We start from the raw sequence: 144179 nt of genomic DNA on the forward strand, positions 1-144179 counted from the left end.
TGTCGTCTTATTATAAACAGAAGGTGTGAACAGCAGGAGGGCGGAGCTTCTTGGCTCATAGCTGTGTGCCTGAGATGACTGCATCAAGGATTTTTGCTGTCTCTGACATCACACAGAGCCATAAGAAGAAAAAACTCTCAAAAACCAACATCAGTTTCACGTATTTCGTTTACTCTGGGCTGGATCTGATAAGCTTAAAGATTTGTAGTTTTTTCCCGTCGTTTATTTCTTTTCACAGAGACAAAACTCTAAATGAACCAACATCCGTCGCTATAAATCACACCTTCAGTCTGCTTAGTGGCCAGATGTGTGCAGGCCAGGCGCAACAAAAAATGAAATAGAGGATGAAGGTGTTGTGCTCTGGACTAGTGAATAACATGGAGAGTTGTTTATCTGTGCAGTTTTATTCATTTACAGCAAACTGATGCAGTTTGTGTCCTCTGCACATCTGTGGTGCTCTGCTGCGTCACACAATGTGAAGCATGTCAGACTACGGAAAGATGTGTGGTTCAGCTAGAGACCGGGGAGGACCATGCCTCCTTTAACATACATTTCTCGACTAATATATTTTTGTCCTTTGCGTACATTCTGTCTGAATGACTAAAGTTTCTGTCCTCAGTCAGTCAGTTCAGCTCTCTTTAGTGAGCCATGTTTTATTTAATGTAAAATATGATTGTCACGTATAGAAGCACAGCGGATAGCTTCCAGCCCAGAAACAGTTAAGTCCTGTGATGTTCACTTGACACCTTTATCCCCAAAGGAAAACACTGCTTGTCCTTTGAACTGAACAATTTAAGCAGTCGTGTAGCTAATGTGCGAGCGGAGGTTTGATCCACGTTATGTTATTCATTTCTTTGGAGGATAAATGGCGTGGGAGCTCCAGCATTACCCTGAATTACCTGCCTTTGGCGTGCGCTCCTCTGTCCGCGCTTCACTGCTCTGCAGCAGGAAGTCTCTCTCTCCACTGAAAATCCAACATCTATCTGACCTCATGCTCCCCATTACCAACAACAAACCCCGAGGGCTAAGTGTTAACACCGCACCGCCAAAAGACAGAGGCCGACAGACCAATCGACTTTGATCGGAACTGAGATCAGCGTGGCCGACGATCCGCAGCCAAACGGTCACGCGCTCGCCGCCTTTGATCATGCTGTTCTTGAAGCTGTCCTCCTCCAGTCGTGGCTCCTCTGTTCTCTCGGCTGCTCGAGGACTCTCCCTCAATATGTCTCCCCTCTCTTCATTTTCCGTCTCGCACACACAAACTGCAAAGGACAGAAACAGGAAAGAAATGGTGGGTGAGAAGAACAAGAGAGATTAGAGAGTGTGTTCACACAACCACGCATCTGTTTCAATTACTGCTCTGTGCGTGTGCGTGCGTGCGTGTCTGAAGCACCAAGCAGACGTCTGACTTGTCTCTAATTTTGACTCATTCTGTCGGCGTAGATGTGCCTTGAAAACAAATGTGTTGTCAAAGCTTGAATGAGCATCCGTGCGCTGCTGCTGTGTCACTGTATCTGTTTAACACAATGTCTGTAATTACCGCTGATGTCTGTTAACCCTTCACATTAACCCAGACCACCCCCAGACTTTCCTGTTGAGCACCCCTGTCTGATTGCATATACACAAATATAACCTATAAAGCCTGGTAACTTCACTTCTTTAACACTTTGGAGGGAAAAGTTTGTATTTTCTTTGTGTTGCTAAGTCATGGTGTGATTAGCATAAGTTAAAAGAGGTAAATAACTAGCCCGACATCCCGCAAAGTGACTAATATTAAATGGGTTATTGTAACTTACGTGCTTTCATTATTATTATTAGTTTTATTAATGGGAATACTTTATATGAAAATACACATTTTAATTATAAGTCCATATTAGTGTGTGTGAATGTGAGAGTGAATGAATAATGGAATTGTAAAGCACTTTGGGTGCCTTGAAAAGCGCTATATAAATCCAATCCATTATTATTATTGTTATTAGTTGCTTCTGGTCTCTTTATTAGTTATCATGAAAATATGTAATAACAGCTTACAATTCATGGCAATATTCCACAGCTCCATGACCATTAGTTCAGTTATCCTTTAAAAACCTTGTCATTACTGCATAACAACAGTAAATAACAGTTAAAGTATGAGTGCTATGACTGATGATTTTAAGTATTGATGTGTAAAGTCTGTTTGCTAGCATATCATTTTTCATGTTTATTTATATAGTTAACTTTTTAAGATTGTATGTTTCACAGCCCTGTCATGTGTTAGTCAGAGGTATTCTTTGTTCTCATTGGTGGATGTGGAATGTTTACCTCAGTACTCAGTACTTCTGTGACTACAAGTCATTGGTCGCTGGTTTCCATGACACCACTAGTTCCATGTGTACAGCCCTTTAACCCTCTCAGGCTCAAATTAAGTTTCTGTTGCTAATGCACAAAAGAATACCTGCAGTGGTACTTCTGAGTAAAAAAAAACTCATAAAATGTGTGTGGGGTAATCAGGTTGTTAGCTTTTACAACGCCTGCCTTGAGAGGGTTAAAGGGTGGTGGTGCCATCCTGCAAGATTAATAACATGTAGTAAATGTGGGTGACTGACCACAAAACTACAGCTAACTCAGAACATATTCCCTGTTCTAAAGTCAAATCGTGCCCATGGCTAACAGGTTGCTCAGCAGTTATTAAACAGCAATAAGAAGGTTAGTGAGGAAACTCTAAATGGTCTTCTAGTTGCAGAATATGCAGACTTAGACGTTAATGCTTAATAAACATTGTGACTGATGAGGAGCCATTCTGTCGCTAACATGCTAATAAGCAGCTTGTCAGTTGTAGATTTATGTGCTTTAATGTAAAATGTTACCTTTTCTTCACATTTTCTTTCTCTGTGTGAATGAGCTCCAGAGATGTCTCTAATTATAGTGTCTAACTTGCTCTGCTTCTAGCATTAATGCTAATCCATAATGATTACGTTCCAGCTCCAACATGAGCTCAAATAAAAAAAAAAAAATCTAAAGCACAACCTTAAAAACCGAGGAATGCCGCTGTTTACCCCTTTTGTCTTGTTGCTGACAACCAGCCTCACCCCGTCCCTCACTGTCACCTGTCTGTCCTCATGCCTGCGCTTTCTCATCACCCCGTCGTCATCTTCCTCTTCATCAGCATCTAATGGCGTTACATCAGTCCACTAGACGCCACCTGTCTGTCATGCCTCCCCCCCCTTCTCCCCTCCACCAGGGTGCCAGGTAAGGAGTCTGTCATCCTCACACTTAATGGACACCAATCATGTCAACAACACAGTGTCACAGATCAGGGCTGACATCAGAGGCTTACAGGACGGATAGCAGGACGTAGGGAGGGGGTTGTTAGTGATACTGATATGAAGGTTAGAGGGAGGCAGAGGACAGTAATCAGTATCCATCCACAGTTAAGAGGAGTGAGACAAGGACAGGATGAGAAACAGGAGACTATGCTGAAGAGGAGAAAGAGGGAATAAAATGCTTTGAAATGGAAAATACGAAAAAAGCAGCAGCCAAGTAGAGCAAGGTTTCAAGCAGCGAAGGCAAGAGGCACTAAAGGAGCGACAAAGAAACTCTGCAGCTCTGCTTAATAATTAACTGACCAATCTTCGGCCCAGGAGAAGGGAGAGAAAGAAAAAAGGGAGCCCGGGAGGAAACGAGAGAGAGCCAGGCGGCCCCCTTAATGAGCCACTTGAGTGGTTTAAACAGCACAGGACAGCCAGAACTAAAGGAGAGAGAGAGAAAAAGAGGGAGACAGAGAGGGGAAAATACATCCAAGAGAAGCTTGGAGGGGGGGAAAAGCAGCTCAAGAAAGGAAAAAATAGATCTTTTGACATCTCAGATGAGCTTTTTCCCAGTCCTGCCTCCACTTTTTGGAGCTAAAGCTCCATAACATGCTCCGTCAGTGATGCTCTGGGTCTGTAGTCCCATCCTGTGTCTACCAGCTTTTCTCTAGTAAGAAACGTGATGACGAAAAATTGTTAAACTGTATTTTTAATCAAGTTCTCTAGCAGAAAGAAAGTTATGTGATTTATACATCAGGCATCCTCCCTCTGCCCTGAACCTCACCAAAATGTCTTTCTTTCCCACGTCTTCTTTCAGGTCTGTTCCACAGGGCCATAGCGCAGAGTGGCACAGCCATCTCCAGCTGGTCCGTTAACTACCAACCCCTCAAGTACACCAAGATCCTGGCCCGGAAGGTGGGTTGCACCTACGCAGAGACGGCTGACCTGGTTGACTGCCTGAGGCGCAAGAACTTCAGAGAGCTGGTGGACCAAGACATCCAGCCGGCCCGCTATCACATCGCCTTTGGGCCTGTTGTGGACGGAGACGTAGTTCCTGATGATCCAGAGATTCTCATGCAGCAGGTGAGGGTCTGATAACAGCAGCCGCACATCTCTGTTGTGTTTTATTATCCAAGCAAAGTGGTGAGAACTCCTGGGATCAGCCGTGACGTGAAACCAAAATAACTGCAGAGAAAATAACTGCAGTGTTGGTGATGTACATGATCAGGGTGTTATACTTTAGACACACTGAGAAGTTTCTCTTGTGTTGCCATGAGTGTTCGCCAGAAGCCCAAAAAGCAAACAAATAAGACTTTATTAAAGAAAAGTATAAACACAAGTACACGCAAAGATGAGACACAACTATAAAGACAAAGAGCGATCTGACTGGGACAAGTAAAACTAACTGGGAGAGCAGTTTTCTTCCAACAATCGCTACCAAAATGAAACAGGAAGCAACAAGAGACAGTAGCAAATAAGCTAAATGTAGTCAGACCTGGAAAATGTTAAGCTGGAACAGAACCTTAAAGCAGCAAGATGTGATCCTGTAATTCAAAGCTGACAGAGAGTCGTCGAGGTTTTCAAAGAGCAGGTTTCTCTTCTCAGTTTGATTGAAATATTTTCATGTGACAAGAATAAAAAATTCTTCTTCTTCTTTATTCATCCATCCAGATGGTATTTTGGACCATCTTCTAAGTGAAAAACTGAAAAAGTTGATTTGTGTGTATTATTAGTGTAAGTAACCACTGCTGGTTGACCAGGATTTTTAATTACAAAAGAGATTCTTAAAAAGTTTTATTATTTGATTAAATAAATGCTACATTCTGAAGAGATTGCTGATGCAGTCAGTGTCATTAATGTGAAAGTCATTTTGGAGACGGGGGAAGTGTTTTATGTAAGGTGAAAAAAATCAAACTGGTGTGCAGAAAGCAGTAACGTGAAAATCACTACAGTGACATATTGTGTGTGAGAGGAAGAAGTGTGAGTTTTGCAGCTCTATGCATTAATCGACACTGCAGACTTTTAAAAGATCGGCCCTGAAGCCGTGACCTGCAGAACACGCAATATGATGAAGATCATGGCCTTAAGAGTCAGTCTTGGAATCCTTGAAAATGCTTGAAGTTTAATATTGTCTTTTCAAGGTTTGAAAAGTGCTTGAAAGTGTTGTAACTAAAAGTTACTGTGACTCAAACATAGAAAATTTTGATTTTTTTATTTCCCACACCTAATTAATTAGAGATTATTTTATTGAAGTCTTTAATAGCATATAACACCCAAAATATGCTTCGGTTCACATTTAACTCCAGAGAATCATCAATCAAAACATGGATATTACCTGACCACAGATTCGTGGTGACGTCACTGCTCTTTTAACTGTTTGGTGTCTTTGCTTTGTTTGCTGGTTGTAGAAATGGTTTATTTGAGCTTTGAGCTGAGATTCAGAGATTTCTGTGGACACTGCTCATGTCGGCACTTATATTTCTGACCTTTTCTTATAACCCATTAAACATCATCTCCTCCCTTCTGACCCCATTTTTGGTGGTGTAGGTACAAATGATCAGGCATGACATTCTCATAATAAATAAGATACTGCAAATAATTATTTCTGCATTTGTGCGATTGAAGTGAATTGAAAATGTGTATGAAATGATACTGTTTTAAAGATTTGGCCTAAATAAATTTGAAGTGAATGAGTCTAAACATGATGACCTAACTAGTGATACCCTGACACACACACAAACACACTCACTCACTCACTCACTCAAGCATGTTGTGCCACTTTCAGCTGAAACCATGTTTCAAACCATATTCTGGGTTTTTAGTTCACCATTTATGAGGTTTCAAGAAGAAAATAAAAGACAGATCTGAATGTTTGAAAATGTTTTGGAAAGATTCTGTAAAGATGAGATGAAAAATACTCAAAGGATAAATTTAATTGGTTTATTATTTAGATAAGAATATCAAGCAAGTAAATGAAGGAAAAGATAAAATGAAGTAATAATGAAAGAAGTTAAACAAGTAAATGAAGAAACAAGGCAAAATGAAGAAACAAGGTAAAATGAAGTAATAATGAAAGAAGTTAAACAAGTAAATGAAGAAACAAGGCAAAATGAAGAAACAAGGCAAAATGAAGAAACAAGGCAAAATGAAGAAACAAGGTAAAATGAAGTAATAATGAAAGAAGTTAAACAAGTAAATGAAGAAACAAGGCAAAATGAAGAAACAAGGCAAAATGAAGAAACAAGGTAAAATGAAGAAACAAGGTAAAATGAAGAAACAAGGCAAAATGAAGAAACAAGGCAAAATGAAGAAACAAGGTAAAATGAAGTAATAATGAAAGAAGTTAAACAAGTAAATGAAGAAAAAAGGCAGAGGAGAGAAAACCCCAACAATCCCCTCTGAGCAAGCACTTGGCGACAGTGGGGAGGAAAAACTGCCTTTAAACGGGCAGAAACCTCCGGCAGAACCAGGCTCAGGAGGGGACAGTCAACTGCCGGGACTGGTTGGGGGGGTTAACAGAGGTGGAGCAAGACGAGGCTACATCAGGTGAGGAAGCAGTAGCGTCTCTCCTCTGGACCAAGTGGAACCATTTTTTCTTTTTTTTCATGCACTTTTCCACGAGCGCTTTTTTCTGCAGGATGAGATTTCTCAGCTCGTCGATGGTTTCTGCAAGTGGTTTTTCTTCAAGTTTCTCACATCTTTGTTCCACCTCTTCCAATGCTGCTTGTTGTTCTTCAAGCTTGTCTTTGAGTTGTTTGGATGTTTCCTCCTGTATCAGCTTGTCCTTGTGCATGTCTGCATTTCTCTGTTGGACCTCTTTGTGCTTGTCTTTTAACTGCTTCTTTCTTTTCTTGATTTCTTGATTTTTGTCTTCATGTATTTTGTCTTCTTGTTGTTTTTGTGACTGCATTTGAGTGTGTTCACGCTTCAAGTTATTGAATTCCACCAAACGCCCCTTAACGAGCTCGGAGTTGTTTCTCGCTATCTGATCGATCCTTTTCTGCATCTGTGAGCAGCGTTTCTCCAGTTTGTCCCTTTCTTCTTCCACTTTAGTTGCTTTGTCCTCCAGCTGATTACAAAACTCTTGCAGTTTTAGATTTTTAGACTCAAAGTCCTGGACGATGCGTTTTCCTTCTTTCAGTCTTTTTTGTTGTTGCTCTTTCTGTTGAAGAAGGTCTTTATTTTGGCGCAGTGTTTCATCCAGGCTTTCTTTCAGCATGCGGTATTTTTCCTGCATGCTCTTCAGTTTGTGCTGCATGTCTTGTTGCTTTTTGTCCTGCTCTTCCTTCTGTTGGAGGAATTTATTCTTTTCTTCCACAGCTTCATGGAGCTGTCTTTGGAGGAGCCGATTTTTTCGGTCCATGTATTGGAGATCCCGTTGTATCTTATCAGTCATCGTTTTCTTGTCTTGGAGCTGGTTGGTCATTTCTTTGAGTTCTGCACTCTTTTGCCTGTTTTCTTTAATGAGGTGCACAATCTGCTCTCGGGCCTGAGCAAACTTGATTCCCCAGCCCTCATTAATAATGTTTATGTCCGGCTGGCGCTGTTGTCTTTCTTCCAGCTCTTTATTTTGGGCTTCCATTCGTCTACACTTGTCCTCCAGTTGATGTTTTTCTTCTTCAATTTGTTGCATTTTTTTCTGGAGAAGGTAGTTTTCCTTCCTACTCTCCTCTAATGCCCTTTGGAAGGATGAGATGCCATTTGGGGAAATTGGCCGGCCACGCCAGGAAGGAGAGGCGGCGTAATCTTTTTGAATTGGTTGTTTTTTTCTTGGAAACATGTTGGAGTTTCTATACGATGACTTTGAAGAGCTTTCCAAATGTTTCTGTGGTGAACGTTTTGTATGCTGCAAACACAGATGCTGCTGAAACGAACTAAAACTTGCTGTTTCTCACCCCTACTTAAGGAAAAACATCAAAGGACTTAAGATTCGATGAAGTTCTATGACATCATCACTCCCTAAGCCAATGAGATTGTCACAAGACGTTTTGGAATGGGGTGTTTTTTTTTAAACTGTTTTCAAACTTAACTTAAAATTTCAGTGTTTCCTAGTTGTGGACTATTGGTTAGTCCAGCCGATGAAGAAATTAATTGTCACAAACATCCCTAATATTACATAACAGACAACAGAAAACAAGACAGTTTTTTTTTCTAATAGAGGTATAATAAAAGTTTTTTTAATTATCCTACTTTTTATAAAAGAGAACATTTATTAAAGAGTATGTATTTAATTAAAAAACTCTGTTCATCTAAAGCAGGGGTCAGCAACCTTTAAGACCCAAAGAGCCATAATTGGCCTATCTGGGGTTGAAAGGCTCGATAAATGCACGGCGTTTCGCCGGGTACACCGGCTTCCACGAGTGTGATGCTTATTTTGAGCGATGAAAAAATAACAAAATATAATTTTATTTGTATATTGCAAAATCACAATAATCTTCCAATTTAGAACTACAAGTAAAAAAAAAACTGGCATAAATAAAACACACTTCAGCTAAATACTAATTTATTTTCCCAAACCACGCAGAGCCGCACTATAAGGACTAAAGAGCTGCATGAGGCTCCGGAGCCGCAGGTTGCCGACCCCTGATCTAAAGGCTATAACAAAAAGCTTCCTGCTGGAAAATGAAATGTCCCCACTGGGCGATCGTGGCTCAAGAGTTGGGAGTTTGCCTTGTAATCGGAAGGTTGCCGGTTCGAGCTCTGGCTTGGACAGTCTTGGTCGTTGTGTCCTTCGGCAAGACTCTTCACCCGTTGCCTACTGGTGGTGGTCAGAGGTGCCAGTATCCGGCAGCCTCGCCTCTGTCAGTGCACCCCAGGGTGGCTGTAGCTACATCACCAGTGTGTGAATGGGTGGATGACTGAACATGTAAAGCGCTTTGGGGGTCTTAGGGACTAAGTCAAGCGCTATACAAATACAGGCCATTTACCATTTTTCTGGGCGTGGGTGTTTAACTAGTTAAAAAGAACAAAAAAACAAACAAACATCTGTCTCCTATTTTTTATGTCACACAGGAAAGAAGCTTCAATATCTGATGAGAAGAATTTGTTGGTCTTTGGTGCAGTTTTCTTCTTTTCTGGCTTGTTGTTTATTTACAGTGGAGATGAAGATCTCTAACAAGTTGATTTGTTCACATTTGCACATTTTTAAGAGGAATATGTTTTTTGAGTTTGTACACTTGTTTACTGGGAAATGAAATGCTGCTAATGCACAAAGCTGTGTTTCAGCCGCACTTCCTGTTATAGACTTGTGATGCACACAGGCTCTGTTCCAGCACTCAGCATGTTCTTCCTCATTTTCTCCACCAGGGGGAGTTCCTAAACTATGACATCCTGATAGGAGTGAACCAGGGAGAGGGGCTGAAGTTTGTGGACGACAGTGAGGACAACGACGGCATCTCAGCTGCGGCGTTCGACTACACCATCTCCAACTTTGTTGACAACCTCTACGGATACCCAGAGGGTGAGGACGCCACCTCTGTACACTGCCACTTTTTCAGTTATTCCATTTTACAGCCTCCTCTCACTTAACTGCATTTTGCAGCATCATCAGGTTTTGTCTTATTAGGAGCCGCGTTTGTTGATCTGTTAGTTTTTTTCTGTTTACTGTAATAAATGGATTAAAATAAACGGATAATCATCAAAATGACAAATGTGGACAATTATCAAAGCTTACATTACAGTTCTGACAGCTTGAGTTCACATGAATTTTCAAAAGAATATAAAGACCTGTGAAAGTGCTTTAAGCGTTTAAAACATGCGAGTAAAGAATGGAATCAGTAACATGTGAGCCCAGTGAAGTGCATCAAACAAGACAAGCGTGCTAAAGAGAGCCACTCATCCACATCACGGCGTGTCTGCGCCTTAACCTTTGAGGCTCTGTGGGCAGTAATGCTATCATCCCCCAGGTAGTCGGCTCCCAGTCTCAGTGTCGCTGTTTCTGACAGATCGGCCTGCGAACCCCTCACAGCCGGACCACAGTCACAGTACAGACATGTTTGGATAATGCAGTCATGCTTCCTCTCTGTGCCTGTCACTCGTTCTGTTATCTGAAAGACTTTTTTTTTTCCTCTCTAGATTTCTCACTCGCTTCCTGGCTCTTGGTTCATCTCACCAACATTTGCTTTGGTTTCATATCTTTTCATCAGACCGATCTCTTAAAAAATGTCTTGCACTGCTGTTACTTTACTCTAAGCAGTTTTTCACTTTTATCTTTCTTCCCCCTCCTTTTGTCTCCTCCTGTGCTTCTTCACCAGGCAAAGACATCCTGAGGGAGACCATTAAGTTCATGTACACAGACTGGGCGGACAGGGACAACGGAGACATGCGGCGGAAGACTCTGTTGGCCCTGTTTACGGACCACCAGTGGGTGGCACCAGCTGTGGCCACTGCCAAACTCCATGCTGAGTTTCAGTCCCCAGTTTACTTTTACACGTTCTACCACCACTGCCAGACGGAGACGCGGCCCGAGTGGGCCGACGCCGCGCACGGAGACGAGATACCTTACGTGTTCGGCGTACCGATGATCGGTGCCACGGACCTGTTCCCGTGCAACTTCTCCAAGAACGATGTGATGCTGAGCGCTGTGGTCATGACTTACTGGACTAACTTCGCAAAGACTGGGTAGGCCTCATGTCGTAGTGTAAACTGTACACGTTACTGTATGTTCTCTGACAGCCTTCTAGTCATCTTGAATACTTGAATCTGGGTTGCTAGTTTAATTCTCGTGTGGCTTTGAAGAAGTTCACCAAAAGCATCCAGATCCCAGAGCAGCCGGTTGGTCTTAGATAGTTGAAAGGTTGCACAGAGAATGGGCCTCCTGTCTGTATTCAGTGTATTGATGCCACATGTTACTTATAATGGAGACTGAATATAACTTTGAACTGAAACGTTTAACCTTTATGCTCCACCAGGGACCCCAACCTGCCCGTCCCTCAGGACACCAAGTTCATTCATACCAAGCCCAACCGCTTCGAGGAGGTCATCTGGACCAAGTTCAACTCGAAGGACAAGCAGTACCTTCACATCGGTTTGAAACCTCGTGTCAGAGACAACTACAGAGCTAACAAAGTGGCCTTTTGGCTGGAATTAGTCCCTCATCTTCACAGCCTGCACGACGTGCTCTTTCCCACCACTACGCGCTCCCCTGCAGGCCGTGACCCCGGCACCATGAGGCCCAGGAACAACGTTCCTCGAACCACTCGTCATCCTTACCCTACCTTCCCGTCAGATCCTGAGCCCGAGGGCTCAGAGCGCCCGCCCCAGGACCTCTTTCCCGGAGACACCCGCGACTACTCCACCGAACTGAGCGTGACAGTTGCAGTTGGAGCGTCGCTCCTCTTCCTCAACATCCTGGCCTTCGCCGCCCTTTACTACAAGCGTGACAAGCGGCACGAGATGCGCCGGCACCGGCTGTCCCCTCAGCGGGGCGGCCCCGCCAACGACCTGGCTCACAGCCAGGAGGAGGAGATCATGTCCCTGCAGATGAAGCACTCGGAGCACGACGCTCACCACGACATGGAGCCCCTGCGACCCCACGACATCCTGCGGCCCGCCTGCCCTCCCGACTACACCCTGGCACTGCGCCGTGCCCCCGACGACGTCCCGCTGATGACGCCAAACACCATCACCATGATCCCCAGCACCATCACCAGCATGCAGCCTCTTCACGCCTTCAACACATTCCCCTCCACCGGCCACAACAACACCCTGCCCCACCCCCACTCCACCACCAGGGTATAGTAGGGACAGGCCCGACACAGCGCCACCTAGGGACCAGGAACACTGGCTCTGCTACTGCTCTGGAAGGGAGGCCTCTCGACGTGGGCCTTCGTTCTGTCCTCTTATTCTCTTCTTTCTCCAAAAGCAACTACACCTGCTGCGTCATGTGCTGTAAAACTTGGCAGCTCCCTCCACTGGTGGCATGTGGAGGTGCAACTGAAGTGTACAGCAGCAGATGAGCAGTTTGGGGTGGGGGTGGGGTGGGTGACTCAGATCTTTCAAAGATACTGTTTTCAAAGACGGTCTGCTGTTTCCAGGCTCAAGACCTCCAACATTTGTCAAAGGGATGAATGCTCTCTCGCTCCTCGCTGTTTTCTCTTTTTTACGTTGGCGTCATCTCTTTTTCCATCTCCTGTGTGTTATGTGCACATTATGCTTCTCTTTTCTACATCCGTGTTTTACTACTGCTCTCTTCCTCTCATTTGACACGCCTCCCTCCTGCTCTTCTCTAAAAATTCCCGATCTGCTGAGCAGTTTGGAGGGGGGAGGCGTACACTAAACATATAACTATGAAAACACTGATATCTTTCATTCTACCAGCATTTTTAGGTGCCAAGTAAGTACTGCTGTGTTTCATTTCTCATCGAGGGAGCAGAAAAACGAAAGAAAAATAGAGTATCGCTATTTACCGTCAACTAACAGAGTTCTGTCATGTTCTCGTGACAAAGTGCCAAACTGGCCTCAGTCGTGTTTTTCTTTCTTTCATCTTCTCTTCTTTTGTTGTTTTGTTTGAAGCATTTGTTTAATTGTTGTTTTTTATTGTGTGGAAATAATTTTTCTGAAAATATAGATATAGAGAAATGATATTATATATAGTTCTATATAAAATGTGTACAAAGGAGAAAGTATATAAAAGGGTTTTCTCAGTGGGGGATCTATGCATGAATTATTTTTAAAGACGTGGGGAAAAGGACACTGTACCTGTCGATGCACGTTTCCCAAGACTAAACGAGTCATATCGCTCCATGTTTGCTACTTTTGGTTTTTGGTTTTCTCCCGCAGAGTAAGAGCATCGCAGGAGCTCCTGAAGTCAAACGACGCCTCCCAGCACTCATTTATTAAAACGGAGTCGATGCCAAAAGTCTTAAACGTTAGAATCAAAGCAACAGCTGTGAACTCAGTCATGGTGTCATGTGCAGCCTTCATCTTACTGTCACTACTTTTTCATTTTAGGGTACGTGAGGTAAAGCGTCCGTCGATGTAGCTTGATTGTACAAAATTATTTTTCTACGTTATTAACAAAACAGAGCAGAGACTGATGCTGCTCCTGTCTGACCCCCTTATGTCGTGTGTGTGTGTGTGTGTGTGTGTGTGTGTGTGTGTGTGTGTGTGTGTGTGTGTGTGTGTGTGTGTGTGTGTGGCAGTCGCTGTGTGAGTGTGATATCACATCTGCATCACTCAAGCGTAGACGGGCCCGCGTCAGACAACAATAAACAAAAAGCAGAAAAAGGCCAACAGTAAAAACTCAGACTCCAGCATGAGCTCCTTCCTGCTGCTTAACCAATCACCTTCCTCCATATCATCACTGCTCCCTCCCTCCTCCTCTCTCCATCCTACACCACCTTTGTTATTTAACACCGACCCCCCCAATCTGATAATCAGACAAATTCCCAAACACCTGACTTCTCTGTGTCGACACCGTTCCTGACTATTTCTGACCTCAGGTCAGCTCTGCTATTATCCTCACATTAAGGGTTCGTTCACCTGCCTGCAGATGATCTGTGAGCTCGTCGGTTGTAAATTAAACTCTAAGCACACTGAGGGTAACCGGGAGGCGTTCAGGGCCTGCAGTGCAGAGCTGCAACATGACAAAAAGGGATGGGGGCTCAGATCTCCTGAACAGGGTGGAAACAACACGGTGGGTTTGTGCTGTTTGTGATTCCTGCTCCGTCACTCTGGTGGAGACGACTGCAGCTCAGCAGCGCTCCCTGCTGATCCTCTGATGAAGATGTCAACAGTATGTAAACTGAGCTGATGTGCTGCTGTTTGAGCCCACGTGGTAGCGTACGTCCAGTATGGGAGAACTTAGTCACCGGTGCTGTCTTTGCTTGTGCTCTAGCTTTAGCCTGTTTGATTGTTTGTTTTCTATTTTATTACTGCCTAAAAGGGGAGGTGGGGGAAACACATGCCTGACTTCTCCTGTCAGAGGTTTTGTAAGCTCACTGGAAGGGAAACGTGCACAATGTAAATCATAAAACAACTGACTGGGGCTGTGCTGCAGGTGGATCAGTGCTGTGGACAGTAGCTGTGGAAAAGAGACTGGACAAAGACTCTCAGCCTTAAATACAGGACAGAGGATGATCCGATCATCTTTCAGCTAACAGTGTCGAGCAGAAGGACGGCCGGCTGATGCGTCCGTACGAACCCTTTTGTACTCACTCCTGTGTATAAGGAGGCGGCGAGGGGTTGTGTAGTTAACCTCAGCACCACACAGCTACAGCAGAGGAGAGAACACAAACGAGTCCTTTCATTCGGCTCTGTTCTTTCTCCTTGTCTGTTTTATAAGCTAACACTAGAGGGCGCCATTGTGGCACATTCAGCGCTCACTCTGAGGTCACTGGACAGAGAAGAAAATACCAAACTGGGAGACGGATGGAGACGAAACATCTGGAAGATCAGAACTGTACATTTTTAAGTGTAAGAAAAAAAAACAGACAAAATATTTGTAAATATTAAGTTTCTTGTTTATTTTATGTTTTGTTTTTTTGGGTTTTTTGGAGTGAATGAATGATATGCTTATTTTGTGATGACAAAAGACAACAGGTGCAGTTTGTAATGAGAAGAAAAAAATGGCCGTTAGCTTGAGGTTTCAAATGAGTTCATCCTTACCACCGATCAGTTTTGTCTTTGTTTTTTCAACAATTATTTTATTTTTGTCATAACGTTGATCGTTATCATGTGACCATCCTGTAGCAGGAAGGTCGCTGTAGCAGAAGTCATCTCCACTGAAGCCCCCTCACAGCAGAAGGCCAGTCATGCTGTTTATTAGCATTTGCTAGTTTTCAGTGAGAAAAAACATTTTCATCAAGTTTTAAATCCTTTCATTGCTCTTTTCTCTGCGATTGTCATAAAATCGTCGTCCTCTTTTCAAGCCTTAGCTCGCTTTTATTTTGAAATATGAGTCTTGTGATCAGAGATGAATCTGTGCTGCATGATGTGCGTAACATCAGAGCGATAAAAGCCAGCTTTGCCTTTCAGTGATTCACAGTAAGGACATAAATGACCTAAACTGAGACAGAAAAAAGTGCAGTCAGTTAAATGTTAGCTCACCTAACATGTAGCAGTGTTTACATGTAGCCATGTTTGACAGACTCCAGGGCTTTGATACCATAAGATGCCTCATATCCTCACAGACTCATGAGATCACACAGGTGGTCTGACCTGCTCGTGTCACACTGTGCTGTCTGTCTGTCCGTTGTTTTTCTCCTGCAGTGATGTTATGTAGCAGAAAAACAGTTGGATGCTGGAAAAGTGCAGAGCGATGGGTGACGTGTGGAGAACATCACAGTCTGTGTGTGTTCAACAGCTGTTAGAGCCACACTTTGTCCTTTCTGTGGTATAACTGCTGGATTTATTTTATTCCAACACTCAGAAACTGTCAGCAAAGCAAAACTTCATGATTGGATGATCCTGTGTCACGTCCACAGTGTCAAACTTGCACAGAGACAGTGACACCCACAGAGAAACCCTCAGCTTGGTGTCCATTGCAAATCTGCACCTGTTGTCTTGTTTCTACTTTCTTTGTTGAACTCAGAAACTCGAGACTTGAGATGAAGAAAAATGTTAAATAATGGAATAAAAAAAAGATGATTATTAAAAAAAGTAAAGTAAAATTATATAAATAAATGAGGTGATGATATTTCTGTTTACTTTAGAAGTTATTATACACTGTATGCTGTGATTCTGATCTGGGAAACATTAAAGACATTCATAGCCAGACTGCTGACTTTGTGTTTTTATTCAGTCGCCTAACAGAAGTGCAGTAAGAAACGATTTAGCCCATCCTGATTTCTTAGCTATTTGCATATTTGACACACTTACATGTTTCAGATCGTGAAGCAAATTTTTATGATAGATAAAGATGACCAGAGTCAGTGTAAAATAAAGCTTTTACATGTATTGCTGGGAGGTCGGCAGCTCCCTCCACTGCTTGGCCCTCTGTGAAAAACAACTGGGATCCAGCTTCCCTGTGATGCTGAATCATATAAGCGGAAGAAAATAAATAGATAGAAGGATGGATGATTGTATTTTGTGTACAATTGTTGAAGTGTAAAAAGGGTTGGCCCTCCGTGGTGCCCTAAGCAAAGTTTGATTTTTGGAGCCCTTTAATAGTGCCAATAATAGTGATTAATGATCACCTACTATAAATGTATTTTCTAATGTTGATGTTGTTGTAATCCACAGTGAAAAATGTCATAAAAACAGAGAGAAACAATAGATCACACCTGAGAGCTGCACAGTTGCAGCAGTGTGGTTTACGTCATTGTGTTGTCAGCCTGTTTTACACATCGGTGGTTTCTTATTGACATGTAAAAAGATCTGAAATCGTAGTAAATTCAGCTGCTATTGTGGGCTGGGGATGATTTATACTTAACATTTTAATAACTGGGTACTGAATGTCATAGGCCCAATGTTCCCTCTAATTTTTCACGTGTCTGAGCGAACACACAAACTCCCTGAGCGATCCCTTGGACCACTGAGCGACATCAGACGTGTGCACTGTGGTCACGCCGGCATCGAATCCATCCAAGTTTCATGGTTTATTAAAATAATCAAATTACAGCGTTTACATTTATGTTAGACTACTTTTAATTAACTGCTTTAGCCCATTTACAATGAAAATGTAAAAAAAAATCTTGTTCATGACCTGTGCAGTATGTTAACACTATTGGAAGCAAAAATAACTTGAACTCCAATTTCGAAAACACAACTTTCTTTCTTTTCTTTTTTTTCTTTTATACAGCTCTGACTTGTATTATGAGTCTGTGGTCTGGGAGAGAGTCCTGTAACTCTCTGTCTCCAAAATACAGTATATAATGACCAATGCTGGGCAATTAATTATATAGTTACTTCTTCAAAAAAGTAACTCAGTTTGGCAAACAACGTTTTTTGCAGCTATTTTTTTTAAATGCAGCCAAGGCGTTTTTAAATAAACATTTCAAACTATTTACAGAACAATCAGCTGTTCTGCATCAAATCTGATGCCACACAAATTATTTGTTCCCCTCCAAAAAATAATTTCTGTCCACTATGAGATAAAGGAGAACAACAGTCTGATACCTGCAGGCCTGACAGCAGCAGATGTATCACTCCTGTACAGTGCTTTAAGTGGCCCAGAAGAGGTGCCGGTACTCTATTTTTTTTCCGCCTCCCCTGAGGTAACAACAACTATATTGAATGGGTTTTATATACAACAGTCAACAGACAACCTTATACAAAATAATAAATCATTTTATTAGTTTGTGGATTTGCTTGAGCTAGAAAGAGCTACTGAACATAAATAAAATGTGCAAAAAGGTATTGAATTTTTTTTTTAACAAAATGTACATAAAATAAATTATAAACTAATTTGTATTTTGCTCTCTCTCTTGAGTCACTGCTGCTATCAGCAGCAGCACTTGTAAAGTGTACCTGCAGAGCTTGGTAGTTCTCCCATACTACTTTCACTGTTCTCTCACTTGAAGCAACCCAAACATAATAACCATAGAACAGTAGAACATAATCTTGAGTCTTGAAGATGGTTCATTTCTTTACCCCTGAAAAATATACAAAAGCAGATTCAGCAAAATACAATCACAGTACACCAAATGAAAAATGAGAAATACTGTACAAATCATTTTACCTAGAAAAGGCTCCAGCACGTTTTGGGCTCCACTTTCCTTTCACTTTGGGCTTCGCAGTTTGTGGATGCTGCACTTCTCCTCCCTAGTGCCAGCCATGTCTGCACATATGTTTGTGCGTTAAACTGATCCAAGGGTGGTCCGTTGCATTTCAGGAAAATCATATTTGAAAGCCTTTTGATGTTGAGAGAGTTTCTTTTATCTGTCAAAGTATCATTCATTGAGCTGAAAGCTCGCTCGCATTCACTTGTTGATACTGCAATGGTGTGGACAGCTGTAAGAAGCGGCTTCAGGGCTGCTGGTGTCTTGGAAGCTTTAAGGTCTTTATACTCCCTAAATCCTAGGACACTTTCCCTCTCCACAACTCTGAATCTCTGACATAAACGTCTGACCGCTGCATCCCCATATTGAATATCTAGAGATGCAGGCCAGGAGTCAGACTGGAGGACCTTGATGTCTGAGAGGAGGTGACTATCTGTCTTTTCAGATGAGGTTTTACTGACATGCGAGGAAGTTGTTGGAGTCATCCTGCACTTAACATTTTCAGCCAGGCTACGGAAAAATTGGCCATGGTTGATTTTTATAACCCTCTGATTTTCATGCAGGCATACATTTCTGAAGATTTTCTCCTTTTCAGCTTCAATGGCAGTTTGTGTGGGACCAGGTGTGGATACCATTGACTCAAACACCCGGATTTGTCGGTCCAGCTGCCTGTCGGCTTGATCCAAAGTCATGTCCCATCTCTGGAGCATTCTTGAGAGGTCACTGAGTTCTGTGAAAGCGTCATACATGATGCCAAGATTGACCACAAAAGAAACAGTAGTGAGAACATCATTGAGTCCTTTGTATTTTGCTCTCTCTCTTGAGTCCCTGCTGGTATCAGCAGCAGCACTTGTAAAGTGTACCTGCAGAGCTTGGTAGTTCTCCCATACTGCTTTCACTGTTCTCTCACTTGAAGCAACCCAACGCACTGATAAAACACGGCCTATCACAAGGAGACGTTGTCCAACATTGTGAGCACTCTCGGTTAACTCCCTTTGGTTTTTTTGGTGATGCATGGTAGAGGGAGTAAAGCTGATCTAAGAATATTTTAAAGTGGTTGATTCCTCCTACCTCCTTCAAAACATCACAAACTGCCAGTTCCAGTCTGTGATTGGAACAATGCCAGACAAACAGGTAAGGGAATTTGGAACAAAGCTGTGCAGCAACTCCTGCTTTCCTCCCAAGCATCACTGAGGCTCCATCACAAGCAAATGCCAACAAATGTTGCTGTAGGTAGTGAGGGTCAAAGCCATTATTATGAAGACATCCTAACAGTGCTTCAGTGATGTCCTTTGCTGTGGTCCCCTGCAGCTCAATCAGTTCAAAAAATATTGTGTCTGGATTTTCACTGGAAATAGCTGACCGCAGGCACACGACAAGCACAGACTTTCCACTTATTGTAGTGGATTCATCAATGAGCACACACAATTTTCTTTCATTCATCACTATGTCATTGACTACCTTCTTTTTCATTTCAGCTGCAATGTGATCCAGTATATTTGCACATGAGTTATTAGAGTGCAAAACTCTGCCCATCTTGACACCATTTAAGACTTGCAACTGGACATCTATTGGCATGTCTGTAAAGGGACGCCCATGCTTGCCAATCTTATAAGCTGTTCTAAACACATTGCAAGTTGAAGCGTAGTCAGCCTTTCTCATATCTTCAATGTGTTTTTGCATTGTATTTTGTGTTGCCTTCTCTTTTATTTCAACTGCTTTCTTGTGATAAATTGAGTCTCTGTGCTCTTTTATTTTCTTTCGTAGTGAGTTTTGTTGTGCAGCCTTGTCCCTTCCAAAAGACGAGATTAAGCACCCACTCCACTCCTGCGACACTCTCTGCCCTTGCTGCATGTCCACGCGAGCACAAACTTGACTACACACACTACAACCCAACTTTTGATTTCTGCTGATCAGCCACTTGTAATTTGTGGAGAAATACCGGACTTGTGCTTGGGACCAACATTCTGGCCACTCATGCTCGCTAACGCGGCTGTTGTCATCGGTAGAAATGGTGTCATTCTCGTCCTCGTCGTCGCCAAAAGTGCCGTCGTCCGCGGCTGCGGCACTAGTGCAGCTTTCATTAGCTTGCGTCTGACCTGCAGCGATATCATTCTGGCTTGGTGGGGTGTCAGCCAGCGAGTCCTCTGATTCTGACCTTGTTCTTTTACTACTCAGAGTCTGAAGCCAGGAGAGCATATTAAGTGTTCATTGTTTTTGTATTTTAACGAGCAGCTGTTTGCGCGTTTTACACACCCTCTCCGGACCACGTTGAGTTGTTGACATGACAACGGCAAAAGCGACGCATGCGCTTTTCACTTGTAAAACACATTGGTGTATGGGTAATGTAGTCTCTGCTCTCGGTGGGACGAATTAGGAAGCGTGCTTGTGAAGGGCGCTCTGAAAAGCGGCAGTGCAGCCAAACGATGTGCAAATGAGAGTACCGGTACGCTAAAAGCACGTTCTGGGCGCATGGAGAGGTGGCGGTACTCTCAAGAGCTATATTTAGAAGTGGCGGTACTGAGTACCGGCGCGTACCGGCCCACTTAAAGCACTGCTCCTGTAACACCTGTAACATTCAGCAGTCGCCTCATTGTTCTGACGCACACAACAAAACTACTGACTACACTACACACTAACTACACAAGATTTGCGCTAAACGTCGCAAATCTCTCACATCTCAAAACACCACCGTCACTCCTAAAACTTCCCCCGTTTCTTAACAACTAGATGCCACGTTGCCATATCATTTTTTGATTGGTCGACATGGTACTTTTTTAGACGAATAGGAAAGGCAGAGGGGGTGGGGTTTGTTTTTGCTCACAGGTGGAGAGCGCTTTCGAGCCTTTTTTCTTATAAAACGCCAATTTAACCGTTTCTTCCCGCAGTAAATATAAACAACCAGTATTCAGGAAGAAAACCAAACATTGCATTTTTTTTTATCACAACTCTGGTTTTACGTGGCCTATCAACACGATTTAAAAACTGGTGTAAAGTCCCCAATTTTTCCGTCAATTGTTCCGTCTGTCCTGCTCACATCTCCAATGGTTGTACACGTTGTCATTAACATGGCTTCACTCCACATCAGCCACGCCGCTTTGACAGCTAACACACCGGCGTTGGCACATAAGGACGCTGTCATAGCCTGTCAACCACGTTGATTGGCTGCGCATATACGCATTATTGGCTGGACTATGGGATAAGGTGGCATCGTTCCCATATGGGAGCAGCCAGTCACTTACTGACTAACACTGCAAAACAGAATTGTTAAAGTATTAATTTTAATTTCAATTCAGGTTAGATTTTTTTTGGTGCGCAACGCAGAATTTCTGTGCGCAGAGACTGTGCCAGCAGTGCGCAGCTTAGAGGGAACATTGCATAGGCCCACTAAAAGTTACAAAATAAGCTACTATCAAATACATTTACTGTAAACACATCAGAAGGTTATTTATGTGGCAAAAAGTTAGATCTATACAAAATGTTGCAGGGAAACGGAGAAGGAGCCTCGTATAGGTTTGAGTTTTATTCACATCTGTTGTGCAGGTACAAATAGCAGAGTGGAAAACTTTATACTTTGTGTTTGCAAACATTAATTTATGAAGATTAATTAACATGAGTGTAGCACAAAGTAAAGGTGAAAGCAGTATTCTGACATGACAGTGCAATCAAAACACATTTTGCCACTACAATCTGTGAATAAATGTAACAACTGTCATTTTAATATTGGACAAACTAGTTGTGCAGCCCTAACCTGAAATATGCTGTTTGTTCTGAATGAAAAACGTTAGTCTTTGGTAAACATTTTAATCACATTTATAGATGCAATATGTTATTTCAGTTAAGACTGAATGTTACCACACGTTCCCATCATTAGAGTGCATTTAAAGTGTGGAGAAGTCTGTGAAGGTTCTCAGTCATCCAGGTCATCGTAGTCTAAGGAGCTTGCAAAGAAAAGCATCTGGACTTCTTTGAGTTACTTGAAGACGTTTCACCTCTCATCCGAGAAGCTTCTTCAGTTCTAAGGGTCAAATGGTGGAGAGTCCAAGCTGTATTGAAGAATTTCTAACTTCATGTAGGCTAAACAGCGGCCTAGAATTAGACTCAAAACCCTGCAGTTGCCCAAAATAAAGGGGGCATTAATGTACCAGATTCAACAGAACTCCAGAAATAACTGCTAAGATGGGTCCAACACATCTGAGTTCATGCTGGAGGAACTGTGGGACACACTCTGCCAACCACACTCATATATTGTGGCTCTGCCCTAAACTCTGTGTATTCTGGAGGCAGATATTTGATGCTCTCAAAGACATTTTCCAAGGTAAATATTCCACTAAGTCCTACAGCAGCAGTGTTGGGAAGGATTGCAGAACATATTGACTGCAAAGCCAAAAGTTACCTGCTAAATATATGACTCACTGCAGCCCTAAAATGCATAACTATCAGATGGTTAAAACCAGATATAATCTATGGATCCAGTGAGTGTCTGTCTGATGGAACAAATTACATACTCAGACTACAGAAACAAGTCTTTGAGAAACGGTGGGGACCCATGTTACCTTTACTATTACAATGAAGAACACCACCTAGTTTTGTGAGCTCTCTCTCTCTACACACGCACACACGTGTGTGCTGGACATTCATGGCTGCTTTGTGTAGTTACAGTTGAATAGAGGAAGTGTAGGATGTATCACTGCTGATTCAAAATAACATGTAAGAGTTTGTGGAATGTTCTTTGTCTGTGTGTCTGTATATAAGATGTAAGGGCGGTGGCCACAATTCAGAGATGGTCCTGGTGTTTCACTGGGAAGCTCTCTCCACATTGTAATGTGTTTATTAAACCCGCTTCAAATCAAGCTCACTGGGTGCAGGTTATTGTTAAATTTTCCTCAACAATTTGGCGTTGTCAGGCTGGATTCCTCAGGTGAGTTTTGCTGAATCACTGGTATGTGGTGACTGGCCATCCTGAGGTAAAATTGCCTCAGTCCCACCGTTCCTTTGTTTTCAAAAAGGGGGAACGGCGGGGTGTGCTTCAGCAACTCACACATGCAGGAATTTTTAAAAGAACCAAGAGAGGCACTGCAGAGGATCTGCATCAGTGAGCTGTTTTGATTTGGGAGGGTTTTATACGGGTGTAATTCATGGTTTGTATCACTGCAGTGAAAACTGATGTTACTGATCACGAGAGAGGAACATATGTTAGTGACAAGTTTCTGTGTTGTGTCCCACCTGTATCTACCCAGACCCTGTGGTCTATATCATGAGCACCTACACATTAAACAACTGTAACATTATAATGGCATCAAGCTCACACTGAGGCCTGTGGGGCACTATCAGCCACTGAGACAACAGACAAATTTCAGTGTTTTAACATATGAATATTAAATACTTAAGGGCTACTTGTTTAAACAATGGAGGTGAACGATACATCATCATTTTACATGATAATATCACAGATGATAGACTAAATGAATAGATTTTAGGTGCTTGTGCATTCTTAAAGTCTGATATGTTGAACTGAACTGAGTGTGTCAGCTGTTCAAAGCCTCTCCCAGTCAGTGCTGTTCTCCATGCCTGTCTTACTGCACATGGTGTTATTAGCACAAACACTTTAAAGGTGAACATTTAGGACTTACTGCAAATGTTACTATGTCAAAGTTTCTGTGACTCAAACAGAGGAAATTTTGATTTTTTTTATTTCCACACCTAATTTATTTAAAAGTATTTAATAGCATATAACACCCAAAATATGCTTCGGTTCACATTTAACTCCAGAAAATCATCAATCAAAACATGGATATTACCTGACCACAGATTCGTGGTGATGTCACTGCTCTTTTAACTGTTTGGTGTCTTTGCTTTGTTTGCTGGTTGTAGAAATGGTTTATTTGAGCTTTGAGCTGAGATTCAGAGGTTTCTGTGGACACTGCTCATGTCGGCACTTATATTTCTGACCTTTTCTTATAGCCGATTAAACATGATCTCCTCCCTTTTGCCCCCATTTTTGGTGGTGTAGGCACAAATGATCAGGCATGACATTTTCATAATAAATAAGATACTGCAAATAATTATTTGTGCGATTGAAGTGAATTGAAAATGTGTATGCAATCATACAGTTTTAAAGATTTGGCCTAAATAACGTTGGAGTGAATGAGTCTAAACATGATGACCAAACTAGTGACACACACACACACACACACACACACACACACACACACACACACACACACACACACACACACACACACGCGCGCACAATGTTATGCCAGTTTCAGCTGAAACTATGTTTCAAACCATATTCTGGGTCTTTAGTTCACCATTTATGAGGTTTCAAGAAGAAAATAAAAGACAGATCTGAATGTTTGAAAATGTAAAGATGAGATGAAAAATACTCAAAGGATAAATTTAATTGGTTTATTATTTAGATAAGGTGAAAAAAGTTAAACAAACAAATAAATGAAGAAAAAAGGCAGAGGAGAGAAAACCCCAACAATCCCCTCTGAGCAAGCACTTGGCGACAGTGGGGAGGAAAAACTGCCTTTAAACGGGCAGAAACCTCCGGCAGAACCAGGCTCAGGAGGGACAGTCAACTGCCGGGACTGGTTGGGGGTTTTAAATGGATGATTCCTCATCCTTTTAAAACATCTTTGGTTGCATTTAAATGTAAAATGGGCAAAATTCATCGTGATCGTGACTCCTCACGTCAGCATGCTTGGTTACCCGACAACATTAAAACGACTTGCAAATATGTTTTAAATGGATGATTCCTCATCCATTTAAAACATCTTTGGTTGCATTTAAATGTAAAATGCGCAAAATTCCTAGCGATCGTGACTCCTCACGTCAGCATGCTTGGTTACCCAACAACATTAAAACGACTTGCAAATATGTTTTAAATGGATGATTCCTCATCCATTTAAAACATCTTTGGTGGAGTTTAAATGTAATATGCGCAAAATTCCTCACGATCGTGACTCCTCATGTCAGCAGGCTTGGTTAGAAGATCACAAAAAATGACTCGCAAAGATGTTTTAAATGGATGATTCCTCATCCATTTAAAACATCTTTGGTTGGGTTTAAATGTAAAATGCGCAAAATTCCTCGCGATCGTGACTCCTCACGTCAGCATGCTTGGTTAGACGATCACAAAAAATGACTCGCAAAGATGTTTTAAATGGATGATTCCTCATCCATTTAAAACATCTTTGGTGGCGTTTAAATGTAAAATGCGCAAAATTCCTCGCGATCGTGACTCCTCACGTCGGCATGCTTGGTTAGACGATCACAAAAAAATGACTCGCAAAGATGTTTTAAATGGATGAGGAATCATCCATTTAAAACATCTTTGGTGGAGTTTAAATGTAAAATCGGGCGATCGTGGCTCAAGAGTTGGGCGTTCGCCTTGTAATCGGAAGGTTGCCAGTTCGAGCCCCGGCTTGGACAGTCTTGGTCGTTGTGTCCTTGGGCAAGACACTTCACCCGTTGCTTACTGGTGGTGGTCAGAGGGCCCAGTGGCGCCAGTGTCTGGCAGCCTCGCCTCTGTCAGTGCGCCCCAGGGTGGCTGTGGCTACAATGTAGCTTGCCATCACCAGTGTGTGAATGTGTGTGTGAATGGGTGGATGACTGGATATGTAAAGCGCTTTGGGGTCCTTAGGGACTAGTAAAGCGCTATATAAATACAGGCCATTTACCATTTAAAATGGGCAAAATTCCTCGCGATCGTGACTCCTCACGTCAGCATGCTTGGTTAGACGATCACAAAAAATGACTCGCAAATATGTTTTAAGTGGATGATTCCTCATCCATTTAAAACATCTTTGGTGGAGTTTAAATGTAAAATGGGCAAAATTCCTCGCGATCGTGACTCCTCACGTCAGCATGCTTGGTTAGACGATCACAAAAAAATGACTCGCAAAGATGTTTTAAGTGGATGATTCCTCATCCATTTAAAGCATCTTTGGTTGCGTTTAAATGTAAAATGCGCAAAATTCCTCGCGATCGTGACTCCTCACGTCAGCAGGCTTGGTTAGACGATCACAAAAAAATGACTCGCAAAGATGTTTTACATGGATGAGGAATCATCCATTTAAAACATCTTTGGTTGGGTTTAACTGTAAAATGCGCAAAATTCCTCGCGATCGTGACTCCTCACGTCAGCAGGCTTGGTTAGACGATCACAAAAAAATGACTCGCAAATATGTTTAAATGGATGATTCCTCATCCATTTAAAACATCGTTGGTTGGGTTTAAATGTAAAATGCGCAAAATTCCTCGCGATCGTGACTCCTCACGTCAGCATGCTTGGTTAGACGATCACAAAAAATGACTCGCAAAGATGTTTTAAATGGATGATTCCTCATCCATTTAAAACATCTTTGGTTGGGTTTAAATGTAAAATGCGCAAAATTCCTCGCGATCGTGACTCCTCACGTCAGCAGGCTTGGTTAGACGATCACAAAAAAATGACTCGCAAAGATGTTTTAAATTGATGATTCCTCATCCATTTAAAACATCTTTGGTGGCGTTTAAATGTAAAATGGGCAAAATTCGTCGCGATCGTGACTCCTCACGTCAGCATGCTTGGTTAGACGATCACAAAAAAATGACTCGCAAAGATGTTTTAAGTGGATGATTCCTCATCCATTTAAAACATCTTTGGTGGAGTTTAAATGTAAAATGAGCAAAATTCCTCACGATCGTGACTCCTCACGTCAGCATGCTTGGTTAGACGATCACAAAAAAATGACTCGCAAAGATGTTTTAAGTGGATGATTCCTCATCCATTTAAAACATCTTTGGTTGCGTTTAAATGTAAAATGAGCAAAATTCCTCGCGATCGTGACTCCTCACGTCAGCAGGCTTGGTTAGACGATCACAAAAAAATGACTCGCAAAGATGTTTTAAGTGGATGATTCCTCATCCATTTAAAGCATCTTTGGTTGCGTTTAAATGTAAAATGCGCAAAATTCCTCGCGATCGTGACTCCTCACGTCAGCAGGCTTGGTTAGACGATCACAAAAAAATGACTCGCAAAGATGTTTTAAGTGGATGATTCCTCATCCATTTAAAACATCATTGGTTGGGTTTAAATGTAAAATGCGCAAAATTCCTCGCGATCGTGACTCCTCACGTCAGCAGGCTTGGTTAGACGATCACAAAAAAATGACTCGCAAAGATGTTTTAAATGGATGATTCCTCATCCATTTAAAACATCTTTGGTTGGGTTTAAATGTAAAATGCGCAAAATTCCTCGCGATCGTGACTCCTCACGTCAGCATGCTTGGTTAGACGATCACAAAAAAATGACTCGCAAAGATGTTTTAAATTGATGATTCCTCATCCATTTAAAACATCTTTGGTTGCGTTTAAATGTAAAATGTGCAAAATTCCTCGCGATCGTGACTCCTCACGTCGGCATGCTTGGTTAGACGATCACAAAAAATGACTCGCAAAGATGTTTTAAATGGATGATTCCTCATCCATTTAAAACATCTTTGGTGGAGTTTAAATGTAAAATGGGCAAAATTCCTCGCGATCGTGACTCCTCACGTCAGCATGCTTGGTTAGACGATCACAAAAAAATGACTCGCAAAGATGTTTTAAATTGATGATTCCTCATCCATTTAAAACATCTTTGGTGGCGTTTAAATGTAAAATGCGCAAAATTCCTCGCGATCGTGACTCCTCACGTCGGCATGCTTGGTTAGACGATCACAAAAAAAATGACTCGCAAAGATGTTTTAAGTGGATGATTCCTCATCCATTTAAAACATCTTTGGTTGGGTTTAAATGTAAAATGCGCAAAATTCCTCGCGATCGTGACTCCTCACGTCAGCATGCTTGGTTAGACGATCACAAAAAAATGACTCGCAAAGATGTTTTAAATGGATGAGGAATCATCCATTTAAAACATCTTTGGTGGCGTTTAAATGTAAAATGCGCAAAATTCCTCGCGATCGTGACTCCTCACGTCAGCATGCTTGGTTAGACGATCACAAAAAAATGACTCGCAAATATGTTTTAAATGGATGATTCCTCATCCATTTAAAACATCTTTGGTTGCGTTTAAATGTAAAATGCGCAAAATTCCTCGCGATCGTGACTCCTCACGTCAGCAGGCTTGGTTAGACGATCACAAAAAAATGACTCGCAGAGATGTTTTAAATGGATGATTCCTCATCCATTTAAAACATCTTTGGTTGCGTTTAAATGTAAAATGCGCAAAATTCCTCGCGATCGTGACTCCTCACGTCAGCATGCTTGGTTAGACGATCACAAAAAAATGACTCGCAAAGATGTTTTAAATGGATGATTCCTCATCCATTTAAAGCATCTTTGGTTGCGTTTAAATGTAAAATGCGCAAAATTCGTCGCGATCGTGACTCCTCACGTCAGCAGGCTTGGTTAGACGATCACAAAAAAATGACTCGCAAATATGTTTTAAATGGATGATTCCTCATCCATTTAAAACATCTTTGGTTGCATTTAAATGTAAAATGCGCAAAATTCCTCGCGATCGTGACTCCTCACGTCAGCAGGCTTGGTTAGACGATCACAAAAAAATGACTCGCAAATATGTTTTAAATGGATGATTCCTCATCCATTTAAAACATCTTTGGTTGCATTTAAATGTAAAATGCGCAAAATTCCTCGCGATCGTGACTCCTCACGTCAGCAGGCTTGGTTAGACGATCACAAAAAAATGACTCGCAGAGATGTTTTAAGTGGATGATTCCTCATCCATTTAAAACATCTTTGGTGGCGTTTAAATGTAAAATGCGCAAAATTCCTCGCGATCGTGACTCCTCACGTCAGCATGCTTGGTTAGACGATCACAAAAAAATGACTCGCAAAGATGTTTTAAGTGGATGATTCCTCATCCATTTAAAGCATCTTTGGTTGCGTTTAAATGTAAAATGCGCAAAATTCTTCACGATCGTGACTCCTCAAGCATGCTTGGTTAGACGATCACAAAAAAATGACTCGCAAAGATGCTTTAAATGGATGATTCCTCATCCATTTAAAGCATCTTTGGTTGCGTTTAAATGTAAAATGCGCAAAATTCTTCACGATCGTGACTCCTCAAGCATGCTTGGTTAGACGATCACAAAAAAATGACTCGCAAAGATGTTTTAAGTGGATGATTCCTCATCCATTTAAAGCATCTTTGGTTGCGTTTAAATGTAAAATGCGCAAAATTCCTCACGATCGTGTCTCCTCACGTCAGCAGGCTTGGTTAGACGATCACAAAAAAATGACTCGCAAAGATGTTTTAAGTGGATGATTCCTCATCCATTTAAAACATCTTTGGTTGCGTTTAAATGTAAAATGCGCAAAATTCTTCACGATCGTGACTCCTCACGTCAGCATGCTTGGTTAGACGATCACAAAAAAATGACTCGCAAAGATGTTTTAAATGGATGATTCCTCATCCATTTAAAACATCTTTGGTTGGGTTTAAATGTAAAATGAGCAAAATTCTTCACGATCGTGACTCCTCACGTCAGCATGCTTGGTTAGACGATCACAAAAAAATGACTCGCAAAGATGTTTTAAATGGATGATTCCTCATCCATTTAAAACATCTTTGGTTGCGTTTAAATGTAAAATGCGCAAAATTCTTCACGATCGTGACTCCTCACGTCAGCAGGCTTGGTTAGACGATCACAAAAAAATGACTCGCAAATATGTTTAAATGGATGATTCCTCATCCATTTAAAACATCTTTGGTTGGGTTTAAATGTAAAATGCGCAAAATTCCTCGCGATCGTGACTCCTCACGTCAGCATGCTTGGTTAGACGATCACAAAAAAATGACTCGCAAAGATGTTTTAAATGGATGATTCCTCATCCATTTAAAACATCTTTGGTTGCGTTTAAATGTAAAATGCGCAAAATTCTTCACGATCGTGACTCCTCACGTCAGCATGCTTGGTTATACGATCACAAAAAAATGACTCGCAAAGATGTTTTAAATGGATGATTCCTCATCCATTTAAAACATCTTTGGTTGCGTTTAAATGTAAAATGCGCAAAGTTCCTCGCTATCGTGACTCCTCACGTCAGCAGGCTTGGTTAGACGATCACAAAAAAATGACTCGCAAATATGTTTAAATGGATGAGGAATCATCCATTTAAAACATCTTTGGTTGGGTTTAAATGTAAAATGCGCAAAATTCCTCGCGATCGTGACTCCTCACGTCAGCAGGCTTGGTTAGACGATCACAAAAAAATGACTCGCAAATATGTTTAAATGGATGATTCCTCATCCATTTAAAACATCTTTGGTTGCGTTTAAATGTAAAATGCGCAAAATTCCTCGCGATCGTGACTCCTCACGTCAGCATGCTTGGTTAGACGATCACAAAAAAATGACTCGCAAAGATGTTTTAAGTGGATGATTCCTCATCCATTTAAAACATCTTTGGTGGAGTTTAAATGTAAAATGTGCAAAATTCCTCACGATCGTGACTCCTCACGTCAGCAGGCTTGGTTAGACGATCACAAAAAAATGACTCGCAAAGATGTTTTAAATGGATGATTCCTCATCCATTTAAAACATCTTTGGTTGGGTTTAAATGTAAAATGCGCAAAATTCCTCGCGATCGTGACTCCTCACGTCAGCATGCTTGGTTATACGATCACAAAAAAATGACTCGCAAAGATGTTTTAAATGGATGATTCCTCATCCATTTAAAACATCTTTGGTTGCGTTTAAATGTAAAATGAGCAAAATTCCTCGCGATCGTGACTCCTCACGTCAGCATGCTTGGTTAGACGATCACAAAAAAATGACTCGCAAAGATGTTTTAAATGGATGATTCCTCATCCATTTAAAACATCTTTGGTTGCGTTTAAATGTAAAATGCGCAAAATTCCTCACGATCGTGACTCCTCACGTCAGCAGGCTTGGTTAGACGATCACAAAAAAATGACTCGCAAAGATGTTTTAAGTGGATGATTCCTCATCCATTTAAAACATCTTTGGTTGCGTTTAAATGTAAAATGCGCAAAATTCCTCACGATCGTGACTCCTCACGTCAGCAGGCTTGGTTAGACGATCACAAAAAAATGACTCGCAAAGATGTTTTAAGTGGATGATTCCTCATCCATTTAAAACATCTTTGGTTGCGTTTAAATGTAAAATGCGCAAAATTCGTCGCGATCGTGACTCCTCACGTCAGCAGGCTTGGTTAGACGATCACAAAAAAATGACTCGCAAAGATGTTTTAAATGGATGAGGAATCATCCATTTAAAACATCTTTGGTTGCGTTTAAATGTAAAATGCACAAAATTCCTCGCGATCGTGACTCCTCACGTCAGCAGGCTTGGTTAGACGATCACAAAAAAATGACTCGCAAAGATGTTTTAAATGGATGATTCCTCATCCATTTAAAACATCTTTGGTTGCGTTTAAATGTAAAATGAGCAAAATTCCTCGCGATCGTGACTCCTCACGTCAGCATGCTTGGTTAGACGATCACAAAAAAATGACTCGCAAAGATGTTTTAAGTGGATGATTCCTCATCCATTTAAAACATCTTTGGTTGCGTTTAAATGTAAAATGAGCAAAATTCCTCGCGATTGTGACTCCTCACGTCAGCAGGCTTGGTTAGACGATCACAAAAAAATGACTCGCAGAGATGTTTTAAATGGATGAGGAATCATCCATTTAAAACATCTTTGGTGGCGTTTAAATGTAAAATGCGCAAAATTCCTCGCGATCGTGACTCCTCACGTCAGCAGGCTTGGTTAGACGATCACAAAAAAATGACTCGCAAAGATGTTTTAAGTGGATGATTCCTCATCCATTTAAAACATCTTTGGTTGCGTTTAAATGTAAAATGCGCAAAATTCCTCGCGATCGTGACTCCTCACGTCAGCATGCTTGGTTAGACGATCACAAAAAAATGACTCGCAAAGATGTTTTAAGTGGATGATTCCTCATCCATTTAAAACATCTTTGGTTGCGTTTAAATGTAAAATGCGCAAAATTCTTCACGATCGTGACTCCTCAAGCATGCTTGGTTAGACGATCACAAAAAAATGACTCGCAAAGATGTTTTAAGTGGATGATTCCTCATCCATTTAAAGCATCTTTGGTGGCGTTTAAATGTAAAATGCGCAAAATTCCTCGTTTTACGCAGGACTCCTCACGTCAGCATGCTTGGTTAGACGATCACAAAAAAATTACTCGCAAAGATGTTTTAAATGGATGATTCCTCATCCATTTAAAACATCTTTGGTTGCATTTAAATGTAAAATGCGCAAAATTCCTTGCGATCGTGACTCCTCACGTCAGCATGCTTGGTTAGACGATCACAACAAAACGACTCGCAAAGATGTTTTAAGTGAATGATTCCTCATCCATTTAAAACATCTTTGGTTGCATTTAAATGTAATATGCGCAAAATTCCTCGCGATCGTGACTCCTCACGTCAGCAGGCTTGGTTAGACGATCACAACAAAACGACTCGCAAAGATGTTTTAAGTGGATGATTCCTCATCCATTTAAAACATCTTTGGTGGAGTTTAAATGTAAAATGGGCAAAATTCGTCGTTTTACGCAGGACTCCTCACGTCAGCATGCATCTTTGGCTCTCCAACGGGAGATTGAGAGACCAGCGTTGGACTGGTTTCCTCTCCACTTGGTGACAGTGGGGAGGAAAAACTGCCTGTAAACGAGGACAAACCTCCGGCAGAACCAGGCTCAGGAGGGGACAGTCAACTGCCGGGACTGGTTGGGGGGGTTAACAGAGGTGGAGCAAGACGAGGCTACATCAGGTGAGGAAGCCGTAGCGTCTCTCCTCTGGAACAAGTGGAACCATTTCTTCTTTACCTTACTTTTCCAGGAGCGCTTTTCTTCTCCAGGATGATTTCTCAGCTCGTGGATGGTTTCTGATGCTGCTGCTGAAACGAACTGAAACTTGCTGTTGCTCACCCCTATTTATAGAAAAACATCAAAGGATTCTTAAGATCTATGACATCATCACTCCCTAAGCCAATGAGATTGTCGCTTTGGAGCGTGATGTCACAGGAGGCGGGCCACGCCCCCCGCCGCCATGACAGCTTCAGCTATGGTTCGTACGTGTTGTGTAGTCGGTTGCAACGTTAGATCTCACGATCGTGAAGGCAAGAAACTGGATAATGGGCTCTTTTCATCGTTTTCCATCCTGGCGGCGACGTGAGGGATCCCATGTATCCGATATCACCAAACAAAGACGCCAGGCATGGATTGCAGCGGTGAGACGAGCGGATATCGAGTTCCGTGCAATCTCCAGCTTTTTGTTGGTTTGCTCGCGGCATTTTCTCTCCGGTGAGTTCTAAATTAATTCATATCACTATTAAAAGGCTTTTAGTGTTTTTTCTCAATGCGCTGCGGTCATAGATAATGAGATAAAACATGCTAACGTGTGATGCTGCACAACCACGTCATGTCGACTGAGTAGCTTTTGATTTGGCATTATTTCAGGCAAACCAGCATATGAAATGGATGTAACAAATCCAGACTGGGCACCAACACTGGGGCACGACGACAAACCTGTGTCAGACTCGGACCGGCACGCAAGGCGTATGCAACAGAAGCGAAAAAGAGCACCCATTGCAGGTAAACACCCCCCCCCCCCCCCGTCCAAAAACATACTAAATTGCTCTTATGGTACACTAATCCACACATAACTTAAAGATGAATCACACACATGTCATTGGAATATTGGTGTACATTAACCTTTTGTCTATGCACTATTTTTATCTTACAGGCTTGATGATTGATGAAGGTCTGACAGAAGAACAACAACAAAATAACCATGTCATGGAGGCAGTGGACAGCAATTGTGTTGGACAAGTGGAGGTTGACGTACCAGCTGCAAATGTGGACAGTGGTGATGGAGTGACAGCGTCACGGAAGCTGAAGGGCAGACGAAGGATTGTGTGTGCAGTCAACAGGGCAGAGCAGAAATAAACCGGCTGTTGGAGGAGAACAGACTGCTTCGAGCACAGTTGCAAAAGACAGAGCTGAATGAAACTTTCTTAAAGGACGATACCGAAAAAGTAAGATATTACACTGGACTACATTGTTATGCTGTCTTAATGTCCCTCTTCAACACTGTCAAAGATTTCCTGCCAATATCAAAGAAACTGACAGGTTTCCAAATGCTCTTACTCACACTAATGCGTCTGAGACTTGATCTTCCAGTCCAGCATCTTTTCATCTGTTCGATGTGTCCCACAAAACACTGTCTTCTGTCTTCACCGATACCATTGATGTTTTGTATGCCGACTTAGGAGCACTGGTGCACTGGCCTGAGAGGCACTGTCTGCAGGCGACAATGCCTCCACAGTTTACTGAAACTTTTGGAAAACGAGTAGCCATCATTGTTGACTGTTTTGAGATTCGAACAGAAAGACCATCTAATTTAAAGGCACGCGCACAAACATACTCTCATTACAAGGGTACACACACCATAAAATACCTCATCGGGATTACACCCCATGGAGCTATTTCTTTCATTTCCAGGGGATGGGGGGGTCGTGCATCAGATAAACACATCACAGAGAGATGTGGCATTCTTCAAAAGCTGTTACCAGGGGACGTAGTATTGGCTGACAGAGGCTTTGACATCAGAGATGCTGCAGGAATGATGTGTGCACAGGTCAAGATTCCAGCTTTCACAAAAGGCTACGACGTGCCCACCTTAGAATTCATGTTGAGCGAGTAGCAGGTAGTTTGCGCAACAAGTTCAAAATGTTACACACTACAATGCCAATCCGATTACTCTTATCATGTGACGATTGATAAGATCGTTAAGGTTTGCTGTGTTTTTGTTAATATGTGCCCCAGTGTTGTTGTCAAACCAGGGCCAAATGACACTTGCTCCTGTTGAGTATTCTTAAAGCTGTTTTTTTGGATGTACAGTACATTGTAAATAGTTGTACTTTGTGTGAAGTTGTTTTAATAAAACAAAAAAGAATAGTATATTTATTTGTTTTTCTTTATTATAGATCTATTCACATGTACACAGCAATCACATAAAAATGAAATGCAAACTATTTACATCGCACCACACAGCTGTCATCAATCTTTAACCACAACATGAAACATTACAGGCTATTTAGAGCAGCACGTTGTTTCGAGAAGTATTTCCCAACAAGTTCAGGAAGGCACACTTTACGAAAGAAGTCTTGTGCTTGCTTTAAGCGCGGTTTCCAGAAATCCACAGCAGGGAAGACGCGAATCACAGCAAGGTCTCTCTGTGTCCACACAACGAGGTCACAGTGGTTGGCGCCCGTAACAATTTTTTCAAAGTACCGTCTCTTGGCGTCTTGCACAATCGGTCGCGATACAGCCCTTTGTCTTTTGCGCTGATTTTGAGCATGGTTCTGGCAGTCCCGAATCCAACACTCCAACACTGTGTGCTTGTTTTGCTTTCTGGCCTACTGACATGGCGCCGTGATCCCACAATGCACTGCGGCGTGATGTCAACTCCAAAGCCCTATTTTTTTTAAACTGTTTTCAAACTTAACTTAAAATTTCAGTGTTTTATTTGTATATTTGTATATTGCAAAATCACAATAATCTTCCAATTTAGAACTACAAGTAAAAAAAATTTATTTTCATAAACCACGCAGAGCCGCACCATAAGGACTAAAGAGCCGCGTGCGGTTGCCGACCCCTGATCTAAAGGGTTTAACAAAAAGCTTCCTGCTGGAAAATGAAATGTCCCCACTGGGCGATCGTGGCTCAAGAGTTGGGGGTTCGCCTTGTAATCGGAAGGTTGCTGGTTTGAGCCCCGGCTTGGACAGTCTTGGTCGTTGTGTCCTTGGGTAAGACACTTCACCCGTTGCCTACTGGTGGTGGTCAGAGGGCCTGGTGGCATCAGTATCCGGCAGCCTCGCCTCTGTTAGTGAAAGTGAAACATGCTTTCATCTGTTTTTGGTAATGTGCTGGAAAAGCTTGAAAATTGACCTTGAATGTGCTTAAAAAGTGCTTACAGTTATTATTACAGTTTATAGCAGGACTTTCATGGCAACAGCTAATCTTTATTTTGTTTACTGGGAAATGAAGTGCTGCCAATTCACAAAGCTGTGTTTCAGCCGCACTTCCTGTTATAGACTTGTGATGCACACAGGCTCTGTTCCAGCACTCAGCATGTTCTTCCTCATTTGCTCCACCAGGGGGAGTTCCTCAACTATGACATCCTGATAGGAGTGAACCAGGGAGAGGGGCTGAAGTTTGTGGACGACAGTGAGGACAACGACGGCATCTCAGCTGCGGCGTTCGACTACACCATCTCCAACTTTGTTGACAACCTCTACGGATACCCAGAGGGTGAGGACGCCACCTCTGTACGCTGCCACTTTTTCAGTTATTCCATTTTACAGCCTCCTCTCACTTAACTGCATTTTGCAGCATCATCAGGTTTTGTCTTATTAGGAGCCGCGTTTGTTGATCTGTTAGTTTTTTTTCTGTTTGCTGTATTCATTAAAATAAACGGATAATCATCAAAATGACAAATGTGGACAATTATCAAAGCTTACATTACAGTTCTGACAGCTTGAGTTCACATGAATTTTCAAAAGAATATAAAAACCTGTGAAAGTGCTTTAAGCGTTTAAAACATGCGAGTAAAGAATGGAATCAGTAACATGTGAGCCCAGTGAAGTGCATCAAACAAGACAAGCGTGCTAAAGAGAGCCACTCATCCACATCACGGCGTGTCTGCGCCTTAACCTTTGAGGCTCTGTGGGCAGTAATGCTATCATCCCCCAGGTAGTGGGCTCCCAGTCTCAGTGTCGCTGTTTCTGACAGATCGGCCTGCGAACCCCTCACAGCCGGACCACAGTCACAGTACAGACATGTTTGGATAATGCAGTCATGCTTCCTCTCTGTGCCTGTCACTCGTTCTGTTATCTGAAAGACTTTTTTTTTTCCTCTCTAGATTTCTCACTCGCTTCCTGGCTCTTGGTTCATCTCACCAACATTTGCTTTGGTTTCATATCTTTTGATCAGACCGATCTCTTAAAAAATGTCTTGCACTGCTGTTACTTTACTCTTAGCAGTTTTTCACTTTTATCTTTCTTCCCCCTCCTTTTGTCTCCTCCTGTGCTTCTTCACCAGGCAAAGACATCCTGAGGGAGACCATTAAGTTCATGTACACAGACTGGGCGGACAGGGACAACGGCGACATGCGGCGGAAGACTCTGTTGGCCCTGTTTACGGACCACCAGTGGGTGGCACCAGCTGTGGCCACTGCCAAACTCCATGCTGAGTTTCAGTCCCCAGTTTACTTTTACACGTTCTACCACCACTGCCAGACGGAGACGCGGCCCGAGTGGGCCGACGCCGCGGAGACGAGATAACTTACGTGTTCGGCGTACCGATGATCGGTGCCACGGACCTGTTCCCGTGCAACTTCTCCAAGAACGATGTGATGCTGAGCGCTGTGGTCATGACTTACTGGACTAACTTCGCAAAGACTGGGTAGGCCTCATGTCGTAGTGTAAACTGTACACGTTACTGTATGTTCTCTGACAGCCTTCTAGTCATCTTGAATACTTGAATCTGGGTTGCTAGTTTAATTCTCGTGTGGCTTTGAAGAATTGAACACTGGTTCACCAAAAGCATCCAGATCCCAGAGCAGCCAGTTGGTCTTAGATAGTTGAAAGGTTGCACAGAGAATGGGCCTCCTGTCTGTATTCAGTGTATTGATGCCACATGTTACTTATAATGGAGACTGAATATAACTTTGAACTGAAACGTTTAACCTTTATGCTCCACCAGGGACCCCAACCTGCCCGTCCCTCAGGACACCAAGTTCATTCATACCAAGCCCAACCGCTTCGAGGAGGTCATCTGGACCAAGTTCAACTCGAAGGACAAGCAGTACCTTATCATCGGTTTGAAACCTCGTGTCAGAGACAACTACAGAGCTAACAAAGTGGCCTTTTGGCTGGAATTAGTCCCTCATCTTCACAGCCTGCACGACGTGCTCTTTCCCACCACTACGCGCTCCCCTGCAGGCCGTGACCCCGGCACCACGAGGCCCAGGAACAACGTTCCTCGAACCACTCGTCATCCTTACCCTACCTTCCCGTCAGATCCCGAGCCCGAGGGCTCAGAGCGCCCGCCCCAGGACCTCTTTCCCGGAGACACCCACGACTACTCCACCGAACTGAGCGTGACAGTTGCAGTTGGAGCGTCGCTCCTCTTCCTCAACATCCTGGCCTTCGCCGCCCTTTACTACAAGCGTGACAAGCGGCACGAGATGCGCCGGCACCGGCTGTCCCCTCAGCGGGGCGGCCCCGCCAACGACCTGGCTCACAGCCAGGAGGAGGAGATCATGTCCCTGCAGATGAAGCACTCGGAGCACGACGCTCACCACGACATGGAGCCTCTAGACGTGGGCCTTCGTTCTGTCCTCTTATTCTCTTCTTTCTCCAAAAGCAACTACACCTGCTGCGTCATGTGCTGTAAAACTTGGCAGCTCCCTCCACTGGTGGCATGTGGAGGTGCAACTGAAGTGTACAGCAGCAGATGAGCAGTTTGGGGTGGGGGTGGGGTGGGTGACTCAGATCTTTCAAAGATACTGTTTTCAAAGACGGTCTGCTGTTTCCAGGCTCAAGACCTCCAACATTTGTCAAAGGGACGAATGCTCTCTCGCTCCTCGCTGTTTTCTCTTTTTTACGTTGGCGTCATCTCTTTTTCCATCTCCTGTGTGTTATGTGCACATTATGCTTCTCTTTTCTACATCCGTGTTTTATTACTGCTCTCTTCCTCTCATTTGACACGCCTCCCTCCTGCTCTTCTCTAAAAATTCCCGATCTGCTGAGCAGTTTGGAGGGGGGAGGCGTACACTAAACATATAACTATGAAAACACTGATATCTTTCATTCTACCAGCATTTTTAGGTGCCAAGTAAGTACTGCTGTGTTTCATTTGTCATCGAGGGAGAAGAAAAACGAAAGAAAAATAGAGTATCGCTATTTACCGTCAACTAACAGAGTTCTGTCATGTTCTCGTGACAAAGTGCCAAACTGGCCTCAGTCGTGATTTTCTTTCTTTCATCTTCTCTTTTTGTTGTTTTGTTTGAAGCATTTGTTTAATTGTTGTTTTTTATTGTGTGGAAATAATTTTTCTGAAAATATAGATATAGAGAAATGATATTATATATAGTTCTATATAAAATGTGTACAAAGGAGAAAGTATATAAAAGGGTTTTCTCAGTGGGGGATCTATGCATGAATTATTTTTAAAGACGCGGGGAAAAGGACACTGTACCTGTCGATGCACGTTTCCCAAAATCTAAACGAGTCATATCGCTCCATGTTTGCTACTTTTGGTTTTTGGTTTTCTCCCGCAGAGTAAGAGCATCGCAGGAGCTCCTGAAGTCAAACGACGCCTCCCAGCACTCATTTATTAAAACGGAGTCGATGCCAAAAGTCTTAAACGTTAGAATCAAAGCAACAGCTGTGAACTCAGTCATGGTGTCATGTGCAGCCTTCATCTTACTGTCACTACTTTTTCATTTTAGGGTACGTGAGGTAAAGCGTCCGTCGATGTAGCTTGACTGTACAAAATTATTTTTCTACGTTATTAACAAAACAGAGCAGAGACTGATGCTGCTCCTGTCTGACCCCCTTGTGTCTGGCACGTGTGTATTCTGACTGGCGTGTGTGTGTGTGTGTGTGTGTGTGTGTGTGTGTGTGTGTGTGTGTGTGTGTGTGTGTGTGTGTGTGAGTGGCAGTCGCTGTGTGAGTGTGATATCACATCTGCATCACTCAAGCGTAGGCGGGCCCGCGTCAGACAACAATAAACAAAAAGCAGAAAAAGGCCAACAGTAAAAACTCAGACTCCAGCATGAGCTCCTTCCTGCTGCTTAACCAATCACCTTCCTCCATATCATCACTGCTCCCTCCCTCCTCCACTCTCCATCCTACACCACCTTTGTTATTTAACACCGACCCCCCCAAACTGATAATCAGACAAATTCCCAAACACCTGACTTCACTGTGTCGACACCGTTCCTGACCATTTCTGACCTCAGGTCAGCTCTGCTATTATCCTCACATTAAGGGTTCGTTCACCTGCCTGCAGATGATCTGTGAGCTCGTCGGTTGTAAATTAAACTCTAAGCACACTGAGGGTAACCGGGAGGCGTTCAGGGCCTGCAGTGCAGAGCTGCAACATGACAAAAAGGGATGGGGGCTCAGATCTCCTGAACAGGGTAGAAACAACACGGTGGGTTTGTGCTGTTTGTGATTCCTGCTCCGTCACTCTGGTGGAGACGACTGCAGCTCAGCAGCGCTCCCTGCTGATCCTCTGATGAAGATGTCAACAGTATGTAAACTGAGCTGATGTGCTGCTGTTTGAGCCCACGTGGTAGCGTACGTCCAGTATGGGAGAACTTAGTCACCGGTGCTGTCTTTGCTTGTGCTCTAGCTTTAGCCTGTTTGATTGTTTGTTTTCTATTTTATTACTGCCTAAAAGGGGAGGTGGGGGAAACACATGCCTGACTTCTCCTGTCAGAGGTTTTGTAAGCTCACTGGAAGGGAAACGTGCACAATGTAAATCATAAAACAACTGACTGGGGCTGTGCTGCAGGTGGATCAGTGCTGTGGACAGTAGCTGTGGAAAAGAGACTGGACAAAGACTCTCAGCCTTAAATACAGGACAGAGGATGATCCGATCATCTTTCAGCTAACAGTGTCGAGCAGAAGGACGGCCGGCTGATGCGTCCGTACGAACCCTTTTGTACTCACTCCTGTGTATAAGGAGGCGGCGAGGGGTTGTGTAGTTAACCTCAGCACCACACAGCTACAGCAGAGGACAGAACACAAACGAGTCCTTTCATTCGGCTCTGTTCTTTCTCCTTGTCTGTTTTATAAGCTAACACTAGAGGGCGCCATTGTGGCACATTCAGCGCTCACTCTGAGGTCACTGGACAGAGAAGAAAATACCAAACTGGGAGACGGATGGAGACGAAACATCTGGAAGATCAGAACTGTACATTTTTAAGTGTAAGAAAAAAAACCAACAAAATATTTGTAAATATTAAGTTTCTTGTTTATTTTATGTTTTGTTTTTTTTGGTTTTTTTTGGAGTGAATGAATGATATGCTTATTTTGTGATGACGAAAGACAACAGGTGCAGTTTGTAATGAGAAGAAAAAAATGGCCGTTAGCTTGAGGTTTCAAATGAGTTCATCCTTACCACCGATCAGTTTTGTCTTTGTCTTTTCAACATTTATTTTATTTTTGTCATAACGTTGATCGTTATCATGTGACCATCCTGTAGCAGGAAGGTCGCTGTAGCAGAAGTCATCTCCACTGAAGCCCCCTCACAGCAGAGGGCCAGTCATGCTGTTTATTAGGATTTGCTAGTTTTCAGTGAGAAAAAAACATTTTCATCAAGTTTTAAATCCTTTCGTTGCTCTTTTCTCTGCGATTGTCATAAAATCGTCGTCCTCTTTTCAAGCCTTAGCTCGCTTTTATTTTGAAATATGAGTCTTGTGATCAGAGATGAATCTGTGCTGCATGATGTGCGTAACATCAGAGCGATAAAAGCCAGCTTTGCCTTTCAGTGATTCGCAGTAAGGACATAAATGACCTAAACTGAGACTGAAAAAAGTGCAGTCAGTTAAATGTTAGCTCACCTAACATGTAGCAGTGTTTACATGTAGCCACGTTTGACAGACTCCAGGGCTTTGATACCATAAGATGCCTCATATCCTCACAGACTCATGAGATCACACAGGTGGTCTGACCTGCTCGTGTCACACTGTGCTGTCTGTCTGTCTGTTGTTTTTCTCCTGCAGTGATGTTATGTAGCAGAAAAACAGTTGGATGCTCAAAAAGTGCAGAGCGATGGATGACGTGTGGAGAACATCACAGTCTGTGTGTGTTCAACAGCTGTTAGAGCCACACTTTGTCCTTTCTGTGGTATAACTGCTGGATTTATTTTATTCCAACACTCAAAAACTGTCAGCAAAGCAAGACTTCATGATTGGATGATCCTGTGTCACGTCCACAGTGTCAAACGTGCACAGAGACAGTGACACCCACAGAGAAACCCTCAGCTTGGTGTCCATTGCAAATCTGCACCTGTTGTCTTGTTTCTACTTTCTTTGTTGAACTCAGAAACTCGAGACTTGAGATAAAGAAAAATGTTAAATAATGGAATAAAAAAAAGATGATTATTAAAAAAAGTAAAGTAAAATTATATAAATAAATGAGGTGATGATATTTCTGTTTACTTTAGAAGTTATTATACACTGTATGCTGTGATTCTGATCTGGGAAACATTAAAGACATTCATAGCCAGACTGCTGACTTTGTGTTTTTATTCAGTCGCCTAACAGAAGTGCAGTAAGAAACGATTTAGCCCATCCTGATTTCTTAGCTATTTGCATATTTGCCACACTTACGTGTTTCAGATCGTGAAGCAAATTTTTATGATAGATAAAGATGACCAGAGTCAGTGTAATATAAAGCTTTTACATGTATTGCTGGGAGGTCGGCATTTCATTTTCTAATGTTGATGTTGTTGTAATCCACAGTGAAAAATGTCATAAAAACAGATAACAAACAAACAAAGTTTTTTGCAGCTATTTTTTTAAATGCAGCCAAGGCATTTTTAAATAAACATTTCAAACTATTTACAGAACAATCAGCTGTTCTGCATCAAATCTGATGCCACACAAATTATTTGTGCCACTCCAAAAAAAAATTTCTGTTCACTATGAGATAAAGGAGAACAACAGCCTGATACCTGCAGGCCTGACAACAGGAGATGCATAGCTGGACTGGCCATCGGGCATACCGGGCATTTGCCCGGTGGGCCGCTGGCGATTTTTTGTTTTTATGGGCCGATGGATTTTTTTTTTTTTTAGGAAGGGTATATATAATGAAAGGTGTTGGATTGGCCAATTGGTCATGATCGACTCTGGGCCGGACCAATTACAGCCGAGGAGGCCGGATGCACCCTCCCCCTTGTTTAGCAATCAGGTGATTTTCGCGCATTGCATGCCGGGAACTCGTGGCAAAACAATCCAAGTACCGCATCAAATGCAAGCATTTGCAGCACCGCAAAACGTTCATTCTCCGGTTCCAATACCTTCTTGTTTTTTCTTTGCCGCACAAAAAAGGAATGTACAAAACAAAAGGAGAACAATGCCGGTCCATACAAAGACAGACTCGACGAAAAGACAAAGAAAAGATACGAGGAAAAAATCAAAGGAGTGAAAGGGTTAGACCCTTACGAGCACACAGAGTGGACAAAAGACGTCAGCGTGCTGCCCAACTTTCACCACGCTCAGATTTATAATTATACGCTTCTTGGAGTGAGTGCATACACTCATGAAGTTTAGTAACTTCAGGTCACTGCAACAAGCCCAGGTACAGTTTACCGACGGATGGGTGCAGGACCTTGAAATGCACCGTGTAGAACGAAAGACCATCGTACGAACAAAGGTAAGTTTACCAGTCTCACAAATCGTCGTCATAAATACACATTCGTTAACAGTTTATTAATATAACCTTTGAGCTCAACAGTAATTAATTAGTAGTGGAAATAATTTCTGGTACCATTACAGAAATGCAGCAGTGACAATAATATTGTATGTTGTAATCGCACTGGGCAATTAGTGATACAAAACAACTGTTTTACCCTGTGAATAAAAGTATATGTTTTTGTCAATGTACCATAATAACAGAAGCGAAACACAATATTGTGTCAGGACAATTCACTATTTATGCACAATAAATAAAGGAGCATAGCGCGACAATTTCTGTTCAGCGCCAGACTTGCTTGTAACCTATATCACCAATTATGTTAAGAAAAATGACGCATTAACTACAACAGCAGACTGACCTTTGTGGGAATGCTTGGAGCAGACTAACATGTGAGCTGGAGTGTTCTGCGACGTTATATTTGGTATATCCAGATCATCCGTCGGCTCTTACTTCATAAACATGGCTTAAAAAATTTCTCTTCAACGACGTAATCCGATAAAAAAAAAAAAAACGATCCCTTTACCCGTCGGCTTCCCATGGCTGTCATGCGACCGGCTATTGCAGTTAATAATACAACAGCTTCTTGCCATTTTTTGTGTTTCTTTTTATCGCTGTGTAACTGAGTTCAATTGAAAGCCTGCGTGCGCTAGTACCTCTTGCCACAAGTTCCCAGAATCCTTTGCGGTTTTACCCCTGAATGACGTCACATTTATCCTGGTGGGCCGGTCTCTAGTCAAAATGCCTGGGCCGATTTTTTGTCCCAGTCCAGCCTTGGCTCCAGACCGCAAAAAATGCGCGTGCTCTTTGTGAGCTCGTTCCCGGCTCGTAACCAGCGCGTTCTGCCGTCAAGGGCGATCATTGGTTAAATGTGATCATGTGACTGATGCAAGCCAGATTTTATTTAGCAAAACTGTGATTAATAGTTAAATATTATTGTTGAGGGGCACAGACAGGACTCCGCACGCACACACACATAAAAATAATAATAATAATAATTTTTTTTTTTAAAAGTTGCCTCAACAAAGGGGCACTTTGGGTACCCATCAGGAAAGGGGCGGGTGCTCAAGCCCCTCTAAGCTTAAGTTTACTGAAATGTTTGAAATGCTGTTACATGTGACTTACAAAGTTATTCTGTTTATGTTCCTCTTCTGTAGATGCAGTGAGATGCTGAAGTTGACTGCAGTTTTGTTTACATCTTTATTAATGACAGGTATCTGCAGGCTGGTACTTTTGGAAGGAACCTGAGGATCCACATGAAAGACGAACAGTTCAGATAATATCTTGTGTTCAGATTCAATTACTCATTCAGTGATGCATATCATTTATGATAGACCTGGGTCTCAGAATGTGAGCAGAGAATATAATGTCATGTAATGCAATGTAAAAATAAAAATAATTCTGAAACAGTTAATAAGCTACCTTTGTTTATCCCCTTAATGCTGAAAGTCTGAAATTTGACTGTTTAAAATCTACTTTGTTGATTTCATTGTGTATGCATCCATCAGAGTGTGTGCATGAATATTAGAAAGCACTTAAGGCATATAATAAAATGTTTTGTGTATGAGTGAATGTTGTCAAGTGATCAGAGAGAACCCATAATTTATATCTGCTAATGACAAGCAGTCAACTTACACTGAGTTTGTTTCTCTCTGATAGCTTCGTTACTTGTCAGGTATCAAACTGCTGATGTTTCATCTACTCTTTGGATGCTCAGCAGTTTAAAATGTATCATGAAATATAAACATACCCCCCCCCCCCCCCCCCCGCGTGGCCAGGAACTCTTTTATTTAATTTTGCACAAATGTGATACAGAAATGATTAGTTGGTAGAAATATGTGCTTTATTTACAAGTGAAGTGATTGCTCTGCATATTTGTGTGCAGGCTGTTTTTTGTGTGGTAAAAATCTGCTGCTAAGGACTGAGCAGTGCCTTCTAAGAACTGGACACTCTCAATCCGAAGGCCACCTGTTTTCTTGGAGGGTGGTAGGATACAACAATTTCCAATGTTGTTTGGATGCTCTGCGGTTGAAAATCTATCATAAAAACATGCTGATCTTTCTTTATAATCAAAGGGAACCCACAACTTAAATCTGCTAATAACATTCATTTAGCTTACATTCCCACCGCTCAAACTCTTCACACATATTTTTCAAAAAGTTGTTCTATATTCCAGCCTAGTAATTTTGACATTTGCGTTGGGCCAAAGACAGAATAACTTTGGCATCCAGGAAATACCAACTGTTAAGTAAACAAAGAAACAAATTATTTTCCCTCTTCTTACACTAAAGTGGCTAAGAAAATAAATAGTTGGATAGACACCATTTTCCTGTATGTAACCCATGGTCATTTGTATTGACAATGGTATTTTATTTTCATTTCATTTTAAGTGTTACATTTTTGCCGAGTACTGAGTTTTCCGATGTAACATGATTGCTCCTGTGCAGTTCTAGAAACACTGCAACACTAAAGTAGGCAAGAAAATGAAATGAGCAGATGGATAGACACCGTTTTTCTGTATCACAGCAAAGAATAACAGAAACAAATTCGTCCCTGCTTCTTTGTCACGTTTTGCTCTGATTTCCTTGATCCTCTCTCTGCATCTTAAGTGGAATTTGTGGTTTAGCAGGTATGGTTACTCTGCCTGCAGAGAGCTCTGTTGTCGGATGGAGGCAGTGTACACGGTATGTGGTAGAACCAGTCTGTGTGCCTCTCCTTCTTGTGCAATTGTTTTCCATCAGCCAGCCATGGAGCAGAGCAAAGTTAAAACATAAGAAAGGCTGAAGTGAAAACAAGTATTTAAAAACAATTTAAAGAAAATCTCCACACAGTGTGCTTTTAATGATCTTAGAAGTTGTTGTTTTTTTCACATTTGTCCCACTCTGGGTAAACACAACTGTCCCTCTCTTGACTATTCTGGCACACTTGTTAACTATTTAGCATTTTTGGAGAACTGGACAACGCCTCCCCCCACCGCGTAAATGGTAAATGGCCTGCATTTGTATAGCGCTTGTCTAGTCCCTAAGGACCCCAAAGCGCTTCACACTACATTCAGTCATTCACCCATGCACACACACATTCACACACTGGTGATGGCAGCTACATTGTAGCCACAGCTGCCCTGGGGCGCACTGACAGAGGCGAGGCTGCCGGACACTGGCGCCACCGGGCCCTCTGACCACCACCAGTAGGCAAACATGGGGTTAGTATCTTGCCCAAGGATATTTGGCATGCAGCTAGGAGGCAGCCTGGGATCGAACCACCGACCTTCTGATTTGTGGCTGACCTGCTCTGCCACCTGAGCTACAGCCACCCATAGCTACAGCGTACAGGAACTCTTTTATTTAATTTTGCACAAATGGGATACAGAAATGATTAGTTGGTAGAAATATGTGCTTTATTTACAAGTGAAGTGATTGTTCTGCATATTTGTGTGCAGGCTGGTTTTTGTGTGGTATAAATCTGCTGCTAAGGACTGAGCAGTGCCTTCTAAGAACTGGACACTCTCAATCCGAAGGCCACCTGTTTTCTTGGAGGGTGGTAGGATACAACAATTTCCAATGTTGTTTAAATCTAAAATCTACTAATAACATTCATTTAGCTTACATTCCCACCCCTCAAACTCTTCATAAATTTTTATTTATTTATTTTTTAAATACTCCTTTGATTTTATTTCTTTTTCGGAAAGAAAACCTTTTCATTCAACACGTGAATATTTCAGCACATCATAAAATAGCAGTTAAAGTAAAAGTTTACTGTCTACTGTCTTTTTCTTTCCTTTTTTTTTTTAAATTCAAATCAGGCAACAAAGTATGTATCTCATTTACAGTGACATTGTTTCCCCCCCCCTCTTTTTCCCCTTCCCTTCCTTCCTCTCCCTGTCCTTTTTACATAAAATATAATTACCATTATATAAACAATCATATATCTATGTCTATACATACACATTCATATACCTAAATAAGTATATACAGAGGAGGGGGAGAGGAAAAAAAAACCCCAAAACAAACACACCCCCCCCCAAAAAAAAAAAAAACAAAAACAAAAAAAACCAAAAACAAAACACCTGCCCAGACCAATGTATATAATCTTGGAGCAGATATGGGAAGAGGCCATACCTCCCAGTTTTACTTATTAAAGTAATCTATAAAGGGTTGCCAAATTAGGTAGAAATATTTAACATTATCTCTCAATGAAAATTTAATTTTCTCCAACTGTAAATGATACATTGTGTCTCTTAACAAAGCAGAATGAGTTGGGGGGGCTTTATTTTTCCAATTTAGAAGTATAAGGCGTCTTGCAAGCAATGTTATAAAACTCAGAGCACGAATTTGTTTATTATTTAAGTATTTAACTGTAGCTACACCAAATAGTGCCATTACTGGGTCTGGGGGGAGCTGTTTTTTAAAAATATCAGAAAAAGTTTTAAATATTTTAGACCAGTAGGTAGCGATATTAGGACATGTCCAAAACACATGTGACAATGAGGCAGAATTCTGGCCACATCAATCACATCTTGAGTCAGCCCCTTGAAACCTTCAATTTAGACAGATGGAGCCTATGCAGGACCTTAAATTGTAGTAGTTCGTGCCTGCAGCAGACAGAAGTGGAGTGAACCAGTTCTTGTGCCTTAGTCCACTGATCTTCAGTGATGTTAGTAGCCAGTTCTTCACTCCAAGCATTTCTCAAGTGGTCCAATGTAGTTGTACTGTCTATTTGCAACAGTTGGTTGTAGATCCTAGAAATAGCTCCTTTCTTTAGCGGGTTCATTAGGAACAGATCATCTGAAACTAGCTTTTGTGGTTCATTAGGAAAGGATGGAAACGTTTCTTTAATAAAATGACGTATTTGTAAATACTTGAAAAAATCTCTGTTTTCTATGGAAAATTTTTGCTGAAGTTGTTGAAACGAAGGAAAAAGATTATCAATAAACAGATCCTTGATTGTGTGTATCCCTTTGGAAGTCCATAGCTGGAATGTTGATCCTGAGAGCAATGTGTATGCTTGATTATGAATTAATGGTGTAAAGATTGAACATTGACGCCAATGAAAATGCTTTCTAATTTGAGACCAAATTTTTAGTGAGTCAGACACTACCAGATTTTTACATTTATGCTTACCCAGATCTGAGTTTGAATGAACCAAAGATTTAAGAGTATTAGAGAAAAAAGTCATACTTTCCATCCGTCCCCAATCAGGCCTATGTTCCCCGTGTCATGTTTCGGCTGTGTACAGGCAAGAGAAGGACCCAAACGCAAAACTCACCACGCAGGAATAAATCTCAAAAAGCTGCTTTATTGCAGAATGGCACAAAAATATAACAAAACTAAACTGGGGCCTGGATAAACGGAAACACAGCCATGAGGGAGACTACGACACTGACAAAGAGAAACACAGAGCTTAAATACACAGAGGGATAACGAGGGAATTAGACACAGAAGGGGAGCACAGCTGGGAGTAATCAGGCTGGACGAGACAAGGGAAGCAAAACTAGAAACACTCACATGAGACATGGACCTACAAAGTAAAACAGGAAACACACTGACTGGATTCTAAACATGCAACTTAACAGCAACAGGGCAGACAGGACATAGGAACCTGAAACATGGTACAAAACATCACAGTGGACATAACATGAAACACAGGGAAGCCATATGACAAAGCCAAAGAACTAAACCTATGATAACCATAACTGAAATCTAGGGAAACAGGAAACAGTACAACAAAGGACTCAAAACATAATCCATAATATAAAAACACGAGATCTCTTCAAAATAAAACGGGAAACATGAGAGACACACACATGACAACATAAGACAACAGACATGAAACACACGAAGGGCAGGGGAGACTTCACAGGGGTAGAAAACACAAGAGGGAACTAATAAGCAAAAGAACATAGGAGACATAATGAGTCTAAACATACTATAAACATCAAAATGAACTAAAACTCAAAACACTGGGCCATAAGACCCAGGACCGTGACACCCCGCCCCAGAATGACATACAATGTATATTACAGGCCCAATAATAAAACTGAAAACAAGGCAACCCCATTCCTCCTGTAATCTTGGATCTTTGGAGAAATATCTTTTTTATTCTGGGTGTCTTCTTGTTCCAGATAAACTGAGAAATTAACTGGTCTATTTTCTTAAAAAAAGTTTTTGTGATCAATATTGGGATACATTGAAACAAAAATACAAATTTGGGTAAAGTGCTCATCCTAATGATATTTATTCGGACAGCAAGCGAAATGGGCAGTTTAGACAGTCTTTCCAAGTTCTGTTCAGTTTGATGGTATAAATTAATAAAATTATGTTTGAAAAGGCCAGAGAATTCACAGGTTACAGTTATTCCAAGATATTTGAAGGTATTTGAGATTGTAAAAGGAAACGAGATCAATGTAGCGCTATCTAATTTTTCTAAAGAACTAATAGGAAACAATATGGTTTTTGTTAAGTTGATTTTGTATCCAGAAATTTTCCCAAATTCAGTTAGAACTGTCATAATTTTTGGCAATGATTTAGTAGGGTCAGTGATATATAGCAACAAATCATCTGCATAGAGAGACACCTTATGTTCTACACCAAATCTCCTTATTCCTTTGTAATCTTTTGTAGAGCGTAATTGAATGGCGAGAGGTTCTATGACAAGTGCAAATAGCAATGGGGACAAAGGGCACCCTTGTCTTGTAGAGCGGTGGAGGAGGAAAGGACTAGAAGTTATATTATTTGTGTTAACCGAGGCCTTAGGTTTTGTGTAAAGCAGCTTAACAAAGGAGATATAATTAGGGCCTATGCCATACTTTGACAGGGTCGAGAAGAGGAAATCCCACTCAACCCTGTCAAAGGCCTTCTCTGCATCTAATGAGAGTAGTATTTCAGATTGATCAGAAGTATTATGTGTATATATAATATTGATTACCCTTCTAATATTAAAAGATAACTGTCTATTTTTTACAAATCCCATTTGGTCCTCCGACACAACTGTTGGGAGAACTATCTCTAATCGCATAGCCAGAATTTTTGCCAATATTTTATTATCTACGTTCAATAGACTTATTGGTCTGTACGAACCAGGTTGCAAAGGATCCTTACCAGGCTTGTGGATTAGAGAGATAGTGCTATCATACATGGTTGAAGGTAAGCATCCTTTAGTTAGAGCTTCGTTATATACCTCCAAAAGAACGGGTGAAATTTGTTTGCTAAAGGTCTTATAGAATTCAGCACTATACCCATCTGGACCGGGGCTTTTTGAGCACTGCATACTTTGAATAGCCTGATTTATCTCCCTTAATGTTATTGGTTGTTCTAACAATAGTTTGAGTTCTATATTCTATATATGTTTGATTGAAACTTAAAGTGTGGGGTGACGTGAGAGCAAGTATATAAATAACTAGGCTTCCGTTTGTGCTTCAGACCTTGGGTTGTGTGTTGTGTGCTGAGGTCTCCATATCTGGATATGTAAAATAAAGATAATTTTTAAAGTAAAAAGACCACTTTTGAACAGTGTCTTTTTGGCCGTAAAGAATACAAAAGAACCGGAACTTAATAAAAGCTATACAAATACAGGCCATTTACCATCCAGGTGATTGATATATATATGTATATTTTGCCCCCAACACTTTTTTTGTGTGCCCTTTATCACCGTTCCTCTTCCCTGCTGTTTTTCTCTTCCTTTCCTTTCCAGAGTCATGTCTATCCTGTATGTAACAACTGAAAATAAAATAAACAATAAAAACAAAGGTTAATCAAATGGACCAATACGGCAAGGCCGTATTGGCCGTATTGGTACTCTTCCAGAGTTGAGTCATCGTTTGGGTCTCTTCTCGTCTTTGTTGGCGAGGAATACGTCATCGGCAAAGAGGAGAGAGCATGGATGAGGTAACTGGAGGTCAGCCGTGATGGTATCCATACATAGAATGAAGTGGAGGGGGGTGGGTGCTTCTGTGAAATCCTGAAATCCCGACTAGTCGAGATAGCAGATTGAACTAGAGAAGTGATAGCGCAACTTTAGCAACAATGGAGTGGACCCCGATGGAAATCAATCCGGAGATGCTGAACAAGATGATGGGAAAGCTGGGCGTTGGTGAAAGCTGGCGCTTTGTCGACGTGCTGGGGCTGGAGGGTGAGCAGCTCTCCTCCGTGCCGAAGCCGTGCTGTGCCTTGATGCTGCTCTTCCCCTTAACGCAACAGCATGAGTCTTTCAGATCTCAGCAAGCTGATAAGGTTTCAGGAGGTTCTGAGGCTTATTTCTTGAAGCAGACAGCAGTCAATTCCTGTGGCACCATTGCCCTGCTGCATGCTGTGGCCAACAACAAAGACAAAATGACTTTTGATGGTGCCTCTGCCTTGAAGAAATTTCTGGATGAGACGGCAAATATGTCTCCTGACGACCGTGCCAAACATCTGGAGAAAAACAAAACAAACTTTGATGCTCACAATGAGATTGCTGCACAGGGCCAGTGTCGGCCAGAAGCCGATAAAGTCAACTTTCACTTTATTGCCTTCGTCAATGTAAATGGACAGCTGTATGAATTTGATGGGAAAATAAATGGACCAGTGAACCACGGTCCTACCAAAGAAGAGTCCTTTGTAATGGATGCAGCCAAAGTGTGCCGTGGATTTATGGAGAGGGAGAAAGGTGAAGTGCGCTTCTCTGCAGTGGCTCTCTGTCAGAATTAAGATGGAGCGTTCACATGACAAACAATCAACAGGCAACCTGTGTGCGCATACATCTGCAGACACTATGCACTAAAGCACATTGTTTCCACATTTCTCTTATTTCATGAACAAAGTCTTGTTTAGCATTAACACATGTACACAAACACAATCAGAGCCCTTTGTTCTGCAGACACTAACAGTACAAGCCTTTCCATTCAGTTTAATGTGGTTTAGCTGTGAATCTGTACAGCATGTGGTTATTACCACTGCTTGTGTGCACATGTCTGCAAGTTTTTTCCACTGCATCTGTGTCAAACTCAGAAGACTGATGTTAAAATACCTTTTGTGCCAACAAGTGTGACAGATGAGACAAAAGATGTTGAGAGAAGTTTTGTTTCTGAAGCCCTTTAGTTTCTGTGTGGTTGAGTTCTTAATCTGATGTTCTGCTGAATGGCCCAAATGTATCTGTAGGAATAATCAACCATTGTTTAGAGCAAGGAAGAAACCTACTAACTGTTTTGAAACGTCTCTGGAAAACTGAGGTTCTTTCTGATAAGCTTATGTTTAGTGTGATCGGAAATCAGTTCAGTTCATTGCAGTGTTCAAAAAATGAACAGGCACCTTATTTAAAAACCTAAGGATCCACAAATGATCAAACGCATATACCCTTACTGTGCCAGTTTAACAGATAATACAACTTCCAAAGTAAAGTAGGGAACATCTGAAGTGCTACTGTATGTTGGTTGTTGTGCAGTGCTGGGTGTCTGGCTGTGTTTGAATTGTTTACCTTTCTGCACTTTCAAATCCTATGTTGCTGTCGTTATACTGTTAATACAGCTGTGGGAATATAATAAAGCAACTGTTGTCTCCTTAAAAAAAAAAAAAAAAAAAGAAATCCTGAAATCCACTTTGAACCCCAAAGTGAAACTAAAACAGCCAAGTGCACAAGGAGATGAGAATTAACTGGCAGTCTTTCCAGTTTCATCACAGCTACAATGAAGCCTTAAGTTCAGCTGAAGTATTTTGACAGCAATCAACCAGAACGGTATGTGAAGAATGCAAGTTTGATCCAGTAGGTGTTTTCCAAAGCAGCAAAATATGAGGAAATGTAATGAAAATAGTAAATTCACATGACCTCTGCACAGACAAACTCTTCCTGTGTTGTGAATGGCATGACTACCCTGGGAAAACTGTGACTGTCAGTGTTTGTATTGTCTTGACTCAGAGGGTATATATTGGGGATTATCGTTTTTTTTGTCCTGGTTTATAGCTTTTACTCATTGGTTAAAATGTGACAATTGTTGCCACATAAGTTACTTAACATTATGATAAATGGATTAATCTCCTGAAATGTTTTTAAGGGTTTGTTCAAGCCCCGGCTCTGACAGTCTTGTTTGTTGTGTCCTTGGACAAGACACTTCACCTGTTGCCTACTGGTGGTGGTCAGAGCGCCTGGTCACGCCAGTGTCCGGCAGCCTCGCCTCTGTCAGTGCGCCCCAGGGCAGCTTTGGCTACAATGTAGCTTGCCATCACCAGTGTGTGAATGGGTGAATGACTGAATGTAGTGTGAAGCGCTTTGGGGTCCATAGGGACTAAGTAAAGCTATACAAATACAGGCCATTTACCATCCAGGTGATCTTCCCCGCTGTTTTTCTCTTCCTTTCCTTTCCCCAGTGATATCTATCCCGTATGTAACAACTGAAAATAAAATAAACAATAAAAACAAAGGTCAATCAAATGGACCAATACGGCAAGGCCGGGATGGTTCACTTGGTATAGTAAATCCATTGGGCATCTTTCTTGGCCTTCAGACAATAATTCTGATGGCAAAAGAACCAAAAAGGACAGGTGGGAAACCCCCCCCCCCAAAAAACAAAAAACCTGTTCATGTTGAGTCTGAGTCTGCAGAGGGTCCCAGTGCTGTGGGAGACATCATGCCTCGCCCGTACCAAAGAAGCCACATCCCAATGGATTACAGACCTGTGGCACTGACCTGTGTAAGAATAGATTATTGTAGTATTAGGGATTTAGTTGTATTAACAATAGTAAAGCATTATCAACCCAATTGCCCTTGGGATGAATAAAGTATTATCAATCGCTCGCTCGCTCACTCACTCACTCACTCACTCACTCACTCACTCACTCAATTATATTCGTTACTAATTAAAGTAGGCCATAGGCCAAGCTGCTAAACACTCACACATAGAGCACACACACAGAATTGGGAGAATAAGTCAGAGGTGTAGGTGAGAAGCAGAGGTGACAGAAAGCAGAACACAGTGTGCGAAGAAATGGGGAGCAAGGACACGAGATAGGGAGACAGCAGATAGAAAGGCACTAGCAGGCTCCTAGTTTGGAGAGACAAAGGTTGTTGACTTCTGTGTCAATGTGTGCTGTTGGGACCGCCCCAGCAGATTTTGATGATTGATGCTGAACTGTGAAAATCCCCATGTACATGTAATAAAATTAGTTGATTGTTTATTCTGAGAAAAAAAAAACAGGAATTAAATATTACACTGTTTTATGATGCATTATATTGCTGATTTATAAGAAATGCTGTTTGCAGAGAATCATGGCCTTATTTGTCTGATTAGAAAGAACAAAATATACTGCACAGGAAGCCAAGGTCATAACTTAGGCTCACCGAGAGAGAGAAAGAATGTGAATGCTTAGTTTGGAGGGGAGCTGGAGCTATAAGAATGTGAGAAATGGTCAGGCACTTTGAGATTTGCCGGACAACGTCCGGTGCATATCTCCCGTCCGGGTGTTTTGTAATGCTCAAAGTGTTGTATGGAATAAAGAGAATTGTATTGATTAAAGAGATTGTTGATTGAGCATTAAAACACTGAGTGATGTTCTTCCTTCAGCCCAAAGATCAAAGAATAGGGATATTTAACATCTCCCACATCATGAAGACCCTCGAAAGACTCATCCTGGACCAGCCCCGACCCATAGTCAGACCACATCAGGATCCCCTTTAGTTTGCTTACCAGTCCCGTGTCAGAGCTGAGGACGCCATCATCTACCTGCTCAATCGTGTGTACACCCATTTGGACCAGCCGGTGAGCAATCAGAGGGTCATGTTTTTTGACTTTTCCAGTTCTTTCAACACCATCAGGCTGACCTTCCTGGGTTAGAAGCTAACAGCAATCCAGGTGGATGCTTCTCTGGTGTCCTGGAATGTTGATTACCTGACGGGAAGACCACAATATGGACGTCTCCCACGCAGTGTGTGTCTGACAAGGTGATCAGCAACACAGGGACACCACAAGGGACTGTCCTCTCCTGCTTCCTCTTCACCCTCTACACCACAGACTTCAGCAACTGCACAGAGACCTGCCATCTTCAGAGGTTTCCTGATGACTCTGCGGTGGTTGGATGCATCAGCAGGGGTGATGAATCAGAGTACCGGGATGAGTTTGACTCCTTTGCCATGTGGTTCAAGCAGAATTATCTAGAGCTCAATGTGGCAAAGACTAAGGAATTGATTGTGGATTTTAGAAAGACCAGGAAACCCTTGACTCCTGTTTCAAATCAGGTTAATGTGGACATTGTGGATGACTATAAATACCTTGGAGTACGCATAAAATATAAACTGGACTGGGTCAGAAACACCACAGCATTTTACAGGTAGGGCCAGAGTCGCCTCTATCTTCTGAGGCACCTGAAGTCCTTCAACATCTGTTGGACAATGCTCAAGATTTTCTATGAGTCTGTTGTGGCCATTGCAATCCTCTATGCTGATGCATGCTGGGGCAGCAGGCTGAGGGTTGCTGATGCCAACAGACTAAATAAACTGATCAGCAAGGCCAATAATGTTGTTGGGATGGAGCTGGACTCTCTTAATGTGGTGTCAGAGAGGCAAATGTTGTCCAAGACAAAGACAATGCTGGATGATACCTCCCACCCACTCCATGACATGCTGGCTTGTCACAGGAGCATGCTCAGTGAGAGACAGAGATTATCAAAAAACACCACTGAACGATAGAGGAAATCATTCCGCCTCTTGCTATCTCCCTGTGAAACTCATCCATATAATACACTGTAATTACTGCAATCGTTAAAGTATATGAATACACTCTTTCTTACTCGGTAATGTTGCTGTCAATCCTTGATATTTATTATTGAGTGATCTGTATATATTGTGCTAGTCCTTATATCTTAACATATTGTATTGCTAAAAGTCTAGTCTGTTTTTGTTTTTCTTAATGTTACTGTACTGGAGCAACCATAACCCACATAATTTCCGTAGCGATTAAGAAAGTATTCTGATTATGATTCTGAGAACAACAGTAGAAACACACACAGTTTTGGCACACCTGGAATTAAATGTATATCACTCAAATCTACACACTTCACAAATGTTAGATTCACTTTTACAGTCGCAAAAGGCTGCTTTGGTTTTTGTATTTTTTCCATAGTGTAAATTATTTGTCACTATAGTTCCTGTAGTGATGTGTAAACATGGTGGTCATCATTGTCCTCATCAGTGGACTGAAGCGTGTTGAGGTGCTTGAGAGGTGATGACTGTTCATAGAGCTGGATGGGATCGCCTTTCCCAGAAAATGGACAGCTGAGTGGTGGGTGCCTCTCTCTTCATCCTGGCGTTATTCCCGCTGGTGCAGGGTCCGCTCTTCGGCAAAGGTTTCTCCATTTGGTTCTGTCCAAGGCATCCTCAGGTGATGCTTTGACCTTCTTAATGTCCTCCTTACTTTTGTCCATCCACCGTTTCTTTGGTCTGCTTCGAGGCAGGCATCCTTCTGGGTTGATCATCATAGCCGTTTCTGCTACAAGGTTCTCATCGCTTCGAACGACGTGTCCATACCACCTCAGGCGGGACTCGAGCCTCTTTTCCTTAATTGGGGCTACGCCTAGTCACTTCCATATGTCTTTGTTCAAAACACGGTCCCGTCTTGTATTTCCCAGGCTCCATCGGACCATGCACATCTCCATGGTGTTTAGGGCCTGTTCATGTGTGGTCAATGCGGGCCAACGTGCGGAGCCATACAGGGCTACTGGGCAGACCACCGTTTTGTAGGTTTTTCCCTTGAGTGGATCTGCCATTCTTCTGTCGCAAAGGACACCAGTGACCTGTCAGCATTTTAACCAGGCTGCATTTATTCGTGCTCAGACATCAGAGGTGATATTTCCATTGTAGCTGATGACTGAGCCCAAGTAGCGGAACTCTTCTGTCTTTTTCAACTCTTTGTTGTCAATTATGATGGTGCCATCAGTTTGGGGGCCTCCTTCCAGGTATTTGGTCTTTTTCGTATTGAGCCGCATACCATATTCATATACCATATTCGAGCCGGGTCTTCCAGAGTTGAGTCGTCCTTTGGGTCTCTTCTCGTCTTTGCTGGCGAGGAATATGTCATCGGCAAAGAGGAGAGAGCATGGATGCGGTAACTGGAGGTCAGCCGTGATGGTATCCATACATAGAATGAAGTGGAGGGGGGTGGGTGCCTCTGTGAAATCCTGAAATCCACTTTGAACCCCAAAGTGAAACTAAAACAGCCAAGTGCACAAGGAGATGAGAATTAACTGGCAGTCTTTCCAGTTTCATCACAGCTACAATGAAGCCTTAAGTTCAGCTGAAGTATTTTGACAGCAATCAACCAGAACGGTATGTGAAGAATGCAAGTTTGATCCAGTAGGTGTTTTCCAAAGCAGCAAAATATGAGGAAATGTAATGAAAATAGTAAATTCACATGACCTCTGCACAGACAAACTCTTCCTGTGTTGTGAATGGCATGACTACCCTGGGAAAACTGTGACTGTCAGTGTTTGTATTGTCTTGACTCAGAGGGTATATATTGGGGATTATCGTTTTTTTGTCCTGGTTTATAGCTTTTAATCATTGGTTAAAATGTGACAATTGTTGCCACATAAGTTACTTAACATTATGATAAATGGATAAATATCCTGAAATGTTTTTAAGGGTTGGCTTTAGACTGCAAGCTGCACTTTGAAAATCCTGATGATGGGATTGGTCAAAAACAAAATCACATCTGTGTAATAAAAATGGAGGTGTGTTGACCTGACCATGAAAGGTTTCTATGCAAGACATGTGTAAAAAATGGGCGTAGTCAATAAGATATTGTCAGTGTTTTCAGACTCTGCTTTTTGAAGTATCATGGTAAAAAATTAGCTAGCCACAAGATTGTTTTTGTGAGCTTGGCCCTGGTTTTCCTGAGAGGTAATGGCTTCCAGGGCAGCCAATGATTTTTTGGGTGATGGTAATTACCCTTTGTGCAGCCTTCCTGTTCTCAATTATGGCATCTGCGTACCAAACACCAGGCAGGAGGAGAGCACGCTCTCCACTGAAGAGCGGTAGAAGGCCAGCAGCAGCAGCTCCTGGTCCACTTGACTGTGCTGGGCCTTCTTCACCAAGGCCATTGTGGTATGGCTTTAAATAAATAATCAACTAATAAGAATAATTAATAATACAATATAAAACAGCTCGATGCTCAAAATGCAGGAGAACTTTAAGAACGCAGCCTTGCCAGTTTCCATCCATCCATCCATCCATTCTCTTTCACTTACCCCTTTCAGGGCCACAGGGGGCTGGAGCATATCCCAGCAATCGTAGGGTGTGTGGCAGGGTACACCCTGGACAAGTCATGAGTCTATCACAGGGCTAACACAGAGAGACAGACAACAATTCACACTCACCCCACTAACTTCATGTCTGTAAACACACAAACATGAGAACATGCAGACTCCACACAAAAAACCCTGGAGTCAAACTCAGAACCTTCTTGCTGTGAGGTGAGGTGAGGTTAATCATTTGAACTGTTAAATAGAAATGACTGAGCACAGTATGTAATGTGAGATTCTGGTAGGGTTTTTTTTCCAGATTAAATCTCTACATTTCCTTATTCCTCCTTCCTCGTTCTCAAAAAACTAAATGAACATTGAAGTATGAGGAAAAGGCTCATTCTAGCATGGGGGTGGAGCATTGTTTATTAAAACATCACTCGGACCTGCAGATGACACGGATACTGTTGAGTTTTCAGTGACAGAATGGAGATCATCGTGTATTTCTCGCTGTTGCTTCTGCTCTGCTCTGTTTCCACAGGTCAGCCAGAGGCCCAGCAGCTCCAACAGCAGCTGAGAGAGATTACTGCCTCACTGGCTGAACAGAAAGCGAAGATCGCATTCCTGGAAAAAGAGAATCAAGGTACAGCATCATGTCAAGTAGTGAGAGAAGTAACAGCATCAGAACACCTTTATATGACCCACTGTTGTGTTACAGAGATATAAGTGTCACTTCATCAATATTCAGAAAAGTATATGTGTTTCCAAATATGTGCCTAAAGCTTATGCACTAAAATTTTGTATATGAATTTTCATTCATGTCACCAGGTGACATGAATGAGTTGAAGGGAAGTTATGAACTGTTTCTGAGAGACAAATAACACGAGGATCCTTTTCTATGTAGCTGACAGCTGGTAACTGTGCAGGGGCGGGTCTAGCAAAGTTTTGCCAGGGGGCCAGGTAGGGCATTAACAGGGAAAGGGGGGCACAAAAAAGTACTTTTCTTTCTTATTTTCATCTAGTTTTTAATTAATAATTATCTGAATCTTAAAACCAAAGTTTTTATCTGACGGCTTTAATACCTGGTGGGCCGGTCTCTAGTCAAAATTCCCAGGCAGATTTTTTGTCCCGGTCCAGCCCTGCTCTGGAGGTCTCTGTATAAGCACGTAAACCTGTGACAAACAATTCATCGAACTTGGAGACGCACATACTGTTTTCTTCCGTGGTGATGAAAGAAAACGCTGGCACGTAAAAGGGCATTTACCCCTCCAGGAGCCGAAGCTTAGTAAAGCACCCCTCCGACAGCCAAACCCATTTGTTCTCTGATTGGATTGTTAAATTTGTGATTGACATGACATTGACCAATCAGCTGAAAGGAAGAAAAATTGGGTCTAAATTCATACTTTTAAGTTGAGATTCACACACAGCCAAGGACGTTGGGCACAGTTTTACACGTAGTTTTTTGCTTTGTATCTGTAAGCAGACCTTAACAAAAAAAATTGAAACTTGTGTAAATATTTTTTACACACACACACAAATTCTACATTCATATTCTAAGGAGCTTGGAAAGAAAAGCGTCTCGACTGGTTTAAGTTGCTTGAAGACGTTTCACCTCTCATCCGAGAAGCTTCTTCAGTTCTAAAGGGTCAAATTGTGGAGAGTCCCATATTTAAACCCCGTGGGAGTTTCCCCCCAAAGAGGGACAAAGGACCCCCTGATGATCCTCTATCTAATCACATGAGCCGAGGTGTGAAAATGGGTGTGGGTCACAATCAGCCAGGGTTTCGGGTGAGCTCATTGTGAAACCTGGCCCCACCCTATCATGTGATTTCCTGAGGTCAGATGGCCCAGGATGTGAGTGGGCATTAAGGCGTCTGGGGAGGGAACTCAAAACTGGATTATAGATGGCAGACAGTTGGTGTCGTAAACCCCCGCCTCTGTTCAAAGATGGTCGCTCACAGTGGACATAGATGGCTTCTTTCACTCCTCTTTCAAACCATCTGTCCTCTCTGTCCAAAATGTGAACATTGGCATCCTCGAAAGAGTGTCCTTTATCCTTAAGATGCAGATGGACTGCTGAGATGGACCCTTGTCCTGTGGAGGTGGCTCTTCTATGTTGTGTGAAGTGGCTGTTTGGTCTCTCCAATGTAGAGGTCTGGGCATTCCTCGCTACACTGTACAGCATACTGTTAAGTTTATGTTTTGGAGTTTTGTCTTTGGGATGAACCAGTTTCTGTCTGAGTGTGTTGCTGGGTCTGAAGTACACTGGGATGTCGTGCTTGGAGAAAACTCTCCTGATTTTCTCTGATACACCGGCTACATAGGGGATGACAATGTTGTTGCGTCTGTCTTTCTTATCATCCCTTGCTGGTGTCTGGTCCTCTTCTCTGTGCATCTTTGCTGACTTTATAATTGTCCAAATAGGATAACCGCATGTTTTGAGTGCTTCTTTTACATGTGTGTGTTCCTTCTTTTTCCCTTCAGGCTTAGAGGGAACATGTTCTGCCCGGTGGTGTAGGGTCCTGATTACCCTAAGTTTGTGTTCCAGAGGGTGATGGGAGTCAAAGAGGAGGTACTGGTCCGTGTGTGTGGGCTTCCAGTAAACTTCAATGTTGAGGTTGCCATTCTCTTCAATGTGCACAGCGCAGTCCAGGAAAGGCAAACAGTTGTACTTTGTGTCTTCCCTGGTGAACTTGATGTTTTTATCCATGGCGTTAATGTGCGCAGTGAAGGATTCTACTTCTTGTCTTTTGATTTTGACCCAGGTGTCATCTACATATCTGTACCAGTGGCTGGGTACTCTTCCTTTGAAAGAGCCAAGAGCCTTCCTTTCCACTTCCTCCATGTAAAGGTTGGCTACAATAGGTGACACGGGGGAGCCCATAGCACAGCCATGTTTTTGTCTGTAGAAGCCATCGTTGTATTTGAAATATGTAGTGGTAAGGCTAAGGACTAACAGTGTGCAAATCTGAACGGGTGTGAAGTTGGTCCTGTCTTCCAAGGAGCTGTCTTCTTGTAGTCATTTTCTGACAGTCTCCACTGCCTCTGTGGTGGGTATGCAAGTGAAGAGAGAGACTACATCAAAGGACACCATGGTTTCATCTGAATCCAGGGTAAGTTTCTGGCCCTTGTCGGTAAAGTCGGTGGAGTTCTTGATGTGATGTGGGGTGTTCCCCACAAGAGGTGCCTGGCTGGTAGCAAGGTGTTTTGAAATGTTGTAAGTAGCTGAGTTTATGCTACTGACAATGGGTCTGAGTGGGACACCTTCTACATTCATACATAAAATTTTCAGATATTTTGATTTACAAGGTTTCAAAACTCAGTTCACAAATACACACTGAATTTACAATTTCAAAAATTACAATTACAAAATATTTATGACCACATAAAGTGCATTGAGCCCATAATCTAAAGGGCAAGTTTGGGATCCTCATAAATAGATTCTATCGAATTTCAGTTTCCAGTCAAAGAGTTTGATTTCTTCTGTCAAAATGAAATGCTTTCAACTGTCAAAAATGTATTTCATTGGAGATTAAAGTTTTTGTCATGGTCACTTTTTTGGGAAGAGTAACTCTAAATCAGAAAGTTAAAAATAATGACATTTCTCTCTCTCAGTCAGAAAGGTGGCTTTCTCAGCCTCTCTGCTGTATCCAAGTCCTGCAGAAACTGGACCCTTTAACACAGTTATTCCCCTGATCTTCACACGCGTTGTCACAAACATTGGAAATGCCTACAACCCACACACAGGTAATAACACTGACACAGCTATGTTGATGTCAGGCTGATGTTCCAGATGTTCTAACAGCTGATTTTCCATTTAACAAAAACAAATGTCCCACAGGTATTTTCACTGCACCAGTGAGAGGAGTCTACCACTTTGACTGGAGTGTATATGGATATGGAAAAATTGCTGCAGGTGGTGTGTTGTTCAGGAATGAAGAGCGCATTTTTATTGCATATGAACATCCAACATCTGGTACTTCTGCGAGCGCCTCTAATGGAGCCTCACTGCTTTTAGAGGTTGGAAATCAGGTGTCTGTACGTCTCCCAGGTGGTACAAGGATACAAGACAGTCAAAGTTACCATAACACCTTCAGTGGTCATCTGATTTTCACCATGTGAGACATGTAACAGCGCCAACACTTCCTGTTTGGGTTGTCTTGTGTGGGCAGAGCTTAGCCAATTTTAACAGATGTTAAACTAAATCTGACTATTATGATAAAAATGTAAACAGCTGGTTTAGTTTGATATAAAAATGTGTGCCAGTGCTGTGGAGGAATTTCTAGAAGCTGAAATGTTTCCTTATTTTTCATCTGTATCTGAATCAAATCCAGAGACAGATAACTGACTGTAAACTTACTCGGGTTCATTTCTTTAAATTCTTTAGTTTCAAAATAAAAGCATCATTGATCCAATGCATTTGATTTCTTTATATGTGTTTCATACATAGAGCAGAGCTCAAACCTACACATGCTACGAGTTACTATCACAGGTAAAGTGACACCTGGTGTTCTGAACAAAGAGCTGCTTTCAAAACATTGTCTAGAGTAATGCTGACAGCTCTGTGAGGATATACTGTGATGTGATCAGGGCCGAGGAGCACACCATCAGTTACATTATGATCTCACTAAATACCTAAAACAAGAGCATGAATGAAAACATAAATAAGCAAAATGTTTTTAATTTACCATAACTGAAAAATATCCAATGAACTGTTGGGCTGAGAACAAACAACCAACAGAAGCTATGCCAAATTTATCGTCATTCTATGGAAAATGTCAGGCCCAGAAAATCAGAGTAAAGAAGTTGCTTGAAACAGAAATCCAGACTGACGTAAACTTTGTGGGACTGAAAAACACATTTAACCCTTATGCCCTCCTAAGGCATTTTTGTATATTTTCCCACTTTTTCTCTGTTTGGTGATCATTGTTTGCTGTGTTGCTTGTGGCAATATTAACAAACACACTGTATTGCCACAAGAAATACAGTGTGTTTGTTAATATTGCTTATACCTCGGTGCTCAGAGTAGAGCCGCTGCTCCTCCACACCAAAAGGAGCCAGTTGAGGTCATTAGGGCATCTGACAAGGACGTCTCCTGGGTGAGGTGTTCTGGGCATTTCCCAGGACATGCGGGAAGAGGACACGCTGGAGAGATCATGTCTCTCAGCTGGCCTGGGAATGACTGTGTGTTACCCCGGACAAGCTGGAGGAGGTGGCTGGGGAGAGGGAGGTCTGAGCTTCTCTGCTTGGGCTGCTGCCCCCACGACCCAGCCACGGATAAGCGGAAGAAAATGGATGGACTAATGGATGGATGCATGCTTGTGGCATGGATTTTTGCAGTAAATCTTTTTAATTAAATTCTCAAAATCTAGTGTCTTTTCTCTTACAAATCATCCATGCTCTCTTGATGCATTTGGACCATTTGTGGCTGTGTAAGGGCTATGTGACAAAGAAGAAGAGTGATGAAGTGCTGCGCCAGATGGCCTGGCACTTAGTCACCTGATCTAAATCCAGTCTGGGATGAGATGGACCGCAGAGGGATGGCAAAAGGCCAAACAAGTGCTCAACATCTCTGAGAACACCTTCTAGATTGTTGGAAAACAATTTCAAGTGACAACCTCATCAGAGGCTGAGCCAGACATGGTATACACCCGGCCTGGCGTATACCATGCGTATAATACGCATGTGGGATGGGATCGGGGGGGGGTGTTTGGAAATGACCAAAAAAACCTGCTGTGAAGTTGAAAATTTATTAGGCTGTGTTATAAGCTTTAAAATAAAAAAAAAAAACTTAATATGAGAAAAAATTATCACATATGCAGCTTAAAATTGTTTTTTACTTAAACAGCAAGGCAGAACCAAATTAGGGCTGTTTCAAGATACGGGGACTAAACCCCAATTCAACCACACCCAGAACTGATCCGGAATTAAAACAGTAGAACAACAGTTCAAAATCAGGACTACTTTAGGACTTAACCAACAAAGAACCAAAATCAAAACTAGATGACCGTAGCACTGAAAATCATCATAGATCTGCACTACACTGACAACACCTCTTTATTGTGGTAACATGAGATTGCATCTTCGAGGCTTGAGTTTTGCGAACCTATCAATGACATTTTCAGGGTCAACATTATCCAAGTACTCCTTTTCAATAGATAATATGGCCAAATCATTCAGCCTCTCTTGTCCCATGGTTCTCCTTAGCCACATGTGGAGACGATGCAAGGCACTAAAAGAACGCTCACAGCTGAAACTACTGACAGGAATGGTAAGTGCAATTCTAAAGATGACCTTCAGAGTTGGGAACATGTCCTCGTCAAGCAAGTGGAAGGCAGTTGTGATGTCGCGAATGTCCTCTTTTTCCATTTTTCTTTTCATGAAGTTTTTTGCCACAACAAGTTCTTCAGGCTTTATCATCACATGGTAGTGTGCCGCAATGGGTTTTAAGGCATCTTTGGAAAGGAATATTGGGGAGGATGGATTGGATGCCCTCCATTATTTTCTGTCCTGCCCCAGAAAATCTGTCTGCTAGCTCCTGCAACATTCGGTCCAAACAAGGACAGAATATCTCGCACCTAAACTCTACTGAGCTTGCGAGATTTGGTGTTGCACCACAGCTGGACTCAAGTACAAATCCTTCGAGTCTTTTCTGTTTGTGTCGTGCCCCCTGAGGAATCTGGATGTTGTAGCTTCCACAAATGTCCATGGCTTTCTCAAATATTTCCTCAGCAGCAGCCTCTGTGTGCAGTTTACTTAGTGTATCAACTACCGACATCTTGTACTCCACAGCTTTGCCCATGTCTAGCCTTTCTCCCTGCAGGTAGCGGTGCAGGCCTTCAGTGATCCCAAGCAGCTGTGAGAACATGATTAACATGTACACAGTCTTGGGGTTTGACAGCTTGGACAAGATCCCTTTAGCAATAGGAGTGTTTGTGGCCTTGAGAGTTGCTAAAACTGCAGAAATGTTGTTGAGAAGGGCTTTGACGGATTGAGCAACACAAAGTAAGTCACTGAGAGTGTGATACTGCAACAGCTCCTCAATAGTGTCTATAATGCACTGTGCATCAAACCTTTCTAGTTTCCGTAGACCAAGAAAACATTCTTTGACATGGCCTTTACATGACACAAAACGTACACACACTGCAAGCTATTCTGTGTTCCATCTCTAGCCTCATCAGCCATAAAAGAGAAAATCTTAGCTTCATTCATCTCTTTAACTATATTTACAGTTATTTCATGTGAAATACGGGTTATCACCTCATTTTGAGAAAAATGATACAGATAGGTAGTATGTGAGAAAGGACTGTAATTTTTCAAAAATGGATCAAATGTTTTCAGCAGCTTCATGCACTCAAGGAAGTTCCCTTGATTACGGATTCCAACTCACCGTGGCCACGGAATGGTATTCCTTGTTTTCCAAGGAAACTTGTTACAGCTAAGATCCTGTGGAGATACTGTCATCTCTCTGAAATCTCTGCTGCGCTTGCTGATCTAAGTTGCTCAACAACTTCACCTTGGTTTTTTGGGGTCTTAAAGCTGTGCCAGCAGATCATAGAAGACGAATGGCTGGAACTCTTTTCGTGTTCCCTAAAGGCATTTAAAGCCCTCTTCCAATTGCAGAACTCTGAATGACTGAGGCCATCTTTTTTAAAGTATTCTGCTTCCCAAAAATGCGACATGAAAAACAGAAAGCCAAGTTCCTCACAACAGAATACTCCAGCTTTTGGCAAACAACCATTTGACTAACATGTCTGTCTCACCTGGTTCTTGTTCCATTTCTCTTCTGTCCTCATTCTCCTCTCCATCTCTCTCCCTCTTTGTGCTGACAATCAAACCAAACACCAACATCATCAAATATACAGTTGAAACCAGATACATGCTGGTTACATGCTCTTCAGATAAAAACACAAACACTTATTTAAGGTAAAACCTCAAATTAGACTAAATGTTTAATTTTTTTAGATTGATAAATATAAAAAACATATTTGTTAAATTTAAGAGTAAAGAGAGAAATTGTCTGTATTTCTTAATTGCAAATGACACCCAAATTGTATTCAAAATTGAACCACACTTATGGAGGTCCATGCCACGGTTCTGGGTCATGTTGACCCAGCTTTGTGTTTCTCATGTTTTGGTGTTTTTCTAGATTATGATTTATGTTCTGATTGATCAGTGATACTGTTTTGATTATTTAGTAGGTTTTGGTCAGTGTCAAGTCTGCGTCTCTCTGTCTAGTCCATGTCTTAGTAAAGTGTGTTTTGTTTCCTGTTTTACTTTGAAGGTTCTTGTTCCTGTCTGATGTCAGTGTTCCAGCTTTGCTCTCTCTCCCTGTCTCGTTAGGTCTTATTCCTCCCAGCTGTGTTCCTCTTCTGTCTCTAATTCCTTGATGACTCCCTCAGTGTATTTAAGCACAGTGTGTGTTTGTGTCAGTGTCGCATCGCTAATGTCTACTCACCTTCAGCTTGCTGTGTGTGTGTGCATGATTTCCAGTCCTCCAGCACCTCAGTTTAGAGTTTTGTTTTGCTTTTGTGAGTCTTATTTTATGTAGAAGTTTTTCCAGCAATAAAGCTGCGTTTTCAGTTTAAATCTCATCTCCAAAGAGTCCTGCATTTTGGGTCCACCACTCCTGCCTGCCTGCCACACAGCCAACCATGACAGTCCACAATTCTTTTCCTGGTGTTTCGGTTGACATCTCTTGATTTTCCCATGTCAAAGAAACAGGCTCTGTGTTTTGCCTTATATGCATCCACAGATGTGCCACCAATTTACTAACATGGTCTCTACTAACCTACCAGAAGCTTCTTCAGCTCACAATGGAATTGTCTGGAGTTTTCTTATTAATTACAATAAACTTAGTGTATATGTACTCCGAAATTTGATTAAAGTGATAAGAATAGTGTGGGGATCAGGGACATTATTTTACGGCTACTGTTCATAACCATCATCTTTATTATTGCATTAATCAGCATTGCATTAAAGCATTTATTAAAGCTGTTAACATTACATTAAAGTCTGTATTACAGGTGGTATCATAATCATATAATAATCTTTTATTGCAGGAGCAACTGTAATCATTTTATACACATTGCATTTTGGTGCTTATTAAAGAGTTGAAGCTCGGTCAGTTAATTGATGGTCAGAAGCCTCGTCCGGCGCGATGTCCGGCCAATCTATTGAGCAAAGTGGCCTAGAGCTATGGAAAGATTGCATATACGCTTACAATACATATATCACATATAATCTAGAAACAGGCCTGAATAAAGGCCTGAGTGTATTCAGCAACCTGCTGCGTTTGAGTTTGCTCGGTAACAGATGACTCAGAATAAGTCAGGAAGTGTACTTCTAAAATGTCTTTGTTTCCTCTGTAAAGTGTGCATTTTTTGGTGGTTATTTTGAGGAGCTGTCTGGATGAGGCTATTTGAATAACCAGGTTATTCATTGTTGTCTTTTATTCATTTATAATCTTAATATTAAGCTTTGAGTAGTGGCATTCATTTACAGCATTTATTCAATATATTACATATATAGTTTTAGTGGATTGTTGCACTTATGAGAGTGGCCTCTGTCTGGTTGTGCGCCTTTGTAGGTGAGGTGAGAGGTGAAACAAAGTGCAATTGAGGTCGGGAGACATATACACACACATCTTAGGCAGATTCATTTCTATGTAAAAGTTCAGACATGTTTTTTCTTGCAACTGCATTTTGAGTCTGCAGAATTGACAGTTTTTGTTGCAGAGCCCTGAGGTTCTCCAAAACCCTGAGGTTTTGGAGAAGCGAGAGCGAGACGAGCTACAGGAAAGGCACCTGGCATGGAGATGGAGGCGATGTTCTTTTCACTGTGTCAAAAGTCGTCACCAGAACATTTGTGGTTTTGAAACTTATGCAGGTATTGTATCTGCTTGACGCATGAGGGGGCGTCATAAACATTCCCTGATGGTATAAAAATAACTGATTGTGTATTGTTCGAACAAGATCGATGCTGTCTGCGTACAGTGTTTATCTCCCACATGTGTGTTCATTAAAATCATCGTTTGACCGACTCTCCTGGACCAGTGTTGTGATTTTGAATCCCTCCTGTATCCCTCCTCAATATTTGAACCCTTAACAGAAGGAAGAAATGAGATGCTTTTTATTTTTATCGAATTTGCTACTAAACCATGCAGTAAAACTATACTGGGGGAAAAACGTAATCTTTTGCGGTTAGTGTGATAGCTTTAATTCCTATTGTCCTGCTTGATTTTGCAAAATAGAAACACTTTTATAGATTATTTTCTAAGAAGCTATTGAGTGTGAATATGTTAAACTAGATACTGTTCTCACATTGCCCCATCTGCAAAATGCCTCCATGTATAATGTAGTATAACAACTGTTGGAGCTATTTGTTCTTTATTTTTTTGTGAAATTAGTTAAAGTTTGTTGTTAGTTTACTTATATTTTGGGGTTTATTTGTTGGTTAATATTTTGTTTTAAATGATTTGTTTTGTTTGTTGTTATTTTGTTAAATTAGTCAGTAAGAGCTGTAGGGCCATTTTGTTTCTAAAAATAAAGAGACTGGTATAGGACCAGCATGCATTGGGGTGGGCCTATGGTTTTTTACCAGAGCAGGAGAAGCAGCAGGAAGGATCTTGTTATTACTTGCCAAGATGGATAAATAAACCAAAACCAAAACTTTCAACTAAAAGGTTTGGACAGTGGACTTCTTTTGCCTGCGTACGAAATATTACCTCAGTGCAGCAGTGGCTTGTGGACTTTAAGTTGTGGGACGTTTGATCTTTCAAAAGTAAAGGAATTACCACTACACAAAAGTAAAAAACCTTCCCGTGGACAAAGGAATAATCCTTCATTAATGGATATAAGGATTTCAAGGATCCGTCGAACTCGAATAAAAGGTAGGCTATTGGATCGTCTGGTGAGCAATCCAGACGGATTTGATGTTGAGGCCTAGATCAACATGTCACTCGTTCATCAAAGCTGGTGAGTGATAATATTGTTTAAGCCGTAAAGGAAAACGGTGAAGCTATTGGAGCTTAAAGACATAATTTCACTACAAAGACTGATGAACTGAGTTTTGACGTACTAAATTGGTGCATAATTGGATCGCTAATTGAAACATGCCAACGCCCTCTGTGGAAATGTTTGTTCGCTGCAAAAGGCAGGTAAATGGATGTCATGTTTGTACTTTAGGCTATGGATTCTCAGTGTGCTGTGCATCTTTATAAAGTTTGAAATAATCCAAGAGGACAATAAAAATGTCGGATATTAAGAGTAAACGAGAGGATGACACTGAGATGCAAGCAGAGAAAAGAAGCGTTAAATTTACGCCAAAAGGTTTGGATTTGTATATAAAGACATGCCAAGAAAAGCGCAGTTCAATGTGTAAGCAAGCATCTAAGTACATGGGGAAAATTTCCGCTTTAATGATCTCATATGAGAACGTTAAGGAAGTGTCTTCTGAATTTGGGAAGTTTATTAAATGCTATCAAGATGCAAACGCTTTGCAAGAATCCTTTTTAAGTTTGCCACTGCCAGAAGATGAAGTGAAAAGGCAAAATGCACATTTTCAGTCGAAGGTGACAGCCTTCTCTGTTTTTATGGACAAAGTAAAGGTTTGGTTGCAGGAGGCGGGCGAGCCGTATACTGAACAAAGCAATACTGTTCGTAATGATAAAGCTGTTGAAAGTTTGGATGAAATAAAACCTGAAGACAGTGTCTCTAACATCTCAAGTGTAAAACCACCTTCAAAAACCTTGTCACAGCAAAGTCGAATTTCATCAACATCTTCCGCATGCATTAAAGCTGCGGCTGACATGGCAGCGCTCATGGAGCGACTTGCTGCATTAAAGAAAAAACATTCTATCAAAGCGCAAGAGGAAAAACTGAGAAAAGAAAAGGAGACATTATCCTTGGAAACAGAGCTGGCAGCCACTAATGCAAAGCTTCGTGTCTTAAAAATAAATTCAGTTTGTAGCTCTGAGCATTCTGATGGAATGAACTCTTATTTTGAAAGAGGGCACGTACAAGAAGCGCCTAGTTTAAATCCTTGTGCCTATACATTTGTTCCAACATCAAGAGATTACTCTGGTATAAATTCTGCATCTGAATCACAAGTAATCGTACCTAGACAAAGTCAAACCCAACATCAGGTTGATGATTCAGCTCAAGTGACGCAGCAAACACAGCCTCAGTCTCCTACTTTGACTGGGAATTGCACGAAGGAGATTGTAAATATTATGCAAAAACAAAATGACATCACTACTTTGCTTGTAAAACAAAACTTATCTTCTGTCCTCCCCGCCAGAAACATCCCTGTGTTTGATGGAGACCCTTTACAGTACAGATCATTTATGAATGCCTTTGAAAATGGAGTGGAAGCTAAAACTGATAACTGGAGCGACTGTTTGCATTTTTTTAGAGCAGTTCACTAGGGGGCAGCCTAGGGATTTGGTGCATAGTTGTCAGCATTTACCTCCTGAGCAGGGCTATTCCACAGCCAAAGATCTTCTTGAAGAAGATTTTGGGAACGAAAATAAAATTGCCTCTGCATATATGGAGAGGATTGTGAGTTGGGTACCTATTAAAAGTGAGGATGTGAAAGGTCTACAGTCATTCTCTCTTTTTCTTCAAGGATGTTCGAATCTAACACAGCAAGTTGTTTATATGAAGGAGTTGGATTTGCCCTCAAATATGAGAATGGTTGTTATGAAGCTTCCATACAAATTGAGGGAAAAATGGAGAGTTGTTGCCTATGAACTGCAGGAACAAAATGGTTACAGAGCAGTATTCACTGATCTGGTTGCCTTTATAATAAAACAGGTAAAAGTAGCATCAGATCCAGTGTTTGGCAACATCCAAGACTCACAATCTGGAAGCAGCTTTAAAGCTTCAAGTTCTACCAAGCAAAGAAAAAAGGGAAGTAGTTTTGCCACTAATGTCAGTACAGTGCCAGGAATCAAAGCTCAATCAACTGGAAGCAGAACAACTTCCGCCGTTCTGCATAGTTGTTTGTTTTGTTCACACAGCAATCATTTACTAGAGAATTGTAAGCAGTTTAAAGCTAAAACGCATCAGGATAAGTTGACTTTTATCAAGGAAAGGGGAATTTGTTTTGGTTGTTTAAAAGTTGGTCACACAAGCAAAGACTGTAGGAGTCGTTTGGATTGCGACGTGTGTCACCAAAGGCACCCAGGGGTTCTTCATATAGAGCGAAAGGATCCAGGTGCGTCTTCGGAACAAACTCAACAGAGGATAAACTCTGTCAACTTTTCAACTGCAACCGCTCAGACATGTGGGTATATTGGGGCTGGTCATGAAGTTGATGCAATTTTTTTCTATAGTTCCAGTTCAAGTTAAGAGCCAAAAGAGCAATAAAATTGTGCAAACCTATGCGTTTTTGGATCCTGGAAGTTCAGGTACATTCTGTACAGAAACTCTGGCAAAAAGACTGAATGTAAAAGGTAAAAAGACCAATATCTTTTTGAGAACAATGAGTCAAGATAGGATTGTTAGTACACAAGTTCTGTCTGGTTTGGAAGTGTCTGGTTTGGAAGCAAATGATTTCATGCCATTGCCAGATGTTTTGACTCAAAAGACTATGCCAGTTTCTACAGTTAATATTCCCCAGCAAAGCGACATCGATCAGTGGCCTCATCTTAAACCTGTTAAACTTCACAACGTTAATGCAGATGTGGAGCTACTGATAGGCACTGATGCTTCCAATGTTTTGGAGCCATGGAAGGTGATAAACAGTGTGGGGGGTGGACCTTATGCTGTAAAAACAAAAGTTGGCTGGGTCATAAATGGTCCCCTGCGCACTGGAAGTAACAGTGGAAATAAAACCAACTGCACTGCTGTAACAGTCAATAGGATTTCTGTTGAGCGTCTTGAAGAAATGTTGATTAAACAGTACAATCATGATTTTAAAAGATGACAAAGGATGAACTGAAGCTCCGCCATCACGTGATGTCACATGCTGCTGTTTCTGATGTCACTTAGAAAAGAAAAAAAAAAACAATCATGATTTTAATGAAAGATCATCAGAGGAGCAGACTGAAATGTCTAGAGAGGATCTGTGTTTCATGGATATTGTTAGTAGTTCAATAAAGCTTATTGGAAATCATTATCACATTGATTTGCCTTTCAGGAGAGAAGGTTCCAGTTTGCCAAATAACCTCTGTGTCGCGGAGTAGCGTCTCCAGAGTCTCAGACGGAGATTTGAAAAGGATTATCATTATAAGGATGAATACACTGAATGTGTAAACAACATGCTTGAACAAGGATATGCCGAGTTTGTGCCTGTAGATGAGTTGCACAAAGATGATGGAAAGGTGTGGTACATCCCTCATCATGGAGTGTATCATCCCACAAAGGGCAAATTAAGAGTTGTATTTGACTGTGGAACAACTTATAAAGGAGCATCATTGAACAGTCAGCTTCTACAGGGACCTGATCTCACAAACTCGCTGGTTGGGGTTCTGATTAGATTTAGACAAGAGCCTGTTGCATTAATGGCGGACATTGATTCCATGTTTCACCAAGTGCACGTCTCAGAAAAACATGTCAACTTTCTCCGTTTCCTGTGGTGGCAACATGGTGACACTTCAAGGTCTGCACAGGAATGCAGGATGAAAGTGCATTTGTTTGGAGCTGTATCTTCGCCAAGCTGTGCAAATTATGCTCTACAGAGAACTGCAGATGATAATGCACAACAGTTTCCAGCTGAAGTGGTTGATACAGTCAAAAGAAACTTTTATGTGGATGATTGTTTGAAATCTGTTGCTTCAGAAGAGGAGGCAGGGCACATGGTGAATAGACTGACAGATATCTGCGCTAAAGGAGGATTTAAGCTTTCAAAATGGATCAGCAACAGTCGCACAGTGCTCATGTCAATCCCAGAGGAAAGAAGAGCAAAGGAAATTAAGGATCTGGATTTGGACACAGATCAACTTCCAGTTGAGAGAGCACTGGGTTTACAGTGGTGCATAGCAACAGACAAGTTCCAGTTCAGAACCTCCCTGCAGGACCGTCCAACAACCAGAAGGGGCATTTTGTCTGTGGTCAGCTCACTGTATGATCCTTTGGGAATCTTGTCTCCCTTCAGTATGCCAGCTAAACTGTTGCTACAAGAGCTTTGCTGACAAAATTTGAAGTGGGATGAAATTATTCCCCACTCTCTTTCCCAGCGGTGGCGTGATTGGCTGGAGGATCTCCAGCTGATTTCAAAGTTTAAAGTGGAACGTTGCATTAAACCAAATTGCTTTGGAAGACCAGATAGGGCACAACTTCATCATTTTTCTGATGCAAGTCAAGATGGGTATGGAACGGTGTCATATTTAAAGTTGGAAAAGAATAACGTCACGCATGTTGCTTTTATCCTGGGAAAGGCTAGAGTTGCTCCTCTCAAGCAAACTACAATTCCCAGGTTGGAATTGACGGCTGCAGTTCTTGCAGTTCGGGTGGACAGGCTTCTGCAAAAGGAGCTGCAGGTCAGGTTGGAAAAATCAGTTTTTTGGACTGATAGTACAACAGTACTGAAATACATCTCCAATGAAACCAGAAGATTCAATACTTTTGTTGCAAACAGAATTGCTGTCATTCGAGAAGCAACAGATGTGAATCAGTGGAGATACGTTTCTTCTAAGGAGAATCCTGCAGATGACGCATCCAGAGGTATGAGAGCTGGGGATTTCCTCAAATGTAGGAGATGGATAAAAGGGCCAGAATTTCTCTATAAGTCAGAAAAGGAATGGCCTAAACTGGATGTGGAGTACAGTGTAATTTCTGCAGATGACCCAGAGGTCAAAAGGGACCTGACAATGAATGCCATTGTGAGGGAATTACAAAATCCTACCAGCTATTTTATCCTCTACTTCTCGTCTTGGGCAAAACTTAAAATCTCTGTAGCCTGGCTTTTAAAGATGAAAGAGGTCTTGGTGTTGTTGGCACAGAAGAGGAAAGAGTTGCTTGCTGCAGGTTTGAATAAGAATGATCCGGAAGGTCAGAAAGAAATGGAGATAAGAATGGAAAGATTTAAGACCACTTTGAAGAAAGGAAATCTGACTCCAGAAGACTTGGTAAAGGCAGAACAAGCTATTCTTCAATATGCACAACAACAGAAATTTACGACTGAAATGGCTTTAATCCGCAATGGCCTTAAAGGAGTCTCTAAGGGAAATTGTCTCTACAAACTTGATCCAGTGTTGGATGCAGGAATCCTCAGAGTGGGTGGCCGATTGAATAAAGCAGCCATGCCTATGGAATTAAAGCATCCTGTAATTTTGACAAAAGATATGCATGTGTCAACACTGATTTTCCGCCATATCCATCAAAGGTTGGGACATGCAGGAAGAGCACACACGCTGTCAAAACTAAGGCAAAATTACTGGATACTAAATGCAAATTCTGCTGCCAGGAAAATCATCTCTCGTTGTATCACGTGTAGACGCAACAGAGGAAAGTTTGTTGAACAAAAGATGGCGGATCTGGCTGAAGAGAGAGTCCTGCCAGACATAGCTCCATTCACAAAGGTTGGAGTGGACTATTTTGGACCTATAAGTGTTAAAAGAGGACGAAGTCTCCTTAAAAGGTATGGAGTTCTTTTTACTTGTTTCACCAGTCGTGCAGTACATCTGGAGATTGCATGTACACTTGATACAGACTCTTGTATAAATGCTGTGAGGAGGTTCATCTGTAGACGAGGCCCAGTTTCGACCATCAGATCTGATAATGCTACAAATTTTGTTGGGGCGAATCGAGAGTTGAAAGAAAGTTTGACTGAGCTGGACCATGCCAAAATTCAAAAGGCTTTTGTTCAGGATGGCATGAAATGGAACTTCAGCTTCTCACCAAGGTGGTGTGTGGGAGCGTCTCATTCGTTCAATAAAGAATATTTTAGCCTCAGTTCTTAAGGAGCAAGTTCTGGATGATGAAGGACTCCAAACAGTCTTCTGTGAGGTTGAAGCTATAATGAACGACAGACCCATTATTAAAGTTTCAGATGACTCAAATGATCTTGAAGCACTGACACCCAATCACTTGTTGTTGCTGAAAAATAAACCAGTTTTTCCACCAGGACTGTTTCATCCAAGTGATTTGCATGTCAGGAAAAGGTGGAAACAGGTACAGTACATGGCAGAGTTGTTCTGGAAGAGATGGCTTTCTGAGTACCTACCTCTGATGCAAGAAAGACAAAAATGGATGAGGACTAAAAGATGTCTTATACCTGGAGATGTTGTTTTAATTGCAGATGCTACAGCTCCAAGAGGATCATGGATGATGGCGAAAGTCTTAAATGTAAACCAGGATGCAAAAGGCTTGGTGCGTTCTGTGAGACTACAAACAAGGACCAGTGTTTTGGAAAGGCCAGTGACAAAACTTATTTTGCTACTGGAAGCCTCATCGTGAAGAAAATCCTCAATGAAAATTAAGGATTTGTTTAAGGGAATAGCTCCTCCCTTTGGGACTTTAAAGTAATTGTGATTGTATGCACAATTAGGGGCCGGAGTGTTGGAGCTATTTGTTCTTTATTTTTTTTTCTGAAATTCGTTAAAGTTTGTTGTTAGTTTACTTATATTTTGGGGTTTATTTGTCGGTTAATATTTTGTTTTAAATGATTTGTTTTGTTTGTTGTTATTTTGTTAAATTAGTCAGTAAGAGCTGTAGGACCATTTTGTTTCTATAAATAAAGAGACTGGTATAGGACCAGCATGCATTGGGGTGGGCCTATGGTTTTTTACCAGAGCAGGAGAAGCAGCAGGAAGGATCTTGTTATTACTTGCGAAGTAATAAATAAACCAAAACCAAAACTTTCAACTAAAAGGTTTGGACAGTGGACTTCTTTTGCCTGCGTACGAAATATTACCTCAGTGCAGCAGTGGCTTGTGGACTTTAAGTTGTGGGACGTTTGATCTTTCAAAAGTAAAGGAATTGCCACTACAACAACCATGAGGTTGGTTTTCTGATTATTAAATCCAGAGATCTTCAACACACCTCTGTATTTGATGGTGTACTGTTGCATTGTATCCATAGCTCGCAGCACTTTTTCAGATGTTTATTATTTTGCTTAATCTCTTAAAATCCATTGTCATTGTTGAGCCATTGTGTCAGTCCTCTCAGTCCAAAATGAAATCTTAAGTTTTGGAGAAATTGACTGTTTTGCGTGAGGCTAAAACAAAACTCAACCGCTCAAGCAAAGGGAGTGCTCGCTGTAAGCTGTTCTACCAAAGCAGATGTGTGAGATGCGTGCGTGTTTCTTCAATTTTCAGATAAGATTTAGCACCTCTGACACAGATAGCTGTAGACAGCTGTGGGCACACTGGGGTTGTTATTAGTAATTTCCTCCAGTTAGCCAGGTAGCACAGTTATAGTCAAAAGTGGCACCACTTGCAACACTAAACTTTTATTTATTTGCAAACAAACGTTTTGAAACTTGTGAAATTCTGTGAAAAACAAAGTAACGTTGTGCATGAAGAACAAATGTTGTGACACATAAGTGCTGATGTCTAAACACAATTCATTACATCTCCACTCATTTCTATAAAAGAAGTGACTGTCTTTCATATTCTCTGCCACTGACCTATTTATTTTATATTTGATGCTCAGCTGCAAATTTTAGTTCACACATCACACATCCTACCATTTGTCTGTGATTTTTGTTGCTCAAATAGCTGTTTAGTCTAATAATATGTGTTTTTCAATTTAATTGAGCAGTTGTCCTGTTTGTTCCTTGGTTGTTTGAGAAATGCTCAATGCATTTTTTTTCCACTCTGAACCAGACAGACCATTTTAGGAATTGCCAGTCATGCTGCTATCCAGAGGAACAATGAAATAAAATATCCCTCTACAATGATGATATAATATTATATATAACAAAACCCAATTCTACAATATCATACCTAAAAGAAAAAAAAAAAAGAAAAAAAAAAAGAGTGTGTGAATTGTGAATTGTGTGAGGGTTTTAAATACTTAGGAACCTTCATTCCCATACACTTGGACCACTTATTTGGCAAAAATTATAATATAATTTTTCAGCGTGCTCTAACCCTACTCTATTTATTTCAGATGATACCAGTTGAAATCCCAAAGACAATTGATGAGCTGAATGATGAAAGAATTTTGAGCTTCAGGTAGGCTAAACAGCAGCCTAGAATTAGACTCAAAACCCTGAAGTTGCCCAAAATAAAGGGGGGCATTAATGTACCTAATTTTAAATATTACTACTGGGCTGCACAAATAAAACCTTTGCTGACATGGTTGCAAAATGATATACATACTCGCTGGCTCGAAATAGAAAAAAGCAAATGTCCCAAAATACCGGAAACACTACCTTTCTTAGAAAAAAACCATAAAAGAAATGGCAACCTGGACAAAAATACATTAAAAACTCTGAACAAAATTCAGTCAGCACTGGGACTACCAAAGTGTCTTTCTTTACTATCAAGCTTAGGGTCTATGAAAACCTTTTCTATGGGCTCAAAATGTGGTCATAAATATTATGTACTTGTAAATCGGTTTTGTACTTGTAAAAAAGATTTGTATGTGTAAAAAAACATTTGTGCCTGCGTAAAAAAGATTTGCATGTGTAAAAAAAAAAAAAATTTGTGTGTGTAAAAAAGATTTGTGTGTGGACTTAGCCAAAAAAAACCCTGCAAGTTACAACTACGAATTTTGACCCTATTTTTCTTCCTTTCATCTGATTGGTGAATGTCATGTCAATCACAAATGTAACAATCCAATCAGAGAACAGATGGGTTTGGCTGTCGGAGGGGCGCTTTTTTTGAACTGCACGTCTTTGAAGGGAATAAATGGGTCATTCTTACTATTCGGTGCCATTTGAGTCCTAATGACATAATATGGTATATTTAGTGTAAAACTTGTCTAATGCTTATTTCTAAACCATTTTCTTCTATGTTTAACCCCCCTCTACCATAGAACACATTGATATATACACAGGATAAATACATTAAAAGTAAATTACTTTTATTTTAGCACAAGTCACTAAAGTACTATGTCCCCAGTCATGCTTGCTCGACTTCAGTTACAAATATAACTTAAAAAAAAAAAAAATCTAGATTTTTCATCATTTCTGGATTGGCTTATTTCTAATGTTCCTCATCAAATGTTCTTTTTTATTATTAATGCATGTTTAATACTTAAAATCTTTAAAAAATGTTGTGTCCCTGAATCAACTGTCACCCCTGTTACTCTGATAAGAATTCCATAGAACACATCACCTGATTATTCTTTTAGTCACATGACACTCCCGGATGTAACATATTTTGGAGGGAAAACTTTCAAGAAGAAGACGAGTAAGTACCACTCTTTAATCAACCCTTTTTTCAATGTTTTAGCAAGATTTTGTAATGTGGCAAAGCATAACACGTCCAACCTGTTACGCTTATTAATAGTGGAAACAATTTTTTTTTTTGTAATTTTTATAATATGGCTAATAAACATGTTAAAAATGGTTCTTAGTGGTCACCATGTACTAGCTTGTTGTTCATCATACTAGTAGTAATGGCTAAGTTTAGCATAAAATCTCCCCCCTGTTACCGTCACCCCTGTTATTGCTATGCACTGTAACATGAAATTTCCTTGCAGATTTTAAAAAGGGACATTGTAGCTTTTAGAAAATGTAAATATTACTATAACTGTGTATTCAAAACAGTTATTAATAGAAAATTGAATGTCCTGTAACAGGGTGGACATTTGGCACGTCATGGGTAAAGACTTTGATTTTAAAAAATATTATAATATAATATCCTTAGCTGGACCAATACATTTTTCTTATAGGTTGAAAATCCCTCTTTTAGATGAAATGTTAAAATAATTCAAAATTTTGTATTTTTTGATGAAGAGTGATCACACTGAAATGGCACCGAATAGTAGGAATGACTCAAATGCCCGTTTACATGCCAACCCAGTGTTTTCCTTCATCACCACGAAGGAAAACAGTCTGTGGTCGTCCGAGTTTGGTGATTTTTGTGTCACAGGACTACGTGTTTAATACAGGGACTTCCACAGCCTTTTCAACAGCGCTGCGGACGCAGTGTTTTGGAAATGACAGTCTTCATTACAAAGCTTTCTTCGTTATGAATTAGCATACATGTTTTTATTGAACATTTGAAGAACTAGCAAAAAACCCAGAAACTCTTGTAGAGGACATAAAGTCAGAGATAGAAACGACAAGGAGCAGGTGCATCTAGTACAGGTAGAGCTGCTGCAAAAACCCACAGAGCCCAGCAGCCAGCAACAAATTCTGGATCAATTGCTTTTAGTTAGCAATTAGCATTAGCAGCACATCCTGCGTCCGATGTGAAAGGACATTTATGCTGCGCGCTGTGACTCACAGCAATGGTCCCGGGTCAGCCCTGACGTTGTGTTAAACTAATCCTAAAGTAATAATGGTATTTCTAACCACTGACATACCACAACTTTATCCTTTCAACAGCTGCTGAAAGTAAGGGGACCTAACTTCTATCGGATATTTATATAGAGATTACCCTTCAAGGACCTGCAGTTCAAAAAAGCGCCCCTCCGACAGCCAAACCCATCTGTTCTCTGATTGGATTGTTTAATTTGTGATTGACATGACATTCACCAATCAGATGAAAGGAAGAAAACCTGGGTCAAAATTCGTAGTTGTAACTTCCAGGGTTTTTTTTTGGGCTAAGTCCACACACAAATCTTTTTTACACATACAAATCTTTTTTACGTACGCACAAATCTTTTTTACGCACGCACAAATCTTTTTTACGCATGCACAAATTTTTTTTACACATACAAATCTTTTTTACACATACAAATCTTTTTTACAAGTACAAAATATTTATGACCACATTTTGAGCCCATAATACTGGGTTTAAAACGTGGGCACATAATGTACTGAAATATGTACAACAACTATTGGAACAATGGAACTTCTGAAGAGTGAATTTAATCTCCTCAGGACAGATTTTTATAGATCTCTTTAACTAAAGTCCTTCTTGATGGCACTGAAAAGCTGTGGAAACATTGCCAACCCCACACCAAATGAAGAATTTCTAAAAAGTAAACAAATCAGAAACAGAGACAAGAAGACTATTTAGTAAAATCTATAACGCAGGCTCATCAATGATTAAGCGTAATTCCCTGAGGATGAGGGAAAGGTGGGAGGCAGAAATAAATGAAAAAAATACCTGATGACACCTGGTGGGAAATATGTACTGAAGCACAGCAAACCACAAGTTCAAACACATGGAGAGTTTAAATGGAACAATATCACCAGATTCTACAGAACACCAGAAATAACTGCTAAGATGGGGCCAACACATCTGAGCTTATTGTGGAGGAACTGTGGGACACACTCATATTCATACTCGTATATTGTGGCTCTGCCCTAAACTCTGTGTATTCTAGAGGCAGATATTTGATGCTGACAAAGAAATTTGGACAGCAGGAGGTGTAGTTTCCCTGAATTTGTTTTTTTGTCACTAAGAAGTCAGGAGGCAGCATGAAATATGAAGTAGATTCACAACTTTGTTTTAAATTTTATTAATTATCCTTTACATTTCAAATCAAATCAAATCAAATCACTTTTATTGTCACATCACATGTGCAGGTACATTGGTACAGCACATGTGAGTGAAATTCTTGTGTGCGAGCTTCACAAGCAACAGAGGTGTGCAAAATACAATAATGTAAACAAGCAAAATACAAGAATGGCTACATCTGAAACTAATAAATATATGTACAATATATAATAGTATATGCATTTCTGGATGTGTATACTAAATATTTTCCTGTGTGTGTGTGTGTGTGTGTGTGTGTGTGTGTGTGTGTGTGTGTGTGTGTGTGTATACACATATTTTACAAATTAAATAGAGTAAACAATAATAAATATTTAAAATATACAGAATTGAGACATGTGCAAAACAGTGGCATTACTGTACAGTATGGAGTGCATAGTGTTGAAGTTCCAGTAGTGAAGCTGAGGTGTCTATGACGTGTTCAGCAGTCTGATGGCCTGATGGAAAAAGCTGTCTCTCAGTCTGCTGGTACGGGACCGGATGCTGCAGAACCTCCTTCCTGATGGAAGCAGTCTGAACAGTTTATGGCTGGGGTGACTGGAGTCCTTGATGATCCTCCCCGCTTTCCTCAGGCAGCGCTTCCTGTAGATGTCTTGGAGGGAGGGAAGCTCACCTCCAATTATCCGTTCAGAGCACCGCACTACTCGCTGGAGAGCTTTGCAGTTGTAGGCGGTGCTGTTGCCATACCAGGTGGTGATGCATCCAGTGAGGATGCTCTCAATGGCACAGTGATAGAAGGTCCTGAGGATGCGGGGGCTCATGCCGAATCTTTTCAGTCTCCTGAGAAAGAAGAGGCGCTGCTGCGCCTTCTTCACTGTTTTGTTTGTGTGTACTGACCACGTAAGATCCTCAGCCAGATGTACTCCAAGGAACCGGAAGCTGCTCACTCTCTCCACAGCAGCGCCGTTGATGGTGATAGGGGTGTGTACTTCTCTGCACCTCCGGAAGTCCACTATCAACTCCTTTGTCTTTGTGACGTTGAGGGTGAGATGGTTGTCTTGACACCAGTGGGTCAGGGCGCTGACCTCCTCCCTGTAAGCCGTCTCATCACCGTTGGTGATAAGACCCACCACTGTAGTGTCGTCCGCAAACTTCACAATGATGTTGGAGCTGTTAGTGGCTGTGCAGTCGTAGGTGTAGAGTGAGTATAGGAGAGGGCTCAGTACACACCCCTGTGGAGCACCAGTGTTCAGTGTGATGGGGGATGAGGGGATGCTGCCCAGTCTGACCACTTGGCGTCTGTCAGACAGGAAGCTAAGGATCCAGCTGCAGAGGGAGCTGCTCAGTCCTAGATCCTGCAGTTTCCTGTCCAGCTTCGAGGGAACGATGGTATTGAATGCTGAGCTGTAATCTACAAACAGCATTCTCACATACGTGTCTCTCTTCTCCAGGTGTGACAGGGCAGTATGTAGTGTCAGGGCTATGGCACATTTGAGAGTAACAGATAGTTAAGTAAACTAGTTATCATACACTCTTTTGAAAAAATGGAAATATAAATATTTAACATCAGATTTCTCACAGAAACACAGAATTTATATCAATAACCCTAAAACATAAAAAGTTGTGAATGCAATAACATGAGAACAAAGGGACGTAGGAGTTTCAAACTGATACCACAGGTGTGTGTGTGTGTAATTGGTTTAAAATCAGTAACCTTGACCTTGAGGTCAAATTTTTATGAAAATTTTGTAAATTGATAACTTGAGAAAATGGCGACATAGGATATAGAAATTCATTACATAGGTACATCTGCTGCGAGGCTGAGGGGCACTACTGGCTGTTGCTAGTAGTTTTTCTTTGAAATTTTCTGTTTAATTAAAACAATGCAGACTGAGTCATCTACAACAAAGATATGATTACCTGACAAAAAGGAATCTCATATACATGTCTATTCAGTAAAAGAAATTAATTGTGTTTAAAGCAAACAGATAAAGGGATCAGTAATGGCAATTATTTGTCATTGTCTTACTTGTCTTAGCCCAGTTAGGTAAACATTAACAATTGTGGTGGCAGATTTCTTTTGTCATGTATTAATCACATATTTAATCATATCACATTAGTTATAGTAATATCACTTTCTCACTCTACTATAGTAAGAGCACTCCTTTCACTAGTTTACATGCATGTGGAAAGTTAACACAGTGGAGCTGTTGTAATGGGAGACATTGAACAGATAGTGAGACTCCTTCCCCTTATCAGGGATGTAAATCCTTAGGAGACGGCCAAGCAGAAAACAAGGTCATAATAATTATAATTATTTAATTAAAGAATAATTAGGTCTGCTTGTGTTTCAATTTCAGTGTTTTAACATATGAATATTAAATACTTAAGGGCTACTTGTTTAAATAATGGAGGTGAACAATACATCATAATTTTACAAGATAATATCACAGATGAAAGACTAACTGAATAGATTTCAGGTAGATGCTTGTGCATTCTTAAAGTCTGATATGTTGAACGCCACACTTCAGGCAGGCCAACGCCACACTTCAGGCAGGCCACTAACTACACACCAAGAACACAAAGCAGACGACACCAGGGAAACAACACACTAATGATGTGACGTTCTGTATCGAGGCTTCGAAGCGTGTGTCGAGTAATGGAGGGGGCATTTCCGCGAAGCACGTATCGAGGCTTGCTTCATTTATGGGAGGAGCTGAAAATGATGACGTCCGAAGCCTCGCTGCCCGGCTGTACCACGTGACTGGTTCAGGAAGCGGTTCGAACTTTGCCGCAAATAATCATTTTCCATACTGCCAGCATAACTATACACAGTATACTGCCATCACTACAATATACATGTGTTACACACTCCTTTTGTTGTTGACATTTACAGGCTGTGTGCAAAATGCCACACTCTTCAAATTCATGCCAACTAATATTTTTACGTCCAGTAGGTGTCCTACTAGAGCAAATGAAGCTTCAAGAAGCTTCGCGTTGGGATGAACCAATTGGATGAAAAGCTTCAGTGCTTCATGAGGCTTCATCTGCCCATCACTACAACACACCCTGCTCACAGCTCATGCCCAGCTTATATGACCTCAGAGAGGTGATTGCTGACTGGGCCCAGGTGGTAAATGAGTCCAATGAGCAGCAGCTGTGTCCCGGGGAGAGAGAAGAGCAAGAGAGAGACAGAGGGGTGGAGCAAGAGAGGAGGAGGCGGAGAAAAACACCACGCCCACACAAGGGCAGTATGAGGAGGCCCAGCTAGGGCCGTAACAGGTGAACATTTAGGACTTACTGCAAATGTTACTATGTCAAAGTTACTGTGACTCAAACAGAGGAAATTTTGATTTTTTTTATTTCCACACCTAATTTATTTAAAAGTATTTAATAGCATATAACACCCAAAATATGCTTCGGTTCACATTTAACTCCAGAAAATCATCAATCAAAACATGGATATTACCTGACCACAGATTCGTGGTGATGTCACTGTTCTTTTAACTGTTCGGTGTCTTTGCTTTGTTTGCTGGTTGTAGAAATGGTTTATTTGAGCTTTGAGCTGAGATTCAGAGGTTTCTGTGGACACTGCTCATGTCAGCACTTATATTTCTGACCTTTTCTTATAACCCATTAAACATGATCTCCTCCCTTTTGCCCCCATTTTTGGTGGTGTAGGTACAAATGATCAGTCATGACATTTTCATAATAAATAAGATACTGCAAATAATTATTTCTGCATTTGTGCGATTGAAGTGAATTAAAAATGTGTATGAAATGATACTGTTTTAAAGATTTGGCCTAAATAAATTTGGCGTGAATGAGTCTAAACATGATAACCTAACTAGTGTTACCCTGACACACACACACACACACACACACACACACACACACACACACACACACACACACACACACACACACACACACACACACACACACACACAAACACACACACAGCATGTTATGCCAGTTTCAGCTGAAACTATGTTTCAAACCATAATCCGGGTTTTTAGTTCACCATTTATGAGGTTTCAAGAAGAAAATAAAAGACAGATCTGAATGTTTGAAAATGTTTTGGAAAGATTCTGTAAAGATGAGATGAAAAATACTCAAAGGATAAATTTACAGTTTTTTACAGACGCTAGGACACATGTCTCAATACTTAGGTCACTTTTGCAAAACTCTTCACACAATTCTCCTAACTGACCCTCAGCTTGGCAAAGCAGTTCATTTCACATTCTAAATGCACTACAACCACCAAAACACTTCATTCAGGTCTCAAATAAACTCATTCTTCCAGAACACTAGCAAAGGTTGACAGCCGACAAACACACTTTGTCACCCACAAAACAATAACCTAAAAAACACTAACAACATGTAGCATTACAGTGTTTTCCTGTGTAAAACAAGGACACATCTCTGTTTATAATTTCAATATACGTTACTGGAATGAATCAGACATCATGCAGAATTCGTTACAGTTTTTCTCAAATGTTAAAACACAAAAGCCAATCCTGTAACCCAAATGACCAGTAGTCTAAACACATTTACTAAATGTAGCCACCATATTCCAGTACCATAAACACATGTCACATGAAGACACAATTCACAAAACACAACCCTCTGTACTCATAAATCTAAACACATTTTTCCTTGCTAAAACACATGTTGCAAAACAACTCTGCTCATATCCTCAAATGAAAGCCCATGTGATGCAAAATGCTTGCCACAGTCACCAATCTTTGAACACAGGGAACACACCTGGCGTCATTCACTACACACAATGACTCAAAATTGAAGACACTTGTTGCTAATGCTGTACCCACATGTAAAAGCAAGTTCAGAGTGCACAGTATGCTGAAGGTTCCAAACAAACACAATGGATGAAGGCAGAGTCAGGGGAAGAGGAATTTGATGCAGAGGAGGGAGAAGAGCTGGCCCTGGAAGAAGAGGAGCAGGCCAATGAGGAAGAGGAGTTCAAATGAGAGGAGGAAGAGGAGCGACCAACGAGGAAGAGGAGAAGGCCAACATGGGAGAGGAGAAGGTCCAGGAGGGAGAGCAAGACAACCTTGCACCATCATTACGGACGAGATGCGAGCAACAGCTCAGCGACAGTGATTGTGGTGTGTGTGTGGTGTGAATAACGTAAATAAAAAAACTTCACACCCTGTTCATGTTTTCAAGATTACTGTTGTGTGCAATAGATTCTGTTTTTGCATTGAGTTGTGTTACAGTAGTGTACGTACATGCAGGATTTTCTATAGATTTATACTACTCATATGAAACTCACAAATCTAAATGCCTAATCCTCTGCAGAGATCTACGACGATCCGTTACTGTATAGTTTCTAAAATATGCATTGGCAGTTATGAAACAAAGAACCTTCTCACAAATTGAGCATTGTGTTTTCAATTGTTTTGCTGTAGTGTGTAATGCTGTGTATAGTGTTTACAGTTTTGACAGCTTCGAGCTGCTCTCTTGGTGTGGGAGTTTGAGTTTTGCAGTGGGAAGGTGTGGTTGTGTTTATGTAGCTTTAGAGAAGGGTGTTGTGTTTGGACATTGGGGGACCTGGTGGTAACGTTTGTGACATGTGTTTTAGCATTTGAGAAAAACTGTAATATTTGTTTATGTATTTTTATCTTTTTTGCACTAAGTAATCCCAAAATACAAGAATTTGTATACACACCATCCACTGATACACATACAATAGTAATGCTAATCTACTCGGTCTTCTCCATTTGGCCACAGGTTCTCATCCACATCACATCTTATGTCATCCAGGGCAATACACCTAGGAAAGAATCTTCTGGCTGCCAGAATTGAAGGAGTTGAAAAATTGAAGGAGTAACACCTGTGTAGATGCTCATCTACAATGAGAATAAGCTGTGGCTGGTTAAACTGCATTTTTAGATTTAAAATATGTTTCAATAAAATATTGCTGTTGGATTTTGCTGTCTTTTTAAGTTTTGCATTGTGTTATTGTTTTGGCCATAAGTTTAACAGTTTTGAAAACAGTATGTAAGCACATGCAAAATGTCCTGTACGTACAAAGATTTTTGGCAGTTGTGTCTGAGTGAGAAAATAATTCACGAAATTTGAGAGATGTAGTCATTGAATGCATTTTGTGCCAAAACAATGATAACTGATCCTCAGTTTAGCCCACATAGACTTCTGTTGTGCTCACTGTGTGAGGAGTTTTGCAAAAGTGACCTAAGTATTGCGAAATGTGTCCTAGCGTCTGTAAAAAACTGTAATTGGTTTATTATTTAGATAAGAGTAACAAGCAAGTAAATGAAGAAACAAGGTAAAATGAAGTAATAATGAAAGAAGTTAAACAAGTAAATGAAGAAACAAGGCAGAGGAGAGAAAACCCCAACAATCCCCTCTGAGCAAGCACTTGGCGACAGTGGGGAGGAAAAACTGCCTTTAAACGGGCAGAAACCTCCGGCAGAACCAGGCTCAGGAGGGGACAGTCAACTGCCGGGACTGGTTGGGGGGGTTAACAGAGGTGGAGCAAGACGAGGCTACATCAGGTGAGGAAGCAGTAGCGTCTCTCCTCTGGAACAAGTGGAACCATTTTTCTTTTTTTTCATGCACTTTTCCACGAGCGCTTTTTTCTCCACGATGAGATTTCTCAGCTCGTCGATGGTTTCTGCGTTTTTTTTCTTCAAGTTTCTCACATCTTTGTTCCACCTCTTCCAATGCTGCTTGTTGTTCTTCAAGCTTGTCTTTGAGTTGTTTGGATGTTGCCTCCTGTATCAGCTTGTCCTTGTGCATGTCTGCATTTCTCTGTTGGACCTCTTTGTGCTTGTCTTCTAACTGCTTCTTTCTTTTCTTGATTTCTTGATTTTTGTCTTCATGTATTTTGTCTTCTTGTTGTTTTTGTGACTGCATTTGAGTGTGTTCACGCTTCAAGTTATTGAATTCCACCAAACGCCCCTTAACGAGCTCGGAGTTGTTTCTCGCTATCTGATCGATCCTTTTCTGCATCTGTGAGCACCGTTTCTCCAGTTTGTCCCTTTCTTCTTCCACTTTAGTTGCTTTGTCCTCCAGCTGATTACAAAACTCTTGCAGTTTTAGATTTTTAGACTGAAAGTCCTGGACGATGCGTTTTCCTTCTTTCAGTCTTTCCTGCTGTTGCTCTTTCTGTTGAAGAAGGTCTTTATTTTGGCGCAGTGTTTCATCCAGGCTTTCTTTCAGCATGCGGTATTTTTCCTGCATGCTCTTCAGTTCGTGCTGCATGTCTCGTTGCTTTTTGTCCTGCTCTTCCTTCTGTTGGAGGAATTTATTCTTTTCTTCCACAGCTTCATGGAGCTGTCTTTGGAAGAGCCGATTTTTTTGGTCCATGTCTTGGAGATCCCGTTGTATTTTATCAGTCATCGTTTTTTTGTCTTGGAGCTGGTTGGTCATTTCTTTTAGTTGTGCGCGCTTTTGCCTGTTTTCTTTATTGAGGTGCACAATCTGCTCTCGGGCCTGAGCAAACTTGATTCCCCAGCCCTCATTAATAATGTTTATGTCCGGCTGGCGCTGTTGTCTTTCTTCCAGCTTTTTATTTTGGGCTTCCATTCGTCTACACTTGTCCTCCAGTTGAAGTTTTTCTTCTTCAATTTGTTGCATTTTTTTCTGGAGAAGGTAGTTTTCCTTCCTACTCTCCTCTAATGCCCTTAGGGAGGATGAGACGCCATTTGGGGAAATTGGCCGGCCACGCCAGGAAGGAGAGGCGACGTAATCTTTTTGAATTTGTTGTTTTTTTCTTGGAAACATGTTGGAGTTTCTATACGATGACTTTGAAGAGCTTTCCAAATTTTCTGTGGTGAACGTTTTGTAGGCTGCAAACACAGATGCTGCTGAAATGAACTAAATCTTGCTGTTTCTCACCCCTACTTAAGGAAAAACATCAAAGGACTTCTGAAGTTCTATGACATCATCACTCCCTAAGCCAATGAGATTGTCACAAGACGTTTTGGAATGGGGTGTTTTTTTTAAACTGTTTTCAAACTTAACTTAAAATTTCAGTGTTTCCTAGTTTGGAAACACTGACTCCCATAACAACCATTCGGTTGTTATGGGAGTCACGTGGGTGCTAGCGGTGACATAAATGGGCGTTGACAGTTTGTCATTCATGGGTTTTGATTTTGACAGAGTGGAGGGCTGGGTAGCCGTAGTTTTTGTTGACCGCTGCACAACATGTTTCGCTTCGTTATATTAGAGCCTGTGACGTTGTAAGAGTCTGAATCAGGAGCCGATGACATTACTCTGTAAACTCTCAAAGCACTTTAATAAACAAGCAAACAGTTCCACCTCTCGCATTATTGCGTAAAGTTGACAGCGCGTCAGGCAAATAGGCAGGCTCCATCCCCGGCCTCTAGCGATTGTGGAAGTCGCTACATCTTTAGTCAACCAAAAACGGCATTCTGGAGAAGCCAGCCGCAAGCAGGATCAAAGAAATCAGATCAAGGAACCTGAAAGACGCCAAGTAAGTGCAGCGCATCTGAATGAGTGAGCCCAGCAGCACCGACACACCTGACGCAATTCTGAGGAGCGCAGGTAAGAATACCTGTGCATGTCTGGTTGTGGAAAAGGAAGCGACATTGCATTAGTGCTGAGATGTTTTAAGAGGAGACACTGAATGGAATGAATGTTGGTTAAATGTGCAATGTTTTTGGCTGCGCTCTTGGATTGATGACTGCGCTGCGTCTTATTAATTATGCTGCTTGGATGATGTTCAAATGGACAATTAAAGTGCCGTTACGTTGAAAGGATTTTATGGTCAAAGTCTATTGTGGCTTCCAGTGGATATATGTTTTAATGGATGATCACTGAAGATTAAAATAAATAAATAAATAAAAAATCGAACAAACAAACGGGAAAATCATGAGTCAAACAGGTGATGATGATTGTTCCTCTAATGATTTGGGGGGAAAGAGAGAAAGAAAAATGACTGGAAAGGCATTGTTGAATAAAATCGAAAAATCACAAAATGAATGCAAAATATATGTTAATAAAATGAAAGGACTAATACAAAAAATGAAAGTGCTCATGCAACACAATGAAAATCTTTCTGAAATTAAGCAGTATTTGGTGGATTTAAAGGCACTGTGCCAAAAGGCTTCAAGTTCACATGTGTTGTCTTTGGTGCCAGAGGAAGTAATAAAACAAGAGGAATGGTTTTCAAGTATCATGAAATACACAAATGTGTTTTTAAATGAAATTCAGAACTGGATAAATCAAAGAGAACAAAATCCTGCTGTTTGTCCAAAGCAAATCAATTTATTGGAAAACAATGTTGCATCAAATACTGAGACAGAAGTGGAGGATGATATCAAGCCAAGTGATAGTGTTTCAAATGTTGAAAGCCACAAAACTTCTTCATCAAGATCTTCAACTTCATCTGTTCGTATGAAAGCTGAGGCAGAGTTGGCAGCTTTAATGATAAAGCAGAAATTATTGGATGAGAAACATGTACTGGAAGAAGAGGAGGAATGTCTTCGTAAAAGAAAGGAAAGGCTAAAATTGGACACTGAAATTGCTGAAAAAATGGCTACAATAAATGTCCTTAAAGCTCAAAGTATAACAAGCAAAAAGGATCTTTAAAAGTTTCAGATGGAATGAATTCATACATTTCCCATGAAAGATCTAAACAAACCCTTAATGTTGATGCATTAGAATTTATACCTCACATTTCTGCAAAACAAAATTCATTGACTAATGCTGAAACTCAAAACAGGAGAAAAGATAAAACCCAGGAATGTGTCATGCAACAAGCCGTGCTGACTGAATCTTCTCAAAATAAGCATCCTCGACAATATTCAGTTATTCCTTCAAACCCATCTGATGCAAATGGACAAAATGACTCATACAAATGGTATGGTGGAACTGGAACCACAAAAGGATGTTATTGTAATAATGATTAAACAAAATGAAATACAGTGGGGCAAAAAAGTATTTAGTCAGCCACCGATTGTGCAAGTTCCCCCACTTAAAATGATGACAGAGGTCAGTAATTTGCACCAGAGGTACACTTCAACTGTGAGAGACAGAATGTGGGGAAAAAAATCCATGAATTCACATGGTAGGATTTGTAAAGAATTTATTCGTAAATCAGGGTGGAAAATAAGAATTTGGTCAATAACAAAAATACAACTCAATACTTTGTAACATAACCTTTGTTGGCAATAACAGAGGTCAAACGTTTACTACAGGTCTTTACCAGGTTTGCACACACAGTAGCTGGTATTTTGGCCCATTCCTCCATGCAGATCTTCTCAAGAGCAGTGATGTTTTGGGGCTGTCGCCGAGCAACACGGACTTTCAACTCCCACCACAGATTTTCTATGGGGTTGAGGTCTGGAGACTGGCTAGGCCACTCCAGGACTTTCAAATGCTTCTTACGGAGCCACTCCTTTGTTGCCCGGGCGGTGTGTTTTGGATCATTGTCATGTTGGAAGACCCAGCCTCGTTTCATCTTCAAAGTTCTCACTGATGGAAGGAGGTTTTGGCTCAAAATCTCACGATACATGGCCCCATTCATTCTGTCCTTAACACGGATCAGTCGTCCTGTCCCCTTGGCAGAAAAACAGCCCCATAGCATGATGTTTCCACCCCCATGCTTCACAGTAGGTATGGTGTTCTTGGGATGCAACTCAGTATTCTTCGTCCTCCAAACACGATGAGTTGAGTTTATACCAAAAAGTTCTACTTTGGTTTCATCTGACCACATGACATTCTCCCAATCCTCTGCTGTATCATCCATGTGCTCTCTGGCAAACTTCAGACGGGCCTGGACATGCACTGGCTTCAGCAGCGGAACACGTCTGGCACTGCAGGATTTGATTCCCTGCCGTTGTAGTGTGTTACTGATGGTGACCTTTGTTACTTTGGTCCCAGCTCCCTGCAGGTCATTCACCAGGTCCCCCCGTGTGGTTCTGGGATCTTTGCTCACCGTTCTCATGATCATTTTGACCCCACGGGATGAGATCTTGCGTGGAGCCCCAGATCGTGGGAGATTATCAGTGGTCGTGTATGTCTTCCATTTTCTGATGATTGCTCCCACAGTTGATTTTTTCACACCAAGCTGCTTGCCTATTGTAGATTCACTCTTCCCAGTCTGGTGCAGGTCTACAATACTTTTCCTGGTGTCCTTCGAAAGCTCTTTGGTCTTGGCCATGGCGGAGTTTGGAGTCTGACTGTTTGAGGCTGTGGACAGGTGTCTTTTATACAGATGATGAGTTCAAACAGGTGCCATTCATACAGGTAACGAGTGGGGGACAGAAAAGTGTCTTACAGAAGACGTTACAGGTCTGTGAGAGCCAGAGATTTTCCATGTTTGAGGTGACCAAATACTTATTTTCCACCCTAATTTACGAATAAATTCTTTACAAATCCTACCATGTGAATTCATGCATTTTTTTTTCACATTCTGTCTCTCACAGTTGAAGTGTACCTCTGGTGCAAATTACTGACCTCTGTCATCATTTTAAGTGGGGGAACTTGCACAATCGGTGGCTGACTAAATACTTTTTTGCCCCACTGTAACAACACTCTTAATCCAACAACAAAGCCTCTTTTCTTTACCAAAGAGAGAAATACCTCATTTTGATGGAGATCCACTTCAATATTATTCATTTATTAAAGCATTTGAGAATGCAGTTGAGTGCAATACGAAGAATAACAGCGATCGTTTATATTTTTTGGAACAGTACACAAGAGGCCATGCAAAGGAATTGGTGAGAAGCTGTCAACAAATGAACTCGGATCGTGGTTATCGCAAGGCAAAATCACTGTTAAAGGAGCACTATGGCGATGAACAGAAGGTCGCAGCTGCATATCTGGACAAGGCACTTTCATGGCCATCAATTAAAACAGAGGAAGTAAAAGCTCTTCAGAACTACAGTTTGTTCCTCAGGGGATGCAGTAATGCAATGGAGGAGGTGCAGCATCTGAGTGATTTGGACATGCCTTCTAATATGGTGAACATTATTAAAAAATTGCCGTATAAATGTATTGACAAATGGAGAAGCTATGTTTGTGACCTGCAAGAAAGGCATAAAAGAAGAGCCAAATTTATGGATATTGCAGACTTTTGGGAGAAGCAAATAAGAATATTAACTGATCCTGTATTCGGTAATATTTAAGATTCTCCGCTTTCTTTACCAACAAAAGGAGTGAGTAAAGCCAAGTATCAAGGCAGACCTGGAAATAAAGGAACAAGCTTTGCCACCACTATGCAAGTTGTGGAGAGTACACCTAAGCCTGCGAAAATGGAAATGAAAAATAATCAGGTTGGAAGGAACGTCTGTATTTGTTGTGGAGGAAGACACATGTTGGACGTCTGTGCACAGTTGGGAAAAATGGCTGATGAGAAGAAGATAACCTTCTTAAAGGAAAATGGCATCTGTTTTGGCTGCTTGTGTATAGGACACATCAGTAAAGATTGCCGTAAGAGGATTTCCTGTTCCAAATGCAGCCGGAAACATCCCACCGTCCTGCACAAAGAAAGTTCACCTTCTGAAAAGACCGACAGGAACATGCAGCCGCATGTGAGCACACTGGTGTCGAGTGGTCTTACAGCGGCTGGAGACCAGGACTGTAAACTGCCCATTGTGCCTGTCCAAGTAAAGTCAAAGAAAGGAAGCAACATTATTACAACATGTGCTTTTTTGGTCCAAGGGAGCACAGCAGTTTTCTGCACTGAGAGTCTGATGCGCAGACTTCACCTTGAGGGAAGGAAAGGAAATATCCTCCTCAGAACCATGGGCCAGGAAAGAATTGTGAGCAGCAACACTTTATCAGGACTGGAGGTTGCCGCTCTTTGTGGTGACGAATTTCTGGAACTGCCAAAAGTGTACACACAGGAGTCCATGCCTGTACATAAAGGAAATATTACAACACCAGGAGATATTGAAGGATGGGCACATTTAAAACGCATAACCTTGCCTCAAATAAATGCAGGAATCGAGCTTATGATTGGAACAAACATTCCCAAAGCCTTGGAACCTCTGGAAGTGGTGTGTAGTGTTGATGGAGGACCGTATGCCGTAAGGACAAGGCTTGGCTGGACCATCAATGGACCACTTTCAGGAAACTGTGAAGCTACAGGTGATCAGAAGCATCCACAAGTTACAGTCAACAGAATTTCTGTTGTCACATTGGAGGAGCTTTGGCAGCAACAGTTCAAGAATGACTTTCCTGAGAGCAAAGTTGATGAGCAGGTTGGATTGTCAAGAGAGGATCAGAGATTTCTGGAAATAGTGACTAACTCTGCCAAATATGTGGGTGGTTATATCCAGATAGCATTACCTTTTCGGAATGCCAGTATCAGTATGCCAAACAATAAGAAAGTTGTTCAACAACGTCTGCGCTTTCTAAAAAAGAGATTTGAGAGAGACACAGTGTTTCATACTGAGTACAACGTCTTCATGAATGAGCTTCTGGCTAAAGGTTATGCTGAAAAGGTCCCGGAAGAGGAGATCAATCGCAATGATGGCAAGCTGTGGTATATACCACACCATGGTGTTTACCATCCGACCAAGAAGAAACTCAGAGTTGTGTTTGACTGTGGAGTGAGTTATCATGGAACATCTTTAAACTCCCAACTCTTACAAGGACCTGCTCTTACAAGCTCTTTAATAGGAGTGATCACAAGATTCAGGAAGGAGCCAGTTGTAATTATGGGAGATATTGAATCCATGTTCCATCAAGTCATGGTTCCAGCTGAAGATAAAGATCTATTGAGATTTCTCTGGTGGCCTAAAGGTGATCTGGAACAACCAACATCTGAATATAGGATGAATGTACATCTCTTCGGGGCAACTTCGTCACCAAGTTGTGCCAACTTTGCACTCAGAAAGTGTGCGGATGACTTTGGACATCTCTACAGTGAGGAAGCTGTGAAGAAGTTGTTGCACTGTTTTTATGTGGACGATTGTCTTGTGTCCGTTGAAACTGATGAGGAAGCAGTGTTAATGTGCCACGAGTTGGTTTCTTTGTGTGCCAAAGGAGGATTTCTGCTCAAAAAGTGGATCACCAACAAGCCTGGAGTGCTGGAATCAATTCCTGAAAGTCACAGAGCCACAGGAATGAAAGAGTTGAACATGGAATTGGATTCCTCAATGATCGAGCGAGTTTTGGGCGTGGAGTGGTGCATAAAATCAGACTCTTTTAAGTTCAAGATTGTGCTCAAGGACAGACCGCTTACCAGAAGAGGAATCCTTTCAATTGTCAGTTCTATCTATGATCCTCTTGGAATGCTAAGTCCTGTGGTCTTAACTGCTAAGAAAATCCTAAGAGATCTATGCCAGGAAGGAATCGGCTGGGACGATAATGTACCAGAGCTGTTTTCCAAAAGATGGTTAACATGGCTCCAGCAGCTCCAGCTATTGAGCAAGTTTGAAGTGAGTCGTTGTCTGAAACCTGATGGATTTGGAGAAATCACGAGAGCTCAGTTGCACCATTTCTGTGATGCCAGTGAGGATGGGTATGGAACAGTGACCTATCTGCTGATTGAAAACATCTGTTCAGAACGACACTGTGCGTTTGTTATGGGAAAGGCTCGTGTTGCTCCTCTTAAATCCTTTACCATCCCGAGGATGGAGCTCATTGCAGCAACCATGGCCAGTCGATTGGATGTACTCTGGAGGAAAGAGCTGCAGATGGAACTTCTGGATTCTGTGTTTTGGACAGACAGTGCTTCTGTTCTTAAATACATCAGGAGTGAGACTTCAAGATTCAAGGTTTTTGTGGCCAATGGAGATATGATATCGCAATGGAGATATATGGACACTGCCAGTAATCCAGCAGATATGCCCTCAAGAGGAGTGAAAGTCGATGTTTTTATGAAGAATACAAAATGGTTGTCTGGGCCTCAGTATGTTCTACAATCTAGGAGTGAATGGCCTGTCTACCCAGATGACATCAGTCTGCTTCCATCTGATGATCCTGAGGTAAAAACAGTTGCCACAGTGAGTGTTGAGCAAGCTGGAGAAAAATCTGTTACTCGCTTGTTTAAACATTTTTCCACCTGGACACGTCTTAAGAAGTCAGTGGCATGGCTGTTAAAATTTAAGGACTTGCTTCTGTCCTTTGTGAAGAAAAGGAGAGAATTGTGTTCAAGCTTACCACAGTCAGAGGTCACCAAAGAGCAACAGAAATCATTTGTGGAAGAAAAGCTGAGGAACTTTAAGAGGACATCTGTGATTAAGAAGCTTACAGTGGAAGATCTGGACAAAGCTGAGGTTGTCATTATCAAGTTCTGTCAGAGGAGGAGATTTTCCTTGGAGCTTGTGAGTCTGGAGAAGGGACAACCCATTATAAAATCAAGTCCTCTAAGAAGACTCTGCCCACAGCTGCAAGATGGAATTCTCAGAGTGGGTGGGAGACTCAGTAGATCATCGATGACGGTTGAGGTGAAACATCCCATAATACTAGCAAAGGATCAACACATTTCTGAGCTCTTGCTTAGACACATACATCAGGAAGTTGGACATGGTGGTCGTAACCACATGCTGTCTAAGCTAAGAGAAAAATACTGGTGGATTGGAGCTAGTACAGCAATAAGAAAAGTGTTATCTAAATGTGTCATCTGTCGACGTCTTAATGCTCCACCAGTGAATCAACAGATGGCGGATTTGCCCAATGAAAGAATCATTCCAGATGAACCTCCATTCACGCGGGTGGGAGTCGATTACTTCGGACCCTTCAGTGTAAAAAAAGTAGGAGGAGCGTGGTGAAGAGATACAGTGTTATGTTCACCTGCCTTGCTATCCGTGCTGTTCACATTGAGGTTGCTCCATCACTGGATACTGACTCTTTCATTAATGCGTTCAGACGTTTCAATGCAAGAAGAGGTCAGGTTCGAGAACTGCGTTCTGATAACGGAACCAATTTTGTAGGTGCTGAACGTGAACTTAGAACTGCCATTGAACATTGGAACCATGTAAAAATCAATGACGTCTTTCTGCAAAAGGGAGTTAAATGGACCTTTAATCCACCTGGAGGTTCACATCACGGAGGAACCTGGGAGCGACTGATAAGACTGGTTCGCAAAGTACTTAATTCCATAATGAAAGTACAAAACCTGGATGAAGAAGGTCTTCATACAGTACTTTGTGAGGTTGAAGCCATCATTAACAGTCGCCCAATTACCAAAGCCTCAATGGATCCTAACGACCTGGAAGCTTTGACCCCTAATCATCTTCTTCTGTTAAAGACCTCACCGATATTACCACCAGGAGTATTCCATTCCACTGATATGTACAACCACAGAAGATGGAAACAAGTCCAATACATGTCTGACTTGTTTTGGAAAAGATGGGTGAAGGAATACCTACTACAGCAACAGGAATGTCAGCGATGGATTGGAGTAAAAGGGAACCTCATCGTGGGAGATCTGGTTCTCATCATGGACAGTTCGGCACCTCGAAACTCTTGGCCAATGGGACGTGTGATAAAGACTTTTCCTGACTGAAGAGGATTCGTTCGTCAAGTTCGGATTAAAACTCAAACTAGTTGCCTGGATCGACCTATTACCAAACTGTGTCTACTGCTGGAGGCAGATCACAGTTAAAGACTTCTGGTTCCAATTATCAGACTTTGATTGTATTTGGACATAAAATGTCTCTCATTTTTCTTTAAAGATAGACTTTAAGATTACCTATAGGATTCCTGCGGGTAATATTGAAATACAGTAAATACTTGACTTTTCTCTGCATGTTTTATGTCTCCTACTTGGTTAATTATGGGTAATTATTAGAAGGGATCCTAATAATTAGGGGCTGGTGTGTAGGAGCCATAATTGAATGTATTGAATTTTGATGATCGCTGGGTTTTTATTTGTTTGGTTGTTATGGGAGTCACGTGGGTGCTAGCGGTGACATAAATGGGCGTTGTCAGTTTGTCATTCACGGGTTTTGATTTTGACAGAGAGGAGGGCTGGGTAGCCGTAGTTTTTGTTGACCGCTGCACAACATGTTTTGCTTCGTTATATTAGAGCCTGTGACGTTGTAAGAGTCTGAATCAGGAGCCGATGACATCACTCTGTAAACTCTCAAAGCACTTTAATAAACAAGCAAACAGTTCCACCTCTCGCATTATTGCGTAAAGTTGACAGCGCGTCAGGCAAATAGGCAGGCTCCATCCCCGGCCTCTAGCGACTGTGGAAGTGGCTACACTTAGCAGTTTTTCACTTTTATCTTTCTTCCCCCTCCTTTTGTCCCCTCCTGTGCTTCTTCACCAGGCAAAGACATCCTGAGGGAGACCATTAAGTTCATGTACACAGACTGGGCGGACAGGGACAACGGCGACATGCGGCGGAAGACTCTGTTGGCCCTGTTTACGGACCACCAGTGGGTGGCACCAGCTGTGGCCACTGCCAAACTCCATGCTGAGTTTCAGTCCCCAGTTTACTTTTACACGTTCTACCACCACTGCCAGACTGAGACGCGGCCCGAGTGGGCCGACGCCGCGCACGGAGACGAGATACCTTACGTTTTCGGCGTACCGATGATCGGTGCCAGGGACCTGTTCCTGTGCAACTTCTCCAAGAACGATGTGATGCTGAGCGCTGTGGTCATAACTTACTGGACTAACTTCGCAAAGACTGGGTAGGCCTCATGTCGTAGTAGTTTAAACTGTACACGTTACTGTATGTTCTCTGATAGCCTTCTAGTCATCTTGAATACTTGAATCTGGGTTGCTAGTTTAATTCTCGTGTGGCTTTGAAGAATTGAACATACTGGTTGACCAAAAGCATCCAGATCCCAGAGCAGCCGGTTGGTCTTAGATAGTTGAAAGGTTGCACAGAGAATGGGCCTCCTGTCTGTATTCAGTGTATTGATGCCACATGTTACTTATAATGGAGACTGACTATAACTTTGAACTGAAACGTTTAACCTTTATGCTCCACCAGGGACCCCAACCTGCCCGTCCCTCAGGACACCAAGTTCATTCATACCAAGTCCAACCGCTTCGAGGAGGTCATCTGGACCAAGTTCAACTCGAAGGACAAGCAGTACCTTCACATCGGTTTGAAACCTCGTGTCAGAGACAACTACAGAGCTAACAAAGTGGCCTTTTGGCTGGAATTAGTCCCTCATCTTCACAGCCTGCACGACGTGCTCTTTCCCACCACTACGCGCTCCCCTGCAGGCCGTGACCCCGGCACCATGAGGCCCAGGAACAACGTTCCTGGAACCACTCACCATCCTTACCCTACCTTCCCGTCAGATCCCGAGCCCGAGGGCTCAGAGCGCCCGCCTCAGAGCGCCCGCCCCAGGACCTCTTTCCCGGAGAGACCCGCGACTACTCCACCGAACTGAGCGTGACTGTTGCAGTTGGAGCGTCGCTCCTCTTCCTCAACATCCTTGCCTTCGCCGCCCTTTACTACAAGCGTGACAAGCGGCACGAGATGCGCCGGCACCGGCTGTCCCCTCAGCGGGGCGGCCCCGCCAACGACCTGGCTCACAGCCAGGAGGAGGAGATCATGTCCCTGCAGATGAAGCACTCGGAGCATGACGCACACCACGACATGGAGCCCCTGCGACCCCACGACATCCTGCGGCCCGCCTGCCCTCCTGACTACACCCTGGCGCTGCGCCGCGCCCCCGACGACGTGCCGCTGATGACGCCAAACACCATCACCATGATCCCCAGCACCATCACCAGCATGCAGCCTCTTCACGCCTTCAACACATTCCCCTCCACCGGCCACAACAACACCCTGCCCCACCCCCACTCCACCACCAGGGTATAGTAGGGACAGGCCTGACACAGCGCCACCTAGGGACCAGGAACACTGGCTCTGCTACCGCTCTGGAAGGGAGGCCTCTCGACGTGGGCCTTCGTTCTGTCCTCTTATTCTCTTCCTTCTCCAAAAGCAACTACACCTGCTGCGTCATGTGCTGTAAAACCTGGCAGCTCCCTCCACTGGTGGCATGTGGAGGTGCAACTGAAGTGTACAGCAGCAGATGAGCAGTTTGGGGTGGGGGTGGGGTGGGTGACTCAGATCTTTCAAAGATACTGTTTTCAAAGACGGTCTGCTGTTTCCAGGCTCAAGACCTCCAACATTTGTCAAAGGGACGAATGCTCTCTCGCTCCTCACTGTTTTCTCTTTTTTACGTTGGCGTCATCTCTTTTTCCATCTCCTGTGTGTTATGTGCACATTATGCTTCTCTTTTCTACATCCCTGTTTTACTACTGCTCTCTTCCTCTCATTTGACACGCCTCCCTCCTGCTCTTCTCTAAAAATTCCCGATCTGCTGAGCAGTTTGGAGGGGGGAGGCGTACACTAAACATATAACTATGAAAACACTGATATCTTTCATTCTACCAGCATTTTTAGGTGCCAAGTAAGTACTGCTGTGTTTCATTTGTCATCGAGGGAGAAGAAAAACGAAAGAAAAATAGAGTATCGCTATTTACCGTCAACTAACAGAGTTCTGTCATGTTCTCGTGACAAAGTGCCAAACTGGCCTCAGTCGTGTTTTTCTTTCTTTCATCTTCTCTTTTTTTGTTGTTTTGTTTGAAGCATTTGTTTAATTGTTGTTTTTTATTGTGTGGAAATAATTTTTCTGAAAATATAGATATAGAGAAATGATATTATATATAGTTCTATATAAAATGTGTACAAAGGAGAAAGTATATAAAAGGGTTTTCTCAGTGGGGGATCTATGCATGAATTATTTTTAAAGACGCGGGGAAAAGGACACTGTACCTGTCGATGCACGTTTCCCAAAATCTAAACGAGTCATATCGCTCCATGTTTGCTACTTTTGGTTTTTGGTTTTCTCCCGCAGAGTAAGAGCATCGCAGGAGCTCCTGAAGTCAAACGACGCCTCCCAGCACTCATTTATTAAAACGGAGTCGATGCCAAAAGTCTTAAACGTTAGAATCAAAGCAACAGCTGTGAACTCAGTCATGGTGTCATGTGCAGCCTTCATCTTACTGTCACTACTTTTTCATTTTAGGGTACGTGAGGTAAAGCGTCCGTCGATGTAGCTTGATTGTACAAAATTATTTTTCTACGTTATTAACAAAACAGAGCAGAGACTGATGCTGCTCCTGTCTGACCCCCTTGTGTCGTGTGTGTGTGTGTGTGTGTGTGTGTGTGTGTGTGTGTGTGGGTGTGTGTGTGGGTGGGTGGGTGTGTGTGGGTGTGGGAGCGGCAGTCGCTGTGTGAGTGTGATATCACATCTGCATCACTCAAGCGTAGGCGGGCCCGCGTCAGACAACAATAAACAAAAAGCAGAAAAAGGCCAACAGTAAAAACTCAGACTCCAGCATGAGCTCCTTCCTGCTGCTTAACCAATCACCTTCCTCCATATCATCACTGCTCCCTCCCTCCTCCACTCTCCATCCTACACCACCTTTGTTATTTAACACCGACCCCCCCAAACTGATAATCAGACAAATTCCCAAACAGCTGACTTCACTGTGTCGACACCGTTCCTGACTATTTCTGACCTCAGGTCAGCTCTGCTATTATCCTCACATTAAGGGTTCGTTCACCTGCCTGCAGATGATCTGTGAGCTCGTCGGTTGTAAATTAAACTCTAAGCACACTGAGGGTAACCGGGAGGCGTTCAGGGCCTGCAGTGCAGAGCTGCAACATGACAAAAAGGGATGGGGGCTCAGATCTCCTGAACGGGTAGAAACAACACGGTGGGTTTGTGCTGTTTGTGATTCCTGCTCCGTCACTCTGGTGGAGACGACTGCAGCTCAGCAGCGCTCCCTGCTGATCCTCTGATGAAGATGTCAACAGTATGTAAACTGAGCTGATGTGCTGCTGTTTGAGCCCACGTGGTAGCGTACGTCCAGTATGGGAGAACTTAGTCACCGGTGCTGTCTTTGCTTGTGCTCTAGCTTTAGCCTGTTTGATTGTTTGTTTTCTATTTTATTACTGCCTAAAAGGGGAGGTGGGGGAAACACATGCCTGACTTCTCCTGTCAGAGGTTTTGTAAGCTCACTGGAAGGGAAACGTGCACAATGTAAATCATAAAACAACTGACTGGGGCTGTGCTGCAGGTGGATCAGTGCTGTGGACAGTAGCTGTGGAAAAGAGACTGGACAAAGACTCTCAGCCTTAAATACAGGACAGAGGATGATCCGATCATCTTTCAGCTAACAGTGTCGAGCAGAAGGACGGCCGGCTGATGCGTCCGTACGAACCCTTTTGTACTCACTCCTGTGTATAAGGAGGCGGCGAGGGGTTGTGTAGTTAACCTCAGCACCACACAGCTACAGCAGAGGACAGAACACAAACGAGTCCTTTCATTCGGCTCTGTTCTTTCTCCTTGTCTGTTTTATAAGCTAACACTAGAGGGCGCCATTGTGGCACATTCAGCGCTCACTCTGAGGTCACTGGACAGAGAAGAAAATACCAAACTGGGAGACGGATGGAGACGAAACATCTGGAAGATCAGAACTGTACATTTTTAAGTGTAAGAAAAAAAACAGACAAAATATTTGTAAATATTAAGTTTCTTGTTTATTTTATGTTTTGTTTTTTTGGGGTTTTTTGGAGTGAATGAATGATATGCTTATTTTGTGATGACAAAAGACAACAGGTGCAGTTTGTAATGAGAAGAAAAAAATGGCCGTTAGCTTGAGGTTTCAAATGAGTTCATCCTTACCACCGATCAGTTTTGTCTTTGTTTTTTCAACATTTATTTGATTTTTGTCATAACGTTGATCGTTATCATGTGACCATCCTGTAGCAGGAAGGTCGCTGTAGCAGAAGTCATCTCCACTGAAGCCCCCTCACAGCAGAGGGCCAGTCATGCTGTTTATTAGGATTTGCTAGTTTTCAGTGAGAAAAAACATTTTCATCAAGTTTTAAATCCTTTCGTTGCTCTTTTCTCTGCGATTGTCATAAAATCGTCGTCCTCTTTTCAAGCCTTAGCTCGCTTTTATTTTGAAAAATGAGTCTTGTGATCAGAGATGAATCTGTGCTGCATGATGTGCGTAACATCAGAGCGATAAAAGCCAGCTTTGCCTTTCAGTGATTCGCAGTAAGGACATAAATGACCTAAACTGAGACAGAAAAAAGTGCAGTCAGTTAAATGTTAGCTCACCTAACATGTAGCAGTGTTTACATGTAGCCATGTTTGACAGACTCCAGGGCTTTGATACCATAAGATGCCTCATATCCTCACAGCCTCATGAGATCACACAAGTGGTCTGACCTGCTCGTGTCACACTGTGCTGTCTGTCTGTCTGTCCGTTGTTTTTCTCCTGCAGTGATGTTATGTAGCAGAAAAACAGTTGGATGCTGGAAAAGTGCAGAGCGATGGGTGACGTGTGGAGAACATCACAGTCTGTGTGTGTTCAACAGCTGTTAGAGCCACACTTTGTCCTTTCTGTGGTATAACTGCTGGATTTATTTTATTCCAACACTTAGAAACTGTCAGCAAAGCAAAACTTCATGATTGGATGATCCTGTGTCACGTCCACAGTGTCAAACGTGCACAGAGACAGTGACACCCACAGAGAAACCCTCAGCTTGGTGTCCATTGCAAATCTGCACCTGTTGTCTTGTTTCTACTTTCTTTGTTGAACTCAGAAACTCGAGACTTGAGATGAAGAAAAATGTTAAATAATGGAATAAAAAAAAGATGATTATTAAAAAAAGTAAAGTAAAATTATATAAATAAATGAGGTGATGATATTTCTGTTTACTTTAGAAGTTATTATACACTGTATGCTGTGATTCTGATCTGGGAAACATTAAAGACATTCATAGCCAGACTGCTGACTTTGTGTTTTTATTCAGTCGCCTAACAGAAGTGCAGTAAGAAACGATTTAGCCCATCCTGATTTCTTAGCTGTTTGCATATTTGCCACACTTACGTGTTTCAGATCATGAAGAACATTTTTATGATAGATAAAGATGACCAGAGTCAGTGTAAAATAAAGCTTTTACATGTATTGCTGGGAGGTCGGCAGCTCCCTCCACTGCTTGGCCCTCTGTGAAAAACAACTGGGATCCAGCTTCCCTGTGATGCTGAATCATATAAGCGAAAGAAAATAAATAAATAGAAGGATGGATGATTGTATTTTGTGTACAATTGTTGAAGTGTAAAAAGGGTTGGCCCTCCGTGGTGCCCTAAGCAAAGTTTGATTTTTGGAGCCCTTTAATAGTGCCAATAATACTGATTAATGATCACCTACTATAAATGTATTTCATTTTCTAATGTTGATGTTGTTGTAATCCACAGTGAAAAATGTCATAAAAACAGAGAGAAACAATAGATCAAACCTGAGAGCTGCACAGTTGCAGCAGTGTGGTTTACGTCATTGTGTTGTCAGCCTGTTTTACACATCGGTAGTTTCTTATTGACGTGTCTGAAGATCTGAAATCGTAGTAAATTCAGCTGCTATTGTGGGCTGGGGATGATTTACACTTAACATTTTAATAACTGGGTACTGAATGTCAGAGGCCCAATGTTCCCTCTAATTTTTCACGTGTCTGAGCGAACACACAAACTCCCTGAGCGATCCCTTGGACCAATGAGCGACATCAGACGTGTGCACTGTGGTCACGCCGGCATCGAATCCATCCAAGTTACATGGTTTATTAAAAGAATCAAATTACAGCGTTTACATTTATGTTAGACTACTTTTAATTAACTGCTTTAGCCCATTTACAATGAAAATGTAAAAAAAATCTTGTTCATGACCTGTGCAGTATGTTAACACTATTGGAAGTAAAAATAACTTGAACTCCAATTTCGAAAACACAACTTTCTTTTTTCTTTTATACAGCTCTGACTTGTATTATGAGTCTGTGGTCTGGGAGAGAGTCCTGTAACTCTCTGTCTCCAAAATACAGTATATAATGACCAATGCTGGGCAATTAATTATATAGTTACTTCTTCAAAAAAGTAACTCAGTTTGGCAAACAACGTTCTTTGCAGCTATTTTTTTAAATGCAGCCAAGGCGTTTTTAAATAAACATTTCAAACTATTTACAGAACAATCAGCTGTTCTGCATCAAATCTGATGCCACACAAATTATTTGTGCCACTCCAAAAAATAATTTCTGTCCACTATGAGATAAAGGAGAACAACAGTCTGATACCTGCAGGCCTGACAGCAGCAGATGTATCACTCCTGTACAGTGCTTTAAGTGGCCCAGAAGAGGTGCCGGTACTCTATTTTTTTTCCACCTCCCCTGAGGTAACAACAACTATATTGAATGGGTTTTATATACAACAGTCAACAGACAACCTTATACAAAATAATAAATCATTTTATTAGTTTGTGGATTTGCTTGAGCTAGAAAGAGCTACTGAACATAAATAAAATGTGCAAAAAGGTATTGAATTTTTTTTTTAACAAAATGTACATAAAATAAATTATAAACTAATTTGTATTTTGCTCTCTCTTGAGTCACTGCTGCTATCAGCAGCAGCACTTGTAAAGTGTACCTGCAGAGCTTGGTAGTTCTCCCATACTACTTTCACTGTTCTCTCACTTGAAGCAACCCAAACATAATAACCATAGAACAGTAGAACATAATCTTGAGTCTTGAAGATGGTTCATTTCTTTACCCCTGAAAAATATACAAAAGCAGATTCAGCAAAATACAATCACAGTACACCAAATGAAAAATGAGAAATACTGTACAAATCATTTTACCTAGAAAAGGCTCCAGCACGTTTTGGGCTCCACTTTCCTTTCACTTTGGGCTTCGCAGTTTGTGGATGCTGCACTTCTCCTCCCTAGTGCCAGCCATGTCTGCACATATGTTTGTGTGTTAAACTGATCCAAGGGTGGTCCGTTGCATTTCAGGAAAATCATATTTGAAAGCCTTTTGATGTTGAGAGAGTTTCTTTTATCTGTCAAAGTATCATTCATTGAGCTGAAAGCTCGCTCGCATTCACTTGTTGATACTGCAATGGTGTGGACAGCTGTAAGAAGCGGCTTCAGGGCTGCTGGTGTCTTGGAAGCTTTAAGGTCTTTATACTCCCTAAATCCTAGGACATTTTCCCTCTCCCCAACTCTGAATCTCTGACATAAACGTCTGACCGCTGCATCCCCATATTGAATATCTAGAGATGCAGGCCAGGAGTCAGACTGGAGGACCTTGATGTCTGAGAGGAGGTGACTATCTGTCTTTTCAGATGAGGTTTTACTGACATGCGAGGAAGTTGTTGGAGTCATCCTGCACTTAACATTTTCAGCCAGGCTACGGAAAAATTGGCCATGGTTGATTTTTATAACCCTCTGATTTTCATGCAGGCATACATTTCTGAAGATTTTCTCCTTTTCAGCTTCAATGGCAGTTTGTGTGGGACCAGGTGTGGATACCATTGACTCAAACACCCGGATTTGTCGGTCCAGCTGCCTGTCTGCTTGATCCAAAGTCATGTCCCATCTCTGGAGCATTCTTGAGAGGTCACTGAGTTCTGTGAAAGCGTCATACATGATGCCAAGATTGACCACAAAAGAAACAGTAGTGAGAACATCATTGAGTCCTTTGTATTTTGCTCTCTCTCTTGAGTCCCTGCTGGTATCAGCAGCAGCACTTGTAAAGTGTACCTGCAGAGCTTGGTAGTTCTCCCATACTGCTTTCACTGTTCTCTCACTTGAAGCAACCCAACGCACTGATAAAACACGGCCTATCACAAGGAGACGTTGTCCAACATTGTGAGCACTCTCGGTTAACTCCCTTTGGTTTTTTGGTGATGCATGGTAGAGGGAGTAAAGCTGATCTAAGAATATTTTAAAGTGGTTGATTCCTCCTACCTCCTTCAAAACATCACAAACTGCCAGTTCCAGTCTGTGATTGGAACAATGCCAGACAAACAGGTAAGGGAATTTGGAACAAAGCTGCGCAGCAACTCCTGCTTTCCTCCCAAGCATCACTGAGGCTCCATCACAAGCAAATGCCAACAAATGTTGCTGTAGGTAGTGAGGGTCAAAGCCATTATTATGAAGACATCCTAACAGTGCTTCAGTGATGTCCTTTGCTGTGGTCCCCTGCAGCTCAATCAGTTCAAAAAATATTGTGTCTGGATTTTCACTGGAAATAGCTGACCGCAGGCACACGACAAGCACAGACTTTCCACTTATTGTAGTGGATTCATCAATGAGCACACACAATTTTCTTTCATTCATCACTATGTCATTGACTACCTTCTTTTTCATTTCAGCTGCAATGTGATCCAGTATATTTGCACATGAGTTATTAGAGTGCAAAACTCTGCCCATCTTGACACCATTTAAGACTTGCAACTGGACATCTATTGGCATGTCTGTAAAGGGACGCCCATGCTTGCCAATCTTATAAGCTGTTCTAAACACATTGCAAGTTGAAGCGTAGTCAGCCTTTCTCATATCTTCAATGTGTTTTTGCATTGTATTTTGTGTTGCCTTCTCTTTTATTTCAACTGCTTTCTTGTGATAAATTGAGTCTCTGTGCTCTTTTATTTTCTTTCGTAGTGAGTTTTGTTGTGCAGCCTTGTCCCTTCCAAAAGACGAGATTAAGCACCCACTCCACTCCTGCGACACTCTCTGCCCTTGCTGCATGTCCACGCGAGCACAAACTTGACTACACACACTACAACCCAACTTTTGATTTCTGCTGATCAGCCACTTGTAATTTGTGGAGAAATACCGGACTTGTGCTTGGGACCAACATTCTGGCCACTCATGCTCGCTAACGCGGCTGTTGTCATCGGTAGAAATGGTGTCATTCTCGTCCTCGTCGTCGCCAAAAGTGCCGTCGTCCGCGGCTGCGGCACTAGTGCAGCTTTCATTAGCTTGCGTCTGACCTGCAGCGATATCATTCTGGCTTGGTGGGGTGTCAGCCAGCGAGTCCTCTGATTCTGACCTTGTTCTTTTACTACTCAGAGTCTGAAGCCAGGAGAGCATATTAAGTGTTCATTGTTTTTGTATTTTAACGAGCAGCTGTTTGCGCGTTTTACACACCCTTGAGTTGTTGACATGACAACGGCAAAAGCGACGCATGCGCTTTTCACTTGTAAAACACATTGGTGTATGGGTAATGTAGTCTCTGCTCTGGGTGGGACGAATTAGGAAGCGTGCTTGTGAAGGGCGCTCTGAAAAGCGGCACTGCAGCCAAACGATGTGCAAATGAGAGTACCGGTACGCTAAAAGCACGTTCTGGGCGCATGGAGAGGTGGCGGTACTCTCAAGAGCTATATTTAGAAGTGGCGGTACTGAGTACCGGCGCGTACCGGCCCACTTAAAGCACTGCTCCTGTAACACCTGTAACATTCAGCAGTCGCCTCATTGTTCTGACGCACACAACAAAACTACTGACTACACTACACACTAACTACACAAGATTTGCGCTAAACGTCGCAAATCTCTCACATCTCAAAACACCACCGTCACTCCTAAAACTTCCCCCGTTTCTTAACAACTACCACGTTGCCATATCATTTTTTGATTGGTCGACATGGTACTTTTTTAGACGAATAGGAAAGGCAGAGGGGGTGGGGTTTGTTTTTGCTCACAGGTGGAGAGCGCTTTCGAGCCTTTTTTCTTATAAAACGCCGATTTAACCGTTTCTTCCCGCAGTAAATATAAACAACCAGTATTCAGGAAGAAAACCAAACATTGCATTTTTTTTTATCACAACTCTGGTTTTACGTGGCCTATCAACACGATTTAAAAACTGGTGTAAAGTCCCCAATTTTTCCGTCAATTGTTCCGTCTGTCCTGCTCACATCTCCAATGGTTGTACACGTTGTCATTAACATGGCTTCACTCCACATCAGCCACGCCGCTTTGACAGCTAACACACCGGCGTTGGCACATAAGGACGCTGTCATAGCCTGTCAACAACGTTGATTGGCTGCGCATATACGCATTATTGGCTGGACTATGGGATAAGGTGGCATCGTTCCCATATGGGAGCAGCCAGTCACTTACTGACTAACACTGCAAAACAGAATTGTTAAAGTATTAATTTTAATTTCAATTCAGGTTAGATTTTTTTTGGTGCGCAACGCAGAATTTCTGTGCGCAGAGACTGTGCCAGCAGTGCGCAGCTTAGAGGGAACATTGCATAGGCCCACTAAAAGTTACAAAATAAGCTACTATCAAATACATTTACTGTAAACACATCAGAAGGTTATTTATGTGGCAAAAAGTTAGATCTATACAAAATGTTGCAGGGAAACGGAGAAGGAGCCTCGTATAGGTTTGAGTTTTATTCACATCTGTTGTGCAGGTACAAATAGCAGAGTGGAAAACTTTATACTTTGTGTTTGCAAACATTAATTTATGAAGATTAATTAACATGAGTGTAGCACAAAGTAAAGGTGAAAGCAGTATTCTGACATGACAGTGCAATCAAAACACATTTTGCCACAACAATCTGTGAATAAATGTAACAACTGTCATTTTAATATTGGACAAACTAGTTGTGCAGCCCTAACCTGAAATATGCTGTTTGTTCTGAATGAAAAACGTTAGTCTTTGGTAAACATTTTAATCACATTTATAGATGCAATATGTTATTTCAGTTAAGACTGAATGTTACCACACGTTCCCATCATTAGAGTGCATTTAAAGTGTGGAGAAGTCTGTGAAGGTTCTCAGTCATCCAGGTCATCGTAGTCTAAGGAGCTTGCAAAGAAAAGCATCTGGACTTCTTTGAGTTACTTGAAGACGTTTCACCTCTCATCCGAGAAGCTTCTTCAGTTCTAAGGGTCAAATGGTGGAGAGTCCAAGCTGTATTGAAGAATTTCTAACTTCATGTAGGCTAAACAGCGGCCTAGAATTAGACTCAAAATCCTGCAGTTGCCCAAAATAAAGGGGGCATTAATGTACCAGATTCAACAGAACTCCAGAAATAACTGCTAAGATGGGTCCAACACATCTGAGTTCATGCTGGAGGAACTGTGGGACACACTCTGCCAACCACACTCATATATTCTGGCTCTGCCCTAAACTCTGTGTATTCTGGAGGCAGATATTTGATGCTCTCAAAGACATCAAATATGTAATATCCAAGGTAAATATTCCACTAAGTCCTACAGTAGCAGTGTTGGGAAGGATTGCAGAACATATTGACTGCAAAGCCAAAAGTTACTTGCTAAATATATGACTCACTGCAGCCCTAAAATGCATAACTATCAGATGGTTAAAACCAGATATAATCTATGGATCCATGTCTGTCTGATGGAACAAATTACATACTCAGACTACAGAAACAAGTCTTTGAGAAACGGTGGGGACCCATGTTACCTTTACTATTACAATGAAGAACACCACCTAATTTTGTGAGCTCTCTCTCTCTACACACGCACACACGTGTGTGCTGGACATTCATGGCTGCTTTGTGTAGTTACAGTTGAATAGAGGAAGTGTAGGATGTATCACTGCTGATTCAAAATAACATGTAAGAGTTTGTGGAATGTTCTTTGTCTGTGTGTCTGTATATAAGATGTAAGGGCGGTGGCCACAATTCAGAGATGGTCCTGGTGTTTCACTGGGAAGCTCTCTCCACATTGTAATGTGTTTATTAAACCCGCTTCAAATCAAGCTCACTGGGTGCAGGTTATTGTTAAATTTTCCTCAACAATTTGGCGTTGTCAGGCTGGATTCCTCAGGTGAGTTTTGCTGAATCACTGGTATGTGGTGACTGGCCATCCTGAGGTAAAATTGCCTCAGTCCCACCGTTCCTTTGTTTTCAAAAAGGGGGAACGGCGGGGTGTGCTTCAGCAACTCACACATGCAGGAATTTTTAAAAGAACCAAGAGAGGCACTGCAGAGGATCTGCATCAGTGAGCTGTTTTGATTTGGGAGGGTTTTATACGGGTGTAATTCATGGTTTGTATCACTGCAGTGAAAACTGATGTTACTGATCACGAGAGAGGAACATATGTTAGTGACAAGTTTCTGTGTTGTGTCCCACCTGTATCTACACAGACCCTGTGGTCTATATCATGAGCACCTACACATTAAACAACTGTAACATTATAATGGCATCAAGCTCACACTGAGGCCTGTGGGGCACTATCAGCCACTGAGACAACAGACAAATTTCAGTGTTTTAACATATGAATATTAAATACTTAAGGGCTACTTGTTTAAACAATGGAGGTGAACGATACATCATCATTTTACATGATAATATCACAGATGATAGACTAAATGAATAGATTTTAGGTGCTTGTGCATTCTTAAAGTCTGATATGTTGAACTGAACTGAGTGTGTCAGCTGTTCAAAACCTCTCCCAGTCAGTGCTGTTCTCCATGCCTGTCTTACTGCACATGGTGTTATTAGCACAAACACTTTAAAGGTGAACATTTAGGACTTACTGCAAATGTTACTATGTCAAAGTTTCTGTGACTCAAACAGAGGAAATTTTGATTTTTTTATTTCCACACCTAATTTATTTAAAAGTATTTAATAGCATATAAAACCCAAAATATGCTTCGGTTCACATTTAACTCCAGAAAATCATCAATCAAAACATGGATATTACCTGACCACAGATTCGTGGTGATGTCACTGCTCTTTTAACTGTTTGGTGTCTTTGCTTTGTTTGCTGGTTGTAGAAATGGTTTATTTGAGCTTTGAGCTGAGATTCAGAGGTTTCTGTGGACACTGCTCATGTCGGCACTTATATTTCTGACCTTTTCTTATAGCCGATTAAATATGATCTCCTCCCTTTTGCCCCCATTTTTGGTGGTGTAGGCACAAATGATCAGGCATGACATTTTCATAATAAATAAGATACTGCAAATAATTATTTGTGCGATTGAAGTGAATTGAAAATGTGTATGCAATCATACAGTTTTAAAGATTTGGCCTAAATAACGTTGGAGTGAATGAGTCTAAACATGATGACCAAACTAGTGATACCCTGACACACACACACACACACACACACACACACACACACACACACACACACACACACACACACACACACACACACACACACACACACAGCATGTTATGCCAGTTTCAGCTGAAACTATGTTTCAAACCATATTCTGGGTTTTTAGTTCACCATTTATGAGGTTTCAAGAAGAAAATAAAAGACAGATCTGAATGTTTGAAAATGTTTTGGAAAGATTCTGTAAAGATGAGATGAAAAATACTCAAAGGATAAATTTAATTGGTTTATTATTTAGATAAGGTGAAAAAAGTTAAACAAACAAATAAATGAAGAAAAAAGGCAGAGGAGAGAAAACCCCAACAATCCCCTCTGAGCAAGCACTTGGCGACAGTGGGGAGGAAAAACTGCCTTTAAACGGGCAGAAACCTCCGGCAGAACCAGGCTCAGGAGGGACAGTCAACTGCCGGGACTGGTTGGGGGTTTTAAATGGATGATTCCTCATCCATTTAACACATCTTTGGTGGAGTTTAAATGTAAAATGGGCAAAATTCATCGTGATCGTGACTCCTCACATCAGCATGCTTGGTTACCTGACAACATTAAAACGACTTGCAAATATGTTTTAAATGGATGATTCCTCATCCATTTAAAACATCTTTGGTTGCATTTAAATGTAAAATGCGCAAAATTCCTAGCGATCGTGACTCCTCACGTCAGCATGCTTGGTTACCCAACAACATTAAAACGACTTGCAAATATGTTTTAAATGGATGATTCCTCATCCATTTAAAACATCTTTGGTGGAGTTTAAATGTAAAATGTGCAAAATTCCTCACGATCGTGACTCCTCATGTCAGCAGGCTTGGTTAGACGATCACAAAAAAATGACTCGCAAAGATGTTTTAAATGGATGAGGAATCATCCATTTAAAACATCTTTGGTTGCGTTTAAATGTAAAATGCGCAAAATTCCTCGCGATCGTGACTCCTCACGTCAGCATGCTTGGTTAGACGATCACAAAAAATGACTCGCAAAGATGTTTTAAATTGATGATTCCTCATCCATTTAAAACATCTTTGGTTGCGTTTAAATGTAAAATGCGCAAAATTCCTCGCGATCGTGACTCCTCACGTCGGCATGGTTGGTTAGACGATCACAAAAAAATGACTCGCAAAGATGTTTTAAGTGGATGATTCCTCATCCATTTAAAACATCTTTGGTTGGGTTTAAATGTAAAATGCGCAAAATTCCTCGCGATCGTGACTCCTCACGTCAGCAGGCTTGGTTAGACGATCACAAAAAAATGACTCGCAAATATGTTTAAATGGATGATTCCTCATCCATTTAAAACATCTTTGGTTGCGTTTAAATGTAAAATGCGCAAAATTCGTCGCGATCGTGACTCCTCACGTCAGCAGGCTTGGTTAGACGATCACAAAAAAATGACTCGCAAAGATGTTTTAAGTGGATGATTCCTCATCCATTTAAAACATCTTTGGTTGGGTTTAAATGTAAAATGCGCAAAATTCCTCACGATCGTGACTCCTCACGTCAGCATGCTTGGTTAGACGATCACAAAAAATGACTCGCAAAGATGTTTTAAGTGGATGATTCCTCATCCATTTAAAACATCTTTGGTTGCGTTTAAATGTAAAATGCGCAAAATTCCTCGCGATCGTGACTCCTCACGTCAGCAGGCTTGGTTAGACGATCACAAAAAAATGACTCGCAAAGATGTTTTAAATTGATGATTCCTCATCCATTTAAAACATCTTTGGTGGCGTTTAAATGTAAAATGCGCAAAATTCCTCACGATCGTGACTCCTCACGTCGGCATGCTTGGTTAGACGATCACAAAAAAATGACTCGCAAAGATGTTTTAAATGGATGATTCCTCATCCATTTAAAACATCTTTGGTTGCGTTTAAATGTAAAATGCACAAAATTCCTCGCGATCGTGACTCCTCACGTCAGCAGGCTTGGTTAGACGATCACAAAAAAATGACTCGCAAATATGTTTAAATTGATGATTCCTCATCCATTTAAAACATCTTTGGTTGCGTTTAAATGTAAAATGCGCAAAATTCCTCGCGATCGTGACTCCTCACGTCAGCAGGCTTGGTTAGACGATCACAAAAAAATGACTCGCAAAGATGTTTTAAGTGGATGATTCCTCATCCATTTAAAACATCTTTGGTTGCGTTTAAATGTAAAATGAGCAAAATTCCTCGCGATCGTGACTCCTCACGTCAGCAGGCTTGGTTAGACGATCACAAAAAAATGACTCGCAAAGATGTTTTAAGTGGATGATTCCTCATCCATTTAAAACATCTTTGGTTGCGTTTAAATGTAAAATGCGCAAAATTCCTCGCGATCGTGACTCCTCACGTCAGCAGGCTTGGTTAGACGATCACAAAAAAATGACTCGCAAAGATGTTTTAAGTGGATGATTCCTCATCCATTTAAAACATCTTTGGTGGAGTTTAAATGTAAAATGCGCAAAATTCCTCGCGATCGTGACTCCTCACGTCAGCATGCTTGGTTAGACGATCACAAAAAAATGACTCGCAAAGATGTTTTAAGTGGATGATTCCTCATCCATTTAAAGCATCTTTGGTTGCGTTTAAATGTAAAATGCGCAAAATTCCTCACGATCGTGACTCCTCACGTCAGCAGGCTTGGTTAGACGATCACAAAAAAATGACTCGCAAAGATGTTTTAAGTGGATGATTCCTCATCCATTTAAAGCATCTTTGGTTGCGTTTAAATGTAAAATGCGCAAAATTCCTCACGATCGTGACTCCTCACGTCAGCAGGCTTGGTTAGACGATCACAAAAAAATGACTCGCAAAGATGTTTTAAGTGGATGATTCCTCATCCATTTAAAACATCTTTGGTTGCGTTTAAATGTAAAATGCGCAAAATTCCTCGCGATCGTGACTCCTCACGTCAGCAGGCTTGGTTAGACGATCACAAAAAAATGACTCGCAGAGATGTTTTAAATGGATGATTCCTCATCCATTTAAAACATCTTTGGTGGCGTTTAAATGTAAAATGCGCAAAATTCCTCGCGATCGTGACTCCTCACGTCAGCATGCTTGGTTAGACGATCACAAAAAAATGACTCGCAGAGATGTTTTAAATGGATGATTCCTCATCCATTTAAAACATCTTTGGTTGCGTTTAAATGTAAAATGCGCAAAATTCCTCGCGATCGTGACTCCTCACGTCAGCATGCTTGGTTAGACGATCACAAAAAAATGACTCGCAAAGATGTTTTAAGTGGATGATTCCTCATCCATTTAAAGCATCTTTGGTTGCGTTTAAATGTAAAATGCGCAAAATTCCTCACGATCGTGACTCCTCACGTCAGCATGCTTGGTTAGACGATCACAAAAAAATGACTCGCAAAGATGTTTTAAATGGATGATTCCTCATCCATTTAAAACATCTTTGGTTGCGTTTAAATGTAAAATGCGCAAAATTCTTCACGATCGTGACTCCTCAAGCATGCTTGGTTAGACGATCACAAAAAAATGACTCGCAAAGATGTCTTAAGTGGATGATTCCTCATCCATTTAAAACATCTTTGGTTGGGTTTAAATGTAAAATGCGCAAAATTCCTCGCGATCGTGACTCCTCACGTCAGCATGCTTGGTTATACGATCACAAAAAAATGACTCGCAAAGATGTTTTAAATGGATGATTCCTCATCCATTTAAAACATCTTTGGTTGCGTTTAAATGTAAAATGCGCAAAGTTCCTCGCGATCGTGACTCCTCACGTCAGCATGCTTGGTTAGACGATCACAAAAAAATGACTCGCAAAGATGTTTTACATGGATGATTCCTCATCCATTTAAAACATCTTTGGTGGCGTTTAAATGTAAAATGCGCAAAATTCCTCGCGATCGTGACTCCTCACGTCAGCATGCTTGGTTAGACAATCACAAAAAAATGACTCGCAAAGATGTTTTAAATGGATGATTCCTCATCCATTTAAAACATCTTTGGTTGCTTTTAAATGTAAAATGCGCAAAATTCCTCGCGATCGTGACTCCTCACGTCAGCATGCTTGGTTAGACGATCACAAAAAAATGACTCGCAAAGATGTTTTAAGTGGATGATTCCTCATCCATTTAAAACATCTTTGGTTGCGTTTAAATGTAAAATGCGCAAAATTCCTCGCGATCGTGACTCCTCACGTCAGCATGCTTGGTTATACGATCACAAAAAAATGACTCGCAAAGATGTTTTAAATGGATGATTCCTCATCCATTTAAAACATCTTTGGTTGCGTTTAAATGTAAAATGCGCAAAGTTCCTCGCGATCGTGACTCCTCACGTCAGCATGCTTGGTTAGACGATCACAAAAAAATGACTCGCAAAGATGTTTTACATGGATGATTCCTCATCCATTTAAAACATCTTTGGTGGCGTTTAAATGTAAAATGCGCAAAATTCCTCGTTTTACGCAGGACTCCTCACGTCAGCATGCTTGGTTAGACAATCACAAAAAAATGACTCGCAAAGATGTTTTAAATGGATGATTCCTCATCCATTTAAAACATCTTTGGTTGCGTTTAAATGTAAAATGCACAAAATTCCTCGCGATCGTGACTCCTCATGTCAGCAGGCTTGGTTAGACGATCACAAAAAAATGACTCGCAAATATGTTTAAATGGATGATTCCTCATCCATTTAAAACATCTTTGGTTGGGTTTAAATGTAAAATGCGCAAAATTCCTCGCGATCGTGACTCCTCACGTCAGCATGCTTGGTTAGACAATCACAAAAAAATGACTCGCAAAGATGTTTTAAATGGATGAGGAATCATCCATTTAAAACATCTTTGGTTGCGTTTAAATGTAAAATGCACAAAATTCCTCGCGATCGTGACTCCTCATGTCAGCAGGCTTGGTTAGACGATCACAAAAAAATGACTCGCAAATATGTTTAAATGGATGATTCCTCATCCATTTAAAACATCTTTGGTTGGGTTTAAATGTAAAATGCGCAAAATTCCTCGCGATCGTGACTCCTCACGTCAGCAGGCTTGGTTAGACGATCACAAAAAAATGACTCGCAAAGATGTTTTAAATGGATGATTCCTCATCCATTTAAAACATCTTTGGTTGCGTTTAAATGTAAAATGCACAAAATTCCTCGCGATCGTGACTCCTCACGTCAGCAGGCTTGGTTAGACGATCACAAAAAAATGACTCGCAAAGATGTTTTAAATGGATGAGGAATCATCCATTTAAAACATCTTTGGTTGCGTTTAAATGTAAAATGCGCAAAGTTCCTCGCGATCGTGACTCCTCACGTCAGCATGCATGGTTAGACGATCACAAAAAAATGACTCGCAAAGATGTTTTGAATGGATGATTCCTCATCCATTTAAAACATCTTTGGTTGCGTTTAAATGTAAAATGCGCAAAATTCCTCGTTTTACGCAGGACTCCTCACGTCAGCATGCTTGGTTAGACAATCACAAAAAAATGACTCGCAAAGATGTTTTAAATGGATGATTCCTCATCCATTTAAAACATCTTTGGTTGCGTTTAAATGTAAAATGCGCAAAATTCTTCACGATCGTGACTCCTCAAGCATGCTTGGTTAGACGATCACAAAAAAATGACTCGCAAAGATGTTTTAAGTGGATGATTCCTCATCCATTTAAAACATCTTTGGTTGCGTTTAAATGTAAAATGCGCAAAATTCCTCGTTTTATGCAGGACTCCTCACGTCAGCATGCTTGGTTAGACAATCACAAAAAAATGACTCGCAAAGATGTTTTAAATGGATGAGGAATCATCCATTTAAAACATCTTTGGTTGCGTTTAAATGTAAAATGCACAAAATTCCTCGCGATCGTGACTCCTCATGTCAGCAGGCTTGGTTAGACGATCACAAAAAAATGACTCGCAAATATGTTTAAATGGATGATTCCTCATCCATTTAAAACATCTTTGGTTGGGTTTAAATGTAAAATGCGCAAAATTCCTCGCGATCGTGACTCCTCACGTCAGCAGGCTTGGTTAGACGATCACAAAAAAATGACTCGCAAAGATGTTTTAAATGGATGATTCCTCATCCATTTAAAACATCTTTGGTTGCGTTTAAATGTAAAATGCACAAAATTCCTCGCGATCGTGACTCCTCACGTCAGCAGGCTTGGTTAGACGATCACAAAAAAATGACTCGCAAATATGTTTAAATGGATGATTCCTCATCCATTTAAAACATCTTTGGTTGCGTTTAAATGTAAAATGAGCAAAATTCCTCGCAATCGTGACTCCTCACGTCAGCAGGCTTGGTTAGACGATCACAAAAAAATGACTCGCAAATATGTTTTAAGTGGATGATTCCTCATCCATTTAAAACATCTTTGGTTGCGTTTAAATGTAAAATGAGCAAAATTCCTCGCAATCGTGACTCCTCACGTCAGCATGCTTGGTTAGACGATCACAAAAAAACGACTCGCAAAGATGTTTTAAGTGGATGATTCCTCATCCATTTAAAACATCTTTGGTTGCGTTTAAATGTAAAATGCGCAAAATTCCTCGCGATCGTGACTCCTCACGTCAGCATGCTTGGTTAGACGATCACAAAAAAATGACTCGCAAAGATGTTTTAAGTGGATGATTCCTCATCTATTTAAAACATCTTTGGTTGCGTTTAAATGTAAAATGCGCAAAATTCCTCGCGATCGTGACTCCTCACATCAGCAGGCTTGGTTAGACGATCACAAAAAATGACTCGCAAAGATGTTTTAAATGGATGAGGAATCATCCATTTAAACATATTTGGTTGCGTTTAAATGTAAAATGCGCAAAATTCCTCACGATTGTGACTCCTCACGTCAGCAGGCTTGGTTAGACGATCACAAAAAAATGACTCGCAAAGATGTTTTAAATGGATGATTCCTCATCCATTTAAAACATCTTTGGTTGCGTTTAAATGTAAAATGCGCAAAGTTCCTCGCTATCGTGACTCCTCACGTCAGCATGCATGGTTAGACGATCACAAAAAAATGACTCGCAAAGATGTTTTAAATGGATGATTCCTCATCCATTTAAAACATCTTTGGTTGCGTTTAAATGTAAAATGCGCAAAATTCCTCGTTTTACGCAGGACTCCTCACGTCAGCATGCATGGTTAGACGATCACAAAAAAATGACTCGCAAAGATGTTTTAAATGGATGATTCCTCATCCATTTAAAACATCTTTGGTGGAGTTTAAATGTAAAATGCGCAAAATTCCTCGTTTTACGCAGGACTCCTCACGTCAGCATGCTTGGTTAGACAATCACAAAAAAATGACTCGCAAAGATGTTTTAAATGGATGAGGAATCATCCATTTAAAACATCTTTGGTTGCGTTTAAATGTAAAATGCGCAAAATTCCTCGTTTTACGCAGGACTCCTCACGTCAGCAGGCTTGGTTAGACGATCACAAAAAAATGACTCGCAAAGATGTTTTAAGTGGATGATTCCTCATCCATTTAAAACATCTTTGGTGGAGTTTAAATGTAAAATGGGCAAAATTCGTCGTTTTACGCAGGACTCCTCACGTCAGCATGCATCTTTGGCTCTCCAACGGGAGATTGAGAGACCAGCGTTGGACTGGTTTCCTCTCCACTTGGTGACAGTGGGGAGGAAAAACTGCCTGTAAACGAGGACAAACCTCCGGCAGAACCAGGCTCAGGAGGGGACAGTCAACTGCCGGGACTGGTTGGTGGGGTTAACAGAGGTGGAGCAAGACGAGGCTACATCAGGTGAGGAAGCCGTAGCGTCTCTCCTCTGGAACAAGTGGAACCATTTTTTCTTTACGTACTTTCTTACTTTTCCAGGAGCGCTTTTCTTCTCCAGGATGATTTCTCAGCTCGTGGATGGTTTCTGATGCTGCTGCTGAAACGAACTGAAACTTGCTGTTGCTCACCCCTATTTATAGAAAAACATCAAAGGATTCTTAAGATCTATGACATCATCACTCCCTAAGCCAATGAGATTGTCGCTTTGGAGCGTGATGTCACAGGAGGCGGGCCACGCCCCCCGCCGCCATGACAGCTTCAGCTATGGTTCGTACGTGTTGTGTAGTCGGTTGCAACGTTAGATCTCACGATCGTGAAGGCAAGAAACTGGATAATGGGCTCTTTTCATCGTTTTCCATCCTGGCGGCGACGTGAGGGATCCCATGTATCCAATATCACCAAACAAAGACGCCAGGCATGGATTGCAGCGGTGAGACGAGCGGATATCGAGTTCCGTGCAATCTCCAGCTTTTTGTTGGTTTGCTCGCGGCATTTTCTCTCCGGTGAGTTCTAAATTAATTCATATCACTATTAAAAGGCTTTTAGTGTTTTTTCTCAATGCGCTGCGGTCATAGATAATGAGATAAAACATGCTAACGTGTGATGCTGCACAACCACGTCATGTCGACTGAGTAGCTTTTGATTTGGCATTATTTCAGGCAAACCAGCATATGAAATGGATGTAACAAATCCAGACTGGGCACCAACACTGGGGCACGACGACAAACCTGTGTCAGACTCGGACCGGCACGCAAGGCGTATGCAACAGAAGCGAAAAAGAGCACCCATTGCAGGTAAACACCCCCCCCTCCAAAAACATACTAAATTGCTCTTATGGTATACTAATCCACACATAACTTAAAGATGAATCACACACATGTCATTGGAATATTGGTGTACATTAACCTTTTGTCTATGTACTATTTTTATCTTACAGGCTTGATGATCGATGAAGGTCTGACAGAAGAACAACAACAAAATAAACATGTCATGGAGGCAGTGGACAGCAATTGTGTTGGACAAGTGGAGGTTGACGTACCAGCTGCAAATGTGGACAGTGGTGATGGAGTGACAGCGTCACGGAAGCTGAAGGGCAGACGAAGGATTGTGTGTGCAGTCAACAGGGCAGAGCAGAAATAAACCGGCTGTTGGAGGAGAACAGACTGCTTTGAGCACAGTTGCAAAAGACAGAGCTGAATGAAACTTTCTTAAAGGACGATACCGAAAAAGTAAGATATTACACTGGACTACATTGTTATGCTGTCTTAATGTCCCTCTTCAACACTGTCAAAGATTTCCTGCCAATATCAAAGAAACTGACAGGTTTCCAAATGCTCTTACTCACACTAATGCGTCTGAGACTTGATCTTCCAGTCCAGCATCTTTTCATCTATTCGATGTGTCCCACAAAACACTGTCTTCTGTCTTCACCGATACCATTGATGTTTTGTATGCCCGCTTAGGAGCACTGGTGCACTGGCCTGAGAGGCACTGTCTGCAGGCGACAATGCCTCCACAGTTTACTGAAACTTTTGGAAAACGAGTAGCCATCATTGTTGACTGTTTTGAGATTCGAACAGAAAGACCATCTAATTTAAAGGCACGCGCACAAACATACTCTCATTACAAGGGTACACACACCATAAAATACCTCATCGGGATTACACCCCATGGAGCTATTTCTTTCATTTCCAGGGGATGGGGGGGTCGTGCATCAGATAAACACATCACAGAGAGATGTGGCATTCTTCAAAAGCTGTTACCAGGGGACGTAGTATTGGCTGACAGAGGCTTTGACATCAGAGATGCTGCAGGAATGATGTGTGCACAGGTCAAGATTCCAGCTTTCACAAAAGGCTACGACGTGCCCACCTTAGAATTCATGTTGAGCGAGTAGCAGGTAGTTTGCGCAACAAGTTCAAAATGTTACACACTACAATGCCAATCCGATTACTCTTATCATGTGACGATTGATAAGATCGTTAAGGTTTGCTGTGTTTTTGTTAATATGTGCCCCAGTGTTGTTGTCAAACCAGGGCCAAATGACACTTGCTCCTGTTGAGTATTCTTAAAGCTGTTTTTTTGGATGTACAGTACATTGTAAATAGTTGTACTTTGTGTGAAGTTGTTTTAATAAAACAAAAAAGAATAGTATATTTGTTTGTTTTTCTTTATTATAGATCTATTCACATGTACACAGCAATCAGATCAACTGAAGATGCCATTGCTACAACGCTCCACACCACCATCTCTCACCTGGAAGTGCAGGGCCGTTACGCCAGGCTGCTCTTTGTTGACTTTAGCTCTGCTTTCAATACGATACTCCCGGACAGACTAATAGATAAACTGCTGGAAATTGGACTTCCTTCCACCACCTGCCGCTGGATCAGAGACTTCCTCTCAGACCGTGTACAGAGAGTTAGAGTGGGGCCTCATCTTTCCTCAGCCCTCAGCCTCAACACCGGCTCTCCACAAGGCTGTGTACTGAGTCCCCTACTGTACACTCTGTACACACATGACTGTGTTAGTTCCCACCCAGACAACACAGTCATCAAGTTTGCAGATGATACCACTGTGGTGGGGCTCATCTCAGGGGGAGATGAGACTGCATACAGAGCTGAAGTTCAGAGGCTGTCAGATTGGTGTGCAGACAACAACCTGGACCTCAATACCACCAAAACAAAAGAACTGGTAGTTGACTTCAGAAGGAGGAAGTCCGAGCTGCAGCCTGTCAGCATCAACGGGGAGTGCGTGGAAAGGGTCTCCAGTTTCAAGTTTCTGGGTGTGCACATAGACACAGACCTCCAATGGAGCTCTAACACCTCTGCGGTCTTAAAGAAGGCCCAACAGCGTCTCCACTTTCTGAGAATCCTCAGAAAAATGGACCTGAAGAAGGAGCTGCTGACCGTCTTCTACCGCTGCTCCATTGAAAGTGTGCTGACATATTGCATCGGTGTGTGGTTCTCCAGCTGCACCACAGCACACAGAAAGGCACTCCAGAGGGTCATCAACATGGCCCAAAAAATCATTGGACATCCTCTTCCCTCCCTGAAGGACCTGTACAGCACTCGCTGTCTCAAGAGGGCACGCAGCATCCTACGGGACTGCACACACCCAGGACACCGGGTGTTTAAGCTGCTGCCGTCTGGCAGGAGGTTCAGGCTGCTGAGGTCCCGAACAAATAGACTCAAGGACAGCTTTTACAACAGGGCAATAGCCCTGATCAATGTAAATAGCTGACCTGACTGGATACCTCCCTGGACTTTTTAGGGGGGAGGTAACAATGTTTAAAACGATAACAATAATATTTATATTTATAACAAGGTGCAATAATAATTAATGTGCAATAATAACAGTGTGCAATACACATACACTTATTCTTCTTTTTTATACTAAGTTAATATACTGTGTTGTGTTGTTTGTTACGTTGTGATGTGTCATATCGTGTCGTGTTGTGTTATATGTAGTGCCGACGTAGGACAGTTTTTCCAATTTCATTGTACTACTGTACTATGTATGACTGTGCAATGACAATAAAGAGTTATCTTATCTTATCTTAATCACATAAAAATGAAATGCAAACTATTTACATCGCACCACACAGCTGTCATCAATCTTTAACCACAACATGAAACATTACAGGCTATTTAGAGCAGCACGTTGTTTCGAGAAGTATTTCCCAACAAGTTCAGGAAGGCACACTTTACGAAAGAAGTCTTGTGCTTGCTTTAAGCGCGGTTTCCAGAAATCCACAGCAGGGAAGACGCGAATCACAGCAAGGTCTCTCTGTGTCCACACAACGAGGTCACAGTGGTTGGCGCCCGTAACAATTTTTTCAAAGTACCGTCTCTTGGCGTCTTGCACAATCGGTTGCGATACAGCCCTTTGTCTTTTGTGCTGATTTTGAGCATGGTTCTGGCAGTCCCGAATCCAACACTCCAACACTGTGTGCTTGTTTTGCTTTCTGGCCTACTGACATGGCGCCGTGATCCCACAATGCACTGCGGCGTGATGTCAACTCCAAAGCCCTATTTTTTTTTAAACTGTTTTCAAACTTAACTTAAAATTTCAGTGTTTTATTTGTATATTTGTATATTGCAAAATCACAATAATCTTCCAATTTAGAACTACAAGTAAAAAAAAATTTATTTTCATAAACCACGCAGAGCCACGCCATAAGGACTAAAGAGCCGCGTGCGGTTGCCGACCCCTGATCTAAAGGGTTTAACAAAAAGCTTCCTGCTGGAAAATGAAATGTCCCCACTGGGCGATCGTGGCTCAAGAGTTGGGGGTTCGCCTTGTAATCGGAAGGTTGCTGGTTTGAGCCCCGGCTTGGACAGTCTTGGTCGTTGTGTCCTTGGGTAAGACACTTCACCCGTTGCCTACTGGTGGTGGTCAGAGGGCCTGGTGGCACCAGTATCCGGCAGCCTCGCCTCTGTTAGTGAAAGTGAAACATGCTTTCATCTGTTTTTGGTAATGTGCTGGAAAAGCTTGAAAATCGACCTTGAATGTGCTTAAAAAGTGCTTACAGTTATTATTACAGTTTATAGCAGGACTTTCATGGCAACAGCTAATCTTTATTTTGTTTACTGGGAAATGAAATGCTGCCAATTCACAAAGCTGTGTTTCAGCCGCACTTCCTGTTATAGACTTGTGATGCACACAGGCTCTGTTCCAGCACTCAGCATGTTCTTCCTCATTTTCTCCACCAGGGGGAGTTCCTAAACTATGACATCCTGATAGGAGTGAACCAGGGAGAGGGGCTGAAGTTTGTGGACGACAGTGAGGACAACGACGGCATCTCAGCTGTGGCGTTCGACTACACCATCTCCAACTTTGTTGACAACCTCTACGGATACCCAGAGGGTGAGGACGCCACCTCTGTACACTGCCACTTTTTCAGTTATTCCATTTTACAGCCTCCTCTCACTTAACTGCATTTTGCAGCATCATCAGGTTTTGTCTTATTAGGAGCCGCGTTTGTTGATCTGTTAGTTTTTTTCTGTTTGCTGTATTCATTAAAATAAACGGATAATCATCAAAATGACAAATGTGGACAATTATCAAAGCTTACATTACAGTTCTGACAGCTTGAGTTCACATGAATTTTCAAAAGAATATAAAGACCTGTGAAAGTGCTTTAAGCGTTTAAAACATGCGAGTAAAGAATGGAATCAGTAACATGTGAGCCCAGTGAAGTGCATCAAACAAGACAAGCGTGCTAAAGAGAGCCACTCATCCACATCACGGCGTGTCTGCGCCTTAACCTTTGAGGCTCTGTGGGCAGTAATGCTATCATCCCCCAGGTAGTCGGCTCCCAGTCTCAGTGTCTGTGTTTCTGACAGATCGGCCTGCGAACCCCTCACAGCCGGACCACAGTCACAGTACAGACATGTTTGGATAATGCAGTCATGCTTCCTCTCTGTGCCTGTCACTCGTTCTGTTATCTGAAAGACTGTTTTTTTTCCTCTCTAGATTTCTCACTCGCTTCCTGGCTCTTGGTTCATCTCACCAACATTTGCTTTGGTTTCATATCTTTTCATCAGACCGATCTCTTAAAAAATGTCTTGCACTGCTGTTACTTTACTCTTAGCAGTTTTTCACTTTTATCTTTCTTCCCCCTCCTTTTGTCTCCTCCTGTGCTTCTTCACCAGGCAAAGACATCCTGAGGGAGACCATTAAGTTCATGTACACAGACTGGGCGGACAGGGACAACGGAGACATGCGGCGGAAGACTCTGTTGGCCCTGTTTACGGACCACCAGTGGGTGGCACCAGCTGTGGCCACTGCCAAACTCCATGCTGAGTTTCAGTCCCCAGTTTACTTTTACACGTTCTACCACCACTGCCAGACGGAGACGCGGCCCGAGTGGGCCGACGCCGCGCATGGAGACGAGATACCTTACGTGTTCGGCGTACCGATGATCGGTGCCACGGACCTGTTCCCGTGCAACTTCTCCAAGAACGATGTGATGCTGAGCGCTGTGGTCATGACTTACTGGACTAACTTCGCAAAGACTGGGTAGGCCTCATGTCGTAGTGTAAACTGTACACGTTACTGTATGTTCTCTGACAGCCTTCTAGTCATGTTGAATACTTGAATCTGGGTTGCTAGTTTAATTCTCGTGTGGCTTTGAAGAATTGAACATACTGGTTGACCAAAAGCATCCAGATCCCAGAGCAGCCGGTTGGTCTTAGATAGTTGAAAGGTTGCACAGAGAATGGGCCTCCTGTCTGTATTCAGTGTATTGATGCCACATGTTACTTATAATGGAGACTGAATATAACTTTGAACTGAAACGTTTAACCTTTATGCTCCACCAGGGACCCCAACCTGCCCGTCCCTCAGGACACCAAGTTCATTCATACCAAGCCCAACCGCTTCGAGGAGGTCATCTGGACCAAGTTCAACTCGAAGGACAAGCAGTACCTTCACATCGGTTTGAAACCTCGTGTCAGAGACAACTACAGAGCTAACAAAGTGGCCTTTTGGCTGGAATTAGTCCCTCATCTTCACAGCCTGCACGACGTGCTCTTTCCCACCACTACGCGCTCCCCTGCAGGTCGTGACCCCGGCACCACGAGGCCCAGGAACAACGTTCCTCGAACCACTCGTCATCCTTACCCTACCTTCCCGTCAGATCCCGAGCCCGAGGGCTCAGAGCGCCCGCCCCAGGACCTCTTTCCCGGAGACACCCGCGACTGCTCCACCGAACTGAGCGTGACAGTTGCAGTTGGAGCGTCGCTCCTCTTCCTCAACATCCTGGCCTTCGCCGCCCTTTACTACAAGCGTGACAAGCGGCACGAGATGCGCCGGCACCGGCTGTCCCCTCAGCGGGGCGGCCCCGCCAACGACCTGGCTCACAGCCAGGAGGAGGAGATCATGTCCCTGCAGATGAAGCACTCGGAGCACGACGCTCACCACGACATGGAGCCCCTGCGACCCCACGACATCCTGCGGCCCGCCTGCCCTCCCGACTACACCCTGGCACTGCGCCGCGCCCCTGACGACGTCCCGCTGATGACGCCAAACACCATCACCATGATCCCCAGCACCATCACCAGCATGCAGCCTCTTCACGCCTTCAACACATTCCCCTCCACCGGCCACAACAACACCCTGCCCCACCCCCACTCCACCACCAGGGTATAGTAGGGACAGGCCCGACACAGCGCCACCTAGGGACCAGGAACACTGGCTCTGCTACCGCTCTGGAAGGGAGGCCTCTAGACGTGGGCCTTCGTTCTGTCCTCTTATTCTCTTCTTTCTCCAAAAGCAACTACACCTGCTGCGTCATGTGCTGTAAAACTTGGCAGCTCCCTCCACTGGTGGCATGTGGAGGTGCAACTGAAGTGTACAGCAGCAGATGAGCAGTTTGGGGTGGGGGTGGGGTGGGTGACTCAGATCTTTCAAAGATACTGTTTTCAAAGACGGTCTGCTGTTTCCAGGCTCAAGACCTCCAACATTTGTCAAAGGGACGAATGCTCTCTCGCTCCTCGCTGTTTTCTCTTTTTTACGTTGGCGTCATCTCTTTTTCCATCTCCTGTGTGTTATGTGCACATTATGCTTCTCTTTTCTACATCCCTGTTTTACTACTGCTCTCTTCCTCTCATTTGACACGCCTCCCTCCTGCTCTTCTCTAAAAATTCCCGATCTGCTGAGCAGTTTGGAGGGGGGAGGCGTACACTAAACATATAACTATGGAAACACTGATATCTTTCATTCTACCAGCATTTTTAGGTGCCAAGTAAGTACTGCTGTGTTTCATTTCTCATCGAGGGAGAAGAAAAACGAAAGAAAAATAGAGTATCGCTATTTACCGTCAACTAACAGAGTTCTGTCATGTTCTCATGACAAAGTGCCAAACTGGCCTCAATCGTGTTTTTCTTTCTTTCATCTTCTCTTTTTTTGTTGTTTTGTTTGAAGCATTTGTTTAATTGTTGTTTTTTATTGTGTGGAAATAATTTTTCTGAAAATATAGATATAGAGAAATGATATTATATATAGTTCTATATAAAATGTGTACAAAGGAGAAAGTATATAAAAGGGTTTTCTCAGTGGGGGATCTATGCATGAATTATTTTTAAAGACGCGGGGAAAAGGACACTGTACCTGTCGATGCACGTTTCCCAAGACTAAACGAGTCATATCGCTCCATGTTTGCTACTTTTGGTTTTTGGTTTTCTCCCGCAGAGTAAGAGCATCGCAGGAGCTCCTGAAGTCAAACGACGCCTCCCAGCACTCATTTATTAAAACGGAGTCGATGCCAAAAGTCTTAAACGTTAGAATCAAAGCAACAGCTGTGAACTCAGTCATGGTGTCATGTGCAGCCTTCATCTTACTGTCACTACTTTTTCATTTTAGGGTACGTGAGGTAAAGCGTCCGTCGATGTAGCTTGATTGTACAAAATTATTTTTCTACGTTATTAACAAAACAGAGCAGAGACTGATGCTGCTCCTGTCTGACCCCCTTGTGTCTGGCACATGTGTATTCTGACTTATCACATCTGCATCACTCAAGCGTAGGCGGGCCCGCGTCAGACAACAATAAACAAAAAGCAGAAAAAGGCCAACAGTAAAAACTCAGACTCCAGCATGAGCTCCTTCCTGCTGCTTAACCAATCACCTTCCTCCATATCATCACTGCTCCCTCCCTCCTCCTCTCTCCATCCTACACCACCTTTGTTATTTAACACCGACCCCCCCAATCTGATAATCAGACAAATTCCCAAACACCTGACTTCACTGTGTCGACACCGTTCCTGACTATTTCTGACCTCAGGTCAGCTCTGCTATTATCCTCACATTAAGGGTTCGTTCACCTGCCTGCAGATGATCTGTGAGCTCGTCGGTTGTAAATTAAACTCTAAGCACACTGAGGGTAACCGGGAGGCGTTCAGGGCCTGCAGTGCAGAGCTGCAACATGACAAAAAGGGATGGGGGCTCAGATCTCCTGAACAGGGTAGAAACAACACGGTGGGTTTGTGCTGTTTGTGATTCCTGCTCCGTCACTCTGGTGGAGACGACTGCAGCTCAGCAGCGCTCCCTGCTGATCCTCTGATGAAGATGTCAACAGTATGTAAACTGAGCTGATGTGCTGCTGTTTGAGCCCACGTGGTAGCGTACGTCCAGTATGGGAGAACTTAGTCACCGGTGCTGTCTTTGCTTGTGCTCTAGCTTTAGCCTGTTTGATTGTTTGTTTTCTATTTTATTACTGCCTAAAAGGGGAGGTGGGGGAAACACATGCCTGACTTCTCCTGTCAGAGGTTTTGTAAGCTCACTGGAAGGGAAACGTGCACAATGTAAATCATAAAACAACTGACTGGGGCTGTGCTGCAGGTGGATCAGTGCTGTGGACAGTAGCTGTGGAAAAGAGACTGGACAAAGACTCTCAGCCTTAAATACAGGACAGAGGATGATCCGATCATCTTTCAGCTAACAGTGTCGAGCAGAAGGACGGCCGGCTGATGCGTCCGTACGAACCCTTTTGTACTCACTCCTGTGTATAAGGAGGCGGCGAGGGGTTGTGTAGTTAACCTCAGCACCACATAGCTACAGCAGAGGAGAGAACACAAACGAGTCCTTTCATTCGGCTCTGTTCTTTCTCCTTGTCTGTTTTATAAGCTAACACTAGAGGGCGCCATTGTGGCACATTCAGCGCTCACTCTGAGGTCACTGGACAGAGAAGAAAATACCAAACTGGGAGACGGATGGAGACGAAACATCTGGAAGATCAGAACTGTACATTTTTAAGTGTAAGAAAAAAAACAGACAAAATATTTGTAAATATTAAGTTTCTTGTTTATTTTATGTTTTGTTTTTTTGGGTTTTTTGGAGTGAATGAATGATATGCTTATTTTGTGATGACAAAAGACAACAGGTGCAGTTTGTAATGAGAAGAAAAAAATGGCCGTTAGCTTGAGGTTTCAAATGAGTTCATCCTTACCACCGATCAGTTTTGTCTTTGTTTTTTCAACATTTATTTTATTTTTGTCATAACGTTGATCGTTATCATGTGACCATCCTGTAGCAGGAAGGTCGCTGTAGCAGAAGTCATCTCCACTGAAGCCCCCTCACAGCAGAGGGCCAGTCATGCTGTTTATGCTAGTTTGCTAGTTTTCAGTGAGAAAAAACATTTTCATCAAGTTTTAAATCCTTTCGTTGCTCTTTTCTCTGCGATTGTCATAAATTCGTCGTCCTCTTTTCAAGCCTTAGCTCGCTTTTATTTTGAAATATGAGTCTTGTGATCAGAGATGAATCTGTGCTGCATGATGTGCGTAACATCAGAGCGATAAAAGCCAGCTTTGCCTTTCAGTGATTCGCAGTAAGGACATAAATGACCTAAAATGAGACTGAAAAAAGTGCAGTCAGTTAAATGTTAGCTCACCTAACATGTAGCAGTGTTTACATGTAGCCATGTTTGACAGACTCCAGGGCTTTGATACCATAAGATGCCTCATATCCTCACAGACTCATGAGATCACACAGGTGGTCTGACCTGCTCGTGTCACACTGTGCTGTCTGTCTGTCTGTCCGTTGTTTTTCTCCTGCAGTGATGTTATGTAGCAGAAAAACAGTTGGATGCTGGAAAAGTGCAGAGCGATGGGTGACGTGTGGAGAACATCACAGTCTGTGTGTGTTCAACAGCTGTTAGAGCCACACTTTGTCCTTTCTGTGGTATAACTGCTGGATTTATTTTATTCCAACACTTAGAAACTGTCAGCAAAGCAAAACTTCATGATTGGATGATCCTGTGTCACGTCCACAGTGTCAAACGTGCACAGAGACAGTGACACCCACAGAGAAACCCTCAGCTTGGTGTCCATTGCAAATCTGCACCTGTTGTCTTGTTTCTACTTTCTTTGTTGAACTCAGAAACTCGAGACTTGAGATGAAGAAAATGTTAAATAATGGAATAAAAAAAAGATGATTATTAAAAAAAGTAAAGTAAAATTATATAAATAAATGAGGTGATGATATTTCTGTTTACTTTAGAAGTTATTATACACTGTATGCTGTGATTCTGATCTGGGAAACATTAAAGACATTCATAGCCAGACTGCTGACTTTGTGTTTTTATTCAGTCGCCTAACAGAAGTGCAGTAAGAAACGATTTAGCCCATCCTGATTTCTTAGCTGTTTGCATATTTGCCACACTTACGTGTTTCAGATCATGAAGAACATTTTTATGATAGATAAAGATGACCAGAGTCAGTGTAAAATAAAGCTTTTACATGTATTGCTGGGAGGTCGGCAGCTCCCTCCACTGCTTGGCCCTCTGTGAAAAACAACTGGGATCCAGCTTCCGTGTGATGCTGAATTATATAAGCGGAAGAAAATAAATAGATAGAAGGATGGATGATTGTATTTTGTGTACAATCGTTGAAGTGTAAAAAGGGTTGGCCCTCCGTGGTGCCCTAAGCAAAGTTTGATTTTTGGAGCCCTTTAATAGTGCCAATAATACTGATTAATGATCACCTACTATAAATGTATTTCATTTTCTAATGTTGATGTTGTTGTAATCCACAGTGAAAAATGTCATAAAAACAGAGAGAAACAATAGATCAAACCTGAGAGCTGCACAGTTGCAGCAGTGTGGTTTACGTCATTGTGTTGTCAGCCTGTTTTACACATCGGTGGTTTCTTATTGACATGTAAAAAGATCTGAAATCGTAGTAAATTCAGCTGCTATTGTGGGCTGGGGATGATTTACACTTAACATTTTAATAACTGGGTACTGAATGTCATAGGCCCAATGTTCCCTCTAATTTTTCACGTGTCTGAGCGAACACACAAACTCCCTGAGCAATCCCTTGGACCAATGAGCGACATCAGACGTGTGCACTGTGGTCACGCCGGCATCGAATCCATCCAAGTTACATGGTTTATTAAAATAATCAAATTACAGCATTTACATTTATGTTAGACTACTTTTAGCCCATTTACAATGAAAATGTAAAAAAAAAATCTTGTTCATGACCTGTGTAGTATGTTAACACTATTGGAAGTAAAAATAACTTGAACTCCAATTTCGAAAACACAACTTTCTTTCTTTTCTTTTTTTTCTTTTATACAGCTCTGACTTGTATTATGAGTCTGTGGTCTGGGAGAGAGTCCTGTAACTCTCTGTCTCCAAAATATAGTAAATAATGACCAATGCTGGGCAATTAATTATATAGTTACTTCTTCAAAAAAGTAACTCAGTTTGGCAAACAACGTTTTTTGCAGCTATTTTTTTAAATGCAGCCAAGGCGTTTTTAAATAAACATTTCAAACTATTTACAGAACAATCAGCTGTTCTGCATCAAATCTGATGCCACACAAATTATTTGTGCCACTCCAAAAAATAATTTCTGTCCACTATGAGATAAAGGAGAACAACAGTCTGATACCTGCAGGCCTGACAGCAGGAGATGTATCACTCCTGTAACACCTGTAACATTCAGCAGTCGCCTCATTGTTCTGACACACACAACAAAACTATTGACTACACTACACACTAACTACACAAGATTTGCGCTAAACGTTGCAAATCTCTCACATCTCAAAGCACCGCCATCACTCCTAAAACTTCCCCCCGTTTCTTAACAACTAGACGCCACGTTGCCATATCATTCTTTGATATGCCGACATGGTACTTTTTTGGACGAATAGGAAAGGCAGAGGGGGGTGGGGTTTGTTTTTGCTCACAGGTGGAGAGCGCTTTCGAGTGTTTTCCTTATAAAACGCCGTTTTTACCGTTTCTTCCTGCAGTAAATATAAACAACGATAGTATTCAGAAAGAAAACAAAACATTGCAGATGTTTTTATCACAACTCTGGTTTTACGTGGTCTATCAACACAATTTAAAAACTGGTATAAAGTCCCCAATTTTTCCGTCAATTGTTCCGTCTGTCCTGCTCACATCTCCAATGGTTGTACACGTTGTCATTAACATGGCTTCACTCCACATCAGCCACGCCGCTTTGCCAGCTAAAACACTGGTGTCGGCACATAAGGACGCTGTCATAGCCTGTCAACAACGTTGATTGGCTGCGCATACACGCATTATTGGCTGGACTATGGGATAAGGTGGCATCGTTCCCATATGGGAGCAGCCAGTCACTTACTGACCAACACTGCAAAACAGAATTGTTAAAGTATTAATTTTAATTTCAATTCAGGTTAGATTTTTTTTGGTGCGCAACGCAGAATTTCTGTGCGCAGAGACTGTGCCAGCAGTGCGCAATTGCGCACGTGCGCAGCTTAGAGGGAACATTGCATAGGCCCACTAAAAGTTACAAAATAAGCTACTATCAAATACATTTTCTGTAAACACATCAGAAGGTTATTTATGTGGCAAAAAGTTAGATCTATACAAAATGTTGCAGGGAAACGGAGAAGGAGCTCGTATAGGTTTGAGTTTTATTCACATCTGTTGTGCAGGTACAAATAGCAGAGTGGAAAACTTTATACTTTGTGTTTGCAAACATTAATTTATGAAGATTAATTAACATGAGTGTAGCACAAAGTAAAGGTGAAAGCAGTATTCTGACATGACAGTGCAATCAAAACACATTTTGCCACAACAATCTGTGAATAATTGTAACAACTGTCACTTTAATATTGGACAAACTAGTTGTGCAGCCCTAACCTGAAATATGCTGTTTGTTCTGAATGAAAAACGTTAGTCTTTGGTAAACATTTTAATCCCATTTATAGATGCAATATGTTATTTCAGTTAAGACTAAATGTTACCACACGTTCCCATCATTAGAGCGCATTTAAAGTGTGGAGAAGTCTGTGAAGGTTCTCAGTCATCCAGGTCATCGTAGTCTAAGGAGCTTGCTAAGAAAAGCGTCTGGACTTCTTTGAGTTACTTGAAGACGTTTCACCTCTTATCCGAGAAGCTTCTTCAGTTCTAAGGGTCAAATGGTGGAGAGTCCAAGCTGTATTGAAGAATTTCTAACTTCATGTAGGCTAAACAGCGGCCTAGAATTAGACTCAAAACCCTGCAGTTGCCCAAAATAAAGGGGGCGTTAATGTACCAGATTCTACAGAACACCAGAAATAACTGCTAAGATGGGTCCAACACATCTGAGTTCATGCTGGAGGAACTGTGGGACACACTCTGCCAACCACACTCATATATTGTGGCTCTGCCTTAAACTCTGTGTATTCTGGAGGCAGATATTTGATGCTCTCAAAGACATTTTCCAAGGTAAATATTCCACTAAGTCCTACAGTAGCAGTGTTGGGAAGGATTGCAGAACATATTGACTGCAAAGCCAAAAGTTACCTGCTAAATATATGACTCACTGCAGCCCTAAAATGCATAACTATCAGATGGTTAAAACCAGATATAATCTATGGATCCAGTGAGTGTCTGTCTGATGGAACAAATTACATACTCAGACTACAGAAACAAGTCTTTGAGAAACGGTGGGGACTCATGTTACCTTTCCTATTACAATGAAGAACACCACCTAGTTTTGTGAGCTCTCTCTCTCTCCACACACACACACACACACACACACACACACACACACACACACACACACACACACACACACACACACACACACACACACACACACACACACACAGCATGTTATGCCAGTTTCAGCTGAAACTATGTTTCAAACCATAATCCGGGTTTTTAGTTCACCATTTATGAGGTTTCAAGAAGAAAATAAAAGACAGATCTGAATGTTTGAAAATGTTTTGGAAAGATTCTGTAAAGATGAGATGAAAAATACTCAAAGGATAAATTTAATTGGTTTATTATTTAGATAAGAATAACAAGCAAGTAAATGAAGAAACAAGGTAAAATGAAGTAATAATGAAAGAAGTTAAACAAGTAAATGAAGAAACAAGGTAAAATGAAGTAATAATGAAAGAAGTTAAACAAGTAAATGAAGAAACAAGGTAAAATGAAGTAATAATGAAAGAAGTTAAACAAGTAAATGAAGAAACAAGGTAAAATGAAGTAATAATGAAAGGAGTTAAACAAGTAAATGAAGAAACAAGGTAAAATGAAGTAATAATGAAAGAAGTTGAACAAGTAAATGAAGAAACAAGGCAAAATGAAGTAACAATGAAAGAAGTTAAACAAGTAAATGAAGAAAAAAGGTAAAATGAAGTAATAATGAAAGAAGTTGAACAAGTAAATGAAGAAAAAAGGTAAAATGAAGAAATAAGGAAAGAAGTTAAACAAGTAAATGAAGAAACAAGGTAAAATGAAGTAATAATGAAAGAAGTTGAACAAGTAAATGAAGAAACAAGGCAAAATGAAGTAACAATGAAAGAAGTTAAACAAGTAAATGAAGAAAAAAGGTAAAATGAAGTAATAATGAAAGAAGTTGAACAAGTAAATGAAGAAACAAGGCAAAATGAAGTAACAATGAAAGAAGTTAAACAAGTAAATGAAGAAAAAAGGTAAAATGAAGTAATAATGAAAGAAGTTGAACAAGTAAATGAAGAAAAAAGGTAAAATGAAGAAATAAGGAAAGAAGTTAAACAAGTAAATGAAGAAACAAGGTAAAATGAAGTAATAATGAAAGAAGTTGAACAAGTAAATGAAGAAACAAGGCAAAATGAAGTAACAATGAAAGAAGTTAAACAAGTAAATGAAGAAAAAAGGTAAAATGAAGTAATAATGAAAGAAGTTGAACAAGTAAATGAAGAAAAAAGGTAAAATGAAGAAATAAGGAAAGAAGTTAGGAGAGAAAACCCCAACAATCCCCTCTGAGCAAGCACTTGGCGACAGTGGGGAGGAAAAACTGCCTTTAAACGGGCAGAAACCTCCGGCAGAACCAGGCTCAGGAGGGGACAGTCAACTGCCGGGACTGGTTGGGGGGGTTAACAGAGGTGGAGCAAGACGAGGCTACATCAGGTGAGGAAGCAGTAGCGTCTCTCCTCTGGAACAAGTGGAACCATTTTTTCTTTTTTTTCATGCACTTTTCCACGAGCGCTTTTTTCTCCACGATGAGATTTCTCAGCTCGTCGATGGTTTCTGCGTTTTTTTTCTTCAAGTTTCTCACATCTTTGTTCCATCTCTTCCAATGCTGCTTGTTGTTCTTCAAGCTTGTCTTTGAGTTGTTTGGATGTTTCCTCCTGTATCAGCTTGTCCTTGTGCATGTCTGCATTTCTCTGTTGGACCTCTTTGTGCTTGTCTTTTAACTGCTTCTTTCTTTTCTTGATTTCTTGATTTTTGTCTTCATGTATTTTGTCTTCTTGTTGTTTTTGTGACTGCATTTGAGTGTGTTCACTCTTCAAGTTATTGAATTCCACCAAACGCCCCTTAACGAGCTCGGAGTTGTTTCTCGCTATCTGATCGATCCTTTTCTGCATCTGTGAGCACCGTTTCTCCAGTTTGTCCCTTTCTTCTTCCACTTTAGTTGCTTTGTCCTCCAGCTGATTACAAAACTCTTGCAGTTTTAGATTTTTAGACTGAAAGTCCTGGACGATGCGTTTTCCTTCTTTCAGTCTTTCCTGCTGTTGCTCTTTCTGTTGAAGAAGGTCTTTATTTTGGCGCAGTGTTTCATCCAGGCTTTCTTTCAGCATGCGGTATTTTTCCTGCATGCTCTTCAGTTTGTGCTGCATGTCTTGTTGCTTTTTGTCCTGCTCTTCCTTCTGTTGGAGGAATTTATTCTTTTCTTCCACAGCTTCATGGAGCTGTCTTTGGAGGAGCAGATTTTTTCGGTCCATGTATTGGAGATCCCGCTGTATCTTATCAGTCATCGTTTTCTTGTCTTGGAGCTGGTTGGTCATTTCTTTTAGTTCTGCGCGCTTTTGCCTGTTTTCTTTATTGAGGTGCACAATCTGCTCTCGGGCCTGAGCAAACTTGATTCCCCAGCCCTCATTAATAATGTTTATGTCCGGCTGGCGCTGTTGTCTTTCTTCCAGCTCTTTATTTTGGGCTTCCATTCGTCTACACTTGTCCTCCAGTTGACGTTTTTCTTCTTCAATTTGTTGCATTTTTTTCTGGAGAAGGTAGTTTTCCTTCCTACTCTCCTCTAATGCCCTTTGGAAGGATGAGATGCCATTTGGGGAAATTGGCTGGCCACTCCAGGAAGGAGAGGCGGCGTAATCTTTTTGAATTGGTTGTTTTTTTCTTGGAAACATGTTGGAGTTTCTATACGATGACTTTGAAGAGCTTTCCAAATGTTTCTGTGGTGAACGTTTTGTATGCTGCAAACACAGATGCTGCTGAAACGAACTAAAACTTGCTGTTTCTCACCCCTATTTAAGGAAAAACATCAAAGGACTTATGACGTTCTATGACATCATCACTCCAATGAGATTGTCACAAGACGTTTTGGAATGGGGTGTTTTTTTTTAAACTGTTTTCAAACTTAACTTAAAATTTCATTGTTTCCTAGTTGTGGACTATTGGTTAGTCCAGCCGATGATGAAATTAATTGTCACAAACATCCCTAATATTACATAACAGACGACAGAAAACAAGACAGTTTTTTTTCTAATAGAGGTATAATAAAAGTTTTTTTAATTATCCTACTTTTTATAAAAGAGAACATTTATTAAAGAGTATGTATTTAATTAAAAAACTCTGTTCATCTAAAGCAGGGGTCAGCAACCTTTAAGACCCAAAGAGCCATAATTGGCCTATCTGGGGTTGAAAGGCTCGATAAATGCACGGCGTTTCGCCGGGTACACCGGCTTCCGCGAGTGTGATGCTTATTTTGAGCGATGAAAAAATAACAAAATATAATTTTATTTGTATATTGCAAAATCACAATAATCTTCCAATTTAGAACTACAAGTAAAAAAAAGAACTGGCATAAATAAAATACACTTCAGCTAAATACTAATTTATTTTCCCAAACCACGCAGAGCCGCACTATAAGGACTAAAGAGCCGCATGAGGCTCCGGAGCCGCAGGTTGCCGACCCCTGATCTAAAGGCTATAACAAAAAGCTTCCTGCTGGAAAATGAAATGTCCCCATTAAGAGTCTGAATCAGGAGCCGATGACATTACTCTGTAAACTCTCAAAGCACTTTAATAAACAAGCAAACAGTTCCACCTCTCGCATTATTGCGTAAAGTTGACAGCGCGTCAGGCAAATAGGCAGGCTCCATCCCCGGCCTCTAGCGACTGTGGAAGTCGCTACATCTTTAGTCAACAAAAAACGGCATTCTGGAGAAGCCAGCCACAAGCAGGATCAAAGAAATCAGATCAAGGAACCTGAAAGACGCCAAGTAAGTGCAGCGCATCTGAATGAGTGAGCCCAGCAGCACCGACACACCTGACGCAATTCTGAGGAGCGCAGGTAAGAATACCTGTGCATGTCTGGTTGTGGAAAAGGAAGCGACATTGCATTAGCGCTGAGATGTTTTAAGAGGAGACACTGAATGGAATGAATGTTGGTTAAATGTGCAATGTTTTTGGCTGCGCTCTTGGATTGATGACTGCGCTGCGTCTTATTAATTATGCTGCTTGGATGATGTTCAAATGGACAATTAAAGTGCCGTTACGTTGAAAGGATTTTATGGTCAAAGTCTATTGTGGCTTCCAGTGGATATATGTTTTAATGGATGATCACTGAAGATTAAAATAAATAAATAAATAAAAAATCGAACAAACAAACGGGAAAATCATGAGTCAAACAGGTGATGATGATTGTTCCTCTAATGATTTGGGGGGAAAGAGAGAAAGAAAAATGACTGGAAAGGCATTGTTGAATAAAATCGAAAAATCACAAAATGAATGCAAAATATATGTTAATAAAATGAAAGGACTAATACAAAAAATGAAAGCGCTCATGCAACACAATGAAAATCTTTCTCAAATTAAGCAGTATTTGGTGGATTTAAAGGCACTGTGCGAAAAGGCTTCAAGTTCACATGTTGAGGTGTTGTCTTTGGTGCCAGAGGAAGTAATAAAACAAGAGGAATGCTTTTCAAGTATCATGAAATACACAAATGTGTTTTTAAATGAAATTCAGAACTGGATAAATCAAAGAGAACAAAATCCTGCTGTTTGTCCAAAGCAAATCAATTTATTGGAAAACAATGTTGCATCAAATACTGAGACAGAAGTGGAGGATGATATCAAGCCAAGTGATAGTGTTTCTGTTGTGATATTTTGATACCATGGTAGCATTTACTGAGTATTGTTTTTGATGATATTATACAAAGGACCCTGTTTCTGCAATGCCCTTTGTTTTAACCTCATCTCCTCTTGCTGTGTCAACTGAAGATTTTATGGTGTGAAAGTAGATACTAAGGTTGGAGGGAAAACACCAACAAATCACTCTTTTACTTATCACTCCCTTGCAGAAGATGTTTATGTGAAGACCATCTGGGTTGTGTCAGAACTCATGGATGTAGGAGACCTCTGTATAAGATTTATAGGCCTTGTGAGTGCATCTTTATTGCCCTAGCTGAACAAAGGATTCCAACTGTCGAAGGACACCACCCCACCCAGTGGGCAGGGTCTGAACTGAAACTTGTTGTCTGCCTATAAAAACTGCTGCACAAAGAATAAACTTTGAGTTAGTTTGGGATGACAATTTAGAACAGTCTCCGCGTCTTTTTGTTCTTCCAAACTGCTCCCGGTACTCCGGCCGGTGCTGTAATTAACCGTTGATCATACTTGAGAATATTTTAATTGTTATAGGTTAAAGGATGAACTCTGATGATGAAAGCCCACGCCTCAGAGAAACCCGGAATGGAGTTTCTTGCAGTTTCAAATGTTGAAAGCCACAAAACTTCTTCAAGATCTTCAACTTCATCTGTTCGTATGAAAGCTGAGGCAGAGTTGGCAGCTTTAAAGACGCGGGGAAAAGGACACTGTACCTGTCGATGCACGTTTCCCAAAATCTAAACGAGTCATATCGCTCCATGTTTGCTACTTTTGGTTTTTGGTTTTCTCCCGCAGAGTAAGAGCATCGCAGGAGCTCCTGAAGTCAAACGACGCCTCCCAGCACTCATTTATTAAAACGGAGTCGATGCCAAAAGTCTTAAACGTTAGAATCAAAGCAACAGCTGTGAACTCAGTCATGGTGTCATGTGCAGCCTTCATCTTACTGTCACTACTTTTTCATTTTAGGGTACGTGAGGTAAAGCGTCCGTCGATGTAGCTTGATTGTACAAAATTATTTTTCTACGTTATTAACAAAACAGAGCAGAGACTGATGCTGCTCCTGTCTGACCCCCTTGTGTCTGGCACATGTGTATTCTGACTTATCACATCTGCATCACTCAAGCGTAGGCGGGCCCGCGTCAGACAACAATAAACAAAAAGCAGAAAAAGGCCAACAGTAAAAACTCAGACTCCAGCATGAGCTCCTTCCTGCTGCTTAACCAATCACCTTCCTCCATATCATCACTGCTCCCTCCCTCCTCCTCTCTCCATCCTACACCACCTTTGTTATTTAACACCGACCCCCCCCCCCCAAACTGATAATCAGACAAATTCCCAAACACCTGACTTCACTGTGTCGACACCGTTCCTGACCATTTCTGACCTCAGGTCAGCTCTGCTATTATCCTCACATTAAGGGTTCGTTCACCTGCCTGCAGATGATCTGTGAGCTCGTCGGTTGTAAATTAAACTCTAAGCACACTGAGGGTAACCGGGAGGCGTTCAGGGCCTGCAGTGCAGAGCTGCAACATGAAAAAAAGGGATGGGGGCTCAGATCTCCTGAACAGGGTGGAAACAACACGGTGGGTTTGTGCTGTTTGTGATTCCTGCTCCGTCACTCTGGTGGAGACGACTGCAGCTCAGCAGCGCTCCCTGCTGATCCTCTGATGAAGATGTCAACAGTATGTAAACTGAGCTGATGTGCTGCTGTTTGAGCCCACGTGGTAGCGTACGTCCAGTATGGGAGAACTTAGTCACCGGTGCTGTCTTTGCTTGTGCTCTAGCTTTAGCCTGTTTGATTGTTTGTTTTCTATTTTATTACTGCCTAAAAGGGGAGGTGGGGGAAACACATGCCTGACTTCTCCTGTCAGAGGTTTTGTAAGCTCACTGGAAGGGAAACGTGCACAATGTAAATCATAAAACAACTGACTGGGGCTGTGCTGCAGGTGGATCAGTGCTGTGGACAGTAGCTGTGGAAAAGAGACTGGACAAAGACTCTCAGCCTTAAATACAGGACAGAGGATGATCCGATCATCTTTCAGCTAACAGTGTCGAGCAGAAGGACGGCCGGCTGATGCGTCCGTACGAACCCTTTTGTACTCACTCCTGTGTATAAGGAGGCGGCGAGGGGTTGTGTAGTTAACCTCAGCACCACACAGCTACAGCAGAGGAGAGAACACAAACGAGTCCTTTCATTCGGCTCTGTTCTTTCTCCTTGTCGGTTTTATAAGCTAACACTAGAGGGCGCCATTGTGGCACATTCAGCGCTCACTCTGAGGTCACTGGACAGAGAAGAAAATACCAAACTGGGAGACGGATGGAGACGAAACATCTGGAAGATCAGAACTGTACATTTTTAAGTGTAAGAAAAAAAACAGACAAAATATTTGTAAATATTAAGTTTCTTGTTTATTTTATGTTTTGTTTTTTTGGTTTTTTTTGGAGTGAATGAATGATATGCTTATTTTGTGATGACAAAAGACAACAGGTGCAGTTTGTAATGAGAAGAAAAAAATGGCCGTTAGCTTGAGGTTTCAAATGAGTTCATCCTTACCACCGATCAGTTTTGTCTTTGTTTTTTCAACATTTATTTTATTTTTGTCATAACGTTGATCGTTATCATGTGACCATCCTGTAGCAGGAAGGTTGCTGTAGCAGAAGTCATCTCCACTGAAGCCCCCTCACAGCAGAGGACCAGTCATGCTGTTTATTAGGATTTGCTAGTTTTCAGTGAGAAAAAACATTTTCATCAAGTTTTAAATCCTTTCGTTGCTCTTTTCTCTGCGATTGTCATAAAATCGTCGTCCTCTTTTCAAGCCTTAGCTCGCTTTTATTTTGAAAAATGAGTCTTGTGATCAGAGATGAATCTGTGCTGCATGATGTGCGTAACATCAGAGCGATAAAAGCCAGCTTTGCCTTTCAGTGATTCGCAGTAAGGACATAAATGACCTAAACTGAGACTGAAAAAAGTGCAGTCAGTTAAATGTTAGCTCACCTAACATGTAGCAGTGTTTACATGTAGCCATGTTTGACAGACTCCAGGGCTTTGATACCATAAGATGCCTCATATCCTCACAGACTCATGAGATCACACAGGTGGTCTGACCTGCTCGTGTCACACTGTGCTGTCTGTCTGTCTGTCCGTTGTTTTTCTCCTGCAGTGATGTTATGTAGCAGAAAAACAGTTGGATGCTGGAAAAGTGCAGAGCGATGGGTGACGTGTGGAGAACATCACAGTCTGTGTGTGTTCAACAGCTGTTAGAGCCACACTTTGTCCTTTCTGTGGTATAACTGCTGGATTTATTTTATTCCAACACTCAAAAACTGTCAGCAAAGCAAAACTTCATGATTGGATGATCCTGTGTCACGTCCACAGTGTCAAACTTGCACAGAGACAGTGACACCCACAGAGAAACCCTCAGCTTGGTGTCCATTGCAAATCTGCACCTGCTGTCTTGTTTCTACTTTCTTTGTTGAACTCAGAAACTCGAGACTTGAGATGAAGAAAAATGTTAAATAATGGAATAAAAAAAAGATGATTATTAAAAAAAGTAAAGTAAAATTATATAAATAAATGAGGTGATGATATTTCTGTTTACTTTAGAAGTTATTATACACTGTATGCTGTGATTCTGATCTGGGAAACATTAAAGACATTCATAGCCAGACTGCTGACTTTGTGTTTTTATTCAGTCGCCTAACAGAAGTGCAGTAAGAAACGATTTAGCCCATCCTGATTTCTTAGCTGTTTGCATATTTGCCACACTTATGTGTTTCAGATCATGAAGAACATTTTTATGATAGATAAAGATGACCAGAGTCAGTGTAAAATAAAGCTTTTACATGTATTGCTGGGAGGTCGGCAGCTCCCTCCACTGCTTGGCCCTCTGTGAAAAACAACTGGGATCCAGCTTCCCTGTGATGCTGAATTATATAAGCGGAAGAACATAAATAGATAGAAGGATGGATGATTGTATTTTGTGTACAATTGTTGAAGTGTAAAAAGGGTTGGCCCTCCGTGGTGCCCTAAGCAAAGTTTGATTTTTGGAGCCCTTTAATAGTGCCAATAATAGTGATTAATGATCACCTACTATAAATGTATTTCATTTTCTAATGTTGATGTTGTTGTAATCCACAGTGAAAAATGTCATAAAAACAGAGAGAAACAATAGATCAAACCTGAGAGCTGCACAGTTGCAGCAGTGTGGTTTACGTCATTGTGTTGTCAGCCTGTTTTACACATCGGTGGTTTCTTATTGACATGTAAAAAGATCTGAAATCGTAGTCAATTCAGCTGCTATTGTGGGCTGGGGATGATTTACACTTAACATTTTAATAACTGGGTACTGAATGTCAGAGGCCCAATGTTCCCTCTAATTTTTCACGTGTCTGAGCGAACACACAAACTCCCTGAGCGATCCCTTGGACCAATGAGCGACATCAGACGTGTGCACTGTGGTCACGCCGGCATCGAATCCATCCAAGTTACATGGTTTATTAAAATAATCAAATTACAGCGTTTACATTTATGTTAGACTACTTTTAATTAACTGCTTTAGCCCATTTACCATGAAAATGTAAAAAAAATCTTGTTCATGACCTGTGCAGTATGTTAACACTATTGGAAGTAAAAATAACTTGAACTCCAATTTCGAAAACACAACTTTCTTTTTTCTTTTATACAGCTCTGACTTGTATCATGAGTCTGTGGTCTGGGAGAGAGTCCTGTAACTCTCTGTCTACAAAATATAGTAAATAATGACCAATGCTGAGCAATTAATTATATAGTTACTTCTTCAAAAAAGTAACTCAGTTTGGCAAACAAAGTTTTTTGCAGCTATTTTTTTAAATGCAGCCAAGGCGTTTTTAAATAAACATTTCAAACTATTTACAGAACAATCAGCTGTTCTGCATCAAATCTGATGCCACACAAATTATTTGTTCCCCTCCAAAAAATAATTTCTGTCCACTATGAGATAAAGGAAAAGAACAACAGCCTGATACCTGCAGGCCTGACAGCAGGAGATGCATCACTCCTGTAACACCTGTAACATTCAGCAGTCGCCTCATTGTTCTGACACACACAACAAAACTACTGACTACACTACACACTAACTACACAAGATTTGCGCTAAACGTTGCAAATCTCTCACATCTCAAAGCACCGCCATCACTCCTAAAACTTCCCCCGTTTCTTAACAACTAGACGCCACGTTGCCATATCATTCTTTGATTGGTCGACATGGTACTTTTTTGGACGAATAGGAAAGGCAGAGGGGGGTGGGGTTTGTTTTT

General features: G+C 41.7%; 4 protein-coding genes and 1 pseudogene across 5 annotated transcripts in view; all 5 read left to right on the forward strand.

The window, feature by feature from the left end:
• Positions 1–12237, forward strand: part of nlgn2a (neuroligin 2a) — a 254588-nt gene extending 242351 nt beyond the window's left edge. The window contains exons 7-10 of the mRNA XM_080876002.1: positions 4105–4370; positions 9594–9747; positions 10541–10907; positions 11198–12237. Of these exons, the coding sequence (XP_080732128.1) occupies positions 4105–4370; positions 9594–9747; positions 10541–10907; positions 11198–12026 (1616 nt within the window). The 3' untranslated portion in view covers positions 12027–12237. The remainder of the gene's footprint in view (positions 1–4104; positions 4371–9593; positions 9748–10540; positions 10908–11197) is intronic.
• A 20294-nt stretch (positions 12238–32531) lies between these two features.
• On the forward strand, positions 32532–100120 carry LOC308407588 (neuroligin-2-like; annotated as a pseudogene). Its single transcript, XR_013974697.1, has 5 exons — positions 32532–32596; positions 33836–33995; positions 36120–36273; positions 98395–98761; positions 99067–100120. The product of XR_013974697.1 is annotated as a neuroligin-2-like (transcript).
• LOC308402423 (neuroligin-2-like) lies at positions 37154–40661 on the forward strand. The gene is made up of 2 exons (XM_080891277.1): positions 37154–37425; positions 37726–40661. The coding sequence occupies exons 1-2, from the start codon at positions 37325–37327 to the stop codon at positions 38480–38482; spliced, it is 858 nt and encodes a 285-aa protein (XP_080747403.1). The 5' UTR covers positions 37154–37324; the 3' UTR covers positions 38483–40661.
• LOC308402432 (ubiquitin carboxyl-terminal hydrolase isozyme L1-like) lies at positions 51427–52135 on the forward strand (the record flags this gene model as incomplete). The annotated part of the gene is made up of 1 exon (XM_080891289.1): positions 51427–52135. Exon 1 carries the CDS (start codon positions 51473–51475, stop codon positions 52133–52135), a length of 663 nt encoding a protein of 220 aa, XP_080747415.1. The 5' UTR covers positions 51427–51472.
• A 19910-nt stretch (positions 100121–120030) lies between the features above and the next one.
• LOC308402518 (neuroligin-2-like) lies at positions 120031–127160 on the forward strand. Its single transcript, XM_080891425.1, has 6 exons — positions 120031–120300; positions 120457–120591; positions 120735–121026; positions 124510–124663; positions 125452–125818; positions 126121–127160. The coding sequence occupies exons 5-6, from the start codon at positions 125484–125486 to the stop codon at positions 126947–126949; spliced, it is 1164 nt and encodes a 387-aa protein (XP_080747551.1). The 5' UTR covers positions 120031–120300; positions 120457–120591; positions 120735–121026; positions 124510–124663; positions 125452–125483; the 3' UTR covers positions 126950–127160.
• The last annotated feature ends 17019 nt before the right edge of the window (positions 127161–144179 follow it).

Source organism: Rhamphochromis sp. 'chilingali', assembly GCF_963969265.1.
Source record: "Rhamphochromis sp. 'chilingali' genome assembly, chromosome: 1".
Lineage (NCBI taxonomy): Eukaryota > Metazoa > Chordata > Actinopteri > Cichliformes > Cichlidae > Rhamphochromis > Rhamphochromis sp. 'chilingali'.

What these genes read in the sequence shown, in the direction of transcription:
- LOC308402423 (XM_080891277.1), top strand. Translation starts at nt 37,325, where the DNA reads ATGATCGGTGCCACGGACCTGTTCCCGTGCAACTTCTCCAAGAACGAT. An exon ending in ACTAACTTCGCAAAGACTGG is followed by an intron (nt 37,426 to 37,725) that starts GTAGGCCTCATG and finishes ATGCTCCACCAG; the next exon opens with GGACCCCAACCTGCCCGTCC.
- LOC308402518 (XM_080891425.1), top strand. Translation starts at nt 125,484, where the DNA reads ATGTACACAGACTGGGCGGACAGGGACAACGGAGACATGCGGCGGAAG. An exon ending in ACTAACTTCGCAAAGACTGG is followed by an intron (nt 125,819 to 126,120) that starts GTAGGCCTCATG and finishes ATGCTCCACCAG; the next exon opens with GGACCCCAACCTGCCCGTCC.